This window comes from Triturus cristatus, chromosome 12 (genome assembly GCF_964204655.1).
Source record: "Triturus cristatus chromosome 12, aTriCri1.1, whole genome shotgun sequence".
NCBI classification, from domain to species: domain Eukaryota; kingdom Metazoa; phylum Chordata; class Amphibia; order Caudata; family Salamandridae; genus Triturus; species Triturus cristatus.
In genome coordinates, this window is record NC_140595.1 from 839,491,221 (window position 1) to 839,635,399 (window position 144,179).

Genomic DNA, 144,179 nt, shown 5'->3' on the forward strand with positions numbered 1-144,179 from the left:
CCGAGCCATCACTATCTTTAAGGCCAGCTGCATCACCTGCACGATGAGCCGAAACTGCCCCCATGCATCCCTGCTGAGAAAGCAACCCCCCAGGCAGACACGGCCTCACAAGAACCAGGTCACCATCAGACTGGAGATGAAGAAATGCAAGACAAACAGGACCAGGAGGCAGGCTATGTTCATCTACCACCCGGAATCTAGGGCAAACTCCCCATCACCAGTGACCTAGGAGGCACCGTAGTGTCATATGGTCGGCATGCTTCAGTTAGGGTATACACATCCAGCTTTCCTCAGGACCTATACAGTTCAGATCGCCAGACAGCAACCTCAAAATGTATTTCACGGACCCCAAACAGCGACGCACGTGCGCCCTGTGAGGATACAGGTAGACGCCCAGGAGGACCCCAAAAAACGATGCACGTGCGCCCTGTGAGGATACAGGTAGAAGCCCAGGAGGGAAGTGTTTACACTCCCTCCTGAAAACTCTCTGATGAAGCGTGCCTCTTGACTCGTCAAGAGGGCGAGAGTTTTATATGGACCCCACCAGGTGCCCACTCAAGGGTGGTTTGCATCGAGGCCTAAGGTAGACCCTTCTTTGGTGTATGCAACATCTCCAAGGACACCACAACCGCTCCCGCCCAGCTACAGTGTAAACAGCTCTCCCACCTTACTGATAGGAAGCCGTGTAGACCCCACTCCTTCATAAAGCATTTTGAATCATATGTTAGGGCTGTGGCCTGCTCCCCAGGACTCCACTGCGCGACAGCTAGGGACACTGTGTAAGTATTAATATGTACATGCTCAAATACCCCCAACACTACCAACAAATTACCCATACATGGAGGTGCGCTGGAGCCATAAACAACACATTGCAGGTACATTGCACTGGGTGGATATTCAACTACAACTACAGACACACTGCAATTTACATGTAACCCCCTGCGTGTTTACTGCAGTGTAAAAAGAATCAATAAACCAAGAAGCCCCCCTCCACCTGTCAGGGCTGCTTTGGCTATGCAACCACTCATCCATCTGGTAGTAAAACCCTGCCTAAGGGGTCCCACCCTCATACTTTAACTTGTCACAAACACACTTTGGCTACTTCTGCTACCTCGGCGCTCACCTCCTTTGGCCTCTACTCTCGGCCTCCAGGAGGGCCGCGCTTGCTGCTTGCTACCTTCGGCCTCCTGGGAGCCCTGGGCACATTAGACAGGGGTTGCAGATGCACAGTACATGCATGACAGGACCTAGTCACACACTGCATTTTCTAGTAGGTGATCAGTACTACACCAGTTGGTTGTGCAAGAGGTACTCTCAACACGTTTCGGCTTATACTGTGAACAAGGCAAAGGAGTCTTGATATGTGTTTCACCTTCTTTTTCTCCTATTTTTGTATATGGGACAATTGTATATCTTTAAATGTTTACAAAACTAGAGCAGTAGAGACAGAGTGTGTATCAGAACGAAGAGCGGCCTAAAGACAGAGAGCTCCAGAAGAATCCTGAGAAGAGAATGTATTTGTTCTTGAACCTCATGAGAAGGCGATACGTGCACTCAGTTTAGGACACATGCTGAAACCAACCTTGCTTGTTTTCATATCTAAAGAAAACTTTGACCAGCAGTGCTGGCTGAGCTGTTCCTATTGGAGCAGGACCAAGGCCGATTTGCATATGGCTGGACCCTAAGTGAAGTAACATAGTGGGCAAGAGACAGACTCAATGCGGCTCAGAGCAATTGGCCGTGGATGAGACTTTCGCAAACATTCCTTTGTGTTTCAGTGAGACGCTCCAGGTGCCACAGCGATGCCTAGACATGGGTTCCATGTGTCACAGATATGCCCGGGCCTGGGTTCTAAGTGCCACAGATATGCCCAGACCTGGGTTCCAAGTGTCACAGATATGCCCAGGCATGGGTTCCAAGTGTCACAGATATGCCCAGGTATGGGGTTCCAAGTGTCACAGATATGCCCAGCCCTGGGTTCCAAGTGCCACAGATATGCCCAGACCTGGGTTCCAAGTGTCACAGATATGCCCAGACATGGGTTCCAAGTGCCACAGATATGCCCAGACATGGGTTCCAAGTGCCACAGATATGCCCAGACCTGGGTTCCAAGTGTCACAGATATGCCCAGACATGGGTTCCAAGTGTCACAGATATGCCCGGACCTGGGTTCCAAGTGCCACAGATATGCCCAGACATGGGTTCAAAGTGCCACAGATATGCCCGGACCTGGGTTCCAAGTGTCACAGATATGCCCAGACATGGGTTCCAAGTGTCACAGATATGCCCGGACCTGGGTTTCAAGTGTCACAGATATGCCTCGACCTGGGTTCCAAGTGTCACAGATATGCCTGGACCTGGGTTCCAAGTGTCACAGATATTCCCAGGCATGGGTTCCAAGTGTCACAGATATGCCTGGACCTGGGTTCCAAGTGTCACAGATATGCCCAGACCTGCGTTCCAAGTGTCACAGATATGCCCAGACATGGGTTCCAAGTGTCACAGATATACCCAGAACTGGGTTCCAAGTGCCACAGATATGCCCACACCTGGGTTCCAAGTGCCACAGATATGCCCAGACATGGGTTCCAAGTGTAACAGATATTCCCAGACATGCGTTCCAAGTGTCACAGATATGCCCAGGCATGGGTTCCAAGTGTCACAGATATTCCCAGACATGGGATCCAAGTGTCACAGATATGCCTCGACATGGGTTCCAAGTGTCACAGATATGCCTGGACCTGGGTTCCAAGTGTCACAGATATTCCCAGGCATGGGTTCCAAGCGTCACAGATATGCCTGGACCTGGTTTCCAAGTGTCACAGATATGTCCAGACCTGGGTTCCAAGTGTCACAGATATGCCCAGACATGGGTTCCAAGTGTCACAGATATGCCCAGACCTGGGTTCCAAGTGCCACAGATATGCCCACACCTGGATTCCAAGTGCCACAGATATGCCTAGACATGGGTTCCAAGTGTCACAGATATGCCCAGGCATGGGTTCCAAGTGTCACAGATATTCCCAGACATAGGTTCCAAGTGTCACAGATATGCCCAGGCATGGGTTCCAAGTGTCACAGATATGCCCAGACATGGGTTCCAAGTGTCACAGATATACCCAGAACTGGGTTCCAAGTGCTACAGATATGCCCACACCTGGGTTCCAAGTGCCACAGATATGCCCAGGCATGGGCTCCAAGTGTCACAGATATGCCCAGGCATGGGTTCCAAGTGTCACAGATATTCCCAGACATGGGTTCCAAGTGTCACAGATATGCCCAGGCATGGGTTCCAAGTGTCACAGATATGCCCAGACATGGGTTCCAAGTGTCACAGATATACCCAGAACTGGGTTCCAAGTGTCACAGATATGCCCACACCTGGGTTCAAAGGGCCACAGATATGCCCAGACATGGGTTCCAAGTGTCACAGATATTCCCAGACATGCGTTCTAAGTGTCACAGATATGCCCAGGCATGGGTTCCAAGTGTCACAGATATGCCTGGACCTGGGTTCCAAGTGTCACAGATATTCCCAGGCATGGGTTCCAAGTGTCACAGATATGCCTGGACCTGGGTTCCAAGTGTCACAGATATGCCCAGACCTGGGTTCCAAGTGTCACAGATATGCCCAGACATGGGTTCCAAGTGTCACAGATATACCCAGAACTGGGTTCCAAGTGCCACAGATATGCCCACACCTGGGTTCCAAGTGCCACAGATATGCCCAGACATGGGTTCCAAGTGTAACAGATATTCCCAGACATGCGTTCCAAGTGTCACAGATATACCCAGGCATGGGTTCCAAGTGTCACAGATATTCCCAGACATGGGATCCAAGTGTCACAGATATGCCTCGACATGGGTTCCAAGTGTCACAGATATGCCTGGACCTGGGTTCCAAGTGTCACAGATATTCCCAGGCATGGGTTCCAAGCGTCACAGATATGCCTGGACCTGGTTTCCAAGTGTCACAGATATGTCCAGACCTGGGTTCCAAGTGTCACAGATATGCCCAGACATGGGTTCCAAGTTTCACAGATATGCCCAGACCTGGGTTCCAAGTGCCACAGATATGCCCACACCTGGATTCCAAGTGCCACAGATATGCCTAGACATGGGTTCCAAGTGTCACAGATATGCCCAGGCATGGGTTCCAAGTGTCACAGATATTCCCAGACATGGGTTCCAAGTGTCACAGATATGCCCAGGCATGGGTTCCAAGTGTCACAGATATGCCCAGACATGGGTTCCAAGTGTCACAGATATACCCAGAACTGGGTTCCAAGTGCCACAGATATGCCCACACCTGGGTTCCAAGTGTCACAGATATGCCCAGACCTGGGTTCCAAGTGTCACAGATATGCCCAGGCATGGGTTCCAAGTGTCACAGATATGCCCAGACATGGGTTCCAAGTGTCACAGATATGCCCAGACATGGGTTCCAAGTGCCACAGATATGCACAGATATGGGTTCCAAGTGTCATAGATATGCCCAGGCATGGGTTCCAAGTGTCACAGATATGCCCAGACATGGGTTCCAAGTGCCACAGATATGCCCAGGCATGGGTTCCAAGTGTCACAGATATGCCCAGACATGGGTTCCAAGTGGCACAGATATACCCAGACATGGGTTCCAAGTGTCACAGATATGCCCAGACATGGGTTTCAAGTGTCACAGATATGCCCAGACCTGGGTTCCAAGTGTCACAGATATGCCCAGACCTGGGTTCCAAGTGTCACAGATATGCCCAGACCTGGGTTCCAAGTGTCACAGATATGCCCAGACCTGGGTTCCAAGTGTCACAGATATGCCCAGACATGGGTTCCAAGTGTCACAGATATGCCCAGACCTGGGTTCCAAGTGTCACAGATATGCCCAGACATGGGTTCCAAGTGTCACAGATATTCCCAGACATGGGTTCCAAGTGTCACAGATATGCCCAGACTTGGGTTCCAAGTGTCACAGATATGCCCAGACATGGGTTCCAAGTGCCACAGATATGCACAGATATGGGTTCCAAGTGTCATAGATTTGCCCAGGCATGGGTTCCAAGTGTCACAGATATGCCCAGACATGGGTTCCAAGTGTCACAGATATGCCCAGACATGGGTTCCAAGTGCCACAGATATGCACAGATATGGGTTCCAAGTGTCATAGATATGCCCAGGCATGGGTTCCAAGTGTCACAGATATGCCCAGACATGGGTTCCAAGTGCCACAGATATGCCCAGGCATGGGTTCCAAGTGTCACAGATATGCCCAGACATGGGTTCCAAGTGGCACAGATATGCCCAGACATGGGTTCCAAGTGTCACAGATATGCCCAGACATGGGTTTCAAGTGTCACAGATATGCCCAGACCTGGGTTCCAAGTGTCACAGATATGCCCAGACCTGGGTTCCAAGTGTCACAGATATGCCCAGACCTGGGTTCCAAGTGTCACAGATATGCCCAGACCTGGGTTCCAAGTGTCACAGATATGCCCAGACATGGGTTCCAAGTGTCACAGATATGCCCAGACCTGGGTTCCAAGTGTCACAGATATGCCCAGACATGGGTTCCAAGTGTCACAGATATTCCCAGACATGGGTTCCAAGTGTCACAGATATGCCCAGACTTGGGTTCCAAGTGTCACAGATATTCCCAGACCTGGGTTCCAAGTGTCACAGATATGCCCAGACCTGGGTTCCAAGTGTCACAGATATGCCCAGACATGGGTTCAACGCTCGCGGGTCCACTTGACGCAAGTTGCATCTCGTGGATGAGGCTCAACGAGGATTGGTCCAGATCTGGCACCGGTTGTGTTCCCGCTAAAGGAGGCGGGTTGGCCTGGCAGCTTGGGCTGGACTGTTCTTAATGGAGCATGTGCCCATCTCAGTTCAATATGGACTGTCCTTTTCTGGGGTGTCTGGATGGACTGGAAAGTGTGGCCCAAAGATTACCATATTTGAGCGTTTTGCTAGCCTTCCCGCCATTACATTGGAGTTTTTTTTTTTTTTAAACATATCTCTTTGCGCTGGTATCTTTGTCATCCAATCGTTTTCAAAACAATCAACGAAAACCTAGATTATTGGAAGGAAAGAAACATCTGTGCGGATTAGCTGAATTAACCTTCCACCGCTGGGTGGACGAGCTGTCAGGTGTCAGGGGTATATTTCCTGTTTGCACCGGAAGCCCCGTCCCTCCCCCGCCACAGGAAGCAGTGGTGCGGCCTGAGTCACGGCTGCAAAGAAAGCTTGCGGTCCATGCACGCCTTTTGCAGCAGAAGGGTGCATGCTGCGCCCCAGACCTGCACCCCTGGGCCCCTGCAACCCCCTACACACCTCCTGTCCATGGTTCGCTATTAATGCACCAAAACACACTCACGCCTCCCCTGGCCTCTATAAAGTGCGTTGGCTGAAAGAGGGTTAAGTGATGAAGCTGTATTATAAAAACGTTTATTTTTTAATTTAGAGCTTCAAACCCCAATGTTCCCATCTCCGGGCACTTTAACAGCAGGTGATTGTATTATTTAATTTAATGGCCCCGACATCAGATGGACGGAGGATGAGTTGGTTGGCGGCTTTCAAGCTTCAGATCTGGGCTTCACAGCAGATGTTAGCAGTGAGCGTTCAACTCGCTGAGCCATCTTGCTGGTACATGTAACAACTCCAAACTCACGGGCATCGTGTGTCGAAGCTGAACACCAGGGTCTTAGTATCCCCCAGCTGGATGCATGTTTGAATGAGCTCATTGGGAAAGGCAGTCCCAGGGCATCAGGGTGACCACCTGGCATGGGTGCAAATTCAGGACGGTCAGTGTAAGGATTCAGGATAAAGGGTAAGAATTCAGGACAAAAATTCAAGACAGAAGGTCAAAATTCAGGACAAAAATGAATGCAATAAAATGGAGTATTACGTTTACCTTATTTCTAGCAGGGAGTGAACCCCTAGCCCCCCCCCCCCACACACACACATACACACACCCTCCGTAAAGTTGTCTTGTTGAATCCTCTCAAGTTAGGCATTAGCTAGCAGTGGGGTGAACTCTCAGATGCACTATTCATCACCAATGTGTTGGAGGAGAACGCCCGTCCCTCCTGCCGGATATCGGACCGTCTGCCCTTCCTTTGTATTCACCGATGATAAATAAAGGCCGAACGTGTTTTAAAACGAGTGATTTGCCGCTCGTGTCCCCAAACCATCGGTAGAAAACCCTGCATCTTCATGTAAAGGTCCCTTTAAAAATGATATACAATTTTTCCCATTTCTGCTGTCCCAGTTTGCTGTAAAATGCACTGTCTATACCACATTATCTGGAATGTGGCACCGTACTACCTAAAGAACATATAGTTAAGCGAGAGTGAGACTTAAAAAATAATCTTTATGGTGGTAGGTCCCATCTGGCCCTGCTGTCCACAGGGAGGGCAGTTAATCCAGAGAACTGGGATCTAGGGTCAGGAGGCCACTGTGTCTTCAATAGGTGCATCCTGGAACAGGATGACCGCAAGAGACCGTTCCCCAAGGACTGGAGTGGAGAGGGATGCACCCTGCCACCGGGCCTGGATAGAGGAATACTGGCTCTCCTGGTGGTGAGCAGAGGTGTAAGGTCAGTTTGGGGTGCTACAGGGGCTCCACGTTGCAGTCCTGGAATGCATCGTTGCAAAGCACTGACCCCTTGTCACTCAGTTCCTTTTTTAGGTGATTCAGACCAGCTGGAGGCCTTCTTGGCTCCTGGGCATTCAGGAGTAACAGTGCCCTCTTGTGGTAAGCAAAGACCAGGTGAATAAATACCAGGGGTGGTTGATATATTCTGCTCCGCCGGCTGAATTGGCAGAATATTGATCACTCTGCGTTAGGGGTGGCCGGAATTTGCATAGTCACGCTACGCAAAGCTCAGCGAAACGGTATAAAATCTCTGCGAGCACGCAAAAGTTCAGTGAACATGTGGAATTGCTTGCTCTGCCCGTTCGGGATGCTTTTTTCTTATTCGCGAACACTGTTTGCGTGCTGGGGGGAAATATCTTGTGAACACGCATTTTGAAAGCGCAAACAAGCAAAAAATTCCGCAAAGCCACAGATTGCAGAGTTTATGGCGATTCCGTGTTCTCCACGGAATGCGAAATTACCCAAATTCTGCAAATTCCGTGAGCGGAATGGAATTTACCGCCCAGGCCTACTCTGCGTTACCCTTGTAATGCGGAGTTCGGCAAAATCCCACCAGCCGACGCTTGGGGGAGTTTTTCTCACACATGGCTCAAAAATAGTAAGTTGTTGAACGTGAGTGAGATTTGGCATCCCCTGGTTATATTTTCGTCTCTAGGACGGCACTTGCCGAGATTTCTTCAATGAGGGCGGTAGCGATCGTTCATGGACAGAAAGCTGCTGCTCAAGAAGAATATCTCCTCGAGCAGAAACAAAATCAACTCGAGAAGGTACGTGCTCTGGCGTGCTCTGGCGTGCCGCGAGGTGCTGCTCGTGCTGGTTTTTCATTGCGAAACGAGCGCCTGGTGCTAAATCACAGCGCGAGCAGCGCGACATGCTTATTTCCACCCATTTATGGAATTCAGGGGAATTTTGCAGAGTTTTTTGGTTACTATTCCGAATACCGCAAAGTAAATCTCTGCGAGTTCCACCCAGGCCTAGTAAATACGTACTGTACAGAGTGCTTTCTAGAGATGTCACAACAACATCCCTCATAATGTTGGCGCTCTCCATCAGGCCAGCCTTAATAAGTACCAGGGGGGTTTCTTGGTCTTACAGTCCCTCTGCCCTTGCTGGTGTCGCGTACCACACTGGATATTACAGTTGTATTTATTTATCGAGTGTTTTCTGTAGGGCATATGTGATCCGGTGGGTATCAGAGTGCTGTAGAGTCTACAAGGTATAAGAGGTTACAAGTTTGGAGGATAAATACAACAATGGAGGAAATGTACAAGGGATCGAAGCAGGAGAGAGAGGGGGGTGCCAGTCCATTGCTGGAGCAGAGTTTTCAGTTTGAAAATTCTGGGGCTTTTGAAGCTCTGGCATGTCTATTCGTTGTACTAAGTATTAATAATTAATAATTAATTATTTGTCTTGTGCAAGTGTGTTTATATTAATCAATCCGTTTGTCCTAACAAGAGAAGAGAGAGTTACACGTGAGTGTGCATAAATGTGCTGACTAAAATTAACGTGCATGTTTTCATGTTTAAACGTTGCTATGTGCTGTTTATTTTTGAGCACAGAACGCTTTTGAATTAATGCTTTTCTATGTTGCAAGTGCTAGATAAATGCATACACATAAGGGTATTAGTGGGGTTAACACTGTTTAATCACTATGCTGTAGTAACGTTGTTTTTGTCTCTTTTAATTAAGATGGTCTATTAAGGCCTATGTTGGCCTGAGAGAGAAGGCTGAATAAGTGAGCCTGACTGTGAATATGATTTGAAAGCTGAGACGAGGGAGACCCCTGCTGGAAATGGTCCTGAAGTTAACTGACCATGGTCCTTGTCGAAAAACTTTCCATGAGGACGGCAGCAGTTTTTGGGAGTTCTCCAAGAAAAGTGAAAGTGTCCTTGGCCGCCTTGGGAAACAAAGGAGCCTTAGAAAGAAGCTCTGAACTGTGGCTCGATGGCCGAGGAGAAGCAGGATAACTGTGTTACATGTTTTATTTTCTTGGTTCCTGTTCCGTAGTTTTCGCTATGTGTATTTTTCCTAAGCGGAGGTTCACAAATGTTGCAATGTTACATCCTTTCCTTCTCGCTCTGCTCAGCAAGTCCGGCGGACATTATGATTTTTTCTATGTCCCCAATGTATCTTTCCATTGTTTAGAAACTATAAGAGACTTGAGAGACATTTACCGAGAGACTTGTCCTGACCCGTTCTGACATTTAGCTAGAATAGGTAACTATGAGAAATGATTTACTCTGATTGATTTTTCTTGACTAATTTTAGATAAAGCAATATAATTTTAAACATGGTGTTGGATATTCTTTCTTGTCAATTATTGGGTTTGCATTATTGATTATTGTTGTATATATTGTATAGGTTATGCTTAGGGACAGTCACAAAAACTAGGTCTTATCGACCTCGATATAGATGCAGGGTGTTCAGGGGTGTTTTTCTTCCACAGGTTTATTGCTGATAGAGTACTTGAGCGTATGTTAGTGAAATGGGCCCTAGCGTATGATGTATGCATGTGCGTGTAACTGTGAGATTACCTTATCCGTGGTAGTGGGAATATTATACACACCCTGATCTCTAGCAATTTCCTGGTAGCAGAGATTGATGGTTTTTGATGATTGTCTTGATTAGATAAGATTGTTTTTATTGATTAATGATTATTGGTTCATGTTGGTATATGTACTAATACTATATGTTGGAGTCGTAATGTTGAGTTATATGTAGTGCTTCTGGAACTTGGAAGCTGCTGTAGCAGTTCCGTAGTAGGGCAGAGGGAAGTATATGCTGCTCTCGGGAAAGACGGAATTGTAAGGAATAACGTGTGACAATTGAAGTTGCGCGTCACATTGTCTGGGTTCGGAATTAGTGACATCGTCGTATGTTACCATTTGATATTTCTGGTATATAAGGAGTGTGAATGATAGTGAAGGTTATCTGTGAAACTCTGGTCTTAAGTCCCAGGGATCCGTAAGGATTTCCGTTAAAGCTTATCGCGGGAGGAGTAATAGGTATTCTCTGAGCTTGTTTGAAGAACTGGGCAAAGAAAGCTTGCTTAGTTAATGGGTGTTATAATTCTGTAGTGGAGCAGATTGTCTGTTCTCGGGAAGCAGGATTCTGTGCGTATGTACTATATTTCCTTTGTATGAATGTGCGTGAATGTTTGTACATTTAGTTGATTGTAAGACTCTTTGGACAAGTCCTAGAGGAAACAGTTAATGAATGTATGTTAGTAGGGCAGATTAGTAGAAGTGCTACTGTGTCAATGAAAGGTTTCTTATGAAATAGACTCTCTTTTTACTATTCTGTGGTTAGCGAAGCAGACAATGGAGATGTTTTTATGTTGTAACTAATAGATTTTGTAGAAATTTTGACACGAAGTCTACTGAAAAGATTTTTTGTAAAGGAGGGGTAGACGAGTGACAGAAGACAGAGACAAACTGCAGCGACTGTTGACGTCAGAAAGACCGCGCTCTGATTGGATGGTAGATCAGAATAGTGCTCGCGCTAGGATTGGTGCGTTAGTGTGAGCCGCGCAAGGATTGGAAGAGCTATTTAGTAACGTAGACGTTCCAGGATTGGTGCGTTAGTGTGAGTCGCGCTGCAATTGGTTGAAAATTCGTATTGTATATTTATAATACGGAAAGAGTAGAGAGTTCTTTGTAAACGCTAAAATGTATTACCAAGAAGAGAAGAAGAAAAAAACATTTTTTGGTAAAGTTAAAAAGTGGTTTAGCAAGGATAAAGATGTTAAAACAAGAGAGGGCGAGTTGTTACCTCCACCGAAAACACCTGCATCCTTCATGGCTGCAAGACATGGGTTTCATACTTGTATATGGTTGGAGAATTGGGTTAGGTATACTAAAGAGGATGGTGTTCTAGCATTTCCAGAACATGGTTCATTTAATCTGGCCGTGTTGAGAAATTTACGGGAAAAGATGTTATGTCTTGACCCGAAGCCGAGACCTACACAGTTCGAGGCTTTAGTGGAATGGGAAGAGGAAGTACATGAGCGAGAAAAACAGAGATCTGGAGGGTACTATAGGTACATGTTTGGGAGGAGACATGATCGTGAGACTCATCATGATCGAATGAAAAGATGGCGAGATGTTAGTATGTCAGAGGGATTATATCCGATGAGAACAGTTGAAGGAGGAGCAGAAAGGGTTCCTGAGTCAGAAATGAGAAATTATGGAGTTAATGAGTATGAGGATGAGGTCTTGAATGACATGATTTACAAGAGACCACCTCCATATAGACCAGAACCGGACAAGAGTACACCAGTTGTTTCTCCGATAAGGGATACAGTTTGTGTTAGTGAGACAGAAAATGAAACACCTGAAGTGAGAAGTGATCATTACCTTGATAAGAATGCCAGACAATTAGCCAGAACTACAACAGAGTTGACTGAGAAGATTAGGGAGTTAACGAAGAATCTAGAAGCTGTTACGGTGCCTGTAACAATAGGTCCAGTTATGCCTGTGTTTGACAAACAGAGAGCAGGTGAGAATGGACTGGTGATTCCATATGTTGGGAATAATCTGACAAATTCAGTTGGTCCTTCAGGAGATTCAGGCAAAAGAGCAGAAAGAAATGACCTGAGACAATCAAGACATGACACATGTAGTGAAATATTGGATGCTAGTGAAGCTGGTTGTTCAGGGATGCCGATTTTAGAACCGCAAAAGAGAGTGGTTCCAGTGAGAAAAACTGCTGAAATAACAGTTGATGATTTGAATGATTGGATGAAGGTTCTACAGAAAAAAGATAAAGATTCACAAGTAATTGATGTGGCTAGGTTACGTGTAGAACTAGAAGAGCTTGTTACAGGAACAGTTCCAACAGAAATTCTGAAGAGTCATCATGATGGTGAACTAATGTTCATGTGTAAAAACATTACCTGGAGAGCAAGAAATACACATGACAGGCTAAGAGCAATAGCGAATGAGCAGGGAGTTGACATTGATAAAGTGAAAGCTTTACAGAGAACTTACAGGATGGATTTTACTGAGAAAGACATTGAAAATTTGAATGCTACTGGTAGAACAGGACAGATTAAGGAAATGGTAGCATTATTGCGAAGATGGGGTGATGTTGAAAAGTGGAAGGATAGGTGGTACAAGAAAAGAGATGAGACTGAAGATAGAACGACTTATTCAGCATTTCTAGTGAGAGAAAAGGAGAAACCAGTGGATAATTATCCTATGAGAGAAATACCTGGAGGAGGATATGTACATGTTCCATGGACCAGACAGGATATTTTATCATTTACGAATGATTTCCCTCGATTGAGAGAAAAGCCCGTCGAGTGGTATAGGCAGGTAGATAGGTTTGTGAAATTGTCAAAAGTGCTGTGGGTTGACCTGAATAGTCTGTTTGATATAATTGTTCCAGCAGACTTGTGGACTGAGTGTAAAATAGTTGTGAGTTGGCCTACTGAGGAATATCCAAGAGACCCAAGAACAGGGGCACCAGATCCAGAGGTAATGAGGAAGTATGATCAGGTGATTGTATACCTGAAGAGTAAAGTACCTGCAAAAGAGACAGACTGGGTAAAGATAGATCGAACACAACAGGAAGCGAAAGAATCAGTTCATGCTTTTTACGAGAGGCTGATACTGGCATTTAAACAATTCAGGGGAGATGAACACCTGGGTGACAAAGATTTGAGTCACTTTGTATACAGATTTGTATATGGTCTAAGACCTGAAATTGGTGAGAGAATTCGTGAGCACACAGTGGATTGGCAGAGTAAGAAAGTAGATGAGATCCTGAGACATGCAAAATACTTCAGTGATGAAATTGAAGCAAAACAAAGAAAGCTGAAAGAGAAAGCAATGTGGGCACAAGTGAAAGTTGCGGAGAGACAGGAAGCACAGTTAGTGGAACAAGCGAATAATCCAGGAAATAATGCAGGGAATAGACCAAGATATGCAGGAAAAGGAAATGGAAGTCTTGAGGAAGCAAAGAAAAAGTTCCCTTGTCACAACTGTGGCCAATTGGGGCATTGGAGATCAGAGTGTCCTAATCCACCATTAGTGAGTAATGAGAGTAAACCTTTAAATCAAGAGGTGCAGAACCAGAACGAAGGAAATAATCAACAACAGCAACAACAGAAAGTTGTGAGACAGCAGAGTCAAGAGCCAAAACCGCCCTTGCCGCAGAATAGAGGGTTACAAAAGTATAATCAGGATTCAGGATTCTACAATGATGAGCAGGTAAACAAACCAAGACGTTCTAACAAAGTACAGCAGTACTTGTTAAAGAGTGAAGGGAGTGAGTCTGAGGGTGATTATTGACGGTGCCGAGGAGAGGAAGAAGAGTGCATACTTGGTGCAACTCTAGAAATAGACCAGGCAGGACCATTTGTGGATGGGAAAATAAATGAGGAGAGTGTTACTTTTTTGGTAGACACAGGTGCGACAAGATCAACTGTCAGGTCAACAGATGTTAGAAATCTTCCTCTCTCGGATGAAGCAATCCAAGTAGTTGGTGTAGCCAATACACAAATCAAAACACGTCTTACTGAACCTGTAAGAGTACAGATAGGGACATTTTCAGACATGCATAGATTCATTGTCTGTGATACGAGTCCAGTGAACCTACTGGGTAGGGACTTGTTGTGCAAGATGAACTGCACAATTTTTTGTACACCGGATGGAATAGCCTTTGAGACACCAGATGAAGATGCTTTGTACCGAGTGACTCTAGAAAATAGAGAAAGTGAGTTAATTGGTGCATTTGCTGTGTTTAATCCGGAGGATTTGCCTCAAGAGCTGAGAGACACAGTGAAAAGGACAGTTTGGGATTTTACTGGAGAGGATGTGGGATTGATGAATAATGTAGATCCAGTGAAAATTGCAGTAAAAGAGGGAATCACATATCCTAACATTCCTCAATACAAAATGACACCAGAAATAATTGAAGGGATAACTCCTATAATTGAGAAAATGATTCAGCAAGGAGTCCTGAGAGAACTACTGAGTAGTCCGTGTAATTCACCGATAATGGGACTAAAAAAGCCCAATGGGAAATTTAGGATTGTACAGGATTTGAGAAAAGTTAATCAAATTGTGGTGGCATGTTGTCCTATTGTGCCAAATCCATCAGTGATCCTGTATCAAATTCCACATGATGCTGAGTGGTATACAGTGATTGATTTGTGTCATGCGTTCTTTTCAATTCCATTGCATCATGATAGCCAGCCGATTTTTGCATTTAGGTTTGGCCAGCGTATCTTAGCATGGTGTCGAATCCCACAGGGGTATACGGAGAGTCCTTCGATATTCAATCAGTTATTGAAAAAATCGTTGGAAAGCTTAATCATGCCCGAAAATTCAGTGCTCGTGCAGTACATTGATGACCTACTGGTGGCATCAAAGACACGTGAAGCTTGTGAAGTAGATACCATAGCTTTACTGAATCATCTGGCAGATGGAGGGTTAAAAGTATCTCCAGCCAAATTGCAGTTTTGCAAGAAAGAGGTTCATTATCTTGGACACAATATTGAAAAGGGTCTGAGAAAAGTGACTACTGACAGGATCAAAATAATCAGAGAAATGAAAGCTCCAAAGACCCAGAGAGAAGTGAGAATGTTCCTGGGTATGGTGGGTTATTGTCGTCAGTGGATAATTAATTTTTCCTTGATAGCAAAGCCACTGATTAAACTGACAAAAAGTGAAATGACGGATCCATTGGATCTAGATGCAGAACAAATGGCAGCATTTGAAGAGCTCAAAAGTAAAATGTGTGAGGCTCCAGCTTTGGGTATGCCTGACTATGAGAAAGAATTTGAGCTGTACTGCAGTGAAAGAAATGGATGTGCACTTTCAGTGTTAATTCAGAAACATGGATTACTGAGAAGGCCTATTGCGTACTTCTCATCGACACTTGACCCTGTAGCTGTGGGTTTACCAGGTTGTCTGAAATCTGTGGCTGCAACATGCAGAAGCCTGGAACAGAGTGAGGGAATCATAATGGGATATCCTGTAAGGGTATTCGTACCTCACAATGTGGCAATTCTTTTGACAAGAAGCAGAACTCAGTACATGTCACATAGTCGATTGACCAAATATGAAAAAGTGATTCTGGGAGCATCAAATGTGACTCTTGAGAGATGTGTAAATGTGAATCCAGCGACGCTTTTGCCGGATATTGAAAATGTGGGTGTGAAGATGGAAGATGATCATGATTGTTTGGATGTGCTTGAGTACTGTACAAAACCGAGACCAGACATAAGGGATCTTCCCTTGAATGAGAGTGATCATGTGTTGTTTGTGGATGGATCATGCTTGAGAAATGATGATGGTGTGCTATGTGCAGCATATGCGGTGTGCAAAGTTTCAGAGGTCATGGAAGCATCACCATTGAAAGGGGTGAAATCTGCGCAAGTTGCTGAATTGATAGCATTAACAAAAGCTTGCGAAATTGGGAAAGATTTGAGGACGACTGTGTTGACTGATAGTCAGTATGGATTTGGAGTGGTGCATGATTTTGGCCAACTTTGGCTACAAAGAGGTTTCTTGACATCGAGTGGAACTCCAATAAAGAATGCTGAAATGATTGGTAAATTGCTTGAGGCGATACAGCTGCCTAAGGAGTTAGCAGTTGTAAAATGTGCTGCCCATGGTCCAGGGGAGGATTTTATAACAGTTGGAAACAGATATGCCAACGATGTTGCGCAATACTGTGCCAAAACAAATCAGTCCATAAATCGGGACCGAGAGGGGGAAATGTCTTTACTCTCTGTGATGTTTACTAATGTCCTAGAAACCTGGGATGAAGTGAAACAGCTGCAAGATGAGGCAGGTGAGGAAGAGAAAAAGGATTGGATTAAGGCAGGATGTGCTCCAAGAGAAACAGACCATGTTTGGGTCTACAGAGATGGCAGACCAGTGATGCCCAATTCCATCTTGTCGTCAATGGCAAGGATGTATCATGGCCAGGGACATTTGGGGAGGGACGCGATGGTTAGGTCATTCAAGCAGACCTGGTACAATGCAAAGTTCAGGACAATTGCAGAAAGCATCTGTCAGAGGTGTTTAGTTTGCCAGCAATTTAACACTGGGAAAAAGACAGTGGTGAGTCTGGGAACAATAGGCAGAGAAGGAGGTCCTTTTACAAGAATGCAGATTGATTTCATTGAGATGCCCCAAGTAAACAGACTGAGGTATGTTCTAGTGGTAGTCTGTTTGTTTTCAAGGTGGGTGGAAGCTTACCCGACTAGAAGAAATGATGGATTAACAGTGGCAAAGTTACTGTTAAGGGAGTTGATTCCTAGGTACGGGTTTCCAGTAACGATTGAGTCTGATAGAGGTAGACACTTTCAAAATGAACTCATGGGTTTGATTTGTGAAGCATTGAAAATACAGCAGAAGCTACATTGTGCATACCGACCAGAGGCTTCTGGTGTGGTTGAGCAGATTAATGGCACAATCAAGAATAGGATTGGGAAAATGTGCTTAGCCACTGGCATGAAATGGCCAGATGTTTTGCCTCTAGTTCTGATGACAATGAGATCTACTCCAGATAGAACTACTGGTTTGAGTCCGCATGAGATAATCATGGGACGTGCTATGCGCCATGCATTCGTGCCTGTCAATAAGTTGGTGACAATAATTGATGACATGATTTTGGATTACTGTAAAGGCCTGGCTGACGCAGTTCATTCTGTGTTTCACCAGGTTGGAGAAGAAGCTACCACACTTGAGAAGAAGCAAGCCCATGATCTGAGTCCAGGAGACTGGGTGAGGATAAAAGTTCACAGAAGAAGAAATTGCTTGATTCCAAGGTGGGGAAGGCCAAGACAAGTTATTCTGACTACGACGACTGCAGTAAAGTGTGCTGGAGTGAAGCACTGGGTACATGCAAGTCATACTCTGAGAGTTTCTAACCCAAAAGAAGGGACTGGTAAAGAGTATTTTGAAGAGTCAGATTCCAGCGATGATGAAGATACAGAATCAGTGGGGAAAGAAGTAGGAAGAGCTTCGAATGAACCACTGCGAGTATCAGAGAGGAGATCAAGTTCTGTAAAAGAGCCTGAAGTTTCAAACAGCAGTGAGGGAAAAAGAAAAGAAAAGAGAAATCACACAGAGACTACTCCTGAATCAGAAGAGGAGGAGATTGAAGAACCACTTGAGATTATACTTGAAGAAGTAGGGTCAGAAAAAGATAGAGAGGGACAGATTGCGGAAGACCCCCGAGGAGGTGTAGGGAACATTCTTGATGAGCCAGGTGAAGGGACAAGTAGACAGCAAGAAGATTGCGTGTCGAAGATCCGAGGAGGGACAGGAGTAGGGAAGTCTCAAACAGTGGTGGAAAAATCTGTGGAAAAGAAGAAAGCTGCTGGAAAGCGGAAACAAGAGGCACTTGAAACAGATGATGAAGATGAACAAACAGAGGGTCGAGTTCTGAGAAAGAGAACTTGGATTGGAGAAAGAAATAATAAAGAAATAAAGCCGAAAAAGGTGTTAAAAGGAGATCGTTGGCCTAACAACAGAGTTAAGAGGCTGAGATACAAAATAATAAGAGCAAATACATCAAAAGCTGAGCAAGTGAATGAAGTTTCGAGTCAAAGTTCAAAAGCTGAAGGAGAAGAATCAAAGGAGTCAAACGAACCAGTGGAAATAAAAAGAGTAAGAAAACCCAACCAAAAGTACAGATCACCGGAATGGTCTTATGTGGCACTGTCTGAAGGAGGAAAAGAAGAAGCAGTGACTCGAGATAATCCGGAAGTGGTCTTGAGAGAAGTGGTTGAGGAAGATACTGGTGAAATTCTGAAAGTACTCTTGACTGACATTGGAGAAGAGTCGAGTACTGAGGATTTTGATGTTGGAGATCTGATACAATTTGATGTTGAAGAAATTGAAGTGAAGAATGACAAGTATCCAAACTGAGTGAAAGAAGGATTCACTTGGATCAAGTGAACGAAGAGAGCATTTGGATAAACTGAAAGCTGAAGAATTGCTGAAGAATTGAAGAAGTTCAAACAGTAGTGGAGTAGTAGAGGCTAAACTAATATGGCTAACATAGAGGATAATAGAAATAAATGTGCCTTCTTTAAAAGGTGGTGTAGGATGTGCTGCTGCTGTACTGGATTATTAATGCTTCTATGGGGTATTTTAGTTTTATTAGTTACTTTTAAAGTAGAGTTTGAGATGCATACAGAGAATGTGACAAATGTAGAGAAGAATTCACAAAAAGTAGTTCCAATTAGAATTAGAAATGCTTACACACATAAAGATAGATCAATTAATAACTTTTCTAGTAATGTTTTTTCGAAGCTGTTATATGAATATGTGAAGACAATGGAAGTAAGGGATTGCTATGTCTGTATGCAATTACCTGCATCCGTCTCAGAAGGTGTTACTTATCATCATTTACCAGCTACATATGGTATTTCCTGTAGTATTTTAAGTAGTGTTTTTTATTTGTTAGGGAAAGTAGATTATAAGATGTCTAACAGAGATAGTATTTTTGGGCACTTGCCAATGAACAAAGAGCTGAATCCAGCTAAAGAAGCTAACACTTTTGGTGAGATTTTTATTGAAGAAAAAGGATTAACATTAGATTACATTTTTAAGAATAATTTAACTTGCAGTTTGAAAGGAGAGGAGAAAGCTTTCCTGGATATGGTAGAAGAAAGGAGATTGAACATGCATGAGAAAGCAGGGAAATATAAAGTGAGTGAGACAATTTGGGACATTGAGATGGGAAAAGAGTTGAAGAATGGGGCTAGTCCAACTTTAGCTCTAGATGCACCACAGAAGGGTAAACTTTGTATTACAAGAAGGAAATCCCAATATGATACATATTTTGTTGGGACTAGTGTGTGCCATGATACATACTTCATTGCAACAGGTTGGGGTTTCAGAGGTGGAGAAGATACGATTTTTCCAGGAGTATATTATGTTTGTGGGAATAAGGCTTATTACAAGTTGCCTGACCATTGGTATGGCACGTGTTATGTGGGCCTAGTTTTTCCAAAGATTTTTCATATAGATAAAGTAACAGATGTAGAAGATGTTAATTTACTAATGCGTTTTAAGAGAGAAACTTGGTCTGAAATAGTGGGTGATATTTTTGGGGTTTTGATTCCAGCAGTGGGAATTTCTTTGAATGCTTATGGAATTCGGAAACTGTCTACAGTGGTTGATCGCTTATCGACAAATACCGCTGGAGGGTTTCTTTTGGTGAATACGGAATTAAGTGCCGTACGTGCCATGTCTATGCAAAATCGACTTGCCCTTGATATTCTATTGGCCAAGGAGGGTGGAGTCTGTGGAATGCTGAAAGTTCAACATTGTTGCACTTACATTCCAGACGAAAGCAGAGACCTAAAGGTCTATATTAAAAATATTACTGATTTGCATGAAGAATTAGTGCCACTTGAAGCTGATAGTTTGTGGACTAAAATAGCTAATAAAATGATAGCTGTTAAGGATTTTATTGCAAAGATAGGTAGTACTATTATAGGTAGAATATTGTTTCCCTTGTCTTGTATAATTGTGGCTTTATTAATAATAAGATTGGTGTGTGTGTGTTGTAAAAACAGGGGAGGGAGGAAGAAATTGAATAAAGAAAAGAAAAACAAGAGGTTGAAGAGAGAACCTCAAGAAATTGAACTAGAAGAATTGAGGGAGAGTGTTTATTTAGAGACAAAAAGGGATGATGAAAGAGTGACTGGTGTTTAATGTTGTGTAAAGGGGAAAAAGACATTTCCGATTTCTCCTAAAATGGGACTAAATTTTCACTAATTTTTTTTTTGGGTTTATTTGGTGATAAAATCACCAAAGGGGGGATTGCTGGAGCAGAGTTTTCAGTTTGAAAATTCTGGGGCTTTTGAAGCTCTGGCATGTATATTCGTTGTACTAAGTATTAATAATTAATAATTAATTATTTGTCTTGTGCAAGTGTGTTTATATTAATCAATCCGTTTGTCCTAACAAGAGAAGAGAGAGTTACACGTGAGTGTGCATAAATGTGCTGACTAAAATTAACGTGCATGTTTTCATGTTTAAACGTTGCTATGTGCTGTTTATTTTTGAGCACAGAACGCTTTTGAATTAATGCTTTTCTATGTTGCAAGTGCTAGATAAATGCATACACATAAGGGTATTAGTGGGGTTAACACTGTTTAATCACTATGCTGTAGTAACGTTGTTTTGTCTCTTTTAATTAAGATGGTCTATTAAGGCCTATGTTGGCCTGAGAGAGAAGGCTGAATAAGTGAGCCTGACTGTGAATATGATTTGAAAGCTGAGATGAGGGAGACCCCTGCTGGAAATGGTCCTGAAGTTAACTGACCATGGTCCTTGTCGAAAAACTTTCCATGAGGACGGCAGCAGTTTTTGGGAGTTCTCCAAGAAAAGTGAAAGTGTCCTTGGCCGCCTTGGGAAACAAAGGAGCCTTAGAGAGAAGCCGATGGCCGAGGAGAAGCAGGATAATTGTGATACATGTTTTATTTTCTTGGTTCCTGTTCCGTAGTTTTCGCTATGTGTATTTTTCCTAAGCGGAGGTTCACAAATGTTGCAATGTTACATCCTTTCCTTCTCGCTCTGCTCAGCAAGTCCGGCGGACATTATGATTTTTTCTATGTCCCCAATGTATCTTTCCATTGTTTAGAAACTATAAGAGACTTGAGAGACATTTACCGAGAGACTTGTCCTGACCCGTTCTGACATTTAGCTAGAATAGGTAACTATGAGAAATGATTTACTCTGATTGATTTTTCTTGACTAATTTTAGATAAAGCAATATAATTTTAAACATGGTGTTGGATATTCTTTCTTGTCAATTATTGGGTTTGCATTACTGATTATTGTTGTATATATTGTATAGGTTATGCTTAGGGACAGTCACAAAAACTAGGTCTTATCGACCTCGATATAGATGCAGGGTGTTCAGGGGTGTTTTTCTTCCATAGGTTTATTGCTGATAGAGTACTTGAGCGTATGTTAGTGAAATGGGCCCCAGCGTATGATGTATGCATGTGCGTGTAACTGTGAGATTACCTTATCCGTGGTAGTGGGAATATTATACACACCCTGATCTCTAGCACCATCATCCAGGAGGGATTCAAGGGATAGCGACTGGTTAGTGCAGTGATATCTCTCACGCAGAAGGGATTTAACACTTTTCTTGAAAGACACAATTTTCCAGAGGTAGCAAGTTTCAGATCCTTGTAGTATTTCCGTGAAGGCACCTGAGTGGGACCTCTCTTTCTTGAATGTAGGTGGCTCAAGGAGTAGTGTATCCGAGCCTCGTAGGGAAAGGCTGCCTGCGGAAAGGGTGGGCTTGCAGGCCAGGTGATTAGGGGTCTCAAGTGCTTCATGAGCAACTCAAGCCACTTTGAAACTGCATTGGACTTCAATCGGTATCCACGATGAAGTGGTCAGTAAGGGAGTGACGTGGTCAAACCTTCTGCCTCCCGAGACTAACCTTGCATCCGCAGTGAGCGCGGCCTTCATGGGTGCGAGGTGAGGTTTCAGGGTGCCAGCTAGACTCACGTTACCCTAGTCAAGCCTAGAGGTTACAAGCACCTGTTAGACATTTCAGAAGTCAGTAGCAGGATGAAAGCTTTGATCTTTTGTAGGAGTCTAGGGGGCCCAGCCTGCCCTGCAACTGGGGCCAAGAGGGGCTAGAGGGCCCAGCCTGCCCTGCACCTGGGGCCCAGAGGGGCTAGAGGGCCCAGCCTGCCCTGCAACTGGGGCCCAGAGGGGCTAGAGGGCCCAGCCTGCCCTGCACCTGGGGCCCAGAGGGGCTAGAGGGCCCATCCTGCCCTGCAACTGGGGCCCAGAAGGGCTAGGGGGCCCATCCTGCTCTGCAACTGGGGCCCAGAGGGGCTAGGGGGCCCATCCTGCTCTGCAACTGGGGCCCAGCCTGCCCTGCAACTCGGGCCCAGAAGGGCTAGGGGGCCCAGCCTGCCCTGCACCTGGGGCCCAGAGGGGCTAGAGGGCCCAGGCTGCCCTGCAACAGGGGACCAGAAGGGCGAGGGGGCCCATCCTGCTCTGCAACTGGGACCCAGAGGGACTATGGACCCAGCCTGCCCTGCAACTGGGGCCCAGAAGGGCTAGAGGGCCCGGACTGCCCTGCACCTGGGGCCCAGAGGGGCTAGGGGTCCCAGCCTGCCCTGCACCTGGGGCCCAGAGGGGCTAGGGAGCCTAGCCTGCCGTGCAACTGGGGCCCAGAGGGACTAGGGGGCCCACCCTGCTCTACAACTGGGGCCCAGAGGGACTATGGGCCCAGCCTGCCCTGCACCTGGGGCCCAGAGGGGCTAGAGGGCCCAGCCTGCCCTGCACCTGGGGCCCAGAGGGGCTAGAGGGCCCATCCTGCCCTGCAACTGGGGCCCAGAAGGGCTAGGGAGCCCAGCCTGCCTGCCCTGCCCTGCACCTGGGGCCCAGAGGGGCTAGAGGGCCCAGCCTGCCCAGCAACTGTGGGCCAGAGGGGCTATGGGGCCTGAGCGGCAAGCGGGCCCAGAGGGGCTAGGGGGGGCTAGGGCGCCCAGCCACCAGTTAAAAACGTCTTAGTTTCTTTTTCAGTGCCTCCCTGGGGCCTTTTTGTCTACTGATGGGGAAAAAGGTGGGGTGGGGGGATGGGCAGAAAAGAAAGCAACAGAAAGACCCCAAGCAGGCAGCAAAGGGGTCAAAGAGTATGGGGGGGGGGGGCAGGATTCACAGATGCAGGGCTGCCTTCGAGCTCAGGCGTCGGGGGAAGGCAGGGATGAGTGGCACTGCTGACGTCACAGGCACAGGAGCTTGGACATTCTGGGGTGAACTCTGCCTACTTTGCCAGTCTTCATTTTGAAGAAAACTGTGAGATAAAAAGAGAAAAATATAGATTTTGGTGCAGACAAAATCCACAAATGAGTGACTACAATGTTTTTGGCAAATATTTAGCTAGAAAAGAAATCCGCAGAAACCCGGTGTGTAGATGTTTTATTTACAGAGCAACAGATTCAGTACATTTTCAGCAATAGATCTTTGGGGAAAAACCACTGAAAATGAACATTTCACACTTTCATGTTCCTGGCAAACCTGAGAATTCCATCACAAATGCCATTGAATGAACATTTCTCAATTAGAAGTTATTGTAAAATAAGGAATTTCATCCGATGATGCCAGCAGAGTTACAATTTGAGGAACTGGTATAAGAAAAGCGTGAACGTTGAACCGAAATAAAGCAGAAGAAAGTGGGTTTTTGGTGTAAATCTTTCCATCCCCCACTTTCTCTGTGGTTCAAACTGACAAATAGTCTGTCTCAATAGTTGTGTTCTCTTGATAAGCGCTGGCACAGCACACAACCCCCCCACAGGCGAAGAGGCCCCGCCCACCTTTAAAGCGCAGTCCATCGCAAGGCATCAACCGGCCACAAACCAGCTGCCTGCCCATCCCCCGCTCACTCTAGGCCTCTGTTTGGCCCTGTACAGCTCTGTAGTCTATAGGGTAGGTTCATGCTATAGAAAGACCACATACATAAATACATACAACACAATGTTCCTATGCGTGCCACTCAGAGGCACAACCTATATTGTATATGCGAACTGTCACACTGGTTTTCTGCAGCCTCTTTAGTACACACAATTTATGGAAATCTAATATAAGGTCTCAATTTTAGCAATTACAAATTCATCTGAAAGTGTACTTAATGTCTTATGGTTAAATTCATAATTGTAATACCATTGGTTTAAAGACCCCTGAAATGCCAGATTCTACCATTTAGCAATTTTAAAATTGACAGCTCATATTTTTATCAAGCACGTTGCCCTTTTAAATTGGAGAATTAATACTTGGTGTGTTTAAATCTTACATCTATGTTTTGTCTTGTTTTCAAATGTGTCAACTCTCTTATCCTGTGTCATCTGCGAGTCACTGGACAACTTACGTATTAAGAAGCCACAGTATCTTCAAGCAGACAGGTGTGTATGGATGCCCCGAGCCCCCTCCCCGCCTCCCCAGCAGTCACTCTGTGATGACAGACGGGTCAGCCCCTGGCACCACCAGTGCTCTGTTCACAAAACACAACTTCAGGTTTCGCCAGTGCACAAATCTACTGGCCAGTGGGCTCTGCTTCACACATCCAATGCCTCAAAGACTGCCTGCATCATCCAGACCTGGCGCTCCATCACCCATCAGAAGCCCAACCCAACCAGACAGAACTCCTGCTGTCTGCCAAGAACAACAAAGAAGACACAGCACAAACCTGGTTCAGTGGCATCAACCTTGACAGCTTCAACCCCCAACCTTCACCCGATGATGAATCCCTCGGATTCAGCCTGATCACCAAAGTCACCCACAAGCAGCCGCGGCCCGTGCAGGTGAGAGCGGTGGGGCGAGGTGGGGGGGATTTCGATGAACGATGTAGAGGGAACATTAATTATTCATTTCATTTTCCCTCATCATCGTCCATCGAAATCCCCCCCCCCCATCCTGGCCCCACTGCCCCACCACTCTTACCTGCAAAGGCCGCTGCTGTCCATAAGGACACTTTGCCAAAACTCTCTTCTAAAGTCCAGAAAGGGACTTCAGAACCTCTTTTTAAGCCCTTGTAATCTCACTTCTGAGTGGTAGTAAAGCCCTGTTACGTGTACTCCCAGGCTGTACAGTGGCACCCGTTAAAGGCATCCCACACCCGCAACACATCTGATCCACGGCCTGAAGATATATGATGGCTTCACCCCCACCATGAGGCCATGATAGCTCCTTTATTTGCCCACACCATCTTTAAAGCCACCTGCATCATTTCAGACGCCACCATGACCAGCCCCTCGCTTGCCCTTCCCACCAGCTCACCACCTCTGGTGGCTCTCAGCACAGCCAGGACCCATCTGACCGCAGACTAAGAAGTGTAAAAATGAAAAGACAAGGCGACCGCCTTTTCCGTCTGTGCACCCAGCTTCTGGAACACCTCTGTATCCATCAAGGCTGCCCCAACGCTGCTCCAGTTGAGGAAAGAGTTGACGACGCACCTATTTAAAGAACACAACATCACAATGCATGAACCATCCACAATCCATCTACCTCGCCTATCACTCGATGACTTTATGTCTGTCTTTGGTGACCTGTGCAGCTCTACACTGCCCTTTGGGTAAGTTCACACTGTAGAAATACCACATACATGTTCTACATGCATGATGATAGCAGTGTACTCTCCTTACTCAAGGGCTCCACTGAACCCCAAATAATAGCCCTAGTAGAACAGCCCAGAGGTTTGTGCCTAGTGTTATGTCTCAGTGGGGTGTTGTCTAAGGCCAGAATGACCGCTTCCATCCCGTAGTGCATAAGGCGTGAAAGAAGCAAATGTAGTGACCTCGATGAAAACTGACGCGCAAGAGTAGGTTTCCAGGTGCACCGCACTGGGCGGCGACTGGACAGAGGATGAGGTGTCCCTTTGGGATTGGCTTACTGAGCGGTGGACTCATGACGGCGTTACGGCTCAAGGCTGCAGCTGAGAAGGGGTGCGGTCTCTCTTTCCATGTAATCAATGTTTCATGAGGAGCCTTCCTTGTTTATACTTTGAATATTTCCTAGAAGCCTTCACTACATCTAGTGTGTCATTGTGTGAATGTGAGAACTGTGGCAAGTGAGTGGTGACCAGATGTACCTCAAAGGGCCTGTGCTCTCAACCACATCTGACAGGACCAATCCTGCTGGCTGCCACATAGCACTGGATGTCAAGTGCCGGTGGACACCACACATCACTGGCTCCCACTTACCTCCAGTTGCCGCGTACCATTGTTGACCACGTACCACTGGTCACCACATAAGTCTGGGCGTCACTTGCCGCTGAATAGCACATACTACTAGTCACCACATATTACTGTTTGCCACCTAATACTGGAAATCACATGTTGCTCAACACTACCCACCACTGGTCGCCGTATACTACTCGTTGCCAGATAGTATTGGATGTCACATGCCACCGGACGCCAGTTATCACTGGTCACCACATTGCACTGTTCGCAAATACTACTGCACATACGCACCACTAGACTTCATTCCAGATGTGTACCTCCATAGATGAACACTATAGCTAGATCCATAGCCAGTCATTCTTAGGTCTCAGCTAGACGGCGCATGCGCTGCCTCGAAGAGACATGTTGTGCTTAATCAGCCCACAGGCTTTCCATTTGCTCGCCTCATCGTCTGTCTCATATTCTCTGTCACCATTTGTCTCGGGCATGCATGGTCACACCTCTTCTAGTCTACAAGTAGTTTCCACTTCTCCTGGACGTGATGTTATACGTTCCAGTAGCCTAATTCCGGTTGACACCTTCCTTTAGTGCAGGTCCGTGTAAAGGGAGGCTTATGATATCCATTTATTACTCGAAAACTGTATTTTGTGTCCTGTCTTAAACACAAAGATAACATCTTTGAGTAAAAGGTGCGTTAAAGCGGGGGGGGGGTTTGTAGAGAATAGACATCGCCCACCTTTAATTATCCAAACATACCAGGTTTGCAGATGTGAAATTAATATGCCTCTTTATAGGATGAAATGTGCACTTTTCAACTGGTAAAAATGTCAATGGTGCAGTGAATGGGGCTCTGTGTAGAATAAAATTACATCAAATCACTTATGGTGAATTAAATAAAATCATACATTAAGTGTCGTAAAATGTATTAATTGTGATCTAAAATTAAGAAAATTACAAATATTTCATGAAAAGCTTTCTTAACAGACAGAGAAATAATTTCGTCTAATAAAACCATCTTGGTGACCCCCATCCTTAGGTCCCAACACGTGAGTAACAACATTAATGTCCGTAACCAAGTTGTTTGACGTGTGTGTTTTCGGCCCTTTTCACTTGGTCGCGGCCTCTTGTACGAAAAGGTGGTCTCGGCTATGTTGTTCTTTCCATGAATAAGTCGGGGCCTGCACACAGGGAGTGAGCGACTCGCCCTTAGAGCCACAGAGGCGACCACCTGTGGGTGGAGGCTTGTGCGCAGCCACGCGAGGCGAAATCCCTGAAGAGGGGCTAGTGGAAGCGCAAGCGAATGATGTGGTGTCTCAGTGCCTTAGACAGTGGGACCAAGAGGGACCCGCGAGAGAGCTTTTGAGAGAGTGTCGGCCGTGTAGGGGGAATGCTTTTTAAGGTTACAAGTCCCCAAGTCCCTTATCAAAGATGGCATTTGGAGCTGCTTTTTAAACACTGATTTAAAGTTCCCAGCTGAAGACATAAGTTCCATGGGGCTTCCAGCTTTGTGGTCCTAATACAAGCTGACCTGGGCTCAGAGCTTGCTTGAGTTCTTGTAGAAATGTCAGCGGTGAAGTTAATAGGGTGCTGTGTAGGATGAAAAGCAGGCTTCTTTTATCATGTAAAAATCCCAGACGAACTCTGTCTATTGGAAAAAAAGGTACAGTTTTTATTTTTAAAATAAAGGCCACTGGCAGAGAGAGAGCTGTAATAAATGAGGCTCTGGGTAGAATAAACTGCATATTTCTTTTATTATCTAAACACGGCAGCTGTAGAGAGCTGTAACTAACAGGCCTCTATAGAGAATAAAAGGTGCACTACTTTTATTATCTAAAAAAATCCATGGGTGGAAAGTTGTAATAAATGGAGGCCTGTGAAGAACAAAAGGTTGACTTCTATAATAATCAGAAATCCCAGGGTGCAAATCTATTATTAAGAGGTTTCTGTGTAAAAAAAAAAAGCATCCTTCTTTTATTATCTACAAATACCCCGGCATGAGCTCTGTAATACCTGCGGCCCTGTGGAGTACAAAACCTGCACACAGGTAACACCCAAAGTGAGATGCGTCATTTCACACATGTAGGCGCTGCTGTTACTTTAGGAGACTCAAGTAATACATGTGTATAAAAGGACCGTGAAACTGCCTTCTGTGGGGTTTGAGGCCATGTGTGGCATGATTAATGGAGAGAGAGAGAGAGAGAGAGAGAGAGAGAGAGAGAGAGAGGTATAAAAGTGATTGTTGGGGGGTGCATTCTAACCGGAAGCAGAAAGGACCAATCAGAGAACGAGGAGCTCTTTATGAGGTCTCACTGCGGGCCGTGAGCTCAGTATCCAATCAGCTGGCAATAGTGAACGATGGAGGGCGCCATGTGTACTCTTGGGCTGGCCTTACTCTTCACAGGTGAGTGCTTTTATGGGAACATTTAGAGAGTGGAAAGCAAAAAGCATAATTTGACAACAAAACGTGTGATTACAATACAGTTCTGACTTTGCCCTAAAAGAGCAGTTTACAGGGAGCTACATTCCCTTTAAAGGGACCTGCACTCCGTGGACGCCGGGGCCAGATTTGAGGGTCTGCCCTCAACGTGAAGTGTTCTGCTTGGAAGGAGCGGGGGTCTCCCCGAAGAGGCTGGACACCTTAAAACCAGGAGGATGGCCTTTGATCGAGAGAGCCGTGGAGAGAAATGTGTTCCCTTTCATGGTGGATTTGCAAAAATGTTTTATATAAATGGGGAAAAATGTCAAAAACAGTAGACTGCAGTGGAAGGACGTCAAAAATACTAAACCACCGTCAGTTTTCAAGGATCAGAAGGCGTCAAGGAACAACTATAAAAACCTAATATGATTAAACAGAGACAGAAATGTGACCAAGTAAATACCATGCAATGCTGAGATCTGTTTCTTGGTAGCGTTGGAGATGCTGGTGGGGGTCGGGCCGCACCGCGCTCTGTGTGGGGGACCGCCCCTGATAATCAGCTTCCAGTGCGGAACATTTGTGGAATTCAATATTTGTTTCTGGAAGTTTCTTCCAGCGCTTGCATCTCTATTTCAGAATAGAGGTTTTAGAGTATGAATTTATAGCTTTAATATTTTTAGTTTTAAGTTAACCCCCTTCCTCCTACGGATGTTTCCTGCAGAAATTACAGTTTGACTCAAATGGGACTGGGGAGGGGCTCGGGGTGGGTTTATGCTAAAGAAATAATTTGAAAAAGGTAGATAGAAAAGAGATGTCGTCCATTTTGTCCCATTAATAGAACTGTATTCATTTGTTCTAAACAGAGTTCGTTATATCGATCAGGTAACTGCTTTGGAAAGTGATACTTTTTTGCTGCCTTTTGCTGAAAACCTCAGATTTAGGGGATTACGCCATTCTAGTCTCACCGACACCTGTGGTCGGTACAGCTCCCTCCATCTGTCTACAAGGACCCCTTGGCTTACATACCTCAGAGGTACTGGGGCTGGTCTACAAGGACCCCTTGGCTTACATACCTCAGAGGTACTGGGGCTGGTCTACAAGGACCCCTTGGCTTACATACCTCAGAGGTACTGGGGCTGGTCTACAGGGACCCCTTGGCTTACCTACCTCAGAGGTACTGGGGCTGGTCTACAAAGACCCCTTGGCTTACATACCTCAGAGGTACTGGGGCTGGTCTACAAAGACCCCTTGGCTTACATATCTCAGAGGTACTGGGGCTGGTCTACAAGGACCCCTTGGCTTACATACCTCAGAGGTACTGGGGCTGGTCTACAGGGACCCCTTGGCTTACCTACCTCAGAGGTACTGGGGCTGGTCTACAAGGACCCCTTGGCTTACATACCTCAGAGGTACTGGGGCTGGTCTACAAGGACCCCTTGGCTTACATATCTCAGAGGTACTGGGGCTGGTCTACAAGGACCCCTTGGCTTACATACCTCAGAGGTACTGGGGCGGGTCAACAAGGACCCCTTGGCTTACATACCTCAGAGGTACTGGGGCTGGTCTACAAGGACCCCTTGGCTTACATACCTGAGAGGTACTGGGGCTGGTCAACAAGGACCCCTTGGCTTACATACCTCAGAGGTACTGTGGCTAGTCTACAAGGACCCCGTGGCTTACATACCTCAGAGGTACTGGGGCTGGTCTACAAGGACCCCTTGGCTTACATACCTAAGAGGTACTGTGGCTGGTCCACAAGGACCCCTTGGCTTACATACCTCAGAGGTACTGGGGCTGGTCTACAGGGACCCCTTGGCATACATACCTCAGAGGTACTGGGACTGGTCTACAAGGACCCCTTGGCTTACATACATCAGAGGTACTGAGGCTGGTCTACAAGGTCCCCTTGGCTTACATATCTCAGAGGTACTGGGGCTGGTCTACAGGGACCCCTTGGCATACATACCTCAGAGGTACTGGGGCTGGTCTACAAGGACCCCTTGGCTTACATACCTCAGAGGTACTGGGGCTGGTCTACAAGGACCCCTTGGCTTCCATACCTCAGAGGTACTGGGGCTAGTCTACAAGGACCCCTTGGCTTACATACCTCAGAGGTACTGGGGCTGGTCTACAAGGACCCCTTGGCTTACATACCTCAGAGGTACTGGGGCTAGTCTACAAGGACCCCTTGGCTTACATACCTCAGAGGTACTGGGGCTAGTCTACAAGGACCCCTTGGCTTACATACCTCAGAGGTACTGGGACTGGTTTGTTTATTTTTCTTGTGTCTTTTGAAGGACTTAAGTTCTGCAAACAGCACACATGTAGGACTAAGTTTCAACATTAGCAGATGGATGGAACATTTCATGGCAAGGGTCTGTTTTTCACCGCTCCCTTGCTGTATACCTCTGTGAAACATACACATGTACCTCATAGCACTAGCCCATACATTAGAGCATCATTTGACGTCAGCCTTAGAAACATCTCCTGTTCTTTATCAAAGAGCTCACAGTGCACTCCCTAGCAGCTGCGCTGAAACCCCCTGAGCTAGCGTCTGGATCCAGGCCAAACCTTCACGGGCATGGGTAGAGGTTTCCCACTGTGATTCATTCGACCAGATTCAGATGTCAAACTCCCCTGTCCATTTGCCCGATGCATAAAGTCGAAACTTTTAAAGATGCGCCGTGATGAGCATCTTTGATAGTTGCAAATGCGCGACTGTCTGCGGCTGCAAAAAGCGTGAAACAAAAGTGAGCAGGAGTAGAAGACGCATTTCAGTTGTACTTGCAACACAGGAGCGACCTGTTAATGCCCGAGCGCAGATGATGAACATTAGATAAACATCCACAGAGGTGAACACCCCACAGAGGCACCTGGCGAGCCACAAAACAAGAGACACTGTTGGGCTCCTCTTTACCCTGTTCACCAGCACTCCTTTAGTTAAGAAACTTGAGGGGAAGAGGGACGGCCTGAAAGAAATAGAGATCGGCAGCAAGACGTAACAAGGTGGTGGCTCCTTCGTAACAATGGACAAGACGGGAGGGGGTATATAAACTGATTAAATGATCCATCATTACATGATTTATTCAACTTTGTTTATGCTAAATTCAATTGTGAACCGATATTAAAATCTCGATGTACGGTGAATTCAATAACAACTGTACTTGCCAGAATTTTGACACGTTTCGCAACACCGACAGGTATATTGTTGCTTCTTCAGGGCTAAGATTTCCCTCGTACTGGGGAGTTTCTACAGTGAGAGCAGGTAATAGTTCATCAGAGCAGAATGTAACCTTACAGGTATTATTGTCAGGTGGCTTATAGTGGTCAAAGCTCTTTGGACGTGTTGTTGCTTCTCGATTAGACTTTATTTAATGAGCAAACTCCTGATAACTAGAGGGCTTGATAACCCATCAGTCCTCGCACGCAAAATGAAATTGGTCATCGAATCCTTTTCTAGAGCTCTATCCTGTCTTCTCAAATCACTCCTTTTACATCCCTTACTTCGGGATACTCATGATATCATTGTATTCAGTGACACTATTAGGAGTGATAAATTATAAACACAAACGTAGGAGCACACCCCCCCCCGCCTCTGCCCTGACTGCAGTGTCATCACTGAGCCCCTGTGGTAGCGTAGGGAGTTATTATGGGTGGAGTAATAGTATAGATTTTAACCATGTACAAGGGACGTTTTTGTGCACGTCCTAACAATCTGGCAGGCTCTAGCCCTTCCGGGCCTATAGTGGACACCCCTGGTCTCACTCCTTCCACCCTTACATGGAGAGACCCAGGCAGAGACTGAGGTCGAGTCTCCGTACCTGGAGGTCAGGCAGGTTCACATGCTGGTGAGCCCTGGTGAAGACTCTTCTGTGCCTCAGGAATGCACCAATGAGCACGCACACGATGCCAAGGACGGTGGCTCCCTGCCTTACACTCCACAAAAGGCATAACTTCCCGCTGCCCTTTGAGTTTGCCTTTTAACAAGATTTTTGCACATTACAGACTTTTGGAAAATAGAGTATATGTTACAGTTTCAGACTCAGGCTGATTCACAAAAGCATTTATAAGCACCAGAAGAAGGACTACAGTAGTGTCGGTGCCGAAACGTGTCTGAATGTGGCCCAAATGCTCCCATTTTAGTCCTCTTTTAGAAGCTGTGCAGCCCAATCACAAAAGCATGTGTTGGTATGCAAAAGAATATTACAGAAGTATCCTTTGAGTACTCCTACATCAGCTGTCCTACATGCCTTTGTAAATCGGCCACGCGTGTGTAAAGTAGGGGTGCACTGACCTGTGGCTCTGCCGGATGCACGGCCAGAAATTGAGATATTCGGCTGGAGAGTTTGTGGTGGATTTTTACCACCTCAGCAGGTCCCACAAATAGTCACACGTGTGTGCTGTGCGCTACAAAGGCAAGGAAAGAGAGGGGGTACACCTCGCCTCACTGATGTTATCACGAAGGACAACCCCTGAATAACGCACACCTGTCTGTGGTTGTAAAGACGCCTCAACCAAGGTGAACCTAAGAGCGACATGGACGAGATATGGGCGGAAAACACGCCTCGTGCTCCGAAATGGGGTCAAATATTCAAAGCAAAGAAATGTAGAAGCTGTGTGTGCTGGTGGTGGCTAGTTTTAATTTCTTAGCGCTGTAAAGTCAGACATACCAGATGGCGCTACATATAAGCACCAGGTTAATCTGACAGTAAACTAAAGTGCATATTTGTCGAGGGTTAGAGGTGCGAGCTAGCGCGGTTCGAGGATAGCTCAGCTCTGCCTGCCCTTGAGACTTATGATATACAACAACAATTGTCCCTAGGACTCATTTAGTCGTGCATTTAAGTAAAAAAACATTAACAATTCAAAATATGCAGAAATATATTCAGCAAACAGTACAAATCCAATTATGCACCTTGGGAAAAGAATAAGGTAACCACTGTGTTTATTTTATTCAGGTAAAAACACAAAAGAGGCAGAGAATGATGCCGGCCTCTACCCTTTACCAAGGGCCTGCACCCCATGCCACAACCCTCCCACCCTTTCGAACAGATGAAATGTCTCTGCTACATCCCATGGGAATTATTGGGACAGGCCGCAATCCACTGGTGCTCATGTTATAACCAGTTGTATATGGAAACCGATTGTTACATTCGTTGAGCTAGTCTCACTCTGCGCCTCTTTTCAGCTTTACTACACATGAGCGCCCCCTTTTCACCTCCTCTTCTTGGAGCAGCCTCTTGAGTACATGCTTGGTAACGTTTTCACCTCCAATGTTGCTGCTATGAATACAATAAACAAGCCCTTTGTAAATACAAGTTATGGCGATAGAAAAATACTATCAGTGTCTGTGACCCTGAGTAAAGGAGCCGTGCCCCTGGGGAGCACGAGGAGGCAGGCTGTGTGAGGGTGAGGAGGGTAAGGAGCTGTGTGATGGAGCCTTGCCCCTGGGGAGCACGAGGAGGCAGGCTGTGTGAGGGTGAGGAGGGTGAGGAGCTGTGTGATGGAGCCTTGCCCCTGGGGAGCACGAGGAGGCAGGCTGTGTGAGGGTGAGGAGGGTGAGGAGCTGTGTGATGGAGCCTTGCCCCTGGGGAGCACGAGGAGGCAGGCTGTGTGAGGGTGAGGAGGGTAAGGAGCTGTGTGATGGAGCCTTGCCCCTGGGGAGCACGAGGAGGCAGGCTGTGTGAGGGTGAGGAGGGTGAGGAGCTGTGTGATGGAGCCTTGCCCCTGGGGAGCACGAGGAGGCAGGCTGTGTGAGGGTGAGGAGGGTGAGGAGCTGTGTGATGGAGCCTTGCCCCAGGGGAGCACGAGGAGGCAGGCTGTGTGAGGGTGAGGAGGGTGAGGAGCTGTGTGATGGAGCCGTGCCCCTAGGGAGCACGAGGAGGCAGGCTGTGTGAGGGTGAGGAGGGTGAGGAGCTGTGTGATGGAGCCTTGCCCCTGGGGAGCACGAGGAGGCAGGCTGTGTGAGGGTGAGGAGGGTGAGGAGCTGTGTGATGGAGCCTTGCCCCTGGGGAGCACGAGGAGGCAGGCTGTGTGAGGGTGAGGAGGGTGAGGAGCTGTGTGATGGAGCCTTGCCCCTGGGGAGCACGAGGAGGCAGACTGTGTGAGGGTGAGGAGGGTGAGGAGCTGTGTGATGGAGCTGTGTCCCCATGAAGCACGAGGAGGCAGGCTGTGTAAGGGTGAGGAGGGTGAGGAGCTGTGTGATGGAGCCTTGCCCCTGGTGAGCACGAGGAGGCAGGCTGTGTGAGGGTGAGGAGGGTGAGGAGCTGTGTGATGGAGCCTTGCCCCTGGGGAGCACGAGGAGGCAGACTGTGTGAGGGTGAGGAGGGTGAGGAGCTGTGTGATGGAGCTGTGTCCCTATGAAGCACGAGGAGGCAGGCTGTGTGAGGGTGAGGAGGGTGAGGAGCTGTGTGATGGAGCCTTGCCCCTGGGGAGCACGAGGAGGCAGGCTGTGTGAGGGTGAGGAGGGTGAGGAGCTGTGTGATGGAGCCTTGCGCCTGGGGAGCACGAGGAGGCAGGCTGTGTGAGGGTGAGGAGGGTAAGGAGCTGTGTGATGGAGCCTTGCCCCTGGGGAGCACGAGGAGGCAGACTGTGTGAGGGTGAGGAGGGTGAGGAGCTGTGTGATGGAGCTGTGTCCCTATGAAGCACGAGGAGGCAGGCTGTGTGAGGGTGAGGAGGGTGAGGAGCTGTGTGATGGAGCCTTGCCCCTGGGGAGCACGAGGAGGCAGGCTGTGTGAGGGTGAGGAGGGTGAGGAGCTGTGTGATGGAGCCTTGCCCCTGGGGAGCACGAGGAGGCAGGCTGTGTGAGGGTGAGGAGGGTAAGGAGCTGTGTGATGGAGCCTTGCCCCTGGGGAGCACGAGGAGGCAGACTGTGTGAGGGTGAGGAGGGTGAGGAGCTGTGTGATGGAGCTGTGTCCCTATGAAGCACAAGGAGGCAGGGTGTGTGAGGGTGAGGAGGGTGAGGAGCTGTGTGATGGAGCCTTGCCCCTGGGGAGCACGAGGAGGCAGGCTGTGTGAGGGTGAGGAGGGTGAGGAGCTGTGTGATGGAGCCTTGCCCCTGGGGAGCACGAGGAGGCAGGCTGTGTGAGGGTGAGGAGGGTGAGGAGCTGTGTGATGGAGCCTTGCCCCTGGGGAGCACGAGGAGGCAGGTTGGGTGAGGGTGGGGGTGAGGAGCTGTGTGATGGAGCCTTGCCCCTGGGGAGCACGAGGAGGCAGGCTGTGTGAGGGTGAGGAGGGTGAGGAGCTGTGTGATGGAGCCTTGCGCCTGGGAGCACGAGGAGGCAGGCTGTGTGAGGGTGAGGAGGGTAAGGAGCTGTGTGATGGAGCCTTGCCCCTGGGGAGCACGAGGAGGCAGACTGTGTGAGGGTGAGGAGGGTGAGGAGCTGTGTGATGGAGCTGTGTCCCTATGAAGCACGAGGAGGCAGGCTGTGTGAGGGTGAGGAGGGTGAGGAGCTGTGTGATGGAGCCTTGCCCCTGGGGAGCACGAGGAGGCAGGCTGTGTGAGGGTGAGGAGGGTGAGGAGCTATGTGATGGAGCCTTGCCCCTGGGGAGCACGAGGAGGCAGGCTGTGTGAGGGTGAGGAGGGTAAGGAGCTGTGTGATGGAGCCTTGCCCCTGGGAGCACGAGGAGGCAGACTGTGTGAGGGTGAGGAGGGTGAGGAGCTGTGTGATGGAGCTGTGTCCCTATGAAGCACAAGGAGGCAGGGTGTGTGAGGGTGAGGAGGGTGAGGAGCTGTGTGATGGAGCCTTGCCCCTGGGGAGCACGAGGAGGCAGGCTGTGTGAGGGTGAGGAGGGTGAGGAGCTGTGTGATGGAGCCTTGCCCCTGGGGAGCACGAGGAGGCAGGTTGGGTGAGGGTGGGGGTGAGGAGCTGTGTGATGGAGCCTTGCCCCTGGGGAGCACGAGGAGGCAGGCTGTGTGAGGGTGAGGAGGGTGAGGAGCTGTGTGATGGAGCCTTGCCCCTGGGGAGCACGAGGAGGCAGGCTGTGTGAGGGGGAGGAGGGTAAGGAGCTGTGTGATGGAGCCTTGCCCCTGGGGAGCACGAGGAGGCAGACTGTGTGAGGGTGAGGAGGGTGAGGAGGGTGAGGAGCTGTGTGATGGAGCTGTGTCCCTATGAAGCACAAGGAGGCAGGGTGTGTGAGGGTGAGGAGGGTGAGGAGCTGTGTGATGGAGCCTTGCCCCTGGGGAGCACGAGGAGGCAGGCTGTGTGAGGGTGAGGAGGGTAAGGAGCTGTGTGATGGAGCATTGCCCCTGGGGAGCACGAGGAGGCAGACTGTGTGAGGGTGAGGAGGGTGAGGAGTTGTGTGATGGAGCTGTGTCCCTATGAAGCACGAGGAAGCAGGCTGTGTGAGGGTGAGGAGGGTGAGGAGCTGTGTGATGGAGCCTTGCCCATGGGGAGCACGAGGAGGCAGACTGTGTGAGGGTGAGGAGGGTGAGGAGCTGTGTGATGGAGCTGTGTCCCCATGAAGCACGAGGAGGCAGGCTGTGTAAGGGTGAGGAGGGTGAGGAGCTGTGTGATGGAGCCTTGCCCCTGGGGAGCCAGGCAGGGCTGCTACTCACAGCGCCCCAGCTGCCAAGAGTCTGCCACCACCTTAAGGGATGCGTCTCATGGTCTTGTAGCCGCCCTCAAACCCGGACACCCTGCTGAGTCCTGCCACCTACGGAACAAACGCCCCTCAGTTAATACATTTCCCCTCCTTTGAGGAAACCCCCCATATTCCCTCCCTATGCTGACCTACCCACCTCTATGTATTTGTTTTTACTCCCCATGTCTCTGTAAATCCCCTTTACTCCAGTCCCTCAGGCTGAAGTCAGGGGGTCCGTGTGGCCAGGCATGAACAGTTTCCCCCTCCCTTCCGCCGTGTTTGCCAGCCCCCCCCCCACCCCCCCTGCTTCTTGCCTTTTCTTCTTTTGATGGTGTCTGCCGTCTGTGCGCCTTGTTAACACCTCAGTAGAAAAGGAACGTGCATCACCTCGATTACAAAATAGGGGCCTGAGCCTGACACATCTTAAAAGTAGAAGTACAGGCAGAGGATTACGACTGCCTGGTGGTACCTTCAGCCTTGTTATAATTGAGAAACATTCTCAGAGGTTCACCTGGAAAACTGCGCCAGACAAGCGGGAAGGGGGTAACTCCAGCCCTTCCCCAAGTCAATGTCTAATATCGTGGTTCAGAAATTTCGACAGCAAGAAGATCGTGGTCAAGAATATCGACTTAACGTAATCAATATCGATTTTAAAAATATCGAAGTGTTTAATAGCGTTTGCAAAAATATAGTTGCTAAAAATGTATAATTTTTATTAATGTTATGTATTTTAGTACATATTTTATATGTATGTGTTGTATTTTTTTATACGAATTGTTTGTATTTTTAATATATGTGTTATATTTTTAGCAGTTATAATTTTTTTTATTGGAATTTTGTGTTTTTAGTTCCGTAGCAGGTTGTGGGTTTATATGGGAATAGGATGGGAAGTAATTTAATTATATTAAATGTATTGATTATTTTGTATTTATTAATATTTGTTTAATTGAGATGTTATAGTGCTATTTTAATTTTCATTAATTAAATGGTAATTAATTATGATAGTTGTGTAATTAATTGTATGTGTGTGTTGTGGTGTTTATAGGTGTAAAGGGTGGTAAGTAATTTATTTGTAATTTATGAATTAATGATTGGTTATTAATTAATCTTAATTAATTGATTGATAAATAATTATGTAATTGTGTAATTAATTTTAGGTGTGTGTTGTGGTGTTTATAGGTGAAAAGGGTGGGAAGTAATTTATTTTTAATTGACGATTTAATAATTGGACGTTAATTAACTTGAATTAATTAATTGGTAATTAATTATGGAAATTGTGCAATTCATTTTAGGTGTGTGTTGTGTTTATAGGAGTAAAGGGTGGGAAGTAATTTGTATTAATTAATTAATACATATTTGTTAATTAATGATAATTATTTGATATTTATTTTAGGCAATTGTTTATTTTTTTGTGTTGGTTGTACTTTTAAAGGGGTAAAGGGTGGGTATTAAAAACATTTTAATTACTTTATTATTAGTTGTTAATAGTAATAGTTTTTAATTTAAAAATAAGTTTTAGTTGTGTTTTATTATTTTATAGTTTAATTTAGGTGTGTGTTGTGGATATTATAGTTGTAAAGTGTGTGTAGTCAATTAATGTTTATTATTTTTATTAATAATGTTTTTAATTGATTATTAATTATGTTAATTATGGAAGTAAATGTAATCCAAATGTTGAAATATGTTGTTATTGGTGTGGTGTTATAGGGTATGAAATAAAAGAAATACATGTATGTATTAATGAACTTTTTGGTTCATAAAAATTTTATAGTTTAAAAGAATTTTTTTACAAATGTATTTATTATTTCATATATTATTTGTCGTTTTTCTATATGTAATTAATATTATAATATGTTTTCTTTTTATATATTTATTATATTTGATTTTTCATCTTTTGAATATTCGTTGTTTATTTTTATATATTTTTTATTTTTAATATTTTTATTGTTGTTTTAGCTGTTTGAGTGTGAATAGTAATTTTGACCCCTTCGCTAGCCAACACATCCTTACTGTTGCACTCACTAGAGTTGGAATAGTAATTTTTACCCCTCCGCTATCGAATGCTTTCCCTACTGTTGCATTATTTGGAGTGCGAATAGTAATTTTTGCCCCTCCACTATGCAGCACTTTGGGGAGAGGAGTTGGCCTAACGGTTAGGGCGGTCGACCTCAAATCTGGGGAACCGGGTTCGAGTCTAGGCAATGACGCTGAACATCCTGTGATTCTGGGCAAATCACTTAATCTCCCCGTGCCTAACCAAAATGAATGTGTGTCCTAATGTAACGTAACTAGTGCTATGTAAAGCGCTGTGATACCCGGGTCAAGTTCGAGCTATATGAAACTCTGAAAGAAGAAGAAGAACACTTTCCCCACTGTTGCATTCTTTGGAGTGGGAATAGTAATGTTTTCCCCTCCACTATCCAACACTCTCTCTACTGTTGCACTCACTAGAGTTGAAATAGCAAATGTAATTCCTCCACTATCCAACACTTACCCTACTTTGGCACTCACTAGAGGGGGAATAGTTATTTTCACCCCTTTGCTGTCCAACACTTTGCCTACTATTGTACTGATTGTATTGTGAAATGTAAGTTTAAATATTTTTTTAATAGTTTCATGTCTTAATTTATTCTTGACTTTTGTTTTTAATATTTTAAATCTTAAATATATAGTTATTTTGTATATTATTTTAAACTTTTAACATAAATAATAGTTTAATAATTGTTTTAAAGTAAATATTTATGTATGAATTATTATGTTTGGGTTTTTACTTTTTTTATAAGCTTTATTCAGTATACTTTATTACAATTTATATTTAGTTTAATTTATCTTGTTAAAATTATATTCAATATTTAATGTAATTAATATTTATTATTTTATTTTATATTTATATGAAAGTTGATATTTTATACACCTATACTTTTCACATTGAACTTACCTGTTTCAGTATAGGAGTCGATATTTTTGTACTCCATATTTTTTCATTAATATTTTCTACATCGATATTTGTGACATCGATGTTGTGTCAGTGAACCGTAAATTTCCAACCATTTCCAGTGTGAAGGAATATCAGATCTAAGAGCCTGATTTAGATCTCGACGGCCGTGTTACTCTGCCGCAACACTGATGGATATCCCATCCGCCGATATATAAATCCTATTCTATCCTCTGGGGTTTATATTTCAGCAGACAAGATATTTATTCATCACCATTGTGATGGAGTAACCCATCCGCTGATATCTAAATCAGCCCCTAAGTCTCAGAATGCCCACAAATGTACGTTTGTGTGTATATTCACAAAACGTACACGTAACTGTGACGTGGAGCGCCCATTTGCCTCACCTTGCACAGGATTTACCACTGCGTATTTCTCTGGACACATGGTGGAGAAATCTGCAGTAGAAAAACTATTTACACCTGCCAGGAATCCTTTTGTGAATTCCCAAAAGATTTAAATGGAGTTATGTTTAGACTTAAACAATAATTACGAGCGAAAATATCTTTTGACTCGATCCCTCTTTAATTGATAAGATTTTTCTTTATTTTCAGTTTCTTTAAAAACAGCCTTCCTTCTCTTTCTTTTTTAAAAACATGTGCAAATTTTGGAAATTTTGCGTGTAGTTTTTTAAACATTTGTTATCACTTTCTGCACCAGAGATTTTAAATTGAGTGTATAGTTTTTCAAATTTTTTGCTCTTTTTGGGTTTTGAAAAAAATGTAATATCATGCAAAATGTTTTTTATGTTTTCTTTTTCAAAAATTATTTTCTTATATAAGATTTTTCCCTAATCCACACACTAATTTTGTATTACATTTAAAATAGCATTCTGAAAATGGTCAGCACTATTGTAAACTATAGTGTCAGGGCAGTGGGACGAAGTGAGGTGAGATGAAGTAAAGGAAGTAAAGTAAAATAAAGCTCTGCCGAAGAGAAGATGCTGAAAGTAAGGACACACAACCACGCTGGTTTAGTTGTATGGCTAGTTGTGATGTGCTGTGTGTTATACACTCTGGATTACAGCGGGTAAGGGTGGGAGGTCACTATAGGCAGGGCCGGCTTTAGGGCAGTGCAACCGGTGCAGCTGCACTGGGCACTGACCTGTGCCTGTGGAGGGGGCGTTGACTTCGGGGGGAGGGGTGCTATGTTTGCCAATAACTTATGATTGCAGAGATGTGGAGCACTTTTGCCCGATGGTAGTGAGAGAATCCGAGGAGGCGGTCATGGGATGTGGAGGCACCAAAAATGATTGTCGCACCAGGCGCCAACAGCGCTAAAGCCAGTCCTGACTACAGGGCATCTGTGAAGATCTTCCCTTGGAACACTGAAGGTGGGAAGTGATGACATCAATGAAAAGATGATGCAGGAAACGTAGAAATCCTTAAGTAGATTTAATAAGTAGTACAGCAAAGGACCACCAGCTCAAACTGCAGCTCAGCTCCAACTGCCAAAGCCACAGTCCGCTAACATTCTCCCCAGTTCATGTCATCACATATGGAATGTAAAGACACATTCCACAATAGAAGATGAGGAGAAGAAGGGACAGAAAAGAAAAGGAAGGTAAAGAGGAACAGGGATAAGGTAGACCATAACACATCTTCCTCCCATAAAATAGAAGCAGAAACTGCAAAACATTTTCTTTTTAAACAAAAGATGAGATTGAAACGAACAAAACATACAAAAATAAACCAGCACTTCAAAAACAATCAAATGCAACTTCCAAGTATGTCTAAGACATGTGATAGTCACTGTGCCAAATCGGTTTACATCTAAACCTCCTGTGAGTGCTAGAACTAGGAACAGATGAAGAAACATCATTATACACAGAGCTGAAATCAGATTCACCCATTTTGTCAGAATCATCAGCTTTGAACCCAGGTTGCCACTTAACTAACCTGGACATGCTCCATACATCACCAGAATCTAGAACAACAACATTTCTCTTGACTTCCTTGATAATGAAGGGCCCCATGTATCGGGATTGACCCTTCCTCAACATACCAGGGTTCCTGATTAGCACCTCATCCCCAACACTCCAATGTTTCAGGAGAGAGGAATTTCTCAGATCAAATCTACGTTTGTACTCCTCTTGATAGTTTCTTCGTCTAGACTCAGACTGCTCATTCAACTTCAGATCATTCACATTCAACTTCAACCGTGCTGGACTCAACTTGTCATGAGGTTTCCGACCTCTAAGAATTGAAAAAGGAGAAAGAGAAGTCAACCAATTAGGAGTTTTCCGGTGAGCCCACCACGTCTCTCTAAGCATCTTCTTAAGAGAAGACCCAGTCAGCTTAGCTCTTTGAGCACAGCACTTGACCAACTTGTTCATGCTTTCAGCTAGACCATTGGCCTGTGGCGAGTACAAAGCCGTTCTGAAATGGACAATAGATAACTCCTTCAAGAAGGCATTCATTTCATGGGAGACAAACTGCACCCCGTTATCGGTAATGAGATATTTAGGAACACCTTCTCTGGAGAACTCCGCCAAAAGAAAATCAATCACCGTCCTTGAATTAACCATAGGCACACACTTAGTGACCACCCACTTAGAGGTAAAGTCCACCAACAACAACACATAACGCTCATCACGAGCAAACAATTCAAAAGGCCCGGCAAAATCTAGACCCAACTTCGACCACGGTTCAGAGGGAACTTCCACAGGTGAAAGGGGTGCGGCACGAGTCTTTTTGCTTTTGTCACTGTTGGCACACTCCCAGCAGTCCCTAACAACCTCCTCCACCTGTCGATCCATGGTTGGCCACCAGTACCACTCACGCAAGGCTATCCATGGTCAAATTCCTTCCCAAGTGCCCTTCATGAGCCAAGTTGATAATCTTATCCCTAATGCCTTGAGGAGGTATTACACGATCACCTCTCAAAAGTTTCTCATCAAAAACACACAACTCGTCCTTAACACTAAGGAAGGGTTTCAAGGATTCCAATATCTCCTTGTCCAGAGGCCAACCCTTAACAGAGTATTCTTTAAGCAACTCCAAATCATTGTCCCCCTGAGAGGTAAAGGACCACTCTTCAGAATTGACAGCTGACTCATGGACCCATGCTACAAGGGAGTTCTCCACCTCAACACCAGATTGTTGTAAAGGCAATCTCGAAAGACAGTCAGCAATCGCATTATTTGATCCTTGAACATAATCAACTATAAAGTTAAAATCAACCAATCCTTCCATCCAGCGCTTTATCCTGGGTGAAACATTATCCACATCCTTGCAAGTGAAAATTTGGCACAAAGGACGATGATCAGTCCTAACAACTATCGGTTTACCCCAAAGGTAGTACTTAAAGTGGTGAATAGCCCAGAAAACTGCCAACGCCTCCCGCTCAATCACAGAATAATGTTCTTCAGCACCCTTGAGAGAACGAGAGACAAAGGCAATAATCCTGGACTCACCATCCACAACTTGTGAGAGAACCGCCCCTAATCCCAACATACTGGCATCAGTGGACAGTATTGTTTTCTTGCAAGCATCAAAATGCCCCAGAGTGGGCATGCAACCAATCATGTTTTTAATCGAATTGAACGCATGAGAACAATCATCTGACCAAGAAAATTGTGTCCCTTTTTTGAGCAATAACCTGAGGGGGGAAGCAACACAAGCAAAATTTGGGACAAACTTAGAACAAAACTCCGCAAGCCCCAGAAATGATCTCACTTGATCTTTGCTGATAGGTACAGGAGCCTTCACAATACTCTCAGCAAGATCCAATTTAGGACTGATCCCCTCAGCAGAGATAGTATGTCCTAAATAACTCACGGAAGCTACACTAAACTTGCACTTCTCCTTCTTGATGACAAGTCCAGCTTCCTGAAGCCGCAACAATACCTTCCAGAGATGTTTATCATGTTCTTGTTGATCCCTCCCATAAACAAGAATGTCATCCTGAAAAATGAGGACTTTAGCCAGTCCCTCAAGAACCTTATTCATAACCCTCTGAAAACAGGCTGCAGCGGAAGCTAGACCAAAAGGCATACGAATGAATCTGAAAGCCCCCAAAGGTGTCACAAATGATGTCAAATGCCTCGAGTCTGGATGAAGTTGAACCTGATGGTATGCAGAAGATAAGTCCATGACACTAAAGCATTTAGCATCCTTGATGAGTGCAAGGGTTTCAGAAATGTTTGGCAAAGGCTGCCTGTCAACCCAAATATGTTTGTTCAGGCCACGCAAGTCCACACACATGCGGATGCCTTTGCCACCATCTTTGGGTGCCAAAACGATGGGGGCCAACCATTCCGAACACTCAATCTCTTCAATGACCCCCATTTTTAACAATCTGGAACACTGAAGGTGGGAAGTGATGACATCTTCTGACCCACCGTTGACCCAAGAGTGCATTGGAGATGATACCAAGAGGGGGCACTGCCCTGGAAAGGGGTGCAGAGGCACTCCGCGTGACACATCTGTGCTTGGACGGGGTTTCTCCAGGCTGCAACCTGTTTCACCATCTTGAAATGGTTGAAGAAAATTGTTTCGATGTTGCCAAGCTCCCCCCAGAGAACCGTTGTCCAGGCACTGGTAACGTCTAGACTAGACTACAGCAACATTCTCTACTTAGGAGCCAATAATGACGTGACACGTAAATTACAGTTGGTGCAGAATTCTGCTCCAAGATTGCTTTGCCAGGTTCCTAGAGCAGCCTCCATCTCGGGTTCTTTGAGAGACCTCCAGTGGCTGAGGGTCGAGAGCCGGATCAAGTTCAAAGCTCTGAGCTATTGTTCAGGGCCAAGCAGGGCACGGCTCCTCAATATCTGCTACATCTAGTCCAACCCTGTTTACCATCACGCACTCTTCGCTCTATCACCCAAGCTAAATTCACAGTGCCCAGGATTAGGCTGTCCCGCATGGGTGGCCGCTCCTTTGCTTACCTGGGCCCCTCTCTGTGGAATGCTCTTCCGATACCACTCCGGAATAAAACCAGTTAAACGCACTTTCGTAAGTTACTCAAAACCTGGTTGTTTAATCAGTGATTCCTTTCCTGCTCCCTCTCTGGCTTGGCGCCGGGAAACCCTTTTTAGGTAGCTGTTGCGCCCAATATAAATTTAAATAACAGAACATAACACCCCCACTCCACAGCTGATGTTTTTTGCACTGTTGAGGGTGAACTGAACTCTGCGACTGGGGTGAAATCCTGTTCATTGGCCAGGTTAATTTCACAGGAGGCGTGGCTGAAGTTCCAGACCCTGCCACATGTTCTAGGAGCATTAGTACGAGGCTGGAGGTTTCTCTCATAGGGAGGCAGTACAGCGCAAGAGAAACCAGCATTGGTAAAGCCAACAATGGGACTCCCCTTTGAAAGGCATTAGCCAAAAATGTTGCTTTGCCAGTGTTTGTTGCTATTGCGGAACAGCATTGGCAAAATTTAAATAATGAAAGAGGGGGGGGGGGGGTAGGAGAGCAACGGAGGCGTGGGGAGTTAGGCGGGAAGAGCAACTCAGTTCTGCAGAGAGGTAGGGGGTAGTATTGATGAGCAGAGAGGGGCAGGGGAGCCACAGACCTTCTGGGGGAAGTTGAAAAAACACTGAGCTGGACAGGGAGGTAGGGGAAGCAGGAGCTGAGCAGGTGGGCGATAGAGCAACATTGAGAGCACGAGGGGGTGGGGATGTGAGGGGGAAGCGCCACAGGTGGGCCAGAGCAATAAAGCGCTTGGACTCCCATGAGGGCTGAAAGAAACAGGAAAAAAGTAGTTCCCTGAATGTAAGCAGAGGAAGGATACAAGTTATCCAATCAATGCTCCAGGAGAGGGACAAACACAGGATGAGGATGTAAAGCCAATCAATAACAAGCAAGCAAATGAGATTGACAAGACAGTCACCTAATGGCAAGGAGGGGTGGGCCCAAAACTCACTGGAAGTCCCGCCATTGTTCACAATGGGTCTTCAACAGCAGAGAGCTAAAGGCTATCTCTAGGCAAGACCTAAAAATGACTCTGGACAAGGATTGTCCTCCTGTGAGCTGGTGACGTGCCTCTCTCACCCCTGAAGCTCACACTCTTCCTGGTGCTTTCTGTACCTCTGTCGGCCTCAGAGCGAGGGGGGGGGACTGCTGCCTCCGCTGAGGATGGTGTGACTCCCACCAGCTTGTGTGTAACACCGTGGGCTCCTTCCAGGTTCTGTCTTCCCTGTCATTGTCCTGAACCTCATAACTCCTAGAAGCCACTTCTAGGTGTTACACAAGTCCGGCAGAGCCCTTAGTATTGAGTAGACAGCATCTCGTCTCATGCCAGTAGATGTGTGGGGTCGGCACCCTGGAGACCCCATAAGTTTTACCTTTGCCTAGTGTCTGGACTACAAACAACATTCAGCCCAGATTGCTCCCAGAAACAGCACTACACTGGCCTGCCCACCTAGGATGCCCTGTCCTTAGATGGGTGCAATAACTATTCCATGGGTACAAGGCAGCCTGTCCTTCCAGGTCTGTGTACACACATTCAAAGCTACTCCCTGGATTACATCACTGCCTGTCCTCCCAGGTACATAAATACATAACTGGCAGCACAAGGACACAACACAGCCTGTCCTCCCACGTACATATATACATGGATGCGTAGCCACCAAAGGGATACATCACAGCTTGTCCTCCCAGGTACATATATACATGGATTCATAAGCCACCCAAGGGGTATATCACAGCCTGTCCTCCCAGGTACATATATACATACCTGGCCACACAAGGACACACCACAGCCTGTCCTCCCAGGTACCTATATACATGAATGCATTAGGCACACAAGGGATACATCACAGCCTGTCCAACCAGATACATATATACATGGATTCATTAGCCACACAAGGGGTACATCAAAGCCTGTCCTTCCAGGTATATATATACACACCTGGCCACACAAGGACATATCACAGCCTGTCCTCCCAGGTACATATATACATGGATGCATTGGGCACACGAGGGGTACATCACAGCCTGTCTTCCCAGGTACATATATACATACCTGGCCACAAAAGGACACATCACAGCCTGTCCTCCCAGGTACATATATACACAGATGCATTAGGCACACAAGGGGTACATCAAAGCCTGTCCTCCCAGGTACATATATACATGGATGCATTAGGCACACAAGGGGTACATCACAGCCTGTCCTCCCAGGTATATATATACATGGATGCATTAGGCACACAAGGGTACATCACATCCTGTCCTCCCAGGTGCATGCTTACATGGATGCATTAGGCACACAAGGGGTTCATCACAGCGTGTACAACCAGGTACATATATACATGGATGCATTTGCAACACAAGGGGTACATCACAGCTTATCCTCCCAGGTACATAGCTACATACCTGGCCACAAAAGGACACATCACAGCCTGTCCTCCCAGGTACATATATACATGGATGAATTAGGCACACAAGGGTATATCACAGCCTGTCCTGCCACGTACATGTGTACATGGATGCATTAGGTACACTATGGGTACATCACAGCCTGTCCTCCCAGGTACATAGCTACATACCAGGCCACACAAGGACACATCACAGCCTGTCCTCCCAGGTACATATATACATGGATGCATTAGCCACACAAGAGTACATCACAGCCTCTCCTCCCACGTACATATATACATACCTGGCCACACAAGGACACATCACAGCCTTTCCTCCCAGGTTCGTATATACATGAATGAATTAGGCACACAAGGGGTACATCACAGCCTGCTCCTTCAAGTACATGGATGCATTAAGCACACAAGTGTTTCATCACAGCCTGTCCTCCCAGGTACATATATACATGGATGCATTAGCCATACAAGGACACATCACAACCTGTCCTTCCAGGTACATACGTACATGGATGCATTATTCACACAAAGAGTACATCACAGCCTGTACTCCCAGGTACATGCATACATGGATGCATTAGCCATACAAGGACACATCACAGCCTGTCCTCCCAGGTACATATATACATGGATGCATTATGCTCCCAAGGGGTTCATAACAGCCTGTCTTTCGGGGTACACATATATATGGATGCATTAGCCACACAAGAGCTACATAACATCCTGTCCGCCAATGTACATATATACATGGATGCATTAACCACATAAGGGGTACATCACAGCCTGTCCTCCCAGGTACATATATACATACCTGGCCACACAAGAACACATCATAGCCTGTCCTCCCAGGGACATATATACATGAATGCATTATGCACACAAGGGGCACATCACAGCCTGTCCTCCTAGGTAACTATCTACATGGATGCATTAGCCATACAAGGATACATCACATCCTGTCCTTCCAGGTACATATATACATGGATGCATTAGTCACACAAGGGGTACATCACAGCCTGTCCTCCCAGGTACATACATACATGGATGCATTAGCCACACAAGGGGTACATCACAGCCTGTCCTCCCAGGTACATATATACAGACCTGGCCACACAAGGACACATCATAGCCTGTCCTCCCAGGTTCATATATACACGGATGCATTAGGCACACAAGGGGTACATCACAGCCTGTCCTCCCAGGTACATACGTACATGGATGCATTAGCCACACAAAGGCTACATAATAGCCTATCCTCCCAGGTACATATATACATGGATGCATTAGCCAGACAAAGGGTACATCACAGCCTGTCCTCCCAGGTACATATATACACGGATGCATTACGCACACAAGGGGTACCTCACAACCTGTCCTCCCAGGTACATATATACATGGATGCATTAGCCATACAAGGGTACATCACAGCCTGTCCTCCCAGGTGAATACGTACATGGATGCATTAGCCATACAAGGGCACATCAGAGCGTGTCCACCCAGGTACATATCTACATGGATGCACAAGCCATACAAGGACACATTACAACCTGTCCTGCCAGGTACATACGTACATGCATGCATTGGCTACACAAGGGGTACATTACAACCTGTCGTGCCAGGTACATATATACATGGATGCATTAGCTACACAAGGGGTACATCACAGCCTGTCCTCCCAGATGCATACGTACATGGACGCATTAGCCATAAAAGGACACATCACAGCATGTCCTCCCACATATATATACATAGATACATTGCCCATACAAGGGACACATCAAGGCCAGTTCTCACAAGTATGTACACTGCATGCATGGCTCATACAAAGGTACATCACAGCCTGTCCACCCAGGCACATATATAAATGGATGCATTAGCCATACAAGGACACATCACAACCTGTCCTTCCAGGTACATACGTACATGGATGCATTATTCACACAAAGAGTACATCACAGCCTGTACTCCCAGGTACATGCATACATGGATGCATTAGCCATACAAGGACACATCACAGCCTGTCCTCCCAGGTACATATATACATGGATGCATTATGCTCCCAAGGGGTTCATAACAGCCTGTCTTTCGGGGTACACATATATATGGATGCATTAGCCACACAAGAGCTACATAACATCCTGTCCGCCAATGTACATATATACATGGATGCATTAACCACATAAGGGGTACATCACAGCCTGTCCTCCCAGGTACATATATACATACCTGGCCACACAAGAACACATCATAGCCTGTCCTCCCAGGGACATATATACATGAATGCATTATGCACACAAGGGGCACATCACAGCCTGTCCTCCTAGGTAACTATCTACATGGATGCATTAGCCATACAAGGATACATCACATCCTGTCCTTCCAGGTACATATATACATGGATGCATTAGTCACACAAGGGGTACATCACAGCCTGTCCTCCCAGGTACATACATACATGGATGCATTAGCCACACAAGGGGTACATCACAGCCTGTCCTCCCAGGTACATATATACAGACCTGGCCACACAAGGACACATCATAGCCTGTCCTCCCAGGTTCATATATACACGGATGCATTAGGCACACAAGGGGTACATCACAGCCTGTCCTCCCAGGTACATACGTACATGGATGCATTAGCCACACAAAGGCTACATAATAGCCTATCCTCCCAGGTACATATATACATGGATGCATTAGCCAGACAAAGGGTACATCACAGCCTGTCCTCCCAGGTACATATATACACGGATGCATTACGCACACAAGGGGTACCTCACAACCTGTCCTCCCAGGTACATATATACATGGATGCATTAGCCATACAAGGGTACATCACAGCCTGTCCTCCCAGGTGAATACGTACATGGATGCATTAGCCATACAAGGGCACATCAGAGCGTGTCCACCCAGGTACATATCTACATGGATGCACAAGCCATACAAGGACACATTACAACCTGTCCTGCCAGGTACATACGTACATGCATGCATTGGCTACACAAGGGGTACATTACAACCTGTCGTGCCAGGTACATATATACATGGATGCATTAGCTACACAAGGGGTACATCACAGCCTGTCCTCCCAGATGCATACGTACATGGACGCATTAGCCATAAAAGGACACATCACAGCATGTCCTCCCACATATATATACATAGATACATTGCCCATACAAGGGACACATCAAGGCCAGTTCTCACAAGTATGTACACTGCATGCATGGCTCATACAAAGGTACATCACAGCCTGTCCACCCAGGCACATATATAAATGGATGCATTAGCCATACAATGACACATCACGGGCTGTCCTCCCAGGTACATATATATAAATGGATGCATTAGCTACACAAGGGGTACATTACAACCTGTACTCCCAGGTACATATATAAATGGATGCATTAGCCATACCAGGACACATTACAACCTGTCCTGCCAGGTACATACGTACATGGATGAATTAGCCACACAAGGGGTACATTACAACAACCTGTCCTCCCAGGTACATATATACATGGATGCATTAACCATACAAGGGGTACATCACAACCTGTCCTGCCAGGTACATACGTACATGGATGCATTAGCTACACAAGGGATACATTACAACCTGTCCTGCAGGTACATACATACATGGATGGATTAACAATACGAGGGTACATCGCAGCCTGTCTACCCAGGTACATATATACATACGTGGCCACACAAGGACATATCACAACCTGTCCTGCCAGGTACATATATACACGGATGCATTAGGCACACAAGGGGTACATCACAGCCTGTCCTCCCAGGTACATACATACATGGATGCATTAGCCACACAAGGGGTACATCACAGCCTGTCCTCCCAGGTACATATATACATACCTGACCACACAAGGACACATCACAGCCTTTCCTCCCAGGTACATATATACACGGATGCATTACGCACACAGGGGGTACCTCACAACCTGTCCTCCCAGGTACATATATACATGGATGCATTAGCCATACAAGGGTACATCACAGCCTGTCCTCCCAGGTAAATACGTACATGGATGCATTAGCCATACAAGGGCACATCAGAGCGTGTCCACCCAGGTACATATCTACATGGATGCACAAGCCATACAAGGACACATTACAACCTGTCCTGCCAGGTACCTACGTACATGCATGCATTGGTTACACAAGGGGTACATTACAACCTGTCGTGCCAGGTACATATATACATGGATGCATTAGCTACACAAGGGGAACATCACAGCCTGTCCTCCCAGATGCATACGTACATGGACGCATTAGCCATAAAAGGACACATCACAGCATGTCCTCCCACATATATATACATAGATACATTGCCCATACAAGGGACACATCAAGGCCAGTTCTCACAAGTATGTACACTGCATGCATGGCTCATACAAAGGTACATCACAGCCTGTCCACCCAGGCACATATCTAAATGGATGCATTAGCCATACAATGACACATCACGGGCTGTCCTCCCAGGTACATATATATAAATGGATGCATTAGCTACACAAGGGGTACATTACAACCTGTACTCCCAGGTACATATATAAATGGATGCATTAGCCATACCAGGACACATTACAACCTGTCCTGCCAGGTACATACGTACATGGATGAATTAGCCACACAATGGGTACATTACATCAACCTGTCCTCCCAGGTACATATATACATGGATGCATTAACCATACAAGGGGTACATCACAACCTGTCCTGCCAGGTACATACGTACATGGATGCATTAGGTACACAAGGGATACATTCCAACCTGTCCTGCAGGTACATACATACATGGATGCATTAACAATACGAGGGTACATCGCAGCCTGGCCACCCAGGTACATATATACATACGTGGCCACACAAGGACATATCACAACCTGTCCTGCCAGGTACATATATACATGGATGCATTAGCCATACAAGGACAAATGACAGCCTGTCCACCCAGGTACATATCTACATATCTGGCCACACAAGAACACATCACAACCTGTCCTGCCAGGTACATACGTACATGGATGCATTAGCTACATAAGGGGTACATTACAACCTGTCCTGCCAGGTACATACGTACATGGATGCATTAGCCACACGAGGGGTTCATTACAACCTGTCCTCCCAGGTACATATATACATGGATGCATTAGCCATTTAAGGGCAAATCACAGCTTGTCCTCTGACATATATATACACAGATACATTGCCCATACAAGTGACCCATCATGGCCATTTCTCCCAAGTATGTACACATGCATGCATGGCTCATACAAGGGTACATCACGACCTGTCCTCCCATGTACATATATACATGGACGCATTAGCCATACAAGGGTACATCACAGCCTGACTCCCAGATACATGCGTACATGGATGCATTAGCCATACAAGGACACATCACAGCCTGTCCTCCCAGGTACACATATGCATGGATGCATTAGCCACACAAGGGCTACATAACAGCCTGTCCTCCAAGGTACATATATACATGGATGCATTAGCCACACAAGGGGTACATCACAGCCTGTCCCCCCAGGTACATATATACATACCTGGCTACACAAGGACACATCACAGCCTGTCCTCCCAGGTACATATATACATGGACGCATTAGGCACACAAGGGGCACATCACAGCCTGTCCTCCTAGGTACATATCTACTGGATGCATTAGCCATACAAGGATACATCACATCCCGTCCTTCCAGGTACATATATACATGGATGCATTAGTCTAACAAAGGGGTACATCACAGCCTGTCCTCCCAGGTACATATATACACGGATGCATTAGGCACACAAGGGGTACATCACAGCCTGTTCTCCCAGGTACATATATACATGGATGCATTAGCCATACAAGGGTACATCAAAGCCTGTCCTCCCAGGTACACATATACATACCTGGCCACACAAGGACACATTGCAGCCTGTCCTCCCAGATACATATATACATGGATGCATTAGGCACACAAGGGGTACATCACAGCCTGTCCTCCCAGGTACATGTATACATGGATGCATTAGCCATACAAGGACACATCACAGCCTGTCCTCCCAGGTGCATATATACATGGATGCATTAGACACCCAAGGGGTTCATGACAGCCTGTCCTTCCAGGTACACATAGACATGGATGCATTAGCCACACAAGGGCTACATAATAGCCTGTCCTCCCAGGTACATATGTACATGGATGCATTAGCCAGACAAAGGGTACATCACAGCCTGTCCTCCCAGGTACATATATACATACCTGGTCACAAAAGGACACATTACAGCCTGTCCTCCCAGGTACATATATACATGGATGCAATAGGCGCACAAGGGTACATCACAGCCTGTCCTCCCAGGTACATACGTACGTGGATGCATTAGCAATAAAAGGGCACATCAGAGCCTGTCCTCCCAGGTACATATATACATGGATGCATTAGCCATACAAGGGTGCATCAAATCCTGTCCTCCATGGTACATATATACATACCTGGCCACACAAGGACACATTACAGCCTGTCCTCCCAGGTACATATATACATGGATGCATTAGGCACACAAGGGGTACATCACAGCCTGTCCTCCCAGGTACATGTATACATTGATGCATTAGCCATACAAGGACACATCACAGCCTGTCCTCCCAGGTGCATATATACATGGATGCATTAGACACCCAAGGGCTTCATAACAGCCTGTCCTTCCAGGTACACATAGACATATTTGCATTAGCCACACAAGGGCTACATAACAGCCTGTCCTCCCAGGTACATATATACATGGATGCATTAGCCACACAAGGGGTACATCACAGCCTGTCCTCCCAGGTACATTTATACATACCTGGCCACACAAGGACACATTACAGCCTGTCCTCCCAGGTACATATATTCATGGATGCATTAGGCACACAAGGGGTACATCACAGCCTGTCCTCCCAGGTACATACATACATGGATGCATTAGCCATACAAGGGCACATCAGAGCCTGTCCACCCAGGTACATATCTACATGGATGCACTCGCCATACAAGGACACATTACAAACTGTCCTGCCAGGTACATACGAACATGCATGCATTGGCTACACAAGGGGTACATTACAACCTGTCGTGCCAGGTAGATATATACATGGATGCATTAGGTACACAAGGGGTACATCACAGCCTGTCCTTCCAGGTGCATATGTACATGGACGCATTAGCCATAAAACGACACATCACAGCGTGTCCTCCCACATATATATACATAGATACATTGCCCATACAAGGGACACATCAAGGCCATGTCTCACAAGTATGTACACTGCATGCATGGCTCATACAAGGGTACATCACAGCCTGTCCACCCAGGTACATATATAAATGGATGCATTAGCCATACAAGGACACATCATGGGCTGTCCTCCCATGTACATATATAAATGGATGCATTAGCTACACAAGGGATACATTACAACCTGTACTCCCAGGTACATATATAAATGGATGCATTAGCCATACCAGGACACATTACAAACTGTCCTGCCAGGTACATACGTACATGGATGCATTAGCCACACAAGGGGTACATTACAAAAACCTGTCCTCCCAGGTACATATATACATGGATGCATTAACCATACAAGGGGTACATCACAACCTGTCCTGCCAGGTACATACGTACATGGATGCATTAGCTACACAAGGGGTACATTAGAACCTGTCCTGCCAGGTACATACGTACATGGATGCATTAACCATACAAGGGTACATCGCAGCCTGTCCACCCAGGTACATATATTCATACCTGGCCACACAAGGACACATCACAACCTGTCCTGTCAGGTACATATATACATGGATGCATTAGCCATACGAGGACAAATCACAGCCTGTCCACCCAGGTACATATATACATATCTGGCCACACATGGACACATGACAACCTGTCCTGCCAGGTACATACGTACATGGATGCATTAGCTACATAAGGGGTACATTACAACCTGTCCTCCCAGATACATACGTACATGGATGCATTAGCCACACAAGGGCACATCACAGCTTGTCCTCTGACATATATATATACATAGATACATTGCCCATACAAGGGACCCATCATGGCCATTTCTCCCAAGTATGTACACATGCATGCATGGCTCATACAAGGGTACATCACGGCCTGTCCTCCCATGTACATATATACATGGACGCATTAGCCATACAAGGGTAAATCAAAGTCTGACTCCCAGGTACATGCGTACATGGATGCATTAGCCATACAAGGACACATCACAGCCTGTCCTCCTAGGTACATATATACATACCTGGCCACACAAGGACACATCACAGCCTGTCCTCCCAGGTACATATATACATAGAGGCATTAGGCACACAAGGGGCACATCACAGCCTGTCCTCCTAGGTACATATCCACATGGGTGCATTAGCCATACAAGGATACATCACATCCTGTCCTTCCAGGTACATATATACATGGATGCATTAGTCACACAAGGGGTACATCACAGCCTGTCCTCCCAGGTACATACATACATGGATGCATTAGCCACAAAAGGGAGACATCACAGCCTGTCCTCCCAGGTACATATATACATACCTGGCCACACAAGGACACATCACAGCCTGTCCTCCCAGGTACATATATACACGGATGCATTAGGCACACAAGCGGTACATCACAGCCTGTCCTCCCAGGTACATATATACATGGATGCATTAGCCATACTAGGGTACATCAAAGCCTGTCCTCCCAGGTACATATATACATACCTGGCCACACAAGGACACATTGCAGCCTGTCCTCCCAGGTACATGTATACATGGATGCATTAGGCACACAAGGGGTACATCACAGCCTGTCCTCCCAGGTACGGGTATACATGGATGCATGCGCTATACAAGGACACATCACAGCCTGTCCTTCCAGGTGCATATATACATGGATGCATTAGGCACCCAAGGGGTTCATGACAACCTGTCCTCCCAGGTACACATATACATGGATGCATTAGCCACACAAGGGCAACATATAAGCCTGTCCTCCCAGGTACATATATACATACCTGGCCACACAAGGACACATCACAGCCTGTCCTCCCAGGTACATATATACATGGATGCATTAGGCCCACAAGCAGTACATCACAGCGTGTCCTCCCATGTACATATATACATGGATGCATTAGCCATACTAGGGTACATCAAAGCCTGTCCTCCCAGGTACATATATACATACCTGGCCACACAAGGACACATTACAGCCTGTCCTCCCAGGTACATATATACATGGATGCATTAGCCACACAAGGGCTACATAACAGCCTGTCCTCCCAGGTACATATCTACATGGATGCACTAGCCATACAAGGACACATTGCAACCTGTCCTGCCAGGTACATACGTACATGCATGCATTGGCTACACAAGGGTACATTACAACCTGTCGTGCCAGGTAGATATATACATGGATGCATTAGCTACACAAGGGGTACATCACAGCCTGTCCTTCCAGGTGCATACGTACATGGACGCATTAGCCATAAAAGGACACATCACAGCGTGTCCTCCCACATATATATACATAGATACATTGGCCATACAAGGGACACATCAAGGCCAGTTCTCACAAGTATGTACACTGCATGCATGGCTCATACAAAGGTACATCACAGCCTGTCCACCCAGGCACATATATAAATGGATGCATTAGCCATACAAGGATACATCATGGGCTGTCCGCCCATGTACATATATAAATGGATGCATTAGCTACACAAGGGGTACATTACAACCTGTACTCCCAGGTACATATATAAAAGGATGCATTAGCCACACAAGGGGTACATTACAACAACATGTCCTCCCAGGTACATATATACATGGATGCATTAACCATACAAGGGGTACATCACAACCTGTCCTGCTAGGTACATACGTACATGGATGCATTAACCATACAAGGGTACATCGCAGCCTGTTCACCCAGGTACATATATACATACCTGGTCACTCAAGGACACATTACAACCTGTCCTGCCAGGTAAATACATACATGGATGCATTAGCCATACGAGGACAAATCACAGCCTGTCCACCCAGGTACATATATACATTTCTGGTCACACAAGGACACATCACAACCTGTCCTGCCAGGTACATACGTATATGGATGCATTAGCAACATAAGGGGTACATTACAACCTGACCTGCCAGGTACATACGTACATGGATGCATTAGCTACACAAGGGGTACATCACAACCTGTCCTCCCAGGTACATACATACATGGATGCATTAGCCACACAAGGACGCATCCCAGCTTGTCCTCCCACATATATGCACATAGATACATTGCCCATACAAGGTACACATCACGGCCAGTTTTCCCAGGTATGTACACATGCATGCATGGCTCATACAAGGGTACATCACAGCCTGTCCACCCAGGTACATATATAAATGGATGCATAAGCCACACAAGGGGTACATCAGAGCCTGTCCTCCCGGTACATATGTACATGGATGCATTAGCCATACAAGGACACATCACAGCCTGTCCTCCCAGGCACATGCGTACATAGATGCATGAGCTACACAAGGGGTACCTCACAGCCTGTCCACACAGGTACATATATAAATTGATGCATTAGCCCCACGCAAGGGGTACATCAGAGCCTGTCCTCCCAGGTACATATATAAATGGATGCCTTAGCCACACAAGGGGTACATCACAGCCTGCCCCCCCCCCCCCCCAGGTATTTAGACATGGATGTATTTCTCATACAAGCAGTACATCAAAGCTTGTCCCTTCCAGGTATCGCCACAGTGCTACATTAACCGGGCAAGAGGTATTTACAGGCTGTCCCGCCTATGAATGTATACAGAGACGCATTGACTCTCCATGGATGGTAAAGTGGTCCTTCCACGCATGTGCAATGGGTCAGGTGACTGTTGTCTCCCCACCAGCTTCATCGTGTGCTTCCTTTCACAGGTATCAAGGCCAGAGAGTCACCCACCTTAATGCAGCCTCTGCCATCATTCACCACCGGAGGGCGGCACCCCAAGATCACGTGCTCCTTGAGCGGGAGCAGCGTGACTGACCACGTGCTCTCATGGTACAAGCAACCTGACCATCATGGCCTGAGCTTCCTGGTGAGCCACCGGGAGCGGGGCAAGCCAAGCTATGGCGAAGGCATCAGCGAGCGCTTCCTGCCGGGCATCGAGAAGGAGTCCAAGATCTTCACACTGACCATTGGGAACACCGAGCGAAGTGACGAGGGCACGTACTATTGCGCCATCTGGTACAGCAACCAGCACATCTTTGGTGACGGTACTCGTGTCATCTACAAAGGTGAGTCCAAGTCAAGGCAAGGTGGCTTCCATCTTATTACCTTTGCCAATCTTGTATACACCTAAGTCCAGGTCAAAGCTTGGGTGGCGGTGGGTATATCTGTACACCTGAGTACAAGTCAAAGCTTAGGGGGTACACTGATACATCTGAGCTTAAGTCAAAGCTTGAGGGGGGTACATCTGTACAACTGAGTCCAAGTCAAGGCTAAGCAGTCTTCATCTTACTACAGTGTCCAAGCCAGGAAAGTGGGGGGACACATATGCACACCTGAGTCTAAGTCAATGCTTGAGCAGGGCAATATATACATCTGAGCTCAAGTCAAGCTTGGGGGGCTACATCTCTACAACTGAGTCCAAGTCAAGGCTAGGCAGCCTCCATCTTACTGCAGTGTCCAAGCCAGGGAAGTGGGGGACACATATGCACACCCGAGTCTAAGTCGATGCTTGAGCAGGGTAATCTATACAACTGCGCTCAAGTCAATCTTGGGGGGCTACATCTCTACAACTGAGTCCAAGTCAAGGCTAGGCAGCCTCCATCGTACTACTGTGTACAAGCCAGGGAAGTGGGGGGGGGGGGCACATATGTACAGCTGAGTCTAAGTCAATGATTGAGCAGGGTAATCTGTACAACTGAGCTCAGGTCAAGCTTGAGGGGGTTATATCTATACAACTGAGCTCAAGTCACACTTGGGGGGGACTATATCTAACCAACTGAGCCCCAGTTAAAGCTCAAGGGGTCTATAACTATAACACTAAACCCAAGTCAAGCTTTAGGGTGGCTTTATCTATGCAACTGAGCCCCCGTTAAAGCTTGGGGGGGTACATCCTTTCAACCGAGTCCAAGTCAAGGCTAGGTGTCGTCCATTTTCCTACTTTGCCCAATCCTGTGTACACCTAGGTCGAAGTCAAAGCTAGAAGGGGGTACATTTCTGTAACTGAGTCCAAGTCAAAGTTAGAAGGGAGTACATCTGTATAACTGAGTCCAACTCAAAGCTAGAAAGGGGGAACAGCTGTATAACTGAATCCAAGTCAAAGCTAGAAGGGGGTACATCTGTATAACTGAGTGAGTCCAAGTCAAAGCTAGAAGGGAGTAGTACATCTGTATAACTGAGTCCAACTCAAAGCTAGAAAGGGGGAACAGCTGTATAACTGAGTCCAAGTCAAAGCTAGAAGGGAGTAGTACATATGTATAACTGAGTCGAAGTCAAAGCTAGAAGGGAGTAGTACATCTGTATAACTGAGTCCAAGTCAAAGACAGAAGGGGGTACATCTGTATAACTGAGTCCAAGTCAAAGCTAGAAGGGGGTACATCTGTATAACTGAGTCCAAGTCAAAGCTAGTAGGGAATACATCTATAGAACTGAGTCCATGTCAATCCGTGGGGGGTGGCTACATCTGTACAGCTGAGCCCAGATCACAGCTTAGGGTGGGGGTTACATCTGTACAACTGAACCCAATGTAAATATTGTGGGGGGTACATTTTTACATCTGCGTCTAAGTCAAAGTTTGTGTGTGTGCGTGGGGGGGGGTGAATCTGTAGACCGAAGTCGAAGTCAAAGCTTGGGGAGGCGGCAGATCTGCACTGAAGTCCAAGACAGTGTGGGGGGTGGGGCAGGCGGCACATCTGTACAACTGCGTCCAAGTCAAAAAAATCTAGAAGTAGTTTCTGATCAGGGGTAGATATAAAACTTTCTTTGTTCTTCGTGAACGAAAATACCAAATAAAGTCACCCATTTAAATGAAGCGATCTCACCCAAAGTTATCTCTCACCCTTGTAATTGTGCCCAGTCAGATGAGTTAACCTGTGGTTAAACCCTCCGCAATGTGGGTGTAAAGACACAACTCAATCAAAGATCCACCATGGAGTGCCTGCTCAGGGTACCAAAGATCACACACTGTCAGTCTGCCCGAAGTTGTTCGTGACACAAAGTGTTAGTAGCTCTCTGAGCTGCATCACAGCCCTTGTGTGTGTTCTGTGAATGTGCACTTGCCACAAAAGATCAGCCTCGTAAAGTGGTTCTTTTTTCTTTTTCAATGTATTGTTCAGGTCTCCCATTTCCAGTTGTAGCTGGACTTCTACTAAGTCCCATTCCAACCCTGCTCCATTCCGTTGAAAAACCAACCTGTGGCGTACCCCACATTCAGCCCGTACCCACCTTACAAAGTCCCATAACCATTGCTTTCGAGTGGGCAGCCGCTTGGACATCCATCTCGGTGCTACACACTTCTTTGCCACAATGAGGCCGAGTTCCAATACCTTCTCCGCATATTCAGTGTGTTTATTACAGGTGACTAGTCCCAGCGAGCACATCTGGATCGTTGGCTGTAGTTGCAATTCGTTTAGTGTCTCTAAGATCTGAGTAACCCCAAAAGGCTCTCACACCCGGGCATGTCCACCACATCTGAATATAGGTTCCCTCTGTCCGTCTACATTTGGGGCACTGTTCCGATCTGGAGGACTCTAGTCTGTGTATCCACTATGACGTCATGTAATCCCTATGTACGCATTTTTAATATATATCAAATCAATTTTTTTATTGTTTTAGTTAGTTAAAACCATAACAATATACTAAACATAATTCTAATACATTTTTAAAAGTTATACAAAAGAGATTTATTTTTCTTTTATAAACATCAATTCCTTCACAATACTTTTAATACTTTGCATATTTAAATGTGAAAGGTGACAATTGGAATAAAATCAAGACACAATAATCTTTTTTATAAAACAGTCTCCAAGGGGGCCGGCTAGGGTTACAACCTTAATTCATGGGGCTATTTACCATATTAGTGTAAATCCGGCAGCAGTAAAAAGCTGGTCATTGTAAAATATATGCCCTCCAGTTTGCTGGTCTGTTTCTCCACTTGGAAAGGTCTTGACTAATTTACGGTACAGAGTTAGAAATTTGACCAGGTTACAATTCAGCTGTGCGTCATTTGGATCAAGGCATTTTAATATCGCTGCTCTGCAGGTGCGAATTTCACTTGTATTAAAATATTTTTTCAATAACCAAATGCGATATGATTTTAAGTTAGGGCAGACGCAGATTAAATGAGTTAGATCCTGCTTAGGTGCACCTCAAAGACTGCATGCTTTCAGGCCTTTATATTGCCAGCTTGGTTGATCAGCATTTGTTGGAATTGTACCAAGACGTAGTGCTACGAACTTTGGGGCACATTTACAAGCGCCTTGCGCCACTTTTGCGTCACTTTTCCCCATATTAAAAGTGACGCAAAAGTGCCGCAAGGGGCTTGTAAATCTGCCCCTATGTTTTCAAATGCGGTGCATATGTCTGGCCAAGATACATTCCAGGTTTCAATTTTGTGTTTTAATATATATTTTTTTCAGGGGTGCATTGCTTACAACTCTCCTGCAGTTACCAAATAAAGATGTCCAGTCCCCTTCCCTGAACAATTGACATCCTTAGCATGGGAAATGTTAAGTAGTGAGTGTAGGGAGGTGGAATCTGACTGCATGGTTACCCCCACTTTTTCCTGGTGTTTTGCTGGTTTTTGACTTAGTCTGACTGGGATCCTGCTAACCAGGACCCCAGTTTATCTGCTTTCTCCCTAAATTGGTTGTGAATGTACTTTAGGTACACCCCAGATTGGATACTGGGGGACCCTTATCGATCCCTAGTATATGGTATACTATGTACCCAGGGCATAGGTACCCCAAAGGCCTACCAGGGGCTGAAGCATGTATTATGCCACCCCTGAGAGACCATTCAAAATGACACAACAGGTCTGCTACAGCAGCCTGTGTAAGGTGGTGCATGCACCCCTTACTTAGACATAGGTTCACTATATGTATTCTAAATCACTGCACAAGTAAACCTAACAGTCACCCCTATGGCAGGCCTTATCAATCCTGAAGGCAGGGTGCTTGGTTTTCATGTGAGAGGGTGCCCCTGCATGAGCAGAGCCCCTCTGCAGCCTTCGGAACGTATTTTCTGGGGTTGTTTGTGATGCAGTCAACCATATATATTTAAGTGCATTATAACCTTGCGGTAAATGCTAACATTAAAACGGCTGCTTAGAAACATGTCATGTTTGGTGTCAAACACCTTGGAATTATACCTCCTCACCAGTAACTGGGGGGGGGGGGGGGGGGATATAATGCCACCCTTCTAGGGAGACTTATGTGAAACACCGGTACACCCGTACCAGCCTTCTCGACCTTGGCATCACAAAATGGATGCTGCCAGCCACAGACACGAGTCTGCCCTCCTGCTGCTGAGACAAGCTTGAGCAGGGGAAGGCTTGACAATAGGTTTCCTGTCACAGGGAGGTGTGACCACCTCCCAGACAAGATTTAGTGTATTGGAGCTGGGTGGGTGCACTCTGAGAGTGTTTGAAAGTCTGCACTGGGGCACATTTGGTGTCCCTGTGCATAGTCCAGTTCAAACAGCTTGCAGGAGCTATTTGCTCCTGCTCTGGCGCGAAACTGGACTAAGGACATGAGTGTAGCCACCTCTCTGTCCTGACCCTCCCATTGGTGGGCCCCCAGAGTTTGTCCAACCCCTTCCTTGGGTATAAAGTAGGAACCCCTGACTACAGGACTTTAGATTTCACCTGGACTAAACTCTGCAAGCAGAAACCAAGTATTTCGATGAACTACACTTCGCTGGACGACTGAAGTATCTCCCTTGGAATAAAGGAGTTACTCCCCTGCAGCAGCAGGCACCTTAACGCATCTGACAGGTTTGCATCTCCCGAGCTCCTGAGGAGTCTGAAGATTTCTGCAACACAGGTGGTGGGCTCCCGAGCATCCCTGAGGTTGATCTGCGCTCTCAGCAATTCTGAGACCAGTATCCCTCGTGGGGACCGTGCAACCCGAACCCCTGTGCACTGTGTACTTTTGCAGCAGGACATGCTTTTTGGCAATCCCTGAGACTGTGCTTTGGGCCACGTGTAGTCCTGACCCCGAGAAGTATTTCTACTGAAGATTTCCGGCCTACACTCCACGAGTGTTCCATGGGCTGGTATTTTGTGATTCAGCTTGTTTCCTCTGCCCGCATGAGTTACAATTGCCAAGTGTGAGAAGTTGGCCTGGTATATGCTGTTCACTAGTTATAGTGGCCACCTTGCACCAGTACAATTCAACTCTTATGGTAGTAGGTTTAAGACAACCTTTAAAGAAAGCTATCCTAGTGGTAGCTGTGGAGAGCAGCCTTCAGGCTAACTCTCTGAGGAATGTAAAGCAGCTTGTTTTACCTTGTTATCTCTTGAATTACTAAATGAAAGGACACCAGACATGTATATATATCAAATATATATGTATTTATTACTAGACACAATCTACTAATCTCTTTAAGAGATTAGAAATCAGGAACATATGCACAAATCAACATTTCACAATAAGTTAAGCACAAATATGGCTGTGGCCCTAGGGGCGTACCAGACCATATACTAAAAAAGAGACTTAGAGATAACGACTTGCAAAGGGACAAGGCCTAGGGCCTTCAGAAGTGCTGGGGCCTCACTAATCCACCAAAGGCAGGTAAGTAAAGGACCCACGGGAGACGCATGCAGTGTGAGAACACAGCCGCTGATCCAAATTGACTTCAATGGAGCAAGTCGCGGTTGGAAATTTAGAGTTTTAGGGTACTTCGGGAGAGTCTACAAGCAAGTCACTTACAGGGTAAGTAGTTCTAGAGCCAACACACACAGGAGCACCGTAGTGCACGAGTTACCTCACCCAGGGAAGCCGGGTGCATAGGTGTCTTTTGGTGTCGGGTCGCTGCGTCGTTTTCAATGGAAGCCAAAGAAGACTTGCTGCTTGTGAAGACAGGAGAAGTGTCCGGTGGAATCCAAGGCTGGATTCAGAAAAAGGAAGACCTGAAAGCAGAAGAGACAGTGTTCAAAGTCACTTGGCAATGACCCGGGGCAAGGAAGCTGAATGTCCACAGTCGTCGGATGATTTCAGGTGATCACGGGTGTCTTGACTCTTCAGCCACGAGGTCCAGGAGATGTCGACGACAACCTGGATCTGGATTCGACGTTTCCCACAAAGTTTGCAGCTTACTGCGGTGTCGGTGACCAGATTGGAGCCAACAAGCCTTGGTAACAACAAGTCTCGTGGAAAGGATAAAAAGTCAGTGGTGCAGACCAGCAAGGTCTGAGGGACTCACCCAGCAAGGGTAAGTCAGGGCAGGCCTGGTGCAATCAGGGGAGCCCTTTGGAACTGTAGAAAAGTCTTCTGGGGACCCACAAGCAAGCCAGCAAGGGATCGCGAAGATGCGATGGGAGGATTCACCCAACAGGGGCTCACGGTCACTCGGGACAGGGTAGGCCTCTGATCTTCAGAGGGATTCCTGCTGGAGGCTTGGACCACATGTGGTCCAATGCACAGGTTTGTAGAACGTTGTGAAGGGGTTGCACTCGAAAATAGTGCACGGTACACAGGGATTGGGGTTCCTCGTCACTCATGTGGTCCACTTGCCTCAGCGTCACTGGGGACTCACGATGGCCTTGGAGAAGTCAGGAAATCCTCTTCCTGGGCTGCAGGGACTTTGAACTCCGGCGGGAGTGGGAAAGATTGCGACCGGTGATTACAAGTTTTGGTGCCTGCCAAGCAGGGGAGTCACTCCTTGACTCCAAGGGAGATTCTTCCGTCTTCCAGAGGAAGTGGAACGTCGAAGGTCCAGGACTCTTCTTCAGAGAGTCGTCCAGGGATATCTAGTTTCCAATGGCAAGGGTTCCCTATCTTATACTGAAAGGAAGGGAGGGACTAGCTCTATGACCCCACCTATGGGAGGGTCAAGGGAGTGGGTGGCTACACCCACTTCCCTTTGTCCAGTTTCGCACCAGAGCAGGGGCAGGTAGCCCATGAGCCGGTTTGAACTGGTGTATGCACAAAGGAGCCTACTACTCCCTCAGTGCAGGATTTCAAAGCACTCTAGGAGTGCACCCACCCAGCCCCAGTACACTAAACCCTGTCTGGGAGGTGGTCACACCTCCCTGTGACAGGATACCTATTGTTGGGCTTCCTCCACTGCGAGTTTCGCTCATCAGCAGGAGGGCAGCCCAGTGTCTGTGACTGGTGGCATCCATTTTGTGATGTTAAATCAATGAGGACATTGTTCCGGGTTGGAGGTGAGAAATATACACCTGCTCAACTAGGAGGAAGAAAGATCAGAGAGTAAGAAGGAAAAAGGGGGGGTCGAGACAGTGGAAGGGGGAGAGAGGTGAAGGTGAAAGAGACAAAGAGGTATCCCCGGTATCAAGGACCCAGTCCCGAAGGGGAAGGCTCAATATTGCCTCTCAATTGACCTCACACACCCCGAAGGATGTCATGCTTCATCATCGGGCTTTTTTTGCTCCTCGTCGGGCCGGCACTGCAATGCCCGACGGTCCCCCGACGGTACCCCGAAGGGTCTCTTTCGCAGAGATTTTTTAAAGAGAAAAGCCGATAGGTGAGTGCGAGTGTGTGGGATAAAAAAGGGAGGGGGTTGGTCCAAAAAGTTAGTGATTACGTGCGTGCAAAGGTATGTGGATAAAATTACCTAGGGGAGTCCAAATGAAGTAATTTAATATTGTGGGACCCCTGGTAGGATAAAAAGACCCAGAGGTCAGTGAGTCACTTGTGGGCGCAATGTGCCCGTGTAACTCAAAATCAGGTCGACATGTTTCATGCCTCCTTAGCCTAAAAAGATCAATGGCGTTTCTTCAGGACCTAGCTATTGTGGATGGTTATGCACGGTGTAAATGGGGGTTCCGGGTTTGAATAAGGTAACCCGTGTGAGCGTGAAGGTGTGCTTGGGTGGATACTGCAAGGTTCAATGACCTAGTGTGCAGTCTATGTCTAAGTTACATTTCTTAGAATGACCCAAGACTCGTGATACCCTCGTGTGCATGATCGAGGGTTTCCTAGGCTTGACCGTTGGTTGCCCGCACCCTATTTGGGTTGCGTCGGGTGCCGGCTCATTCCGCACCTACCCTCTATCAACGGCTGCCTGTGATGCCAGGGCTCTTCAGGATTCTACAGCGTTTCCACAGTAGGTACATGTCTATCCCTATGGAAGGGTGGGATCATACTCCCACACCAGTTACTGGTGTGGGGGTATGATTCCAAAGTGTTTGACACCAAACACGACATGTGTTGATGCAGCCATTCCAAAGTTAGCATTAACCACAAGATTATAATGCACTTACGAGTATATGGTTTGACCGCATTCACAAACAGCCCCAGAGAATAGACTCTGAGAGCTGCAGAGGAGCCCTGCTCATGCAAAAGCACCCCCTCACATGGAAACCAAGCACCCTGTCCTCAGGATTGATAGGGCCTGCCTTAGGGGTGACTGATAGGTTTAAATGTGTGTGCAGGATAGATATAGTGAACCTATATCTCAGTGAGGAGTGCTAGCACTACCTCACCCTGGCTGCAGTAGCAGGCCTGTGGTGTCAGATTTAGTCTGCTTCCCAGGGGTGGCATAATACATGCTTCAACCCCTGGTAGGCCTGTGAAGTACCTATGCCCTTGGTACCTAAGGTACCATATACTAGGGGCTCATAAGGTACCACAGTAGCCAATCACTAGTGCATCTAATATGCACTCCATGGTGTTTAGAGAGAACAGAGAGGCTGGGGCCCTGATTAGCAGGGTCCCAGCCAGACTATAGCCAGAAACCAGTGTCAACATCAGAAAAAAAGTGGGGGCAACATAAGAGGCAGATCCTACTCTCCTAAACCAAGGCTTGTTGGTGCTCAATCCGGACACTGACCCCCCAGTACTCAACATCCTTCATGGGACAGCTCACCTTCAGACTTTGGTCATTGTCGACGTCTCCTGGTCCCCGTGGCTGCAGAGTCAAACATCCTATCTTCTCACATGGAGCACCCGACATCGGTGGGCATTAGTCTACTGAGCCGCTGGTCACCCTGAAGTGACCCTGTCTCTGTCCCCTCTGCTTTCAGGTTCTTCCCACCTCGGATCCAGGCTTGGATTCCACCGGACACTTTTCATCTTCCTGGCAGCAGCACTTCTTTGCATCACACCATTGAAAATGACGAAGGTTTCCGACACAAATTTACCCCTATGCACCTGGCTCCCCTGGGATAGGTAACACGGGTACCTCGGTACTCACAAGGGTGCTGGCCTTAGAACCTTCTATGTTCCAAAGGGTTTGCTTAAAGTCCTCTCCGAAGTGTAATTAAACTCTAAGGGCAATATTCTCAAGGAGCTATCACAGAGTTAATGGCACTTTATCCCAGCCAAAGTTGCGATAAATGTATCACCCCATTCACAAGCTGGTGTAAACAGCCCATAGCACCAGTTTACCTGCGATAGCAGCCACAAAAAACATCGCCACAGATGACCCCGGCAACTATCGCTAATGAGATGCAGAGTAGGCGTTCCCGTGCAAAAAGCAGCGACAACACCACTCCGCAACATTCTTAACTACCAGCCATATCGGCAATAAGAACACAAAACAGGCGATAAGGCGCTTTAGCACCAGTAAATTAACACCTGCTCAGACCTGGTGCAAAGTCGGACGGCAACCTGCAACAAAAGAGGGAGCCCAGCCCAGAGACACACCTCAAGAACAACAGATGCCATGGAGCCACTGAACATGCGTGCCGGACACCCAAGAGGGCAACAACACCCACCGCCACCACACCCAGGACCACAACACCAGAGGATGTCATTGCCCACCACAGACTCAAAAGGACAACCATCCTACGCATCTCGACCATCATCGCCCAACAGGCCAATGGCACCAACACTGCGGACAACCAACATCCCAAACCACACAAAGCTGCTGGCTGTGCCACACCTGTTGGCCTCGGGTACTCCCCAACCAACAACCGCCAGAGTCCGAGGAGTCTCACAACCAGCCACATCCAAGCCCCCCAACTGTCTTGGATGCCATCATCAGTTTGGTACCACACTACCTATCCTTCCCCCACACTGCGCAGGAACAGCGGGAGACCAAGCAATGTGTCAAAGCCATAGTTGGATTCCCTAACGTGTCAGGGGGCAATTGAATGCACACATGTCCTACTTGTGCCCCCTGGTGACACTGCATCCAATATCCGCAACCGAAAGCACAGGCATACCATCACTGTGCAGGCAATAGTGGACCTCCTGGGAATCTCCACCAACCTCCATGTCAACCACCCATTCCGAGTGCATGAGTCTACATCTTCCGACAGCCCATCATCACCCAGTGCTTCCTGGCTGGCACATATGGAAATGCGCTGCTCGTTGGCAAGTACCAAATTAACACACCACACACCTCAACTCCACAACCAAGCAACTCACAACACTGTGAATGCACACGTCAGAAACTCACATACAACATGCCAAGCATGCCAAACAACAGGTCCACCCACCAGCCACCAGACACAACAGCACAACTCACTCCGGCAACCTGGGCCAGCCATGCAGATAAGCCATCAACTGCATGGCACCTCAGCCACACGATAGCATATTGTGGGAAGAGGTGGGGACCAGGCATGTGCGAAGGAGGCAACTGACCGATGAATGACAATGTACACCATGCCAAGTGTGGCGTCAAAGCGATGGCCAGACTGCAGACCACACACATATCCATGTCGACATACACCGCTGTTGTATGGAATGCAGGGGACAGTGGATGCAACCATGTCACCCCAGCCAGTGGGGAAGATCCTTGAAATGTAGCTTATTACGTCCCCCCCTGTAAGCGTGAGCGGAGTGGGCTGGCCCGACACACGCCGGGCACGCATAGGGGTGTGAATAAAAAGCACGTAGCTCTGGGCGTGGTCCTCTTCCGAAATGCCCAACGACTCTGCCAGGGTGGCGCCCATCACCCCGCCACGAGGCCGTCACTGTGAGAGGTGTTGCCTGCATTCCTGTCTGCCTGCTGCACCCCGGGCCGCAGGGCCCCGTACCAGTCCTGCCAGGTCCTGCACACCCAGGCCTCAATGCACACCTGCTGACACTGGCGTGTTTCGATGAGGGCCCACCACGTGCCGGTGCAAGCTCCAAGCCAGAGTGCCGCGAACCTGGCAGCCTCCTCAAACCATCACAGCCTCCGCGACACTGGCATGCTGTACTCCCTTCTCGTTGAGGCACTCCACCTGCATGCACAGCGGAAAAGTACGTCACACATTTGGAACTGAGTCTTGATTACACTATGGCAGAGAACATCAATTATGGCATATTTTATCTCACTATACTCCCATCGATGTGGTGCCACTAAGTCTGTGCATAGCAGTCCATCCGCAGGTGTCCATGGGCCCACGCGGACTACAGCCCTCGGGCCACACTGCTTTCGAGTCATTCGCACATGTGGGTCTTGATTTGTCAATGGCAGAGTACATATCATTGCACGCAAGGAGAGGTGTAAGAGGATGACGACTTTCAGTTCAGAGGGTAAAAGGATCATCGTTACGGAGGTAATCGAACACTACTGACAACTGCCCTGGTGTCAGCAACTCTGTGCATCGCAAGCAAACGAAAGGTGGCTGTGGGCCACTGCTGACAGCTGCCTCCGGCCTACACTGCGGTCGAGTAGGTCACACAGTTGGAACTGAGTCTTGATTACACTATGGCCGAGAACATCAGGAATGGCAGATTTAACTCACTATACTCCCTTTGATGTGGTGACACCAAGTCTGTGCCTGGCATCCCAACCACACGTATCTGTGGGCTCTTGATGACTATGCTGTCGGCCTACACTGCAGTCCAGCAAGCCTCACGCCAATCCAATCCAGTCCGTACCAGGCAGGACACGTCCTCGTCGCTGACGGAGCACCCGCTCGGCTCTGGTGCTTTTGCCTCCGTCAACCACAAGTCACACCCAAATGTCATGTAACGTCGTGTGTTAGAGTTCCAGGAGGAGCTCACTGAACCGCGCTGACTGCTGCCTCAGGCCTCCACTGCGGTCAAGTAGGTCACACACTATTCCAATTCAGTCTTGATTTATTTATGGCTGACTTGATGTCATTGTACATTCCTCAACGCAGACTGCATCCCCTTTCAGCCCCGGTGCCATTAAGTCTGTTCCCCGAGACCCATGGACACTTTCTGGTTGAACTTTGGTGGAGACTGAGTCCATGGACTTGGGGTTGTCGTCGCCATCATGTAAGTGATACTGACTTTGTGGCTAGAACGATGCCGTGGCATTCCACTCCTCCATTTGCTGCTTCCGGAGACAGCTTCCACCCTCTGCATCATACCCTGGAGGACACCTTCCAATGTCACACGCAAGCCTCTGCCACGTCCACCTTGGAAATCAACGAGGACCCGCTCAGCACTTCCTGGGTGCCTGTGCCGGCCGCAGTGCATCCGGGGCCACTAATTCTGTGCTGGTCAGGTCAAGGACCCCTTCTTCTGAGATGTTGGATGGCCTCTGAGGGGATGGCCTTGGGGTAATCAATGCCAGGTGTCTGTGGCTCTACGCTGTCCGCTGCCTCCGGCCTCAAATGCGGCCCACCAGGACTCCTGGACTCATACATTTAATCGAGTCCTGGCCGGACCGCACGTCGCATCACCGCAGGGGGCACATGCCACTACCACCAGGACCAACTCCAACTGCCAACTGCCAGTGTCGAAACGGTCGTACTGACAGACTGACGGAGTCGCCCGCACCTGTCGTGGATGCCATCTTCTGCATGATCCCCTGCTCAGCACTCCAGGTGCCACTAGCTCTGTGCACCATGAATCATCGTCCATTACTGTTTTGGTTATGTGCTGTGGTGAGCTCACGCAGCAATGTCACCTCGGGCAGTGTAGGAGACCTGGGACGGCGATGAGGAAGATGATGCAGATGTGACACCCCCCACTGCAGCTGCATCAGGGATGTCCAGAAGGGACACAATCCTAGACATTTTCTTCATGTGAGCACGCTCAGCTCTGGGGCCCCAACCGCAGCGCACTGCAACTCACGGACGCTTCTGTTTGTATGTTGGGTGACCTCTGTACTTGCTCCGGCTCCCTCCATGTTGCTCTGCAGTTGACTCTGTTATGCTGGTGTTTTCTGTTTCCATTGCACTGGTGTCCACTGTTCAAGTTGTTGTCAGCACCAAGCACTCCGTGTGGGCTGGCTTATGCTCACCCCACACACATCCAGCACAGGCGTCACTGTACATGTGGCCCTGCCAATAAAAGGGGCCGGGCACACGTGCCTGTAGCCAGTTCAACATGATGTCTGCGTGTGTCCCTGTCATCTTGTTGTATGCATGAGGGCCCTGGGACATTACATTGTGCGGTGTACAGCGGATGCAGACATGTCACCGCAGGCAGCAGGTTAGAGCTTGGACATGTAGCTTTGTCGTCACCCACACAGTTCGTAAGGGCAGTGGACTGTGCCATTGTACACAGAGCTAACGTGGGTGTGTGACTGATATGTGCATGCCCCTGGGCATGGTTCTGAACTGGGAATGTGCATCTGCATGTGTCTCTATGGTAGTGTGGGTCTCCTTTGTGGGGTATAGGTGGTCCCTGAAGGGTAATAGACACCCACGTATGTGCTCTAGTTCACCTTCCATGGGTTCGGAACACACCCGCAACTGTTGGGCCACCTCCTTTTGGCGTTCTAACACCTGACATTGGGGTGCCATGTGTGGTTCGGTGAAGTGTTGTGAGCCTGCCGTGCTTGCGGGTGCTTCCTGCTGTGTGGTCTGTTTCAGGGCCTGGGTTCTCCTCTAAGAAGCCTGGATGCCCTGGTTCTGGTGGTGGGCTGCATGTCCATGGGCTGTTGTAGGGCGTCGGTGTCGGAGGTGTGGTGGTCCTTTCCGGCATCACTGATGTGTGGTCTTCTGTGCTCTGCTGGAGGTGTTGTTTGTCCCTCTGCAATGTGGAGGGGAGATGCATGTTGACATTGTGTTGACATGTCTGTTGGCGCATTGTTCTTGTTTCATGCAGACTGTATGACAGTGTACATTGTGACTATTTTGGAGGTGCAGTATTTTGATGCGGGACAGTGTACATTTGAACTACATGACGGGTGTGAGGTTTTACGCTTACGTTTCAATTTTACAGTTTCCAGCTCTATCAGATGTGGTAGGCCTGTTTCTGCGCGTGTGCAGAGTCAGTTGTGTCCTCTGTTTTGCAGTGTCGGGGTTGCACATTGTAACACATTGTGGTCAATGTGGATGTGCTGTTATTGCTATGTGTGTGTGCTGCAGTGTGCCACGGGGATGGGGGACATGATCCAGGGTCATTGTGGGTGTGCAGTGTGTTCTGCTTATTTGTGCATGTGTGCCATTGTGCCCATCTCCCCCGTCCCCCCAGTCCCTGGTCTTTACTCACCCTGCTGATGTTGCGTCAGGTCCTCCCGAGCTGTGTCCGCACTCCCGACTCCTTGCACCATCTGTTAACTGTGGCCTCCATTTCTTCCAGCTCCTCCTGTGGCGCAGGACTCCCACCTTCTGTCACCATTGCTGCCTTCCTATTGGCAGAATCTTTGTGCCTGGTTTAGATTTTCACGTCATGCCAGCGCCTCTTGGCCTCCTCCATTGGCCTCCTCGACACACCGGCTGAATTCAAGGTAGTCTGATTGTGGGTCAGTTGCTGGTTGTGTTCCATCACCTCGGTGACGCTGGTCTTGTTCTCCTTCGGACTGCACCCTGTCTTCCTCTCCCTCTTCTCCCTGGTCTTCCCCGACCCCGTTGTTCCTTGCTGGTCGTCTGTGGGGCTTGTGGGGTTCGCGTTGGCCTCTGCGCTCGGTCAGGGTGCATCCATGTTGCTGCGCACTTTGGATTGTTTCAGGTGTGTTTTTCTTGTTCTGCTTTTATAGTGAATTTTCCCGCCAGACGCGTGGGATTTGCAGGCCTGCCGCTGGTTTTTGCAGGTTTTTGTATCGCGCTTGGCTTCATTGCAGCTTTTTTGGGGTTTGTGTTTCACATTTTTGCGGCATGGCATTCATTTTAATGCAGCCATTTGACGCGTTATCTGGTGACTATTGCATGGTACCACCGTGTTGTGAATACTTGGTTAACACGGCGTAAGTTTCCTGCGATAGACTGCGATGTCGGAGATTGCGTTAAGTAACTTTTGCGATGGTTATCACACGTTCTTGAGAATATGCCCCTCAATTTCCAACCCCAACTTTCCCTTAGAATTGTACGGAGCTCGTGTCTGTGTTTCCACACTGCGCCCGTCCTCCGTGGGGCCCCTGTGTCACTACTTTGGGTGGTTCCTTGGGGTCCCAGTGATTCTACAGGCTCTAGGCACTGTGTCTAGTCAAGTCGTGGTTCTTATACCACTTTCTTAGTATATGGTTTGGTCTCCCCCGGAGCCCGCTGTGTATTGTGCTATTTACTGTCGTTCTAGTGCTTTAATATTGTGTATCTTGTTCTCTGATCTCATAAAGAGGTTAATAGAGAGTGTTTAGTAATAAATACATATATTTTATATATATACCTTGTGTGGTTCTCCTTTCCTTTAGTTATTCAAGAGGTTATAATCTGGTAAACCAAGCTGCTTTACATTCATTTGAGACTTAGCCTGAAGGCTGCTCTCCACAGCTACCACTAGGATAGCTTTCATATAAGGTTGTCTTTTACCCAATAATCAATAAGGGTCGTTTAGACTGGTGCAAGGTGCCCACTGTAACTAGTGGACAGCATATACCAGGCCAACTTCTCACAGTGAGCAAGAACAAGTACACCACGACTGACAAGCCATCCCCAGTGGTGGGATTGAAGTGTGCTCACTTCCGCTCTGTTCATGCCAGAACTCAGAAGTCTAAAACATTCCACCTCCCAGTCTCAACCTGGAATCGAGGAGCAGCTTGAAGCTGGCATCAGCCGTGGAGCGCAACACTGAGCCGTAGATTATCGGGTCCTCGTGGTCATTGGCCCTAGACTAACATGGAGCATAAAACTGACAAGTGGACATGATCACTGGTCCATAAAAGAACAGTCAAGGCTTTGCTTCACATTCACGGCAGCTCCTTGTAACGGCTACACCTTCCTGAGTATGAACACATCCTACTGCCCTCTGAAGATCTACTCCTGAATCCACACCTCTGAGCCACCGTAGGCCCTCGGAGTGACCCTCAGCTCTTCTGCCCTCTGAAGATCTACTCCTCAACCCTCACCTCTGAGCCACCTTAGGCCCTCTGAGTGACCCTCAGCTCTGCCGCCCTCTGAAGATCTACTCCTGAACCCGCGCCTCTGAGCCACCGTAGGCCCTCTGAGTGACCCTCAAATCTGCTGCCCTCTGAGGGTCTACTCCTGCACCTCTGAGCCACCGCAGGCCCTCTGAGTGACCCTCAGCTCTGCTGCCCTCTGAAGATCTACTCCTGAACCCATACCTCTGAGCCACCGTAGGCCCTCTGAGTGACCCTCAGCTCTGCTGCCCTCTGAAGATATACTCCTGCACCTCTGAGCCACCGCAGGCCCTCTGAGTGACCCTCAGCTCTGCTGCCCTCTGAAGATATACTCCTGCACCTCTGAGCCACCGCAGGCCCTCTGAGTGACCCTCAGCTCTGCTGCCCTCTGAAGATCTACTCCTGTACTGCACCTCTGAGCCACTGTAGGCCCTCTGAGTGACCCTCAGCTCTGCTGCCCTTTTATCTACTCCTGTACCCGTGCGTCTGAGCCACCCTAGGCCCTCTGAGTGACCCTCAGCTCTACTGCCCAAATAGCAGTTTTAACATAAAAAAGGTCAATCAATACTTTTGCCCCTAAATATCACCCTGGCGTTTTCTGAAAATAATCACATTTTCCCAAATCCCTGATTTTTATTTTAGAAAAATAAACTCCAATCCCCATCAACAGAAACTTGCCATTATTTTAAATGAATGTTATTGTACCCAAAATAATAGTTTGTCATTTAGTGAAATCACAGGTTTGACTCCCCTTCACCCTCAAACACCAGCTTCTCGTTTTGTCAGGTCCAGACTCCAAACATATTCTACAGGCCCAGAAGCTGAGATGATGAGGTCTCATCCCATTGAGAAGGAGGCCAGTCATATGTCAGTTGTAGCAAAGGTAGAAGTAGGCGGGAACTGCTGGGATCCACCTTCAATATGTGTTTCATTATTGCAGATCTGTTCCTACACCTTGTTAATAAGAGGCTTTCCTGATGCCCTGGAACTCTGACGGGTGCAAAGTGAGAATTCCCAGGAACGCCTGTGCTTGTGACCAGCACAAACTTCATGCTGTATTCTGGTGTACTCTCCTTCTGCCACAGGGGTGGGGAAGCGCTTATCCTAATGTAGGAGAGAAGGGGGTGTGGCCACAAAATGGGACTACTTACTACAACATGAGAGGGGTTTAGAGAGGGGTACGGAGAAGTCAAGTGAGGATTAGCGAGGGGTTTAGGGCGGTATAAGCACCCACCCACAAAAGAATAAGACCATTCCGACTTACAAATCGCACTTCTATAGTTACCACGGCCGAAAGACCCACAAGAGCTCTAAATGTACCCCAGCTGAGATCTAGAGTAAGTCCAGCACCACACATGGCCAATCACTGGTACTGCAACATTCTGCCATAGAAAAATTAGAGGCGGGGACTTTATAGAAAGAACATCATGGGAAATATAGTTAAAATCCATTAATTTATCTTGACTTTTAAAAAATATATATCTTCTTAAATTGATGTTAAACAAATTATTTATCAATAAAAAATAAATAATATTTTATTATAAAATATTTTAGGAACATTTAAAAATTTAACAAAATTGAACTTTCTGTCCTAAATAATTAATAAATAATTACATTAAATTAAAGTAATTTAAACATATGTTTAAGTAATTTTAATATATAATAAATAAATATAAACATTTTACTTTAGGTGGGATTTCTTTGAAATCTAAAAAAGAATTGAAGTTATTCTATTTCAATTACATTATTAAAAATTAGGGTGATTGTGTTGTATGATTTTTCTATTGTAGTCTACATTTAAAATAAATATGTAAAACTAATTTACATTAATATTTATCATAAAAATATTTTAACTATTTTTTTTTTACATTTTAATAAACATTTTTAATTTTCCCTATTTGTTATCATAGGAAGATGTCTGCCCCGCTGGCGGGGATCTCCGTCTACATGTGAAAAGTTAGTAGTAGTTGTGGAAGTGCTGGGGACGGGGCATGCGGCCTAGACTACGTGCCGGACAATAAGGTGTGCGACTACTCAGGTGTACGCTCCGGCCGTAAGGTCACGTGCGACCTCGGCCCATTTATTATATACCCTCGGACCGAGCTCAGTCACGAGGGGTGCGTGCTCACGTTCGGGCGCGTAGAGGCCGTGTGGCCCTCTACATCCCTCCAAACCTTTAGCCAGCCAAACAACCAGCGGAACATCAATATGGAGAACCAAAATAGAGAGAGAGCGAGAGAGAAAGAGACAGAGAGAGAGAGAGAGAGAGAGAGAGAGAGAAAGAGAGAGACAGAGACAGAGAGATGTAGCTATAACATCGTTGTCCAATGTTCTCATGGCGCCTCCGGCCCAGGCCGCGCTGGCATCTCCATGCTGCCGTACACTTGACAGGCGTAGTCCTTCAGCTTTTGACTGGGAGCCGGGTTCGGTCTTAGCTGGTATCTTTGACTCCGAGACACTGGCTCCTAGTGCGCAGGTGTGGCGCTGCCATGGGGCCCAGCCGGGCCGGACTGTTCCACGACCCACTGTGGCTGGGGCTCCTAGGACTGTCGCCCTCGCACCCTGGCTGCGACGTTGCCTGGGTCTCCGGTCCTGCGATCTCCGCTACCTGACAGCGCGGAGGGTCAGATTCCCCGCTATCCTCGCCATCTTCCGGGTCACTGGGAATCCTTGGCGGGTTGCTTGATATCACTCTGAACCATGACACATTCCTCACGACTGTGTGCCGCCCCCTCTGTGCTGTGACCATTGTCCCGTTCACCCGGGTTACTACCCATCCTTCCGGCTCATATGATGTGCGGAACTTCCAGCCGGGGTGCCTGTCCTTCAGGATCACTCTCGACCCCACCTGGATGTTCGGGACCCTGGCCCCTCGATGCACGTTGGCCTTGTTGTTGGTCTGCTGGCGCTTTTGCTGTGTCCGCACAGGGTCTCTGTCCGGTGGCATCCAGGTAGCCGCTTCGGGGATGAGATCCCGCGGATGGCGTTTCAGAAGGAGTGTTGCCGGGGCACATCCGGTCGTTACGTGTGGCGTTTGCCGGTATGCAAACAGGAACTGATGGAGGCACGTTTCCGGGTCTTGGTGTTGATCCACACCTATGCGCATTGCCCTGTTGAGGGTCCTCATGAAACGCTCTACCTCCCCGTTGGCCTGAGGCCACTGGGGCGTGATTCTATGGTGTCTGACCCCTCTGCGCTGTAGAAAGTCCTGAAACTCCTGCCCTTGAAAGGGCTGGCCATTGTCCGACATTATCTCCTCCGGCAGACCAAACGTTGCAAACACCTTTTCCAGGGCGGGTTGTACCTGCGTGAACGCCGTGGAGGATACCAATTCGTCCACCGGGTACTTGGTGCACGAGTCCATGATGACCATCGTGTGTCGCCCGTCTGGAAAACTGCCGAAGTCGATGCTCACCTTCGTCCAGGGCGTGTTGCAGGGCTCCTCTGTAATCACCGGTGCAGGAACGGGGTCCGCCCCAGTTATTGCGCACGAGTGGCATGTCCGCACTTCCTCATCAACTAGCCTGTCCATGCCCGGGAACCATACTTTGGACCTGAGCCTCGCTTTCGTCTTCCCAGCTCCTTGGTGGCCCTGATGTGCTATGGTTACCAGACGCCTCTGGAGGTCCCGTGGGACTACGATGTTCTGGCCTCTCAGTACCAGGCCTGAGTCTCCTGTGCTTAACTCCTGCCGCACTTTCCAAAGTTGCGTTCTTGCATTCTGCTCCTCTAGAACCAGGCCTGCTACTCCGTCCAGGAACCTGTGCCAACGACCTGTGGCAAGAGCTTCTTTGACTCGCTGAAGTGTGGTGTCTTGCTCCGTGGCCTCACACATCTCCGCCTTGGTGATTGCCACCGGGCAGGCGTCCTCCTCCACCATTTGCACAAACGCCTCCGTCCGTATGCTGTCATCTGAAGGGGCCCGCTCGTCCCCTGGTGGTGGGTGCCTTGACAAGAAGTCCGCCGGGTTGTTGGCCCCTGGGTGAAAGATCAGTTGGAACGAATATGCCTGCAGCTGTACCGGCCACCGTTCGATCCTTGGTGGTGCCAGTCTATTCGATCCGCTGAACAGCGGCACCAGAGGCTTCTGGTCCGTTATGACTTTGAACGGGTGACCGAACAGGTATAGATGAAAGTGCCGGCAGGCCCAGCGGATAGCCAGGGCCTCGCGCTCGATCTGTGCATATCGCGTTTCAGTTGGTGATAGTGCCCGACTGGCGTATGACACGGGTGCGTAGACTCCTGGCCTTGCTTCCTGCAGCAGCACTGCGCCGAGCCTCACCGGGCTGGCATCCACCACCAACTCTGTGCTCCGCCCCGGGTGGAAATACGCCATCGTGGTTTGGTCCAGTAGCGCCTTCTTCACCTATTGGAACGCAGCGTCCTCCCGTTGTGTCCATGCCCAGCGCGTCCCGGTCTTTGTTAGCTGTCTTAGTGGTTCTGCCAGCGTGGCAAGATTCGGCAGGAACCGGCCACAATATGTCGCCATGCCAAGAAAGCTTCTTATCGCTGTGGGATTCTGCGGCACTGGAGCGTTCCGGATGGCCGCCGCCTTCCGAGGGTCCACCTTGAGCCCATCCCTGGAGAACACGTATCCAAACAGGTCGATCGAGCTTTGATAGAATGCACGCTTCTTCCGATGTAGCTTGAGACCACAGTTCACCAACCGCTGTAGCGTCGCCCGAAGTCTGGCGTGATGTTCTTCCAGGGTTTAGGAGTATATGAGAATATCGTCGCTCAGATTGATCACTCCGACGAGTCCCGACAGGGTTTCCTGAATCACGTTCTGAAAAACCTCTGCCGCCGACGACACCCCAAAGCTGAGCCGGGTGTACCTCCTCAACCCCACGTGTGTCGAGAAGGTGGGGATGTACCTGCTCTCCGGGGCTAACTCTAGTTGGTGGTATCCAGAGTTGAGGTCCAATTTGGAAAACCACTGCACCTCGTTTAAGTCCGCGACGATGTCGGGGTCACATGACGCTCCCGTCTGATGGCTTGATTGGGGAGTCGCATGTCCACACACAGGCGAATGGCGCCAGGTTGTTTAGGTTTGGGCGCCACCACAAGGGGCGACACCCATGGTGTGGGCCCTGACACCTTCTCAATGACTCCTAAGTCCTCGAGCGCTTGCAGCTCCTTCTCCACTAGCGGGCGGATGTGCAGTGGTATCCTTCGGTGCCGGAGTGCTCTTGGTTGTACACTCCTATCTATATGCAGCTTTACCTGGAGGTTCTTTCACTTCCCTAGCCCCGTGAAGAGTTGGGGAAAGTCTTTCAAAATGTCTTCCGCATGGATGTCGTGCACCTGTTTTGCTAAAAACACTAACTCAAGGTCTTCCGCCGTATGGCAACCTACGAGCGTGCCTGTTCCACCCTCCGTGACATGGAATGTTGCCGTCAGTGTGTGTGAGTCACTGGACACTTCAACCTCGATCATACCCTGCAGGGGGAGTGGCTCCGTTCCCCCGTACGTGAAGATCCTGGTTTTGCTCGGTATGAGCTTTGGCTTCTGTTGTAGTCGGTCGAACTGGTGCGAACTGGTGCGAATCCATGACATTCACGGACGCTCCCGTGTCTATTAGGGCTTGTATGGGCGATCCATTGATCTGGATTTGGCACATGGGCGGTGGGCGTCTCTTCTTGCCCCCACGTCCTGTGAATGAGATGACAAAGACGTCATCATCGTCTTCGTAGTATGCCGTCTCTGGAGTCGCGTCTGGTGACACCCCGACTCCCTGTCCTCTAGCGTGAGGTGCTTCAGGCTTCCTGGGCGTCCTCGTGGAGCACCGCCACATGCTCTGCCTCCACGCCCCCGACATACGCTGGCATAGTGGTTGGCTTTCCCGCACTTCGCAATGCCTGCCCTCTCGCGGGGCACCTCTCCTGGTCTCTGTGGTCGAAACCACAGTAGCCGCACCTACTGTTGGGCCTTGGTCAGGTACCCCGTCGTGATGCACTTCCGGGGCGCCTCTGTACAGCTTCCACTACTTCTTCCTTGATCCACACTGGTTTGGGTGCCACCGCCCCTGGCGTGTTCCGCAGTCTCACCGTCTCCATTTCTTCTGCACATTTGTCAGAGAGCTCGTGGGAGCGTGCTAGGATCAGAATCTCATCCAGTGAGATGTCGCAGGATAAGGCGCCTCAGCGACACGGCCTTGCATCCTGCGATTAACTGTGCCCTGATCTCGTCGTTGTGGTCTATGCCAGTGCAGGTGGCCGCCAGTTTCCGGAGCCTCGCGTAGTACATGTCCATTGTCTCTGTTTCCCCTTGGCGAGCCTGTCGCAGTTGGAATCGTTCGTAATCCGGATTCATTTGGGGATCAAAGTACTTGTTGAGAGCTGCAATCGCGGCATCGTAGTCGTCATCCTGTCCGGTGTTCGGTAGCGACTCGAAGAGCTCGTAGAGCTCATCCCCTCCAAAGTGCATGAGGAGGGACCTCTTCACCTTGCCATCGTGTTCTTGTGTCCCCGTAAAGTAGTGGTTGAGGCGGCCCACCCATCGCTTCCACCGAGGCGCCGCAGTAGCCGGATCGGCCAACTGGCTGAAGGGCGGCAGGGACGTCACTGAGACATGTGAGAAAACTGGTTTGGCCGCTTGGTCATCCGCCATGTCGTCGCTCTACGCGCCGCTGACCTGCAACACCAGACGCCGTGAAGAAAGGCTTGTCCGGAAGTATAGAGCAGAACACCTTGTTCGGGACGTGCAGATGGGCGCAGACTCTCGCACTCTCGCCAGGACTTTTTTTTTTTCTGAACCAGGACCAAAGGGAGGTGATATGCCCTTCTTCTCTATCCCCTGTTACTGTCTGGGGCTGCACCCCACTTGCTGGCAGTCTGGTATGCCTTCTCCCCTTCCTCAGTCCTCTGCTGGGGTAGGTGTATGTTGTGCCCACCGGTGGGGAAATAGCCACGCCTGCATCCACAGGACAGCTTCACAGTCCCTGCTGGGAGTCAGGCAGCACCTCCAGCCCCCTGCCTCGCTTGAGCTCCTCCTCGTGGCGTTTCAGGCTGCACTGATAGCGTCTGCGCACAGGCAGAGAGAGACGCCACCCCTTTCGAGGCCTGCACGCTACTTACGTGCTGGGCCGGCGCCGCTCTTCACAGCGCGTGCGCGCTACCTCACCGGGAGATGGTCGCGTCGGCAGGGACTCACGCCGCCTTCTTCGAGCGTGCTGACTCACACCGGAGTCGCGCCACCTGCAGGGGACGCCTCGGCAGTTTCACGGCCAATCGGATCTCGGCCACCTCTTCAACGCGCACCGCGTGGAGCGGGTGCGCGTGCTTTCCTCCCTGCGCTGGCAGACACAACGGGCACTGCAGCGGGGGTTCGCACAACACCTTCGTCGCCAGTGTGGAAGTGCTGGGGACGGGGCATGCGGCCTAGACTACGTGCCGGACAATAAGGTGTGCGACTACTCAGGTGTACGCTCCGGCCGTAAGGTCACGTGCGACCTTGGCCCATTTATTATATACCCTCGGACCGAGCCCGGTCACGAGGGGTGCGTGCCCACGTTCGGGCGCGTAGAGGCCGTGTGGCCCTCTACATCAGTAACTTTTCACTTGTAAGTTTGGCTCCATCCTACGGTTCGGAGGATGGAGACATGTAAGGCTACACATTTAGTAGATTTACACTAATAAATGGCGATTTGTCAAAAGTTGTACATGTACTTTAAAGTCTAAGAGTAAATTTACATATGCAGATTTCCTCATGTGCAAATGTAGCTTTCTAAATAGCAGTGATGGTCGGTAATTTTAGGAGGGAGGGGGGCGGATGGGACACACACGCACACATACACACTAACTCACACTAATGCATTCACACATGCGCACACACACACACATCCGTTCACAACACTTTACCAAATATTCAAACATACACGCACCAAACATTCATTTAAAAAACATCCCATGTACCTGCATCTCTGCCTCGGAGGTCCCAGCAGGGTTGGGACTGCTGCGTTCCCTCAGTGGCTGACTGAAGATCAGCCAGTGAGGGAATACAGCAGTTCCAAACTCGTCACAGAGTGGGATGGGGTCGGCAAGACTGCTGACCCCACCCCCTCTGTGATGAAGTGTCGCTGATTGACACCCAGGTGTGACCCAGGTGTGAGGCAATCAGGGATGCTTCCCCTCTTCACCGAGGTGGATGGCTTCAGGGACTTTTGCTGAACTGAGGGGGTCCCACCCACAGGAGCTGTGACATCCTCAGCCCAGCAGAGTTCAGCTCAGGCCGCCGGGCGCTGTGCATTTAGCGCATGTCTGGCTCCTGGCTGCCTGACCTGAAAATGAAAGGTGTCTGTCAGGCCGACCTCTGCTCAGCCTGACAGACACTGTTCTTGGGGGGCAAAAGGTGAGGGGCGGGGCCTCTCAGTCCCAGTGCACCGGCTGCGACTGGTGAATAGGCCCCTGTGGGTCAAAGTTAGGGATGGGTGAAATTGGCGGAATTTGATTTGGCAAAATTCTGCAGAATGATATTCAAATTCTGCGAAATTCCGCAACAATGCGCATTTGGTGCTATTTTCTAAGCACAAAATACCCCCTTGCGTCTAAAAATAGATGCGAGGATGCATTTTGCGCTAAGAAATAGCGCAGCCAAATACCAAATACACTGCAGTGCACTGCCCCTGGCGCCCTTACACACTCTGCAGTGACGCCGAGGGGTATGCACTGTATATAAAGCCCTCGAGTGCTTACAGTGGTTACTAAACATGGCCAGAAGAGGGCGCCTTCGCTCCATGTTTAAACATCACTGCTCCATGAACTTTAATCTGCAGTGGCTTTTAAACATGGAGGGGCTGCTCCCTCTTCAAGCCCTGCTCAAAAACCAAGCACTGCACATTCATTTTGCAATTGGAGCGGCAGAATGTATTCGTAATCCTGCGTTACAAAAGTGATTAATAAAAAAATAAAAAAAATTAAATTACAAAACTCCTCTGATTGTTACCATAAAGTGTCATCACGGAACGCCCTCTGCCATTGGCAGAGCACCAAAGCACGTCATGAACTTGGGTTAGTCATAGAAATGTGGTGTTGATGGATATGACCAGTGAGGTCTTCATGTATCTGTTGATGTGTCTGATGTAACTCGTGTGATTGTCTCCACATGGTCTCATGAAGACACGAGTGACCTCAAGAAGCCCAGGGTGCGCCTGCTTGGTCCGGCGCCTCGTGAAGTCCGTGGCCAGAACCAGGCGACCTTCGTCTGTGCGGCGGACGGCTTCCTCCCGGACGTGGTTCGCATCAAGTGGCTGGTGGATGGAAGCCCGGACGAGGACACCGCCCAGGAGTTTCCATCCATGGCGAGGAGAGATGGAACCTACAAGGCTGCGGGACGCCTCGCACTCGAAGCCAAGACCTGGGAGAGAGGGGCTGAGGTCGTGTGCCTGGTGGAGCATGAGACGGGGACTCAGAGCCTGAGCAAGAAGGGGGAAGTGGTCACCAGGAGGGTGGAGCCAGGTGAGTGTGCAAGCAGTACCCTCGCCACCCTCGCGCACGCACGGGCGCAGGAGCCATCCTTCAGCCAACCATGAGTCCCATAGGTGATGGTTGGGTGTGGGCAAAAGGGAAGCAGACGCAAGATGATAAAACTGAAAACATGCAGTTTTCAGGCATATTTTAACATGTAAGTTCAGAATCATTGAACTTTGATCCTGTTTCATGAATGTCCTCAGAATCTTCCAGATTTGGGGGCAGATTTACAAGCCCCCTACGCCACCAGTACGTCACTTTTTGTGTCGCACTGACAGAGCATTACACTGCCCCAAATTTACAAGGACAGGAAAAGCCGCCCTGCGTGACTTCTCCTGTCCTTGTGAATATGGGCCCTGTACACGCAGCACTTTGCGTGGAAGGGGCGTTCCATGCGTGTCGCTGTGGGTGTTCCCACGCGACACCCATGGAATGAGACACATTTCCAGATTTACGAGGAATTGTGAATCTGGAAATGTGTGTGAATGAGGCGTAGGGAGGCGCAACGTTTTCTCCTCTTTCAATGCGTGCTGCATTCTACAGCACGCATTGAAAGAGGAAAATGCCTGTAGTGATTGCTTTTGTGCAGGAAGCTGCCCCTTCCTGCACATAAACAATCTCCCCATGACGCAGGCATCCTTGCACCACGGTGCAGGGGTGTCTGTGCCGGTGCACGGCAGCCGATTGTACGCCAGTGCAGGGGGAAGTGCAGAGATGCGACATATTGTTGTAAATATGCTGCATCCCTGTGCTTTGAAAGTGACTCAGTGCGGCGCAGCAGAATGACTTGCAGAACGCATGGGGTCACTTTCATTGTAAATCTGCCCCCTGGCATTTGCCTACCTGTGAATTTTGCTGCCTATGTTGGTGCAGGTTGAGTACGGGAGGCGCACTTATTGGACGGGGTCCCCAAAGGTACATTTTTCATAATATGGGTATTGGTAGAATGTTTGCTTCTGGGGATTTGGGGCATGAATTTGATCCCATCAACGGTGAAACCCTACAAATGAGGGCAGTTGAGTGTTGTGAGATGCAGATGCCCTCGACTCAAAGTTGACGCAGGTCTTGGACACCCGGAAACTGCAGCACCTGTGGAGGGGTGCCTGGTCTCCACACAGCGCCACCACCTCTGGGAGTCTGTGTAGGCACTGGGGTGTACCCCACCTGTGTCCTGGTTTGGTGCTGGTTCCAGGTTGTCTGTCAGGAGAATTAAGGGCATAGGGTCCTGTTTAGGAATCCCCTATCTCTGAGATATCAAAAGGGAGGGTCACCCTCTGGAGTGGTGGGGAGAGGGGCAGCACCCCATAACTGTAATACTGAGAAATCCCCCAACAGCTCCCGTGGCATTGCCCTTCGTTTTGACTAGATGGAGACCCCCAGTCTAAGGAGGACACAAGGGGCAGAAGTGCCCCAGGGAGCCTGGCCCAGGAAGAACTTCAGCTCTTTCTGATCCTGGGGCTGGACTCAGGCTCCCAGCCTGCCCTGCGGCCAATCCCGAAGCTGCTCTCGCATGAGAGCAGCTTCAGGATTGGCCTGAGTGCCGGCCACTTGCGCTCCCAGGGAGACTGGGATCCTGTACCTTCTCTCTCCGAGAGAGCTTCACTGCGCATGAGGGTTTGGCTGGCCTGAGACGGCCGGCCAGACCCTCATGCGCAGTGAAGGGAGTGCACTACCCCTCCCCCACCAGCAGCGTCATCCCCTGGACCCGCCCCCAAGACTCGTCAGAATCCTGGGGGCGGGTCCACGGGATTAAAATGAAACAAAAATAAAACCCGTTATATTGTTGTTTTATTTGCTGGTGGTGGCAAGGGGGGCGGGGTTCCTCCGCTCTAATGGAGCAGCTACCACTGACTGCTGGTGGGGGAGGGATGGGCACTCCCGTCACTGCACATGAGGTTTTGGCGGCCACCTCAGGCCGGGGGGTGGGGGGGTTGAGAGGGCTGGAAGGGAGGCGCTACAACTGAGATGGGTCACTTATGAACACCTTGGAACGCGTGCAGTGGCGCCCCCTGGCGGTGCTCAACTAACCCCACTCTTCTGTTTCCAGGATGCACACGGGTCACAGCTGAGCCGCTGGGATTATTTGGAAATGAAACCTCTAGGAACAGCACTGCCACGGGTATGTTAAGTATTTGTTTATTACTGTATTTGACATTTTTCTATAGCGCCACTATAGGGTGTCAGAGCGCTTTACAGAGAGGAAGGAAAAGTAGTGGGGACAAGTCTCACGTTACAGTAGAACTAATGTTAGGCAGAAACTGACTCAAAGGGGGAAAACCACCAAACTTTAGAGGGGGAGAGAAAATGGGTCAGGAAGAAGAGGGGAGAGAGGAGGTGGAAGGGACGGGAGTACATAAAGGGAGGGCTAGATGGTGAAAAGGTAGTCCTGGGTGGGGGGCAGAGGAGGTCAAATAAAGGGTCAAAGGGGCGCAAGTCAAGGAGAGCAGAAAAGGGGGCGCGGGGTGTAGAGGGGGTTAGATGCTTTCCTTCACACCCACAGTGATGTCATTGTGTCTTGTGTACACACTCTTCTTACAGCCGCTGCCCGTGCTGTGCCACAGACCACTGCACAAGGGGAGTGATCTGGGGAGCTGGGGGCAGTGAGGGGGTATGAACTGGAAATGATATTCGAATGAGCTTAGGTTGAGGAAGGAGGAACCATCAGGGTTTGGCCCGGAGGAGGGAACATATTTCAGTGAGAGAATCGGGGGAGAAGCAGCAGCACTGGCTTCACCAAATCGTAGTAAATCCGGGACACAGATCTTTTCACCCTTTGTTTGCAGGCAAATAACATTGAACGTGTTTGGCACCATCCATGGAGTTCTGCTGCCCCCTAGTGGTTCACCAAAGCCGCATTTAAGAGATCCCAGACCTAAAGGCCTGATTTAGTATGGGTATAAATATTACTTGCAATTCTGCAATCCCTGTAAAAAACCCAGCTCTAGTGACTTTATAGTCGACGACTTGTGATGCACTCTGTCATTGATTATAAAGAATTGACGTCAGAACTAAACAATTATAAATTATTACAATCCATTCTGACATCACAATGCCAGCTGCCGCACCCAGCAGCTGAAGGGAAAGGCAGGTCAGCTCAAGGAGCATAAGGACAAAATAAAAGTTTATCGTAATTTTTCTGCTCTGTTTTTATAGCTGTACAGTGACAAGCAGCATTTTGCAACATGTTTATTTTGTGCACTCTTTGGGTAGTGATGGAAAGGTTAGGACATTTCTGCATGTTTCTACTCTGCCTTTAAAGAAAATCATACGTGTATTAAACTTCTCTAATATCTTTTTGCAACAATGATCTTCCATCCTTTTTTGCACTAGAGATTCTATTTTCATTCTTTATGTTTGCAAATATGCCCTCTTCCATGTAAAAGAGCTGCGCGCCAAGTATTAAAGTGGTTTGTGGGAAAGGTGATAGTGTGACATGTATTATAAGGAATAAAGTGTGCTCTGCATGACAAGGATAGTGCAAGTCACCTCAGGGTTCCATGACCTTATAAAGGAACTCGGCCTTCGACCTCGTTCCTCTATATGGTCATATTACTCCTTGGTGACTTGCACTATCCTTATAATGTATGGCAGGGAGTACTTTATCCCATATGTAATCAGGGACTTGTGACGCACCCAGTCACCGATTATAAAGAAAAGATTTCTGAACTCAACTGTAATAACTTATTACTGTTTTAAAAAATATATATTTTAATTTTGATTTGCTTTTAAACATTGACATATAAGAACAATAAAATGATGAGTGCACGAGACCAAGCAATCAACAGATATTGACAGTCGGTGTAAGGCAGACACTTCTTCTGGAAGAGGGCACGATCAGATTTCGCAGTGTTACAGACATACATGTGCTGAGGGTCACAGCAGAGTCAACCAGCGTTTCCCACAATAGGTCAGACAATACAGGTTTTAAGCCTCTTTTCCCAGTTCTCCCAATGCCAGATCTGGCCCCTTTCCCTCTGGTCCTAGTTCCAAACCACTGTAACCATGGAGTCCATATCTTGCGAAACTTTCGAGGACACCCCTTTGCCGCATACATCACTTTCTCCGCTACCATGTACAGATTCAGACAGTTTCTCCATTCCTGGAGTGTAGGGAGCCGGGGTGCGCCCCAGTAGCGAGCTATATCTCTTTTAGCTACTGCCAATCCCAGGTTAACCAACATCAGCGTATGTTGCGGGAGATCCCCTCAGTTGGGATTCCCAGTAAGAGGTATCGTGTATATTGTTTAATTCCTGCACTACCATATTCCAATACGTTTGAATCCTGGTACGTTCCCAGAGGGTGTTTATAAAGGTACCTCGTTCTGTGTGGCATCTAAGGCGATCCGCCCTACCCATAGCGTGTAGTCTCGCTCTATCAAAGTAGGTCCTACGTAGGATTTTGTATTTTATAAGCAGCAGCCATAACTTAATCGCCACTTCACGTGGGTGCATAAGGGCAGCCTCCCAGTCGATGTCCTCTAACGGACCAGTAGTGAGTTCCCATTTAGTGCGAAGTGGGCCTAGTGTGTCAGGCATATTGTTCATTTGTGTTTTGAATGTTAATGAGATGGCTTGGCTCGGATCGCTTCCTGTAGGAGTCTGCCTTCTAAGGGGGCGTATTCCGGAAGCGTCTCCACGTCTAATCCTTCAGCTCGCCAGGCATGTTGCAGCCGAAGATAAGCATAGGATTGAGTCTGGTGAAGTTGATAAGTGGCTTGGAGCGAGGTGAACGGGGCCAAGGTATCTTTTTCCATAATATCACCCACCTTGGAGATTCCTATCAAAACCCATTGCTTGAAACCTCTCAGCTTTCCAAGTCCCTTCAATCTAGTTCTCTCCCATAAAGGAGTTTCCCTTGTGGGTTTCTTATCCCATTTCATTTGCTTTTTCACGTGTTTCCACGCCTCTACTGTTCGTTGGGTGGCAGGGAGGAGACGGCTACAGCCTTTACCACCAAAAAGGTAATGTAATTGTGTACGGTCTCTAAATCGCAGTCTCTCCGGCATGGAGGTGGGGTGGTTTCTTGGTGTGTGATTCCATTCGGTAATTATAATGAGGTGAGCCGCCCTATAGTAAGCCCTGATATCTGGTAGGGCCAACCCACCGTTGTTTGGGTTGCGCTGTAATGTTTGTAGCGCTATACGGGGTTGGGCCCCATCCCACAGAAGCAAGCGGGGTTCGCTATTAAGGGTTGTGTATACGGTCGCTGGAATTTTGCAATAGGAGTTTTGCAAGATATGAAGCAACCGTGGGAGTGTGGCCATTTTGTACACAGCTGCCAGGCCCATGATCGTTAGAGGGAGTTTCCTCCACCTCTTAACAGCTTCTTGAAAATTAAAAAGGATACGCTTAACATTACGTTCTAAGTTAGCTGCTGAGTTAGTAGTAATATAAAGTCCAAGGTATATAAACCCTTCCAGGGACAATCTTAGAATAACTTATTACTGTTGAGTTCTGACATCACAGGGCCTGCTGACAGCCAGCAGCCGAGGGGGAAGGCAGGTCAGGTCCCAAAGCATAATTAAAGCAGATGTTTGTAGAATGAAAAGGAAAGGTGTCCTTCCTTTCTTTCTCCTCTGCTTTTCAAGCTGAATGAGAGTAATAACCAGAAAGGAAATATTTATGACAGCACGTTTATTTTTCGCACTCCTTAGGTAATTATAGAAGAGTTATATTCTTTCTGAGTGTTGTGTTTCTATACATTTCAAGCTAGGGTGCCTTTTTCAAAAACCGACTTGGATTAGACTGATTCTAATATCTTCTTGCAACAAATATTTCACAGTTTTTTTGATGTGTTAAATTTTGCTTCAGAGATTCAGTTTTTTTCTCAAGTTTGCAAAAATTCTCTCTCTTTTATACAAAAGAGCTGGATATAAAGAAGGTAAGTGGTTTGTGGGAAATTTGATGGTGTGCCCATGTATTATTAGGAATAAAGTACCCCCTGCCAACCATGATAAGGATATTGCGATTCACCTTGCAGTTCCATAATCTAATAAAGGAACATAGCCTTCAGCCTCATTCCTCTCTATGGTCCTGAAACTCATCCGTGACTTGTCATGGGATACCTAATCCCATATATAATCGTCCAATTCTGGAGACCGCGCTAAATGCAAAGAGCGCGCCAGTGCAATTGATCCAACCTAGGGTAGTATTATGGAGAAAAAGCTCCAGAAATTGTATTTTCCATTATAAGTCATCTCCTCTGAAAGTGCAGTTTGTAAACTAAAAAACATTTTTCTTACAATGCATTAAAATTATATTTTAAATCCAATACTGTGGGACCAAATGCATGAACGTCACACAAAGAAAGCCAATGACTTTTGAAGAACTGAGGCAGACTTTTTGGGGGCAGTTATTTCATGGGAGAGCCCACCCTTCATTTCTAGGGCTCCCACTGTTCCAAGAAACAAGTGTCTGCCAGGGCCAGGGACATAGCTTCCATTGGTGCAACAGGTGCAGGGGCAGCGGGGCCCAGATACTTGATGGACCCACTGAACCCTGATTATTGCTGTATTTTATAATTCGAGCACAGGCCAGGGGGCACTTCTTTCTGTGCCCAAGGGTCCAAGCCACACTGGCCACCACTGCCCAGAGATCCTCCTGGCGCCTGGGATCTTTCAGTTCAAACAGTGACCGTTTGTTTGATAATAGATGTGCGAGCAGCTTACAGCGCTCTAAATTACTCTTGCGTGGGGGTTTGCTTCTATTTCCTGTCCTAAGTTTTGTTCTCTATAGATTGGAGATTCGGATACCCTGGGCGACGCTCTATGAAACAGTCCTGTGAGCTCTGGGTGGCCAGTAAGGCTTCAGAAAGACCACTCGCACCGGTGCCTGATGAAACCCAGAGAGTGCACCTAGCTTTGCTGCCCTGCGAAGACAGGTGACCAGCCCATCGTCGATGTTTAAGGAGGCGAGGGGGTGGCCGTCTGTGATGGGCAGACATTCTTCCATGGGGAAATGTACCTATGCATCTAGTGGAAGACCCCAGAGACAGTGCATAGAGAAGCAAGCAGTGACTGCACAGAAGAGCACAGAGAGGACACCTGGAGGGGAGGAAGCGAAGGTCTAATGAGAGTGTCCAAGCCATCATCGGCCGTCACTAGAGAAGGTCTTTCATTGTGCATGGATACCTCCAAGAAGATATTGATAAGACTCTGGTGGAAGCTATGATCTGACATCTGCAAGGACCTCTCAGACCTCAGGTAAGATGTGAAACACCTCATGAGAGAGTGGAAGCAAATGAACAGCTGCCCGAAGGCTGGTTGAAACTGATCAGCTCACGATGAAGACCGTCTCCATGTTGGAGATGCAAACACGACACCTCCTCGACAAATGTGAAGACATTGAGAACCGCTCATGCAAAGTCCATGTGCGCATTCGTATCATATGGAGGAAGGTGATAGAGAGTCCCTTCATCCGGGCATCACAGAGTGCTTGATTCACAAACTGCACTTACTTTTCTAAGTTTATGCTCTTGAGTACGTTTTAATGTTAAAAAGATTTCACAACTTATTTTAAATTAAAAAAATAATATAACAACATCATTTTTTAAAGTCAAAATAGGTTATTTAATATTTTATAATTAAATAATAAGTATTTACAATTTGTATACATTTTTCTAACATTAATTTGTACTTATTTATATGCTAAACTATTTTAAATAATTGAATATAATTTGACGTTATTTCCTATGATGTTTTATTTCACGTCCCTACCTCTGTTACTTTCAATGGGAGGGGATTGCAGGACCAATTGTTGGCCAGGTATAGTGCTGGGCTTATTAAAAAAGTGTAAGTTACAACAGACTTGCAGATTTGAGTACCAAAAAGTAGTAAACTTACTCAAAAGTGTCATCATATCATGAAAGACTATTATGAATGAATCGGTGACCAAACTATTGAGATACCACTGGACTTACCCAACAGGGCTACAGAGCCAATCGGAGGGCAGGGCGGCCAGCATTCGGAAATAAACTGAAAAGGAATACATTTTTGGTGTTACAGAAAGAAAGGTGGATGATGAAGGGTCCTCTCCCCGCCGCCAGAGATGTGTTGCAAAGCCACAGAGGCTCACAACGTCCAAAGGATGAGAGGATAAAAGTTCGAATAATGTAGCCCACCGCAGCGGGCGAGACCGAATCTGACTATCATTGAGGTCGTGATATCGTGATGTTCAACTACTGTTGGGATTGTAATCTGCGGCTGGGAGTTTTGTTCAACGTCTGGCGTCCCTGTAGGGATCCATCTGCACATGCGTAGTAGCACACAAGTTGTGCTGCATCGGTTGAATGAAGCATTTTAGTGGAGAGGGGTGTGGACTGCGTGAGGTTGCTGGGGTACTCGTTACAATATTTCTGATTAACAGTAACAGGGAATTTGGGGTAAATTATGGCCGCACCTACGCTCCCAATCACCTGGTTGGTAGGTGGCTTAGGGAGGGCTGTAAGTTGTGACCAGCTGTATTGCTCTAGAAGACTTTTCTTTATTGGTTCTGTTAAAGGGGTTTTCTCATTGGTCAGTCTGCTGTAGTCACAGGGGTAAAGATCACCAAATAAACTGTCCTTAGCTACTCATGGTTCATGAGTCTCCTCACAGTGTTCGTTCATGTGAGTTGCAGCTGTCATGACTGATCATTTATAAAGATGAACTATGGCTATTTGGACAAATATCGAGCCATACAGATCAAGGTACACAAATATACTTTTTTATATATAGTTACACAATAACATCGTGAAGCAGAAATATCATGAACATAAATATTGATTTTTAGGTAACTAATATTGTTAATATCGGTGTTTTTAATGTCGTTGGCAATAATATTGTGCAAAATATCATTTTTAAATTATTGGTATGTGTTTTAGTTCCTGTTTTAATTGTATATTGTTTGTATGAGTGTTGTTAATAATATAAAAATTAATTTAAGTTGTTTATTATTTGTTATTTAATTGTTAATAGTAATTTATAGGGTTGTAGCAGGTTGTGAGGTACAGGGTGGGAAGTTAATTATGTATAATTAATGAATCATGCATTTTTAATAAATATTAATTATTTAATTGATCATTAATTCTATAAATTGTGTAATAATATTATTTTGTAAGTTATATTTTAGGTGCGGATTGGATTGTTTGTTAAGGTATAGGTTGGGAAGTTAATCAACTAATCATTTGTTACCTAAAAATCAATATTTATGTCCATGATATTTCTGCTTCATGATGTTATTGTGTAACTATATAAAAAAAAGTATATTTGTGTAGCATTGTTTTTACAAATTACTGCTTTTAAAAATTAAATTGTCACCCTACCTGTTGCTACAGACTTCTCTTTGCTATTTTGCACTTGTGGGCTGGTCGGAGCATTCTTGCACAGTCCGTGAGTCCCGGTTGCTCACACAGAGCCGCCATCTTGGGAGCAGCGAGGGTAGCGCTCTAGTCTTTCTAGCGAGATCCTATTTAGGACGCTGTTCTCGCGACCGCGCTAGAGGACACCTGAGGCTTGAGCCGGGTGTTAGTGTGATTGCGCGACGCTGTGAGGCTATTTAGCATTGTTTTTACAAATTACTGCTTTTAAAAATTAAATTGTCACCCTACCTGTTGCTACAGACTTCTCTTTGCTATTTTGCACTTTTGGGCTGGTCGGAGCATTCTTGCACAGTCCGTGAGTCCCGGTTGCTCACACAGAGCCGCCATCTTGGGAGCAGCGAGGGTAGCGCTCTAGTCTTCTAGCGAGATCCTATTTAGGACGATGCCCCCGCGACCGCGCAGCGGACGCGCCGCTGGCGCGCCGAAGGCGCGCCAAAGGCAAGCCCGTCTGCGCCCGTCCGCGGCCGGCCGGGGACAGGGGCCATAACCCCTGTCCAAAAAAGCCCTGCTATCTGCTGGAGCGCCCAGCAACTCCATGCCCTCTGCCGGCCTGTTGATAAAGCTTGTCTTCACAGTCTTAAGGCAGAAGGTACTTCCATATGCAATAAGTGTCATTACAACTGGCGCATCGACCCTGCGTGTAAGATTATAAATAGAAGGCTCCTATGCGGATTACTGAACACTAGGTCACTGCGAAAACATAGTCTCGACATCTATGAGTTACTCATAGACCATAAGTTGGATTTATTATTCCTTACTGAAACCTGGCTTGATTCTGATTCTGAGCCTGACATAGTGGCGTCTCTACCTAGTGGCTACGCCATGTCACGCTTAGATAGAACTGTGGGCAGAGGTGGCGGAATAGCCATAGTTTATAAAAATCCGCTATACTGCCAGCTTGAACTACTGAACATTGCCGACAGTGAAGCGGGTGCTTTTTCCATTAAGGTTAATGATGGAAACGTATTGAAGGGCCTTTTGATTTATCGTCCTCCAGGCCCTTTCACTCATTTCTCTAATAGCCTTATTGAGAGTCTGACTGAGACAGCTCTACGCAGAGACAAATTTATGCTCCTAGGCGATCTTAATATCCACTGGGAGGACCCACTGGACAAAGGAGCTACTGATCTCAGTCAGCAATTACAATCTCTTCAATTAGAGATTAAATCTGAAGCCCCCACCCATCAAAAAGGACATTTATTGGATCCGATTTTTATGAACTGGAAAGAAATTGAAATTCACCCCCCCGTTCCACTCTCTTGGTCTGACCACTTTCTGGTGCCCTTTACACTAAGCATCCCTCCTTGCTATAACTATAAGAGCATTAACTCTAAATATATGAGTCGCAAATGGACCGCTTTTTCTAAAGCCAAGTTTGACATTGCTCTTACCAAGGATGGGAATCCAGGAGGTGTGGATGCTACATCTGCATCACAGAAACTAGAAGCTCGTATAATCAAGGCCCTAGATGATACTGCCCCGCTATGCTATAAGAATCCGCATAGCAGATGTCAGAAATCCGCCCCATGGTATACTAAAGAACTACGTCTGATGAAAGCTGATTGTAAACAACTGGAAAGACAGTGGAGACTGGCTTATTTGGATCAAGCAAAACAGAAATATATCGCTAAACGTAGAGAATACCACACCCAAATTAGGCGTGCCAAAACCAACTATTTCTCTGGCAGAATAGCTGATGCCAATAACTCCACTAAAGAGCTTTTTAAAATTTATAAAGAGATTGCCGTTTGTGGCTCTTTGACTGACCCGTTACTGGTCTCGGAAGATTCATGCAATCGCATTGCTGCCTTCTTTTCGGACAAAGTGGCCACTATCTATTCCACCTTCTCGGGAGGAAAAACAAATGGTACAGCTTTCAGGGAGAGTAAAGCAGTCGATGTAGGAACAAACAGCTTGACTAACTTTCTTGTTCCTTCCTCGAAAGAGCTTCAGCGGTTATGTCGATCAATTACGTCAGGATCCCCACGCGACCCGGCATCTCCTAAGCTTCTGGCAGGGAGTATTGAGATCCTTGAACCTTACATCCGACAGGTTTTGGACCTTTCTTTTGGCCTCGGCAGCGTACCTCAAAGCTGGAAACAGGCTGTGGTACTTCCGATCCAAAAGAAACCCAACCTTAGTTGGGACAGGCTGGATAATCTCCGACCCATTTCACTCCTACCCTATATGGCTAAAGTGGCTGAAAAGGTGGCCAATCTCCAACTTATGGCTTTTGTGGACAAAGCCAATCTGCTTCACGCTACTCAGTTCGGCTTTCGGGCCCGTCACTCTACTGAGTCTGCGTTACTTTTGGCCACTGAGACCATTAGGAAAGGGGCTGATGAGGGGCACACTATGGCCCTTATACTACTTGACCTTAGTGCGGCCTTTGACACTGTAGCACACTTCACCTTGCTACAGTGTCTTAACAAAGGAGGTATCACTGGTTCGGCACTTATGTGGATTCAGTCTTTTCTTACTGACAGGAGTTTTCAGGTTAGACAGGGAGAACATTACTCTCGCATGTTCTCTCTCAACCAAGGGGTTCCTCAGGGCTCGGCCCTTAGCCCCACCCTGTTTAACCTTTATGTTTCCCCTGTTGCCACTATTGTGGAAAGACACGATCTCCAACTAGTGTCATATGCCGATGATACACAGCTGGTCATCTCACTGTCACGAGCTCCTGACGCCGCTGCATCCAGCTTCAGTGCCTGCATGCAGGAGCTTGCATCCTGGATGTCTAACAACTGCCTGAAGTTGAATGGGTCAAAAACTGAAGTGCTCGTGATAGGAGGTGCACCAAATGTGTGGTCATCGGCATGGTGGCCGGACTGCCTAGGACTTACCCCTATACCTTGTCAGCAGGCAAAAAATCTGGGAGTGGTGTTTGACAGCAAGCTTTCCTTCACGGCCCAGATTAATCGGGTGGTCGGAATCTGCTTCGGCATACTTAAGAGTCTTAGGAAGACTCTCGACTTACTCCCAGTTAGTGCTAGGCAGACTCTTGTTCATGCCTTGGTCACATCCAGACTCGATTATTCAAATCTTTTGTATCTGGGTGTGACAGCAAAATGCCTCAACCGTCTCCAGGTTCTTCAGAACGTTATTGCCCGTTTGGTATTGAGGCTTCCAAGAAGAACATCATCTAAAGTGGCCTTAAAATCCCTCCACTGGCTACCCGTCAGGGAACGGATTATTTTTAAGGCACTATGCCTATGCCACCGCATCATTACGTGTAAGGCACCCACTCCTCTCTGTAATCTCATTACTCCCTACAGACCTGGGCGGTCGCTCAGATCCTCGGGCACTGGACTGGTCACCATCCCCAAAGTTCGAAAGGCTAGAATGGGAGGAAGATCCTTCAGATTTTTGGCGGCAAAAAAATGGAACCTACTCCCGTTGGAGATGCGCCTTGAATCCTCAGAAAGCAGTTTTCGTAAAGCACTGAAAACACATCTGTTCCGCACCGCACTGGTATGATTCTTGCACGGTTCGCCTTTTTGTTTCTCCTCTTAGCGCGGGGACACGCCGGGGTGCGTAACCATGCGCTCTACAAAACTCCATAATAATAATAATAATAATAATTTGTTAAATATTCATGAACTGTTTATAATAAATTAGTTAATTGAAAATTAATTGTGATGATGATAATATATTTTTTGAGATATTTTGAGAGTGTGTTGTGTTTGTATGGGTTATAGTGTGTGAAGTTAATCAAGTAATAATTCATCAATTATTAATTTAATATTAAATATTTCATTGATAATTAATTTGGTAAATTATTTAATAATTATTTATGTTATATTTTAGATGCAGGTTGTTGTGTTCGTAGGAGTATGGGGTGGGAGGTTAATTAGGTAATAATTAATTATCAATTAATTATCACTTTTTAACTAAATAATTAATTTAATAATAATTATGTAAATTGTTTCATAGTTATATGTTGTTTTGTTTTGTTTGTGCAGGAATAGAGTGAGAAGTTATTCAATTTTAATTGATTAACAAATATGTAACAATGTTTTAATAATTATTTTATTAATTATCTAATATGTTAATTGAGTTGTTTTTATTATATTTTTATTGTGTGTTGTTATGTTTGTGGGAGTGTAATGTGGGATTTCAATTAAATGATTAATTAATTTAAAAATATATATACATGCTTTAAATAATTCTATTTTGGAATTTGTTTTTTAAATTTGTATATAAAATATTTATATTGATATTTGATATGTTTGGTCAATAAAGATATTGACATATGTTTTTTGTTTGAACTGGAATTTCTTTTTACTGTTGCACAGACTTGAGTGGGATTAGTAAATTTCCCACCTCCGATGTCCAACACTTTCCCTACTGTTGCACAGACTTGAGTGGGATTATTTTGTACATAGTTTAGTACGTTTTTTATTAATATGTAATATTATTGTTTGTATGTATTTCTTTTTATATAACTATAGATGTATAGATATGCTTTTTATATTAGTAAATGTAAAAAAATGCAAAACATGAATTTAATGTAAATATATGTTTTTAATATTATTTGTTTGTTATAGATATGTATGTATAAACATACATACACATATGTTTTTATTTGTGTATGTTTATGTAAGTATACACTTATTTTTATTATTAAATGTTGCTTAATTTTATGTAATATAAATTATGTTATGGTTATGTAATAAAGGTTTTTAATTCTACTATTTTAAACTGTACATTCATGCAAACAACTGTATTTTTGTCATTTTTTCAATGATATTATTGCAAATAATATGTTTTCGATATTTTTGTTCTTACCTTTATAAATATAGGAAAACAATATTTCTGACAACAATATTTCTGACGCTATATGTGTGTGACAGGATATTGGTGTGTTCGATATTCTGTCAGTAAACCAAACCATGTAGTCTTAAGGTCTTGACTCGTGTGTGTTCTCTCAGCCCTGAGTCATGCAGATAAACCATTTGTAGTCCTAAAGTCAGACTCACGTGTGTTCTCTCAGTCCTGGGTCACACAGATAAACCATTTGTAGTCCTAAAGTCAGACTCATGTGTGTTCTCTCAGTCCTGAGTCATACAGATAAACCATTTGTAGTCCTAAAGTCAGAGTCATGTGTGTTCTCTCAGTCCTGAGTCATACAGATAAACCATTTGTAGTCCTAAAGTCAGAGTCATGTGTGTTCTCTCAGTCCTGAGTCATACAGATAAACCATTTTTAGTCCTAAAGTCAGACTCATGTGTGTTCTCTCAGTCCTGAGTCATAAGATAAACCTTCTGTAGTCCTAAAGTCTGACTCATGTGTGTTGCCCCGGCCCTTATTCATATGGATAAACCATTTGTGGTCCTAAATTCTTGACTCACGTGTGTTCTCTCAGTCCTGAGTCATACATATAAACCATTTGTTGTCCTAAGGTCAGACTCATGTGTATTCTCTCAGTCCTGAGTCATACAGATAAACCATTTGTAGTCCTAAGGTCAGACTCATGTGTGTTGTTCCAGCCCTTACTCATATGGATAAACCATTTGTGGTTCAAAATTCTTGACTCATGTGTGTTCTCTCAGTCATGAGTCATACAGATAAACCATTTGTAACCCTAAGGTCAGACTCATGTGTGTTGTCCCAGCCCTTACTCATACGGATAAACCATTTGTGGTCCCAAATTCTTGACTCGCGTGTGTTCTCTCAGTCCTGAGTCATACAGATAAACCATTTGTAGTCCTAAGTTCTTGACTTGTGTGTGTTTTCACAGTTCTGAGTAATACAGATAAACCATGTGTAGCCCTAAAGTCAGACTCATGTGTGTTCTCTCAGTCCTGAGTCATACAGATAAACCATGTGTAACCCAAAGGTCAAACTGATGTGTGTTGTGTCAGTCCTGAGTCATACAGATAAACCATTTGTAGTCCTAAAGTCAGACTCATATGTGTTCTCTTTCTTCCAGTTGACCTGAATGGAGTTCTTGGTGTGGCTTTTTATGTCTACCTGAGCGCACTCGTCATCAGCTCCGTGTATGGACTCACCGTGGCCTTCTGCTTCCTCAAACGAAGGTTTGAGGATCTCAAGAAGTCCTCTGCATCTCCTAGCCGTCGGCAACCATCACAGCGGGTTGACGGGAGATGGGTAGTGCAGAGGCGCAAGTAATGAGACAACATCAACTAACCGAAGACACAGAGTCACAAATATTGAAGGATCGACACAGAATCGTATTCTTCATGCGCGGCGGCTACATGCTGTACCTCCATCAACGCCTCCCTTTACAGTTTCTTTCTGCTTCTCGAATATTTGAATAAGGAGAAATGTTGTATGTTTATGTAAATCAGCCACAGCAGACTATTATGAAGAGATGAGATGACAAATTCAAGAGGGGAAGTAACGTCATAGTTTAGTGTGGAATGGGCCTATATATCAGTAGAGTCTTTCCATGTCGTAGGTACCGTTCTGGAGAGAATTTGTTGCTTCCCACTGATCCACTGACTCTAGTCTTTTGTAATAAACTCTGTGCTCAGGTTCCAATCGTAACATGTCGCAAACGTCTCAGTTAATGTAATGAGTTATATCCGTGCGCTATAGTGGAGGCAGCTTCTTGCATTCATTCATTCATCCATCCTTGCAGGCCCTTCTCGACCTACCGGCGGCTTTCATTTGAATCGACCAAGGAGATCTGCCCCCGTCTTCTTCATCCTCATGAGTTGCTCAGGGAAGGTGCTTAACTAGTTCTCATCTTCCCCACATGCCATGGCCAGAGGGTGTGGTAAATAAAATTCCTTTACCGGGACTTAATTTGATGCGGAAACATAATAAAATAGCTCAGTAAAATGAGAGGCAGAATCCGTGGTATTAGAGGTTCGGAATGGGCTTTATTCCAATGAACGATTATAATCGGTTGCTCCAAGTTCCATCACCACGGAGGTTCAGGAAGTGAAGTACATACATTATTGACATGAAATGACTTTTATAGTACATACATTACAATGAAGCGAATACAGTAGGCGTAACAATTGATAAGGAAAATGACGATTTGTCTGCGTAACCAAAAATGGGTGTAATAAGGAGTAAAAAGGAACATAATTGGTTATGATGTCACATATAGGTGGATCTATAAGATAATACTTGGCATAGATGCGCGCGCAGCAGCATGACGTGTGATTGACGTGCAACTAGGGGGTGAAGGGGACTTGACATTTAGCTCTACATGTGGAGACGAAAAGTCTGGGGGTCAAGTCAACCTAATCCCAAATCATATCTAACATCCTATGTTTAAAGAACTATGTTATCCACAAAAGAAGGACTCTCGGACAGAATCTATTCTATACTGACTGTGCGTGCGTGTACAAGCGTCTAAGTGTCTACACTAGATGCGAGGGGGTAGGAATATTCCATGGTAACAGGACTATGAATTACTTGCATAAGGACAGAGAAGCCGGGCCTTTTGCTCGGTAGCTGGAAGAATGTTTACTTAAACTACTAGGCAGGAATGCATCGGCTGAGGGGGAAGCAGATAATTCGAAGGTGAAATACAGTTCTTGGCAGAGAATAGGCTGATGTCAGGCTTCGTGAGCCGCGCAGAGAATGAGACAAAGTTCATGGTCACAGATGCAGGCTCAGACTGGTGTTTTCAGAGGCAGAAGGCAAGAAGAGTTTGATGACAGAATCAGGGCCTACTTGCCTGGACTGTAAAATGGCATAAGTGAACCATATAAAGCCGGTGGCCTTTCGTACTTAGGAATGGAATATCCGGCCTATTCATGGCGGATCTGACAGAGGACATGTTAACGGTGGATGCACATGTATTTGCGTCTTCATAACTGGAACTGGAGGGAACATACATGTACTTGTAACATGCACATAGAACCGTTGGGGTCCAAGATAGGGGACATAACTGACCAGAAAAATCCATATTTCCACATTCCCTCCTTGTCCCCTACTTGCCCGTCAAGAGATATCAATCTTCATTAATCCATTGATCTGTTCATATAGCATCATTTGTTCTTCTTTCTTCTTCCGGGATCTTGAATGAAATCTTGGTGGTGGAATACACGATGTGGCACACAGGCCACAGATCGCTGGTCCACATTGTAGACATAGACAGCAACTGAATAGTATGAGAAGGCCAATACCTAGGAAGGATAGAACTCTCCATCCCCAGGCTGATATCACACTCCAAAACCAACTGGACCAAGTCCAAGTGCCTGGATTCTGGTGTATCTGGCTTACAATCTTATGAAGGCGAGTTATAGCTTTATATACAGATGGCGAATTTTCTGGTATGAAAATGCAACAGCTTGATCCGATGACCCTACAAGCTCCGCCCCTATCAGCCAGGATGACGTCAAGGACAAGACGATTTTGAAGCACAACAATCCGCGTAGCAGACTGCTCTTCTGTTAAATTGCCTAAGGCGGAAATAGTTTCATTTACTACTGCTTCAAGGGTTCTAGTTAATCTACGTATCAGCTTACTATTAGTAACAGTACCTATATAGGGAAAGATGCCTTTATTGAAATCTGTGTATTTTTCCCATGCTGTTTCAGTGTAATCGACAATCGGGAGATCTCTCCGCTCTCTATTGTGTACTAAATGAATATTTCTATAATAATCAGGAGGAGCTAGGAAAACAGGTGGCAAAAGGAATGCAATGTAGCAGGTACCATCCCAATCTAGAGGTAGACGCATATATGCAGTCTGACCACATATAAAGTAGGAGTGGCGATAAGCTCTAAATGAAGATTTGCCTTGATCACTGAATTCTACTGTAGTAGTGCATTTACTATGGCCCATATGTATGGAACCAACTTTTCTTACACACAATTCACCTTTCCCTGGGAATACTGACATGATTGGTAGAACTAGTTCAACTTCGGATTCGACATTTAGAATCATGAGATTAGGTGTAAAATTACCTAATCCATATACTTCATTTTCTAGATCAGTTCCTGTTCTTTTGGGGCGACCCTCCTTATCAGGGTAACAGACTTTGAATAAAACTAGGTTCAGATTTCCCCATACCCACTGATCTTGGTAAACTGCTGTGTCTGAGTCTATGGAATTGATTAAGCTAAACCATGCTCCACAGGAGCCATTATGTGTAAATGGGTGTGGAAAGAATGGCAGGACTCCTTCATAATTCTGATAGGGAGGGAGCCGGCCACACACCCAACAATTAGTGGCATTACTAGTCTGATGGGAATGATGTAACATACTAATGAAAGTGTTATTGCGCAGCGCAAATCTATAAGACAATTCATGCGGCGGTAGGTCACTAAAAGAATGTTCTGCGGTAATATTGTAAACGTTTCTGGCAATAGGGTAATATATGTGCAACAATATACTTGCAGTAATTATTAAAAGACTTAAGGAAAACAAAATTAATAATGTCACTATGCAATGGCTACGCAGTGATTTACAATACGCCTGTCGTTTCATTATTTTTCGCGACTGTCCATGATTCAGGTCTAGAGGATACATGTCAGAGACAAATTCAACCGCTTCACCTTGGAGAGGACTTAAACAATCAAATTGTCTGACGTTCTAGGCCTCAATTTTACTTTATAGAGTTCGGTTTTAGTCCTTTCAACCAAAGGAAGTTTTGAATCAGTCTGTGAGGGAGTGCAGGGCACAATGTCTATATCCGAGGATAGTCCACGAAATTTCTTGATATGACTTGAATGAATCCAGCCCTTGCGGCCCTCGATCTTCACGGCTGTCCTTGTAGTGAGCAGAACCAACTTGGGTGTCTTCCACCTGGGCTCCAGCTGAGTCTTTCGGTCGAAATTTCTCACAAATACGAGATCACCCGGAACTACGTCATGGGGTTTCACCTCAGTGTTGTCAGGAAAGGCTGCAGCTACCTGTGAACGACAAGATTGTAGTGCAGACATCAAGGAAGCCAAGTAATCTGTCAGCATATTACAGTCAACATCAGTTATTTTGCGTGGTACAGGCGTCCCCCACATATTTGGTGGTCTGCCAAAGATCACCTCATACGGGGATAGCCCTGTTCGAGAGTGTGCTACCATTCTTGTGAAAAAGAGTGCAACTGGTAGTGCTACTACCCAGTCGACACCTTTCTCCCTGCATATTTTGGACAATCTAATTTTCAGTGTCTGATTATGTCTTTCTACGAGACCTGCTGCTTCGGGGTGTCGGACACAGTGGAATTTCCACTGATAACCTAACAGAAGTGAAACATGTTTCATTAATTCGGATGAGAACGGCTGGCCGTTATCTGAGTAGACAACACGTGGTAAACCGTATCGTGGGAAGAATTCTCGAACTAACTGTTTGGCAGTAGTCGGGGCAGTGTAATCTGAAACCGGGTATGCCTCCGTCCAGCGGGACAGAGCGCAGACAACTACGAGAACATATTTGAATCCTCGACATCGTTCCATCTGGATATAATCCATCTGGAGGACTTCAAAAGGGTGATTAGGAGGATGAAATCCACCTTGTTCTACGGGAACACTTTTTCCTGGGTTGAACTGGCAACAGATCATACAGGTACGGACCTTTTGTTTGGCTGCTGCTCGTAAATGTTTATTGAACCAAATGTGTTGAATGCTATCTAGCATAGCTTTTTCTCCTAGATGTGCTGGACTATGGATAGTATTAATAATGACTTGGACCATTGAATCAGGGAGGAACCACACAGATTTTTCCTTCGTCATCCATCCTTGGTCCGTTTGGATCCCTCCTAATTCAGTCCATTTCTTTATTTCATCTGGTGTAGCATGTGTCTGGATGTCAATTACGTCAAAAGTAGGATCTTTAACTGTCATACAATGTGTCGGGACTATTGTCTTTGTCATGTCGGATGTTTGAGTTTGAGCAGTCTGTTTAGCTGTTCTGTCGGCTAGATCATTGCCTTGAGAAACGATATCAGTAACCTTCGTATGTGCTTTGCATTTCATAATTGATTTTGCCGTGGGTAGATGTATTGCATCTAATAAGGCATGAATGAGGGGTCCGTGCTGAATGTGGGCACCGTGGGAAGTTAAATAACCTCTCTCTCGCCACAGCACGCCGAAGTCATGTACAACTCCGAATGCATAACGTGAATCAGTGTATATGTTGACTTTTTTACTTGTGGCTTGAATACAGGCTTGTGTCAGAGCAATAAGCTCTGCGGCTTGAGCTGACAAAGTATTTATACGATTAGTTTCGATGACTTCAGTGTCTGTTGTGACTGCGTAAGCGGCCACTAACTCTCCTGTACTTGTTCTCATACATGAACCATCTACATACAATGTCAGGTCTGGATCTGACAATGGGACATCGGTTAAATCTTGTCTAGGTTTCGTCGTTATTGTAATAACTTCAATACAGTCATGGGCTAGTGGGTCTGTTCCGGTTACTGGCAAAAGTGTGGCAGGATTCAATGTGTTACAGCGTCTGATTTCTATATGTGGCTGAAACAATGTAAGCTCGTACCCTGTAAGTCGCGCTATAGTCGAGTGTTGTGTTTGCGTTCTATTTACAAGAACCTCTACTGCATGTGGTACTTGAACTGTCAATGGATGTCCTAACACTATGGCATCGCTTTGTCTGATTGCTAATGCTGTCGCTGCCACTGATTTTAGGCATGCAGGCAAAGCCTGAGCTACGGGATCTAATGTACTAGAAAAATAAGCACATGGTTTGTGTGCTCCTGCTTGTTCCTGTGTGAGTACTGACAAGGCAGTACCTTCGCGTTCTGTAACAAAGAGTGTAAACTGTTTTCTGTAACATGGTGTTGCTAAAACAGGTGCTTGACATAAAGCTTTCTTTAGGCTTTCAAAAGCTTGTGTATGTTCCTGGGTCCAAGGGAGAACAGTCGATGTGGCTGCCTCCTGTGTTGTCAACTGAATGAGTGGTTTTGCTAGAAATGCGTATTGCGGGATCCACTGTCTACAGTATGAAGTGAGGCCTATGAAAGCCCGCACCTCCTTTTGTGTCTTGGGTATTTGCATGTTAGCTATTAACTGAATGCGGTCGGGTGTAAGCTGCCTTCCCTCCTTGGACAGCGAGTGTCCAAGATAAACAACTCGCTGGACACAGAATTGCAGCTTAGAAGGGGACACCTTGTGCCCCTTTTCGGCTAGAAATTGTAAAACTGTCAGTGATGCTTCTTCACATTCCGGTTCACTTCTCGCGGTGATCAACAGATCATCGACGTATTGAAGCAAGGCAGTGTTAACTGGCATGTGGATACTGTCAAGTTCTCGTTTCAGTGCTTGGCTATAGATGCTGGGGCTTTCTGTAAATCCTTGAGGTGCGCGTGAGAATTTAAAGCTACGTCCATTTAAACTAAATCCGAATAAATATTGACTTTCCGGATCTATTGGGACGCTGAAAAAGGCATTCTTGAGATCGATTACAGTAAAGAATGTCGCTTCGGAATCGATGGCTGTCAATAATGATGAGATATCGGGGACCACAGGGAATTGTGGCACAATGCACTTGTTTAACTCGCGCAGATCAATAACCAATCTATAGACTGGCGGGGCCTTTGGGTCTGTTCGTTTAAGAATCGGAATTATCGGTGAATTACATACATTGGAGTCTGTTTCCACAACCACTCCTTGGGCAATGAGCTCGTCAATGATTTGTAGTAAAGCCACTACAGCATCTGGTGGTAACTTGTATTGTCGCATTCGTGGTAGCACCACTCCTGCCTTTAATGTGACTCGATATGGTGTAATATTCATGCATCCAACATCAGTAGGGCCTTGTGCCCATAGACGTGTAGGTAAAGTCTGCAGTCGGGGATCCATGTCTCTAGACACATAGTGACCTTTAAAATCACGTAAAAACAACCTTACTCCTTCCGGAGAACAACATATTATAGCTCCTAGAGCTTTCAATGTTTTTATTCCTAGCAAGTTTTCTGGACATGATTTAGTAAGCAATAAATCTGTAGTTCGGGTCAAAGGTCCTATCGTAAGTGGGAGAGGCTGTGATACTTCATTAACAATAGGTTTTCCTGAAAAACCAAGGGAAATATTCTGAGAGCCTGAGAGGGGTGCCCCTGGAACTTCACTACGTTTTATAGTTGTTCGACTTGCCCCTGTATCGAGTAAAAATTTTCTATCTTGGCCTAATAATTCACTGTGTACATAAGGTCCTTCTTGATCTACAGGTATCTCGATAAGGGGTAAGTCAACTTCCCTCTCTAGGCTAGTTCATGCGTAACGCTGATACTCAGGATATTCATACTGTGCGGTCTGATACATTTGTCGTGTTGTTGTCTGTGTGGCAGCAACAGGCAACGGTGGTGCAGCTGGCACAAACTGTATAGACTGTTGTGCGGCTGGCATGGCCTGTGCATGCTGCGGAGCTCTTTGTTCATTCTGATCCTGTCTAAATGGCCGTGGTCTTTCTTGTGTTTTACCTATGGCGATATTATGTTTTAAAACTGGACAATCGTGTACGTAATGACCTGGCTTTTTACAATAATTACATGTCCCTTTTACAGGTCCTGCTGAATCGGAATGTGTCATACCCCTTTTATGTCCTTCAGCTGGAACTGTCTGGGAAACTAGCATTTTCATTTTCGTGTCTTTCATGCGTCTGTGTTCATGTTCTTGTTCCTCTCTAATTCTATTGTGATGGTACTGTAACATTTGTAACATTTGTGATGGAGTGTTACCTTGCCAGGTACTCTCGAATTTTAATACTCTATTCTTTACTTGGGGCAGGGCATTTTCTACTAATTTTGTTACGAACAGATGTGGGTATGATTCGCTACTTGCTTTTATGCCACTATTTATACCAAAACATTTTTCAAATCGGGCATAGTAATCACTAGTGTCTTCATCTTGCTTCTGTTTACAGGCTGAAATTGTACCCCAATCTTCCTTTTTCGTAGTTAATAAACGTGGCAGTACCTGTACTAATAAACCTGGTAATGCCTTAGTTTTGTCCCCAAGCCCTGCTCCTGCAGTTCGGGCCCTTTCTTCTGCTTCCAATGCTGACCATTCTATCTTTTGGTCTCCTACCTCCCACTCTTTTTCCTTGAGTTTTTCGTAAATGCCAGCAGGCATCAATACCTTCAGTATTGTCATAATGTCGGGATAGGTATACTCTCCCATGAGTAACATGTCTTTAATTTCTCGGTGAAAACCCGCTGGATCTTTGTCATGACTGGGTACCACTTTCTTCATTTGTAACAATTCTATTTTTGATATGGGCGTATATACAAATACGCGCTTAAACTCGTTGTCCTCGCCCTTTATTGGGTGCACTTCTCGTAAGGGATTCTGTCTATCCATGTAATACGTGGTTCTTTCCTTGATGGGCAGTGAAACATGTTCTGAACATACAAAAAGAATATACTGCTTTCTTGATTCTAGAATTTCTTTAATTAATTTAGTACCTGAACCTCTCCATCTATTCGTGAGTAATTCGGTCAATATGTCAGGTAAGGGACCAGGGTCCGAATGTTGACTCCGATATAGTATAATGAGTTGTTGAATCATATAAATCCCAGCTAACCTCTGTTCATCTGGGGTGAGATTCAAAAATGTGCGTGCTACTGTATCATCACTATATTTTCCGGGACTGTCCACCCAATGGACAGCTGCCCTGGCTAAGTCTTGTTCGTCCATAGAATCGAGGAAATGATAACCCCTTCGTTCTCGGAGTAGTTTGTCGGCGGCTTGGAACGAATGCTCGTTAGACCTGATGTTAATTATAGGTATTTGGAAATTCCTGTTATTATCTGGACATATCGGACGTATCGGGTCAATAGGACGTCTAGTACTATTACAAGATCTTCTTCTACCTACATAGGCTATAGTTTCTGACTGTCCTGTGGGCAGTCCTGATGCTTCTTCCTCGCTTTGTTCGAACTGATCTACCGCTAGTCTTTCTTCGTGTAGGCGTTCTATTTCTTTACGGATCTTTCGGCACATGGCTATTATACAATTTTGTTTATCATGTCTACCTTCTGATATATTCTGGCTCCATCGGGTAAGAATTTGCATTGCTTCCGGGTCTACCCCCGGTCGGTCTTCATTTCTGATCACACAATTTATGAGGAAACGTAACAGTTCCCCCTGTATCTCCACTTTCTGGTATTCCATAGCTCTGTTAATACATTCTGGATCTCGCCCTGTTTGGACAAAATGGTATATTTTATCTAGATGCGCAGTCATTCCTGGTAATTTCCCTAAATACACTGCGGCTCGTCTGATACGCAATGATGCTAGGGTCATTTCGTCCTCTTTTCCGGGCACTGGGTCATATCTGCAATCTATAAGAAGTTCCTTAAGCGTACGGGCATTAATGAGTTTGGGTGTACGTGAATGTCCTGACTCTTGAAAAGTAAGTTTATTTATTCTGGGTGGCGTAGAAAAAATATTGGTAGCACCTCCCGTGGCCCCATCTGGGGTGTCGGGTGTGAAAGGATTCGTCGAACGTGACACAGCAACTACAGGTGTGGACACAGCTATAGAAGTAGCTGTAGGAGCGGATGCAGAAACAGATGTGCTTGCCGGAACTTGTGACTCGATTTGTTGCTGTAGGGATACGGGTACTGGATCTTGGCGTTGGATCTCCCTGGTATGCGGTCTATGTGGGGCGGAATTAGCATACTCGGGAGCTGCGTCATCTAAATATGAGGAAAGAAAAACATCTTCTGCGGTTCTAGGATGCCCCTTAGGATGTACCTTTATTGGAAATAATGGGGTTGGCAAGTCTTTCGGTATCTCTGGAGTAGCCTTAGGTAATCCTTCGGCCAGAAGGGGATACATACCATTCATAAGGGCATTCCTTTGTCTGTCTACTTGTTCTGATTTCACTCGGATACCTTCCTCAATTAATAGATTTTCTCGAACTTTATTGGAATTCTCTTTACTCTTCTCTTCCTGTCTACGTGCTTTTTCTGTTCGTCTATGTGATTCCTTACGCCATAATTCAATGGCATCTTTCTGTGACTGTCTGACTTTCCTTTTCCATAACTCTTCTTCTACTTTCATGATGCACTCTGCATCCCAGGTCCCCGCTGCGGGCCACCTCTGACTTTCTGGTAATTCCTTGGTGTAGTCTACCCATAAATCAAGAAATAATATAGCGTCTAAGCCATGTTTATGATACATGAAGTACCCTGGAGTGTCCCTAGGAGGAATGGGAACGGCTTCTTCGAGTACCCCTTTTCTTGTAGTGATCTGTCTTAGTTTCGAAAAGAACGGCATATTGAGAACTAACCTTATACTTGATTTTGACCAACTGACCTGATACTTGATTTTGAACAGACTTAATACAATAAACACGATAATGAACAGTCATTCATACCACAATATACAGAACGTACTTAAACACATTTAAACATTAAACATTAAACCTTTAACTGAAACAACAATGATGATCGTCTGCATAACTAATCACCAAGCATAATTCTTGACAATAACTGGATACTTCGGAATACTTGATATACTGCTAAACAGTACAGATACACTGCTAAAACAGTGCAGACCGGATTTGTGTACCCAAACCCGTCTTGACCGGCACAACCTATGTGCACGTCAGAAATGCCTCCCCAGCAATGGTACTCACCGGGTAGCTTCGGAAACGGAAGGCCTCGGTAACTTGAACTTGAACCGGACTGGACTCGACTCGACTCGTCGGAAACTGGGCTTGACTTCGAACTGGTGGGCCTCTGTATACCTCGGATCTTGCTCTCTCAGCTAGGCTCTGGTCGGGATACTTCGCACTTCTCACCGCCTCGTCTGGGTGTTGATCGCAGCCTCAGTCGCCCCCGCTTGACCGGAGGGAGATACAGGAAATCCTGCTGGTACGCGTTATTGTCCGTCCAGCTGTGGCAGGAGACCGGGCCTGCAACTCACCGCCGGCGCGTGAGATGAGAAAGTGTCCCTGTTCGGGCGCCATTCATGTGGTAAATAAAATTCCTTTACCGGGACTTAATTTGATGCGAAAACATAATAAAATAGCTCAGTAAAATGAGAGGCAGAATCCGTGGTATTAGAGGTTCGGAATGGGCTTTATTCCAATGAACGATTATAATCGGTTGCTCCAAGTTCCATCACCACGGAGGTTCAGGAAGTGAAGTACATACATTATTGACATGAAATGACTTTTATAGTACATACATTACAATGAAGCGAATACAGTAGGCGTAACAATTGATAAGGAAAATGACGATTTGTCTGCGTAACCAAAAATGGGTGTAATAAGGAGTAAAAAGGAACATAATTGGTTATGATGTCACATATAGGTGGCTCTATAAGATAATACTTGGCATAGATGCGCGCGCAGCAGCATGACGTGTGATTGACGTGCAACTAGGGGGTGAAGGGGACTTGACATTTAGCTCTACATGTGGAGACGAAAAGTCTGGGGGTCAAGTCAACCTAATCCCAAATCATATCTAACATCCTATGTTTAAAGAACTATGTTATCCACAAAAGAAGGACTCTCGGACAGAATCTATTCTATACTGACTGTGCGTGCGTGTACAAGCGTCTAAGTGTCTACACTAGATGCGAGGGGGTAGGAATATTCCATGGTAACAGGACTATGAATTACTTGCATAAGGACAGAGAAGCCGGGCCTTTTGCTCGGTAGCTGGAAGAATGTTTACTTAAACTACTAGGCAGGAATGCATCGGCTGAGGGGGAAGCAGATAATTCGAAGGTGAAATACAGTTCTTGGCAGAGAATAGGCTGATGTCAGGCTTCGTGAGCCGCGCAGAGAATGAGACAAAGTTCATGGTCACAGATGCAGGCTCAGACTGGTGTTTTCAGAGGCAGAAGGCAAGAAGAGTTTGATGACAGAATCAGGGCCTACTTGCCTGGACTGTAAAATGGCATAAGTGAACCATATAAAGCCGGTGGCCTTTCGTACTTAGGAATGGAATATCCGGCCTATTCATGGCGGATCTGACAGAGGACATGTTAACGGTGGATGCACATGTATTTGCGTCTTCATAACTGGAACTGGAGGGAACATACATGTACTTGTAACATGCACATAGAACCGTTGGGGTCCAAGATAGGGGACATAACTGACCAGAAAAATCCATATTTCCACAAGGGAGTGGATCACCCAGGCCCACTGGGGTTCCTCAAAGGTCAGCCCTGAAGAAGTTCCTCAGGAGATGAAGCAGACAAGGAGGCCTCCTTGGCCATTTATTGGCCGGCACAAGGCCCCATCCATCGATCTGGAGAAAGACACTCAGATCTGTCTGAGTGTGTGCTCAATCATTCAATCAGTAGATTTGTAAAGCGCTACCTGTCACCCGTGAGGGTATCCAAGCGCTCAAACACTGAAAGGACCGCCTTCATCCACTGAGAGCCGGATGTCCTCTGACTGCCTGGAGCTCAGTCCTACATGATGTAATGGCGAGGTGGAGTAAATACTCTTCAAAAACCTCCTCTCTGTGATCTCTGCCAGAAGGGACCCAAGGTCTCCTCCGTGGGCTGCACTGATGTCCAGCATTAAGAGAAGGTAGGGATGAACATTTAATCCCTTTAATAAACAGAGATAACCCGGACACACACCAAGCTGTGACAGACCTACTGAGAAAGCCCCCCAATGAACACAGTTGAAATATATACATTTTTAAACTACATGTTTTTAACATGTTTTAAGATAAAATGAGATTATGTGTAAAATTGTGTCATTTTAATTGTGAATTGTCTTTTCTCTTTTATTAATTATCGTGGCGATGGTTTTATTCTGTTTTCAAGAGGACGACTGCAGATCTCAATTCAGGCCAAATAGCAATTTTTAAAATGAACTTGAAACACAGTGTCCGTAATTTTGTAGCAGTGTGTGTGTGTGTGGGGGGGGGGCTTAGTTTAGGTTTTGTGAAAATAATGCATTTCTACTGCTTCCAAATTCGAGAAGAACAAGCACCTAACACTCTCCGGAGATGTTCAGTGTGGGGTCGGGAGACACTGTCCCTGGGTGCGTCAATTTCATCACTAGCCCCCCTTCTCCCACCCCGAGTTCAGATGCTTCCTGGGGTCCGCTTTCTCCATTTCCAAAGACAAGGGTCTTGCTTTTTTATCCATCTGATTTTCTAAACATTCTTAGCGCCTCTTGCTGCCTCACTCGTGTCTTTCTTAATAACTGTGAGGGATTTGTGTAAAAGGTTCCCATATCGGGGTGCACATTCACGCCACCTTCGACCCTTCACAAAAAACTGTTCAGTGCTGTGATGAGAAAAATGAGTAACATGTTTTCAATTAAAGAACATTTTTTAAATTAATATTTGCAAAATTGTAATTTCCTGCTGTTTTATCTACTCATCTGTGTGGAATGATGTTTTGAAGTCAAATCGGATCTGCTTCTTTGAACCTGTATCCCTGAACCTGCATCCCTGAACCGACATCCCTGAACCCGCATCCTTGAGTCTGTATCCCTTAACCGGCATCCCTGAACCGGCATCCCTGAACCAGCATCCCTGAACCGACATCCCTGAACCGACATCCCTGAACCGGCATCCTTGAGTCTGTATCCCTTAACCGGCATCTTTGAGTCTGTATCCCTTAACCGGCATCCCTGAACCCGCATCCCTGAACCCGCATCCTTGAGTCTGTATCCCTTAACCGGCATCCCTGAACCGGCATCCCTGAACCGACATCCCTGAACCGGCATCCCTGAACCGGCATCCCTGAACCGGCATCCCTGAACCCGCATCCTTGAACCCGCATCCTTGAGTCTGTATCCCTGAACCGGCATCCCTGAACCTGCATCCCTGAACCTGCATCCCTGAACCGACATCCCTGAACCCGCATCCCTGAACCCGCATCCTTGAGTCTGTATCCCTTAACCGGCATCCCTGAACCGGCATCCTTGAGTCTGTAGCCCTTAACCGGCATCCTTGAGTCTGTATCCCTTAACCGGCATCCCTGAACCGGCATCCTTGAGTCTGTATCCCTGAACCGGCATCCCTGAACCTGCATCCCTGAACCTGCATCCCTGAACCGACATCCCTGAACCCACATCCCTGAACCCGCATCCTTGAGTCTGTATCCCTTAACCCGCATCCTTGAACATGCATCGCAGAACCTGTATCCTTGAACCTGCATCCCTGAACCCGCATCCCTGAACCCGCATCCTTGAGTCTGTATCCCTTAACCGGCATCCCTGAACCGGCATCCCTGAACCCGCATCCCTGAACCCGCATCCCTGAACCCGCATCCTTGAGTCTGTAGCCCTTAACCGGCATCCTTGAGTCTGTATCCCTTAACCGGCATCCCTGAACCGGCATCCCTGAACCTGCATCCCTGAACCTGCATCCCTGAACCTGCATCCCTGAACCGACATCCCTGAACCCGCATCCCTGAACCGGCATCCTTGAGTCTGTATCCCTTAACCCGCATCCCTGAACCCGCATCCTTGAACCTGCATCCCTGAACCCGCATCCTTGAACCCGCATCACTGAACCCGCATTCTTGAACCCGCATCCTTGAGTCTGTAGCCCTTAACCGGCATCCTTGAGTCTGTATCCCTGAACCTGTATCCCTGGACCTGCATCCCTGAACCGGCATCCCTGAACCGTCATCCTTGAGTCTGTAGCCCTTAACCGGCATCCTTGAGTCTGTATCCCTTAACCGGCATCCCTGAACCGGCATCCCTGAACCTGCATCCCTGAACCTGCATCCCTGAACCTGCATCCCTGAACCGACATCACTGAACCGGCATCCCTGAACCGGCATCCTTGAGTCTGTATGCCTTAACCCGCATCCCTGAACCTGCATCCTTGAACATGCATCGCAGAACCTGTATCCTTGAACCTGCATCCCTGAACCCGCATCCCTGAACCCGCATCCTTGAACCCGCATCCCTGAACCTGTATCCCTGGACCTGCATCCCTGAACCGGCATCCCTGAACCGGCATCCTTGAGTCTGTATCCCTTAACCCGCATCCCTGAACCCGCATCCTTGAGTCTGTATCCCTTAACCGGCATCCCTGAACCGGCATCCCTGAACCGGCATCCCTGAACCGGCATCCCTGAACCGGCATGCTTGAGTCTGTAGCCCTTAACCGGCATCCTTGAGTCTGTATCCCTTAACCGGCATCCCTGAACCGGCATCCCTGAACCTGCATCCCTGAACCTGCATCCCTGAACCTGCATCCCTGAACCGACATCCCTGAACCCGCATCCCTGAACCGGCATCCTTGAGTCTGTATCCCTTAACCCGCATCCCTGAACCTGCATCCTTGAACATGCATCGCAGAACCTGTATCCTTGAACCTGCATCCCTGAACCCGCATCCCTGAACCCGCATCCTTGAGTCTGTATCCCTTAACCGGCATCCCTGAACCGGCATCCCTGAACCCGCATCCCTGAACCGGCATCCTTGAGTCTGTAGCCCTTAACCGGCATCCTTGAGTCTGTATCCCTTAACCGGCATCCCTGAACCGGCATCCTTGAACCTGCATCCCTGAACCTGCATCCCTGAACCTGCATCCCTGAACCGACATCCCTGAACTCGCATCCCTGAACCGGCATCCTTGAGTCTGTATCCCTTAACCCGCATCCCTGAACCCGCATCCTTGAACCTGCATCCCTGAACCCGCATCCTTGAACCCGCATCCCTGAACCTGTATCCCTGGACCTGCATCCCTGAACCGGCATCCCTGAACCGACATCCTTGAGTCTGTAGCCCTTAACCGGTATCCTTGAGTCTGTATCCCTTAACCGGCATCCCTGAACCGGCATCCCTGAACCTGCATCCCTGAACCTGCATCCCTGAACCTGCATCCCTGAACCGACATCCCTGAACCCGCATCCCTGAACTGGCATCCTTAAGTCTGTATCCCTTAACCCGCATCCCTGAACCTGCATCCTTGAACATGCATCGCAGAACCTGTATCCTTGAACCTGCATCCCTGAACCCGCATCCCTGAACCCGCATCCTTGAACCCGCATCCCTGAACCTGTATCCCTGGACCTGCATCCCTGAACCGGCATCCCTGAACCGGCATCCTTGAGTCTGTATCCCTTAACCCGCATTCTTGAACCCGCATCCCTGAACCCGCATCCTTGAACCCGCATCCCTGAACCTGTATCTCTGGACCTGCATCCCTGAACCGGGATCCCTGAACCGGCATCCTTGAGTCTGTATCCCTTAACCCGCATCCCTGAACCCGCATCCTTGAACCTGCATCCCTGAACCTGCATCCTGGAACCTGCATCCCTGAACCCGCATCCCTGAACCCGCATCTTTGAATCTCCATCCCTTAACCTGCAACCTTGCACCTGCATCTTTGAACTTACATGCCTGAGCCCGTATCCTTAAACCTGCATCCTTGAACCTGCATCTCTGAATCCGCATCCTTGAACCTGCATCCCAGAACCAGCATCCCTGAACCCGCATCTTTGAACCTGCATCCCTTAACCTGCATCCTTGAACCTCCATCCTTGAACCTGCATCTTTGAACCTGCATCCTTGAACCTGCATCCCAGAACCAGCATCCCTGAACCCGCATCTTTGAACCTGCATCCCTTAACCTGCATCCTTGAACCTCCATCCTTGAACCTGCATCCCAGAACCCGCATCCTTGAACCCGCATCCCTGAACCCGCATTCTTGAACATGCATCCTTGAACCTGCATCCCAGAACCAGCATCCCTGAACCTGCATCCCTGAACCCGCATCCCTGAACCCACATCCTTGAACCTGCAACCCTGAATTCACATCCCTGAAGCCGCATCCCTGAACCTGCATCCATGAACCGGCATCCTTGAGTCTGTATCCCTTAACCCGCATCCTTGAACCCGCATCCTTGAACCCGCATCTCTGAACCAACATCCTTGAACCTGTATCCCTGAACCCGCATCCTTGAACCTGCATCTCTGAACCAACATCCTTGAACCTGCATCCCTGCACCCGCATCCTTAAACCCCCGCCTCCCTGAACCCGCATCCTTGAACCCGCATCTCTGAACCAACATCCTTGAACCTGCATCCCTGTCAAAATGCCTGTGATAGGAGTGCGTACGTCAGCCGCTACCTGTGCAGGTAAGACAAAGGGGGACCAGGTGGGGAGGGATTTCAACAGATGATGACGAGGGAAAATGAATTCCCCCCAACCGGGCCTCACTGCACCACCACTCTTACCTGCACGGGCCGCTCCTGACGTATGTAACAGGAGCTGAGACGGACCTCAGCAATACCTGCTCAACGTCTGATCCCAGGAACTCAGGAGGAGGCTGGAAGTTACTGCTGCCTCTGCAGATCAGGAGTATGAACCTGTGAGCGGCCAAAAGTGACGCCAGAGATTATGTTTCATGACGCCCCCATTCAGGAGTGTGCGTTCTACTTACTTCCCTTCATAAGAAGATTACCGATTCAAATAGTTCTAGAAGTGGTATTCTGTATTATTTATGAAACACAGTGCTTAAAATGGGCAGGTGCTGTCTGGTGCTGAGCTCCTGCACTTCTTGCATTTGAAAGGTAGATCACCTGCACTTCTTTCTTTTGAAAGGGAGAGCACCTGCACTTCTTTCATTTGAAAGGGAGAGCACCTGCACTTCTTTCTTTTTGAAAGGGAGAGCACATGCACTTCTTTCATTTGAAAGGTAGATCACCTGCACTTCTTTCTTTTGAAAGGGAGAGCTCCTGCACTTCTTTCATTTGAAAGGTAGAGCACCTGCACTTCTTTCATTTGAAAGGCAGAGCACCTGCACTTCTTTCATTTGAAAGGGAGAGCTCCTGCACTTCTTTCATTTGAAAGGAAGAGCTCCTGCACTTCTTTCATTCGAAAGGTAGAGCACCTGCACTTCTTTCATTTGAAAGGCAGAGCACCTGCACTTCTTTCATTTGAAAGGGAGAGCTCCTGCACTTCTTTCATTTGAAAGGGAGAGCTCCTGCACTTCTTTCATTTGAAAGGGAGAGCTCCTGCACTTCTTTCATTTGAAAGGTAGAGCACCTGCACTTCTTTCATTTGAAAGGGAGAGCTCCTGCACTTCTTTCATTTGAAAGGTAGAGCACCTGCACTTCTTTCATTTGAAAGGCAGAGCACCTGCACTTCTTTCATTTGAAAGGGAGAGCTCCTGCACTTCTTTCATTTGAAAGGGAGAGCACCTGCACTTCTTTCTTTTTGAAAGGGAGAGCTCCTGCACTTCTTTCATTTGAAAGGGAGAGCTCCTGCACTTCTTTCATTTGAAAGGGAGAGCACCTGCACTTCTTTCATTTGAAAGGGAGAGCACCTGCACTTCTTTCATTTGAAAGGGAGAGCACCTGCACTTCTTTCATTTGAAAGGTAGAGCACCTGCACTTCTTTCATTTGAAAGGCAGAGCACCTGCACTTCTTTCATTTGAAAGGGAGAGCTCCTGCACTTCTTTCATTTGAAAGGGAGAGCACCTGCACTTCTCAGCGCTGTTGCAATACATTCAGCGGGAGAGTTACGGCATTTCTCAGCACTTGCAATACATTCAATGGGAGAGTACTGGTACTTCTCAAGAGTGAACAGGCAGTCTTACTAGTGAGTACCTGCACTTCTCAGCACATCTACAATACATTTAATGGGAGAGTATCGGTACTGGGAGCCACAGGTACTCTTCCTAGTGAGTATCTGCACTTCTAAGTTTCCATTAAAAGGACTGATGAAATATGTAGGTATGCGTTTATGTGCTAAACTAGGGAGGCTTTTAAAACAGTCAGGACTATTCTCAAAGAATAACTTACACTTCTGAGTAATTTACACGTGCAATTTAGTCTCACACTTTTGAGTAACTTTAATACTATACTAAAATCTGACTGTAAAGTTCTCCAAAAGTGTAGATTTACATGTCTGCACCCACTGAAAAGGGGGGGGGGGGGCAAATTTACAAGTGTAAGTTACAACTGCTAAAAGGGAAGGATTATGAAGCCCGGAACCTCACATGGCCCAGCACTGATTCTGCAACAGCCTCCCATGGAAACGAATGTAGGTAGAGACTTAAACTAAACTCCCATAGGAAATAATGGTAAATTACATTATTTAAATAGTTACAAATAAATATACTTTAATATTTAACAATAACTAGAAATAAAACATATTTATTATTTATTAAATGTTTTAGCAACCTTTTTGAATGCATAAAATATTGTAGCATTAATTGTTATCAAAATGAAGTTACATTACTTTTAACTAATTCTGTAAAGCATATTTAATATTTATTATTGCATGATAATAAAATATTTTTTGACTGTGGATTTCTTTGAATTAAACTTCAACATAAATAAAAATAATAATGTAAACTTTTTTAACATACTTAAATTATTAAAGATTTAATTCAGATTTGAATTAACAGTGTTTCTACATGATTTCTTCTACACAAAATAAATATATAACATTAAAATGTTTTGTCTAATTTATTATAACATTTAATTAACGTTTTTTATTATCCCTAGTTTTAAGTTCTGGTTGTAGTTGGGTCAACCACCTCTACGGGGTTTAACGGGCTCTCAATAACCTCCCTAAAGGATCTGTGGGTGGGCGGACCCCGTACGAAGTACTCCTTGGCATCCAGATGTATGCTCCAGACCTCGACGGTCCACACATTGTGGCGGCTGCAGTGGCCTTTGGCGTGGTTCACCATTGTGCTGTCTTACAGGACCTACAAGAGTTCCGTGATGTTCAATCAAGCAAACACTCGCACATAACTCTCTCTTCAATTACAGATGTAAAGCGTGAAATGTTTCCGACTGGATTCCAAAAATTGGAGATCTCATTGGAGAGAAGGTGGCGATTAAAATTCAGCCCATCCGACCGTGCTCCGGTGCCGGTCCTTGGCATTCAGGGTACAAGAACTGTTATCTTACCACCGCTTCCTAGTTCTAGAAATAAAAGCTTTGTCTCCATCGAACATGTCAAACGGCACCATGTGGCTGATTCTAAATAGAAATCCACCGGGTTTCCGTGCTACCGCACAGGGCATAGTACTGGAGGAAAGAGGGCCCTTCATTTTGTTTTGTGGAGTTTTATATAGCGCGAGGGGCCTCAGTGGAAAAGACTGCCGTGAGGTAAGGGCCGCAGCCTAGTGCGGTGGTATGGGAGTGACCCCACGTGGCAGCAACCCCGTATACCAGGAAGGGCTGCCATGGGAAAGACTGTCGTATGATAAGGGCCATAGTCTTGTACAGTAATGAGGTGGTGATCCTGTATAGCAAGTCATTTCACCGCGCTGATCGGGCGGTGACCCCATATGCCAGAGGCGGTCGCCCGGAGAACCAAGGACTGCGACTTATTCTGCACATGCCGGAGAAGCGAGAGTGATGTGGAAGAACCTGCACACCATCACCCAAGTGAGGGACCCCCGATTGGATCGTCATAGCCTCCCCCTCCCATCGGGAGACCAACTGACTGCTTACCCTGCTGGAGGAGCCGCAGAGAGCGTCCGGTAGCTTCAGATAGTGGCCGACTCACCTTACCTCAGCTGCAGCTGGTGCAGGCGCTCACAGGCGGGGCGCACACAGGAACGCCGAACGCTTCACACCTGCCGGTGTTAACGGACTGTCGGCAGGGCCGGACTGGCCGTAGTGGGCACTGGGCAATCCCCCGGTGCGCCGCACGGATGGGGGCCAGTTTTGGGCCCCTGGGGGCCGTTTTTGTTACAGGGCCGTTTTTGCAGCATAGCTGCAAAATCGGCCCTGTAACAAAATCGGCCGAAAACCGGCCCTGGCAAAGAGCTCGGCGGCACCCCCAACCCCCGGGGGCCGGTCGAGCACTTTGCTAGGGCTGGTTTTGGTTCCTAGTCCGGCCCTGACTGTCGGCCCCGTGTTGAACTCGTTGCTAAATTAGCGCAGCCGTGCTGGAACACTACTGACTTTAAGTTCGAGTCATAGAGGACTCTTGAGACTCGACTACAAGTGGGGCGCACCCTGGATGTCACCAATAGTGAATGGGGAATAATCCCGATCCCTGCTTCGAGGAGTAAGTGAAAGAGGGAACCGCTAAAGACACACCAGAGCCCGACCTCACGGGCAGACGGTGTCATTGTCCGTGGATGTCGTATTTTTCCTTTTTGTGGTGAGCGGCGGAAATAAAAGGCTTGTCTTTTTTCATATTAGTGAATACTTGGGGCAGTAGCCCCAGTTCCATAGTAGGCCGGGCCCCGGGACATCAGGAGTAAAAGTCTTCAACCCCCGTGGTTGGGCCCAGGGGCCCCTGCGTGCCCTGTGGCCCTCTGGAAGGACTCCTGACAGAAGCTCTGGAGTGACCACTCTTTCTTCAGGTCCTTGAAGACGATGAGGGTCCGGTGGTCGATACACATTCGTTACCATAACCTGTCAACTCAAGGGACTTTCCTATATAACATACTAGGAGCGTGTGTAACTTGAGAACTCAGCAGCATGTCAAGCACAGTCAGGAGGCCCTTGTTGTACAGACTGATATTAAAATCTCTAAACATTATTTAACCTGAGTATCATTTTACACCATTATTAGCTGCTTGCATTTGCTTTACTAGTGACACCGGTCAGCCAGTTGAGACGGAAGCAGTAGCCGGGCTGAGGCGCACACTGACACCAGGTAGTAAACATGGCAGGACGACAGACACCACTGTTCTCGGTGATACCTTTTGCCTCGGTATAGGTCAATGCACGCTCTCAATTGTTATTATTTAAAGGTAAATATATATGAGCCAAGGTCTGTATATACATCACACTGACCTACAGACTCATCCAACAGTCTGATATGCCATGCCGCAATGTCGAAAACCTCAGCTTTAAAATTCCATTTGAGGTCTGTAAACTAAACATCATGGTACAGAAAACACACGGAATGTATTATCTGACCTAGGAATCATACAGAATTGAACGAATGATGTAGACACTTGTCCCACGCAGTATGTACAACATACCAATGACATGGTTGGACATTGCCAGGCCCTTACACCCTGCAAATCACACACAGGGGTCTGGGGGCACTTTACGATGAGACACACTTTCGTGAAGGTTTCAGAGGGTCACCTGTAGGCTCTCCAGGGCTTCCCGCCTCTCATGCACCCTGACCTTCTATTCCTAACACATCCTCTGTGGAAACTGTCTCCTCCCGAGCGTTTAAAGGATTGCATTGGGGGTCTCCCCAAGTCGCCCTGTTGCCCATCTGCTTCAGAGCCACCGTTTCATGGACCTGTCTCTTCAGACCCATGTTTTTTCGCTTGCATGTGCATCATTTATTACACGCGTAATTATCGCATGTGGTAATTATCACACCGGGCAATAATGAACACGTGCTCTTTACCAGATGCGATGTTTACCACATGTAAATGATATCCACCCCTGTTATCAATATCACGAGGTGTGTTAAATACACATGATGATGCAGTGTTTACTCAGCTGTATCATTAGTCAATGGGTGCGATAGTTCTCATATAAATACTGCGGGATTCGCAAGAAGGAAACACATTTAGCTTCAAAATCACAACTAGTAGAAAAACGCATTTAGGTACTATGGAGTCTATTAGCATGGCGGTCGGATGGCCACCGCTGGGCTGGCGGTGGCAACTGCGGGCCGGTGGCAGTCATCCACCCGCGATCGCAACCCAGAAAACCGCCGGTCCCATTAGCATGGTGGTGACGACCGCAGCGGTGAGATTTTCCGCCCGCCACTTTTCCACCGGTAGCAGTCCGCACACTTGCCTGGCAGCCAGAGCTGGACCGCTAAAATGGGGCCGGTGCAGGGCCAGGCTCCGCCGGCATGATTATGATTCCGGCAGTAGCCAGCCTTTCCGCGGCGGTGGAACCGCCATGGAAAGGCATGCCGAGAATGTCTCCGGAGGCCCATTGCGGGCCCCCAATGTGTTTGGGGGGGTATGGGTGCACTAGTGGGTACCATGTCCCTGTACCAGGAGGCAGGCACTGTGCAGTGCCTGCCACGCAGTGCAGGGATATGCTGGACATGCCTTTTTGGACATCGTGGCGGTGCTGCTGGCAGCAGCAACCAACGCAATGTTAAAAGCCGCAATCGTACCGCCGCGGTCGGATTTCAACTGCGGAGCATACTAATTGGACCGACAGTTATGCCGCGGTCCAAGCGGGCGGTGTTTTCCCGCTACCATGGCGTTCGGAGGGATTTTCCATCCTAATAGACCCCAAAGCATCCTGGTGTAACACCAGGAGGTGAGTAAACACCCTTGTAGAAGCAGATCTCACATTCCGGTGCAAAAACACAGCAGATGCAAAAAAAACATTATCTGCAAAATCACACTTCTGCCAGTGCAACACCACCCTTGGTTCAGCAGTATAGAAAATGTTTAAGAACACAAATCACATTATTGTGCAAACGTCAGCAGGATTATGAAAACAAGTTTAGGAGCACAAATCACATTTAGAAGGAAAACATGCTTAGGTGCAAACCCACCCTTGCTGTAACGTCAAGAGGAACATGTGCTCACCTTCAGGATCACAAATCACATTTAGAAGGAAAACACGTTAGGTGCAAAACCACCCTTGCTGTAACAACAAGAGGAACATGTGCTCACCTTCAGGATCACAAATCACATTTAGAAGGAAAACACGCTTAGGTGCAAAACCACCCTTGCTGTAACGTCAAGAGGAACATGGGCTCACCTTCAGAATCACAAGTCACATTTATGAGCAAAAACAGATTTAGGTGTAAAATCACCCTTGGTGCAAGATCAACAGGAGTGTGGAAAGTAGGCCTAAATTAAAAATGTGCATGCAAATCTAGTGAAATTCCTGAATTTTTGCAGATATATTTCTTGGCACATCATGGGTGCTAAAGTATATATGTTTTTTGCCCGCAAGAGACAGGAACAAGCAGAACAAGCATTTGCAATGCAATAGGTCTCGCATTTACGGGAGTTTAAGCTATTATCATTTACAATGACAACAGCACAAACTCCCCTAAATGCGAGACCTATTTCATTTCAAAGACGCGGCCGCCATTGTCTGGGGCTGCTTGGAAAGTGAGAGTGCGCATGGCGCGCTGAATAATGCAGGAAAGCATGTTGTGCCTGCAGTAGCAGAAACTCATTAAAGAAAATAGTGCTTACAGACTAAATAAGACATCTCATGTAACGACAGATGTAAAAGGGCCAGTCCTCATGGGTGGTTACAAGTGCAGACAAGGCGGGACTATGGAGGGACTAACACGCCTCATAACGGCCCGGAAGCCAGCATTTAAGAAGCATGTGCAATGCAATAGGTCTCGCAATTGCGAGATTTTAAGCTATTGACATTGTAAATGACAATGCCTTTTATTTATGTGTTTAAAAAACCTGCAATAATAAAAGGCATTTGTCATGTACAATACCAACAGGTCAGTGTTTCTAACATGTGAGACCTATTGCATTGCAAACACTTGTTAGAAAATGTCCCGGGGAGAAGTTAATTGTCCACTAACTTAACATAGCCAATGCACCATTGCGCTCACGTGGCCATGAAGGGTCAGGGCGGAGTGTTATGTGAGAGAGCCTAGCTGCAAGCTATCGCCCTTCTCAACCCATCCCTCTCTCAGTGGACAGGCTTGGGGCCCATGCAATAAGGCTGCATTGTGGCAAGTGCGTGCTGAACCCATCTCCCGCCCCTGCAAAGCTAAAAGAAACAAACTATAACAAAAATGAGATTACGGAGTTCGCATCTCTGAACCACCCAAAGTGGCTGCATAAAAGAAGCACGAACCAGGTTGCTCTCATTAACGTGCTGGAGTTCAGAGGAGCTCTCACATGAGTGAGGTATGCGGCCACGCATTTTACTTAAAAACAACCCGTTTTCCGCTGTCTAAGTACAAGAAATTATATTTTCAAAGACCGTCATCATCGCAACTATGACAGATTGGGAACTACAACCGTAGGAAAGGGCTGAAATGTTTGCGGGGATGGAAATTACTCACCGAATAAATACCCCAGTTGTGTGTGTGTGTGTGTACATCCAGGCCTTATCCACTGTTAGATCACATATATGTTAATTTGGGGGGAGGTGTTGCATGGGCGTCCTTTGACCTTTACGCTGTCAGACTGCGGTACTCTGCTGTATACTGGCCTGTTGCCGCACAACCAGGAGCTGCCTGGACAACCAGACACATAACTCATAAGACAGTCCCTGAAGTCCTTGCTCTTCATGTAGACAATACCCTTGCGAGCCAGTACTCCAGCCATGGTGGCGGCAGCAGTTAGGTGCTCACAGCGGCAACAACTAAAGCTAGCGCAATCTGCCGGTGTTGGCAGAGGGACTAGATTAGACTGTGCACCCGCCCCACCAGCTCACCAAGTCACGCCCACCCCCTTTCGTTATCGCTTTATGGCACCCTTCGCACTGGGCCCCTAGAACTACGTCACCATTACTTGAAGCAAGAACAAAAAAAAACATTTTAACCGGGCGCCGTAGTAGGGAGAGCGGCGCCCGAGTGCATTAATTAAAAAAAATACCATGAAACCGGATGCCGTGGTAGGGAGACTGGCGCCCGAGTGCATACATTTACAAAAAAACATGAAACTGAGCTCGTGGTAGGGAGAGCGGCACCTAAATATGCTAACTTTTAAAAAAACATGAAACCGGGCAACGTGTTTGGGAGAGCGGCACTGAGTGGGTTAATTACAACAAGCTGTCACCATTACAAAATAAACACAAGCTGTTGCCATTACGAACACAGCAGTGTGTTTATTTTTGCATCGCGCTTTAATTTTAAGTGAAAGCGCGATGCAAAAATGAACACGCGGCTGCTTTTGCCAAACAGGAGCTAAAAAAAAATACAATGAAACCGGGCACCGTGGTAGGGAGAGCAGCGCCCAAGTGCATTAATTAACAAGCCTTTGCCATTGCGCAAATGTAAAAAATAAGTTCTCACCCACTAATAAAACTAGACAGTCTCAAGCCGCAAGCAAACGATCCAGTCAGGGTGGGAGGGGCCTAAAGGAGACAGAGTTGTCACCAAAAAGCCTCACTTTCGATCAGACGCCAGCGTTTACCATAAAGGATGACGAGCGCCAATCAAAAGCATGGGCGGAGCTTCCACTCCACTTCCGAAATCAACTTGACGACAATAGATATCGCAGAGCGAGCAGCACATGCACTGCGACACTAGGCGAGACCTAAAAAGGACAATGACACAAGCCAATTAAAAATATGGGTGGAGAGTGGGCGGGCTTCAAAGCCATACTCCAATACTGCATGCCTTGCAGCAGCGCATGCGCTGCCGAGGCTTGACCTAAAAACATCTTGCAGAGACAGTAAAACTGCAAAAAAACTGACATTTTCTCCACATCCCAGTCTTCTGTACATCTCCCAAAACTCTTGAACTTGACTCTTGAACATTGGGTACAACCTCACATGTTCAATCTTCACCTAAGATACCAGCATAGCATGTTTTGCACAATGCCGATACATTAGCTTATTTTGGCCTAATTTGCACATTTAAAAGAAACAAAAATCACATTCTGGTGCAAAAAGTCAATTAGGAACAAAATTGTGTTTGGATGCAAGTTTAGGACTAACATCCACATTCTTACTTCAACATCAGCAGAAGTGGGAAAACATTTAGGCAGAAAAGCACATTTATTTTACGGGTAGGCAGAATGTTTCATTCTGCCCTCGCAATTGGTGGAATTTGGCAACTCTCCGTTACTCTTGTAATGCAGAGTTCCGGCCAAATTCCACCAATCGCCGCGTGGCACGTTTTTTCCTGCAAGGCTCCAGAAATGTGAGCAAGATTTGGGATCCCCTAGTGCCGTTTTCTAACGCGGTGTTTGCGGTGAGACGGCTGCTTCTCGCGTAGTTTTGCTGCAGCTTCAGTAGATTTTCTACTGGAGCGGCAGCAAAATTAGCTTGAAAGGCAACGCGCTCTTTCGCACTGCATGGTACCGTTTGCACTGATTTTTCAGAGCTGCTTACGCTACTGGTGCTAAATTGCACAGCGAGCAGTGCGACATGCACATTTCCGCCCGAGGGCAGTCTTTATGTAACTCCGCAGAGTGAAACTCTGCGAGTTCCGCACAAACCGAATTTAGATTCAAAATCACAACTAATTACAAAATTACTTTTGGTGCAAATTCACCTTGGTGCAACATCAACAGGAGTGTAGAGACACTTTTTGGTGCAAAAACACATTTAGTAGCAAAGATCACATATACGCAGTGCTTAATTTGAGCCTGTGGTTTCTGGTGCTCGGCATCAGCACTTAATTGTCAACACTGGATCTTATGACAGCCGCCACTAGGTGGCGCTGTTTGTGTAATATAAAGATGAGCACAGTGGTTTAGTAACCAAATAGACATTACAACAATAGCTGCCTCCTAAGCCATTCCTATAGGTTTGGGGGGGCTCAAACAGTCTGCAGTGTCACACTGAAAGCAGTGGGAGAGCTGGTAGCTGTGTGTGTGTTGACATCGGCAGCGCTGGCAGGGGCGCTGGGTGGTGAAAGCTGGGGAGGCCTCCTGACGAGGGCCCGACACTTGGTACAAATTAAGCAGGACTATCACACAGTACAGACAGAAAACATGGTAGTAAGATGTCCCATTAGAGGTAAAAGATGTGCCGGAGTATGGCATTACGGGGCATATCAGCAAGGCGGCGCTATGAAATTATCGCCGCTTTTGCGTCCGTTTTCAGGTGAAAAGCGGCGATAATTTCATTGCTTTATCAGCAAGGTCACGCAATCGCGTGAATCCTTGCCTTAGCGCCCTTTCCCGTAACACCCACCTTTGCATCTCTAATAAGATGCAAAGTGGGCGTTCCGTCCTGAAATAACTGGAGAAATGTCGCTAACCGACATTTCTCCAATTATCAAGCTGCATGCAAACAAGCAGAGCGATAAGAAAAGTAGCGCTAACCACAGTTATCGCTACTTTCCTTACGCCTGCTTGTAATCTGATTTAGCCACGTAATCCAATGGGAGGTGGATTACATGGCTAAGACCACCCTGCCTTATCAGCAAGGTATCGCTGGTCGCAGTGCGATTATCGCTGGATTTCCAGCGATAATCACACTGTTTTCCAGCTAACGCATGGATTCCTATCGCTTGGGAGATAAGCGTTGCTGATAGCACGCTATCTGTGCGATAGAATCCGGCATCAGCCTGCGATAATCATCCTCGCGCTACAAGCGCTGAGCGATAATTATCGCAGGCCCTTGCTGATATGCCCCAATATTTGTATCCTAGCACATTGGGGTGAAAAATCCATTTAGCTGAAAACAATTGCTGAGGTCGAATAGGAAGCAGTATTTTGGTCTTAAATGGAAGAGAAAAAAAGAGGTTTAGATGAAAAATTCACATTCAGGATCACAAATAAATGCGGTGCAAAGTCACATTGAAGTGCAAAATCAGTGAGAGTCTGGAGAGCACAAACGCACCTCGAGTGACACGGAAGTGCTCACTTTCCACTGTCCTTGTGCTCCAATGGGATGCACTCTCCCGGCATGGGGTCTAATTTCTATTGGCCAATAGCAAAAGAGTCTCTAATACCCCTCTGCCCTTCTCCACCAGTGTGAATGACACGTTCTTCAAACATTAACTAAGCCAGGCGGACCCAACAATGCAAGGGCTGTGAGGGGCTGACCTAATGTTTATGTGTGGGTTCTTGTGATCATAATATTAGCTTGGCAGAGCAGCTGTAGCTCTCTCTGGCCAGACCTGAAATGGTGCCTTGCAGCATTCGCAGTGAATTTTCAAGAAGAAATAGGGAATAAAATACTTGCTCATTTGCCAAAGCAGCTCAGCAGTGTGTTCCTTGGAAGTGTGACAGACAGAGGGGGCGCTGGGAACACTCCCTGCTTCTACCAATAGGAACAAACACACAGGGGGGGATGCTGTGTACCTTTGCGCTGCTCTGCTGCCCCCACCCCCTCTCATCTTCTCGACAAACAGGGGCCACGTGTACTTCCACTGTTCTCGCCTTCGCAGCAAAGATGCTTTGAAAGTATGTGTCTGTGGGCAGACACTGAACAACAGTGAAATCAACAAGTGGAAAGTCTGCCCTGTCAGGGTGCAGACGGAGAGAAGCCGAGGTGCATCCTGGGAAAGGCTTCTGAGAGGCAGGGCACCCCAGGTCACCATCCGGGATCTGCCCAACGTCTGATGGAGAGACGATGGGAGATGGTCTAACTGAACACTCTAAGGCTTGAGGGGTGTATGAGGGTACAAGGGTACTGCTGATCCTATGGGGGGCTGACACAGAGACTGCCACCGCGTGGTGGACACTGGGAGGTCACAGTTACTCATCCACCTCCAGTCTTAGAATATATGGGGAAAGTGCAGCTTTGCCCCAAATAGACAGGGCAGCTTTTATACTGTTCTAGCGTCAGTCCTGGAACATTTTGGGGAAAGATAAAAATCCCCAAAGTATTTTAAGAAAGGGTTAAGAAGTGCAAATTTAGCAGGGACCAAAGAGCTCTCCTGAGGGTGTCAGGGCCCTGACTCAGAGGCCTCGGTCTGAGTCCCAAATCCAGGAATGCACATCATCAGGGGGTGTGACCCCCCGACTCCTCCCCCTGTCCCAACAACGACCCCAAAAATGCACATCTGCAGGAGGTGTGATCCCCCCAACTCCTCTCCCTGTCCCAAAAACCAGACCCAGGAATGCACATCTTCAGGGGGTGTGATCACCCCCACCTTCTCTCTCTTTCTCAACAATCCAGCCACATGAAGAGGTGTGGCGCAGCGGCCAGGGCGGCTGACTTTGGAGCACGTAGCTCACAGTTCGATCCCCGCACTGGCGGCAGGTTAGCCCAGCACCATGTGACTCTGGGCAATAGCTCACTTAATATTCCCGACGGCCCCCAGCACCTTGACACCCTTAGGGGTAATTGATCGCGCCTTACAAATACAGGTATATCATTTCATTTCATTATTTCACCCAGGAACGCACACCCTCCCCGCTCCCTTAAGCTCTGGTTTAAGAATGGTAAGAAGTTTTGAAGTCTGAATCTGTGGAACAGCCCTGAAGATCCCATTCTTACATGTGCACCAGGGGGCGCTATTCTCAATGGGCATTGCCAAGAATACATTTTTCACCATCTCCTGTACTTGGAATGGGGCTTTATGCTGTATTTCTCTGCTCACCAGTTAAGCTACTGTTTGTGTCCAAAAACTTTTATGTGGGTTTTGCGTTGGCGTAGAAAACACGGAACAGCCTTGAAGTTCTTGAAATTGATTATTCCTCAACCCCCTTCTTACAACAAAAAGAAATGGCACTTGAAAAAAAGCATCCGCTTTTTTCTGTGTTTACCTGAGTTTACTCACTTTTCCAGGGTACACTGAAGACTGGCAGCGAGAGAACTGATGCTCATGGAGGGGATGAGCCCTCATCTGGGACTCGTACCCCGACCAGAGCCCGGGTTGTTCATGCTTTAAGACATCTCTGCAGTTTCCTACCTCGCGTGCCTCCATCTTTGATGCTTCTAGGCACTCAGTGGCTTCCAGCTGCATCTGAGGTTCCAGCTGCACTCAGCACAGTAATGTTTCTAGTGATAATGGCAGGAAAGGGACAGGAAAAAAGGGGAACAGGATAACATGCATATTGGTGCAAGCCCCAAGGCTAAGAGCCCAGTCAATGACCGAGGTACAAGTACCTTAAGTTCCATTACTGATCTGTCCCCGATGCAGCCTTTCACTTGTTCTCACAGGCAAGAAGATCCGAGGTCCGGTGGAAAAACAGCGGAGTGTGCACACTTAACCATGCAAACACCACCTTCCTCGAGGCCTCAGAACAAGAAAGAAAGTGTAAAGGCACCTTTCTTGGCCTGGGAAACAACCCCTGCGAGACTTGTAAACAAGCGATCCGATTGAACTTAACTCAAATGGTTGTGACGACAAAGAGAACGGATGTTGCAGCAATAAATTGGACCTTTAGGTATTCAAGAACCAAGCGAAAGGAAGAGACATGCAAACCCCTTTCAAGAGCGGAAGACCTTTTAAGGAGCAGCTATAGCGCCCCGCGGTCATATTTTAAATAAAGCCTTCTGAGAGGCCCGTTATAGGCAGATGTAACCCCCTGGTGACCGGTTCAGTCTGACATGCACTATTCCTTTTTAGGTCTCGCCTGACCCAGCGCATGCGCTGGTCTTGCGAGACTTTTTGAGAGGGCTCCAAAAAGTGCTACCAGGTCAGCCTAGAGCTACAGTGCATGAGCGCGGGCGCGCGCGCCGCGCTTGACCGCGATTACTTTCAATTTTGCATAGCCAATAGGTCTCGCTTTTGCGACCTTATAAGTATTTAGTTATGCAACTGTTGCATGGCGAAACACTTATAAGGTCCCAAAAGCGAGGCCTATTGGCTATGCAGATGGCGGCATCACAAAAGTGAAAGCAATCGCGGCGCCACAAAAGTGAAAGTAATCACGGTTGTAAGGGTGCCCGCGAGATGGCGTGATACAGAGAGCTGATACATGGAGAAACTGAGTATGTCCTGTTTTTATATTCCTGGATGCATCTCAATGCACTTACTTAGCCAATTCTACTCAATTTGCATCATCTGAGGACCTTTTGCAGCACCTGGTGTGTCATTAAGCACTGAGAATTGTTTCATGAAGTAGTCCTGTGTTAGCAAATCCCATGTAAAGGGACTGAGAATAATATAAAACGAAATATATGCACTCTCAGCCCCATAGCTCCTAGAGACAGGAGGCTCTTGCCGTACAAAGACACTTAGGAGCCCATATATTCCTAACAATGAAGGACACTGCGTGGTAGAGGCTGAAAAATCGGTTTTACATGCACAAAAAAATATTTATTTACTTAAGTGAACTTCAGCAACACGGAGGGGTCCAGCATGAGCGGGGGATTAAAAAGAAAGGAGACGAAACAGACAGATTTCTAATGCGCCTTGTTCCCTTCGTAATCAGCTTATGTTGTGGTGGGAATAGGGCGCCTGTCAGCTGAGATCATGCAAAGCTGCCCCCAGTGTGTGAACAGAGCACGTGCGGGCACGAGCGTAAAAGGTTGAGGGGGGGTCACAGACGTGAGAATGGAGAAGGGCGGAAGAGGCGGTATCAAAGTGTTTCTAGATCAGCACTGGGAATGAGGAAGAAGGGCGGGGCTATGAGGATAGCGAAGCAGCACATGGACAGGAAGAGGCGCGAGGAGATGGAATGGGCGGGTCTAGAATGTAGACCAGCTCGCGGGCAGGAGAAGGGGAAACAGAGGGGATTGAAGGAGGCAGGGTTATAGCAGTAGACAGACCACGGAGAAGAGTGGGGCGGGATTAGAGTGATAGAGCAGTACACAATCATGGAGGAGAAGAGAGAAAGGGGCGCAACTGTTCGTTCGTTTTCCGAGTCTAACTGAAGTGCTGTAATGGCGAGTGTAGGGTCAGTCATGCTTGGTCTGTTGTTCCTTTGCTGTTTCCCGGCCGGCGGTTGTCAGGCCTTAGATTGTGAAGGTGAGTGGATCTGTGCTGCTTGCTTTGTGTAGACAACGACGCACTCTGAAGTACCCCTTACACACTGACAATCCCTCATCGCGATCACTCTAAAAGCGAAAGTGATTGCAATGACGCACGCTAGGGATGCGTGCGCAGCAACGGGGTGAGGGGTATGGTGCTGAAGGCTGGCGCAGGAAAGGCAGATGGCTGGGCAAGAAGGGAGGGGGGAATGCGGGGAGCAGCTGTGCGCGTGCACGCCATCGTGCACTGTAGCTTGTCGCCAGCACAAAAATGTGGGTAGCACTTTCTAAACCCACCTACTAAATGTCTCTCCAGACCAGCGCATGAGCTGGGTCAGGCGAGCCCTAAAAATGATGGTTGGGAGGACCAGAATGAATCATAACCACCAGGATTGTTTTGGGGTAACATTCCGTTTTATCACAATTTAGCTCGAGCACTCATGGGCAAGTCAACCTTGGCCACGCCCCCACAAGGTTTTCTCAGCCTATGGCTTTGGAGTCAAGCAGCACTTTGTCAAAAGAGGCCAATGGGCCTAAACTGGTAAGGGGTGGCTTGTTTTCCCGTGCAGGGGAGGTGTAACCTGTCAGTTCAGGGTGGACTGCATCATTTGGGGGGGGGGGACTGTTGTGCTGTGTGAGGACACTAGGACCCCGCAGCATGGACTCCTCTTAGGTCCACAGCTGTGAAGATCTCAGTCTCAAGACTGGGCATGAACTGAGGGAGGAAAATGAACCCAGGGCTAGACTGCACTGTACAGCACGGAGGGAGATGACCCCTTCCCCTCCCTCCTGACGAGTAAATACAAAAAGAAATAGTAGTGAGAACTTCACTAGTCACACCACTCAAAGGATACTCCTAGACGATGCCGGTGTCTGGGAACTCTCTGGCAGGAGCCCCAGCTACGCCACACGGCCAAGACTGATTTATATCTGAGATTTATTTTGTAGAATCACAGAAAAGAATAAAAACAGTGGAATGGAATGCTAATCCACGTAATTCACTGTGGCTAAAACTGAGTCAGACATTTCCATTCCTTGTCTTTTTGTCTTTCCGAGTTTTAAAGCCAACTGAAGCACAAGGTTGGACCTGTAAAGCTAGACTCAGAGAGGGGAAAGGGAACCTGCAACCCCAGCAACACGGAGTGTAGTGAGAGGAAAGGCAAGCCACGGCTAAAGGTGTCCGCAGGGCGGGCCGCGCTCAGGTGACGCCCCTGGGAAGGGGGAAGAAGCGGCTTAAGGGTGCGAGGGAGAAAGAAGGCAGAAGGGTAAGAGGGGTTGGGGGGTTAAAGGAATGAGAGCAGCAAGGGGCCTGGACACAATGGACAGCTGCTGGCGGTGTTCATTAATAAAATGACCAGAAACCATTTTCTAGGAAAGCTCCGTGCGCCCCTCTGAAGCAAGGTGCCCTGGGCCGCGGCCCAGCTTGCCGATGCCTAGACCCGGCTCGTGTCGCACATGGCGAGGGGCCCTTGCCAGCTGCTGCGGGGTGCACTCCTGCCCAGGCCTGAACCCCACTGACGCCGAGTGCGACAGAGCACCACAGGTAGGCTCTGAAGATAAAACGCTGCCCCTGTCTCTGAGGGACATCTCTGTCACTGCCCCAGGGCAGCAGCTCTGAGAGAGGAAGTGGGTCACAGCAGAGCTCAGATCACGGCAGGCTCCGGTGTCCACAAGGGCTGAGAACACGACCCTGGTGGGAAACAGTCGAGAAAGCGAAGAGCGGAAGTGAAAGGAGAGCGAGGCCAACAAAGGGAGGGGCAGGGCTGCTTTCTGGAGCGCGGGGAGGGCTCTTCTTTCACTCAGCACAACTGGGCCTTGGCTGAGCCTTGGGTTGGATGACGCGGCTCCTCTGATGCTCTTTGTGTCAGATTATGTTATGTCTTATTTACCTTTTCAAAGCCGGCGACATAAAAAGAAAAACATTGTCTTCTTGTAGTTGTGTGAATGTGCAGCGTCGCCCTAATAGTCTGGCATGACCTCAGAAATACACGTCTGTTGTGTTATACCACACACATGCCATCCGTGTGGCGTTCAACTGTTGCTGGCTGTCTGGAAACAAGCATTGGCAAAGCCAATAGGTCTTACCTCTAGAAGAGCTAGTGGACTTGCCAATGCGTTTTAGCCCTGTGGTACACCAGCGGGCTGCTGCTCAGCATGGCTGTAAGTTAGTCGCGTAGAGAAGAGTGCATGGAGTGGGGTGGAATGGAGTGGGGTGGCATAGAGTGGGGTGGCATGGAGTGGGGTGGAGTGGAGAAGAGTGTTGTGGCATTGGGTGTCAGAGAGGAGTGGGATGGACTGGAATGGAGTGTTGTGGAGTGGAGTACTGTAGAGTGGAGTGTCGTACAGTGACAAAGTGAAGTAAAGTATGTAGAGTGGAGTGGCGTAGAGTGGAGTGGAGTGCCTTAGAGTAGAGCAGACTGGAGTAGGGTGGAGTGATGATATTGTAAAGTGGAATAAAGTGTCATAGAGTAGAGTGGCATAGCGTGGAGTGCTGCAGAGTGGAGTAAAATGGAGTGTAGTAGAATGGAGTGCTGTTGCGTGGCATAGAGTATTGTAGAGTGGTGTAGAGTGTTGTGACATAGAGTGTTGTGGAGTGTCGTATAGTAGAGCCTCGTAGTGTGGAGTGTCATACAGTGGAGTAGAGCGGCCTATAGTGCAGTGAGGTAGAGTGTCCTGAAGTGTCGTAGAGTGGCGTAGAGTAGTAGCAGAGTGACGTAGAGTGGAGTACAGTGTTGTATAGTCAGGGCCGGACTGGTAACTGAAACTGGTCCTGGCAAACTGCTCGGCTGGCCCCCCCTGGGGGGGCTGAGGGGGTGCGGCCGAGATGTTTGCAATTGCCGGTTTCGGCTGATTTAGTTACCAGGGCCGATATTGCAGGCCCCCTGGTAACAAAAACGGCCCTAGGGGCCCCAAAACAGCCTCCACGTTGGCTGCCCACCGGGAAAATACCCGGTGCCCGCTACATCCAGTCCGGCCCTGTGTATATTGTAGAGTGGGATACAGTGGAGTAGAGTGGCATAGAATGGAGTGATGACATCACCTAGTGTATTGATTTGTTTTGATCGTATTAAAATATGTTTTCAGCACACTTCAGAATTACAAAAAATGTGCTTCATTTGTGCTTTCGTAGAATCTGATATATTCTGAAATATTTGCAGAGTACCACGGGCGGGGGGGGGCCGTGCTCAGAGCTTGGCTCGTTTTAAGTGCACCGGAAACGTGCGATGTTGAGGGAGGCTGTGTATGCGGCGCGTTTTCGCCGCCACTGATGGCTTTCGCAGGTGGGCGCGAGGAGACGATGAGGGGACGCAACCCGCCGACCATCCCCCCCCCGTAGCTGGCTTCGACTTAGGTGGGGGGCATAGCTTGTTTATCCTCGGCGCCGGTATGTACAATATATATGTTACGCCTAGGTTCCCTGGTTTCGATATTCCTGTAGGCGGCGGGTATGGGAGATGGTTCCGGGGGGGGGGGGCACCACGGTATAGGCCCGCGTCGGGCGCCATATGTTACGGGGTGCTGGTTTCACTAATGGACCGTGCGTCTCGTTCCGGCCGATGCAATCCGGGCCCTGCTGTGCAGTATGGGGCTTCGCGGGAAGAGCAGCATGTTTTCCGGTATTTTTCCGCGTAGGGTCTGCGAGAGTCCCTGTCCCGGCACGTGTGGATGAGGGAGGCGGACGTAGCATGCTGCATTGTGGGGCTGCGCAGGGAACGAGAACGCGATCGCATCACCTTATCAACTCTCACCAGCGCGGGTGATTTTAGAGCGTGATTAGGGTCAGCGTGTCCATATATGTTTTCTGGCCCCCTGCTCCCCGTGCCTGAATGCGTAATGTAGAGGGCGCGATTGATTTAATAAATGCTAGCGCGCGTGGGTACTTTTACGCTAAACGCGGTAATTTGAAAGTACGTTTCCCGCGTTGGGGCCTCTGGTGGACTCGTAATGTGTGGCGCTCTTGGGGTATTGGGACATCGTGTCCATATCCTTTCCTCGAGCTACTGCCCCCCGTGCAGGAGTGCGTACGGTAAAGCGCGCCAAGAATTCACTAGCTGCGAGGGCGCGCGGTAGAATTACGATCGGATGCGGTAATTTTAACGTCCTTTTCACACGTTGGGGGATCTGGTGGAATCATATTGCGTAGTGCTTGAGCTCCTGCCCCCCGTGCCTGAATGCGTACGATAAAGCGCGCCAAGAATTCACTAGCTGCGAGTGCGCGCGGGATACTCACGTTAAAGGCGGTAATTTGACAGTCCTTTTCACACGTTTGGGGGATCTTGTGCAATCGTAATGTGTAATGCTTGAGCTCCTGCCCCACCCCCCGTGCCTGAATGCATACGGTAAGCGCGCCAAGAATTTCTAGCTGCGAGCGCGCGCGGTACTTCTATGTTAAAATGTGGTAATTTGGCAAGTACTTCCCCGTGTTTGGGTGCCTCTGGTGGACACACTATTTGTAGAGCTCTCATGGCATCGGGACATCGCGTCTAGATCAGTGTCCAGAGCTCCTGCTCCCCGAGCCCGAATGTGTAATGTAAAGCGCAAAAGCGCGCCTAACATTTGCTAGTCCCCCGCGAAGCAACAACTTTTGGCGCCATGTGGCTTGCCATGTTCGAGGCGGGGATAGGGGTAGAGGCGAACGGGTGTGTGTGTTTAAAAGGATCTGTGATAACAGCGCCCCCTCTTTTCCTGTTTGCCAATTTTGTGCTTACGCTGGTTTCTCTTTCAGTACATTCGTCCGCTGCGGTGGCCGGAGGTTTATTAAGTGGCAACAGGGAGACGCGAGCCAAAACATCCTCCGTATTCGGGGCTCGGACGGGAGTAAGTACGGGCAGGTGGGGGAAAGGGGGTACTGTTCGGAGTAGCATGTGGCACTCTGGAGCAGCGAATCGGCCTCAAAGGGGGGCGAACAGGCGGTAATTTTCTCTCTTTCCCAATTACAGATAAGAGAGAGCAACTGTTAAGAGATGGACAGCCAAGGATTATCCCCCCCCCTTTTCACACCAGGGACACAGGTTGAGGAGTCCGCGCCGGGCACTTCGGAGGAAGCCCGGATTGCCGCTTTCTTGGAGCTGACAAGGGCCAAGGGTTTAGCCTGGGCAACTGAACTATTGAAAGCCAGCACCCCCCCAGACTCTGGGATAGCGATGGACGTTCCATCTACGGATAAGGATTCGGGGGAGGGTGCGGGCCCGTCCCGGTCGAAAAGAATTTGCCGCCCCACGAGCAAAGACTTTCCAGTTGAGCAACCGCCGGCACGAAATAGAGTGGCTCCCCCACACAGGGCCCCATCGACCCCCCAGGCGGCGGTTGGTTTGGGGACGGGGACGAACATCGGACTGCCTTGCCCTCCCCAGGCGACATTTGCATCAGCAGAGGAGCTGGGTAAGCTTTCAGATACTTTAAAAGACTTCATGGCTGAGGTCAGATCTGGTCTGTTGCTTGCCAGGTCCCCCCTGGTGGGCGGCCCGTCCGCCCCACCACCACCGAGTGTAACCCCGGCGCCGGGGGGCTTCACGCATGTCTGGGGTCAACAGCCGGCTGCGGTGGAACTCCCGCGGCCCCCACCCCCAGCTGCTGCTGTGGCTGAGAACGCGACAAGTGCGGTCAATCCCGCAGTAGTGGTTCCCCCGGTGGTACCCATGCCGGCACCAACACTAGCCGTTGTGCCTAAGCCCCTAGTTACTACGGCCCCGCTAGTGTCGGGCCGCTGCTCACTCGCTTGGATGGTCCCTTTAGTCGCCAAAGAAGGGATTTGGCGCAGGGAATTTATCGATATCTTCACCCTTCTCATGCATGGGGCTGAGGGGGTGGATACCAGGAGGATGGGCAACAAGGAAGAGGACAAGAGGGTGCGGTATCATTTATATCCCGCAAAAACTATTGTGACCTGGGGTCAGGCCTTTGCCATCTTTGCGGCAGTAATAGTGGAGAAATTCCCAGACGAAGGGCCAGGTCTTTTTCACTATGCAAGCGTGATTACAGAAGAGGCTGCTAAGGGTGGAGGCATGGGATGGTACCACTATGACTGTGACTTCCGCAGACAGAGAGCAATCTGCCCAGATCTTGAGTGGGACCAGTTGGAGGTCCGGTTATGGGTAAAACACATGGGCAAGCATACTGAGGGGTCTACGACGAAGTCAGGTACAGAGAGCGGCGTAAAGAACAAAGACAAAGAGGATAAACAGGAAGGGAAATGGCAGAACAGGAAGTCCTTTCGGGGCGGTCGTGGGGGGGGCCGCAGGCCTGGCTTTCGGGCACGGTCTTCTGGAACTTGCAGGCTCTTCAACGCAGGTTTCTGCTCCTGGGACAAATCATGCCGTTTCTCACACAATTGCAGTGTGTGCGGGGCACCCCATGCCGCCACCGCATGCTCCAAGCGCGACACTCCCGACAAGCCTTCCTCGAGCAAGTAGCCCGGGGGGGTTTTCCCCTCCTGCGCTCTGGCCCCCTGCGTACACATCTGCCAGCGCGCACGACCTTGCCCCATACGACCATGTGAAAGGGCCCTCTCCCATCTGCGTAAAGAACCTCCTCAGCGCACTCCGCGGTTACACTAGCAGGGAAGGGTCCCTCATTTCTGAGGGTTTCTTAGACGGTTTCCGCATTCCTTATCAAGGCCCCTTAGTGAGCAGGGATGCGGAAAATCAGAAATCAGCTAGGGAACACCCGGAGGTAGTGCGGGATAAAATAGCGAAGGAGGTGTCTTTGGGCAGGGTGGCGGGCCCATTTTCCTCACCCCCTATGTCCCACTTTGTGATTTCTCCCCTGGGGGTGGTACCAAAAAAGGAGCCAGGGGCTTTCCGACTTATCCACAACCTATCACACCCAGAAGGGGACTCCGTGAATTCCTGGCTGGACGAAGGTAAATGCTCAGTGTCTTACTGCTCCCTAGACCTGGCAGTCGACATGATCAGGAGGGCAGGGAAGGGAGCTTGGTTGGCCAAGTCAGATATCGAATCGGCTTTCAGGCTGCTACCAGTACACCCGGACAGCCAACACCTTCTGGGCTTCAAGTGGGGGGACCAGGTCTTTTATGATAGGTGTATGCCCATGGGTTGCTCGGTGTCTTGTGCGTACTTTGAGGCTTTCAGCTCCTTCCTACAGTGGGCCTTAACAAACAGGTATGGCATTGAGGGAGTGACCCACTACCTGGATGATTTCCTGTTCATCGGGGGAGCTGACTCGCAAGAATGTGCGCGGGCGCTGCAATGTTTCAAGGAATTGGCAGGACACCTGGGCGTACCTTTAGCTCCTGGTAAGACCGAGGGTCCGGCGCAGGTTTTGGTATTCTTGGGCATCGAGCTGGACACGGTGAAGGGCGTGTCCCGACTCCCTGCGGATAAGGTACAGGCCTTGCGTCAGGAGATCTGCGATCTACTGGGTAGGGACAAGGTTACTCTGGGTGAAATCCAATGCCGGCTAGGGACTCTAAATTTTGCGGTAAAGGTCATACCCATGGGGAGGGTCTTTGCCCGCAGGTTAGCAAGGGCAACCGCTGGTGTAAAAAAGAAACATCACTGGGTCAAGCTGGGGTCAGGTTTGAAACAGGATCTGGTCGTGTGGAACGAATTCCTGGCCCGTTTTAATGGGACGGTAATTTGGAAGCAGCCCTGGATTGACAGCCAGGAGCTTTGTCTTTTCACAGATGCCTCAGGCAGGGAAGGTTTCGGGGCTATCTTGGGTGAGGAATGGTGCGCCCAGGGATGGCCCAATGTTTGGCGCAGGCGTAGGATCACCAAAAATGTTACTGTGCTGGAGCTCTTCCCGATTGTTGTTGCATTACACCTATGGCCGGCGGCATTGTCAGACAGAAAGGTGGTGTTCTGGTCTGACAACATGGCGGTCGTTCAGGCAATTAACAACCAGTCCGCCAGGTGCCGGCTGGTGCTGTGCTTACTAAGGGAGTTGGTCCGGGCATGCCTGCGCATCAATGTGGAATTTAAAGCCAGGCACATTGAGGGTATTCAAAATGTGGCAGCTGACGCTCTTTCTCGTTTTCAGTGGCTCCGATTCAGGGAGGCCTGGCCGCGGGCGAGAGCGCAGATGACCCCATTCCCGGACCATCTATGGAGGATCCTGCAGTGGGACTGAGCCTGAAAGCGATGGGAGAAAGAGCTCTGGCCCCAGGTACCAGAAAGCGTTACAGCGCCCACATGGCAACATTCAGAGCAACTTCTGTAGCGCTGGGTACTTCAGGGGCTGCGTTGGTGTCCCAGGTCCGAGCATTTCTGGTGTGGGCTAGGGGACAGGGGAAAAGCCGTTCATGGGTGGGCAGTCACTTGGCAGCCGTAAGCCACGACACTAGGTTGTCTGGCGGGGCGGATCCCACTAATTCCTATCCCATCCGGGCCGCCTTGAAGGGTTGGGCTAGGGAGGAGCCCAGGGCCCCTGATAATCGAGCACCCATTGATTTAGAAATCCTGAAAGGCATGCTAGGGGCTCTCGAGTTAGTCACCTACTCTCATTACGAGGCCACGCTGTTTTCAGCCACATTCTGCTTAGCATTTTTTGGGGCTTTCAGAGTCAGTGAGTTAGTGGCTAGGTCCAGGGTCGACTGTTCAGGAGATGCCCTGGCAATTTCAGATGTGTCTATTTCCGGGTCACTGACCATTCATTTACGCAAGTCCAAGACTGATCAGGCGGGGCGGGGGATCAGGGTGGTTCTCCAGCCCCTAGGTGACCCCAGGTTCTGCCCAGTACAATGGGTAAAGGCGTTTTTGGAGCACAGACCGCCCGGCCCTGGTTATCTTCTGTTGCATTCAAATGGTACCCCCGTAACTAGATACCAGTTCGAGCAGGTAATCAGGGCCAGTTTAGCCAGGGCGGGGCTCACCCGGCCGGACAGAAGGTATTCCAGCCACTCCTTCCGCATTGGCGCTGCCACCGCCGCTCACCTCGCGGGATTAGAGGCCGCACAGGTGAAGAAATTAGGGCGTTGGGAATCTGATTGTTATAAGATATATGTGCGCCCGTGAGGCAGCCTTTGGTTAACGTGTATTGAGATTGTATATTGTGTATCGTTGGAATCACCCTTTCTGATTAAATAACTCGTGTGTACACCATGTCTCCTCTTTATTAGGACGAGTGGTGTGGGTGATCGGGCATTCATTTGTCGCTCGGGCTGCCCAATGGGCATCGCATCGGAATTGGATGCGACACTTCTCTCTGACCAAAGTGGAATGGATGGGGGTGCCAGGGATGAGATGGTTCGAACTCAGGAATATGATCGAGCAGAGACTAAGAGCACACGGATCCACCTTGCCCCACCTATTGGTGATACACCTGGGCGGGAAAGACCTTGTTACCCTAGGGAGACGATTGCTGTTATTAGCCATGAAAAGAGACTTAGGGGAAATCTGCAAGCGTCTGGGCGAGTGTGAGATCGTGTGGTCGGAGATCATCCCCCGCAGGTCCTGGCGGGGAGCTAAATCCTTAGAAGCGGTAGAGCACTCCAGGAGGCGCATTAATGGAGCTATGCGTAAGTTCACGTCCCAAAGGGGTTTGGGCTTTCTTCGCCATGAGATGATTCGGGGGAATGTAAAGGGGTACTTCGACTTAGATGGAGTACACCTCTCCCAAATAGGCATGGACCTGTTTTTATTGGATATAAGCGAAGCATTGGTGAACAGAGGGTGCAGGTAAGGGCTAAGTTGGTGGGGGGCCCTGGCTGCGACGGTTTGCCGCTTCCAGGGCTGTGGCGGAGTTACAGGGCGATCTGGAAGCAGGCCGGTACAAAGGGTACCTCTGCGCGGCACACGTGGTGCCTGAGCCAAAACGAGGAGCCTCCAGAGAGGTCCCGGAAGCCGGTCGGCGCCCCGCTAGGCCTGCGGGCGGTTGTGGGCCTGAACAACCGGGGGCTTGCTATGCGACGCTCCGCCCCGAGAGGGGGGGTGTGAGTAATTTCAACGGCACGTGATCGCAAAAGAATCACTTGGGGGGCAGCACTTGCGGGTCGTTCCCGTGCTGCCCGGCTCATCAGGCGGGCAGGTGAAGTAGATGGCCACCTGCCCTTGGATCGCCCGTAAGATAACCCACCTATTACATATCCTGGAATTATGTAATAAACCTGCAGCATTTGTTACCCACTTACAACTGTTTCTTGTGTTTTCATTGGGTAACCTATTTTGGGGGAGGGGGGTGAGCGGGGTGCCCCTGGGGGTACTATGCCGCTGACCGCGGACCCCGCAGGGGGCCAATCGGCGGTCGGCGCCTTAGTGGCCCCGGGGCCCCGGTCACCCCTCCCCACTCTCTCCTCCGGGGGGAGGGGGGGGCAGAGACTCTGACTGGTGCCACCCCTTCCGTGTCAGGGCCGGAAGTGACGCGCAATGCGCGTCACTTCCGGGCCCAGGTGTGAGGGGGAGGCTATTTAGCCTTCCCCCACCCTCACTGGCGACCTCTTTGTCGCCCACCTCGCTTTTCCCTCCCTACCGCTTACCCGGCGTAGGTGTGTTTGGGTGGGGGGGGGTTTTCTGAGCGTTGTAATATTTTCATTTTTCGTTGCAGGCGGAGTTACACGGCGATCTGGAAGCAGGCCGGTACAAAGGGTACCTCTGCGCGGCACACGTGGTGCCTGAGCCAAAACGAGGAGCCTCCAGAGAGGTCCCGGAAGCCGGTCGGCGCCCCGCTAGGCCTGCGGGCGGTTGTGGGCCTGAACAACCGGGGGCTTGCTATGCGACGCTCCGCCCCGAGAGGGGGGGTGTGAGTAATTTCAACGGCACGTGATCGCAAAAGAATCACTTGGGGGGCAGCACTTGCGGGTCGTTCCCGTGCTGCCCGGCTCATCAGGTGGGCAGGTGAAGTAGATGGCCACCTGCCCTTGGATCGCCCGTAAGATAACCCACCTATTACATTTCCTGGAATTATGTAATAAACCTGCAGCATTTGTTACCCACTTACAACTGTTTCTTGTGTTTTCATTGGGTAACCTATTTTGGGGGAGGGGGGTGAGCGGGGTGCCCCTGGGGGTACTATGCACAGATCATTTACAGACATTAAAAATTTTTGTTGGCTGGAAAAATGCCTTTCCTTTCACACCCCCAGATTGTCAGATGAATCATTACACTCCGAAGTCAGAGAAAGAGAAGAAAACACCAAGCTCCCTCGGAAGACAGAGCCTAACATTTGAACCTTTGTCTTTGAACGCGCAGCAAATGTGACAGGATAAGAACAAAATGTACAGTCCTGTCTGGAGAAAGAGAGAACTTGTGGAAGAATATGGTAAACAGCCTATGCCCCACGGGAGGGACAAAGACATGCTGGACAGCCTAAAACAAAGCCAGCAAATAGAAAGCAAGCAAATGTGAGTTGCAAACAACAAAGCCAATGGTAAGACCTGGGCGGGATGCATTCCTAGGTCAGCTTTCCGTATGTTCACAAGAAGTCTTTAGCAACCAATCAGCAGCGCTGTCTGGTCGGCTTCGACCTATAAAGCGAGTTTTCAGAGGAGAGTCTGGACTTGGAGGTGTCTCAGGTCTTTGCACTACGCCAACCATGACACTTTCTTGAGGTGGCAGCAGAAACACTCGTGCCCTCCTGTTCATGGGTGCCAATGTGGGACACAATTATGGCTCTCACTGTTACTGTGGTAGAGCCTTGTCCAAAATATACATTTAAACATGGCAGCAACTGCAGCCATGCCAGGACTTTCTAAACAGGAGCGACTCCAGACCGCGGCCAGATGTAGAGGTGGGTGGTGACGCCCTCAGCCTCCACACCCTGGAGACATTAGGTCCCACCTCCACCCCACCCCCTTCTGTTTCTGTTCCTCTGTTTGGGCTGCAGGGTGTGTCTCAAGCTCATGACATGAGACCCTGGGCATTGCTGGGCACCACAGCTAACTCTACATGGTGGAACTCATTCGTTTTCAGGTTTTGTTTCAGAATTATAACGTTCTTTCTTCAGTGCTTTCAAACCCCATAATTTACAGGAATTATGTCTTACCAATGAATTATTCACCTTCCACAATTTGTAGAACTGACATCATTCCTGTGAATGACAGTTTTCAATGC

At 47.7% G+C, this 144,179-nt stretch overlaps 1 protein-coding gene across 1 annotated transcript; it reads left to right on the forward strand.

Annotated features, from left to right (window-relative positions):
* Window positions 1-28,673: 28,673 nt before the first annotated feature.
* Window positions 28,674-100,564, forward strand: LOC146783028 (immunoglobulin kappa light chain-like). The gene is made up of 5 exons (XM_085637601.1): window positions 28,674-28,736; window positions 58,676-59,035; window positions 84,197-84,535; window positions 86,595-86,666; window positions 99,840-100,564. Exons 1-5 carry the CDS (start codon window positions 28,691-28,693, stop codon window positions 100,037-100,039), a joined length of 1,017 nt encoding a protein of 338 aa, XP_085493727.1. The 5' UTR covers window positions 28,674-28,690; the 3' UTR covers window positions 100,040-100,564.
* Window positions 100,565-144,179: the final 43,615 nt, after the last annotated feature.

Excerpts from the sequence above, each read along its gene's own strand:
- LOC146783028 (XM_085637601.1), top strand. The coding sequence starts at position 28,691 with ATGGAGGGCGCCATGTGTACTCTTGGGCTGGCCTTACTCTTCACAG. Across the intron at positions 59,036-84,196 it reads TACTCGTGTCATCTACAAAG|ACACGAGTGACCTCAAGAAG; the intron begins GTGAGTCCAAGT and ends GGTCTCATGAAG. Across the intron at positions 84,536-86,594 it reads CACCAGGAGGGTGGAGCCAG|GATGCACACGGGTCACAGCT; the intron begins GTGAGTGTGCAA and ends TTCTGTTTCCAG.